The sequence below is a fragment of the Sesamum indicum genome, linkage group LG6 (assembly GCF_026168435.1).
Source record: "Sesamum indicum cultivar Baizhima isolate 11 linkage group LG6, ASM2616843v1, whole genome shotgun sequence".
NCBI classification, from domain to species: Eukaryota; Viridiplantae; Streptophyta; class Magnoliopsida; order Lamiales; family Pedaliaceae; genus Sesamum; species Sesamum indicum.
In genome coordinates, this window is record NC_142662.1 from 23,739,010 (window position 1) to 23,860,905 (window position 121,896).

Consider the following 121,896-nt stretch of genomic DNA (forward strand, 5'->3'; position numbering starts at 1 on the left):
TCCTTTCAGCACTGTCCCTTTCTTTACACCAAAAACATGAAGACTAAAAAACACATTTGTTGGTGCCAGACAAGTATGAAATTCTTTCCCTCAAACTTCAAATTTGTATTGCAACTCAAGTGGGGTTGTTTGTGGTGTATGTCTTGGGTGAGGTATCAGATCCTTTCAGGTTTTCTAGGGTGAAAAAGAAAAAAAAAAAAGACACTACTACTTAAATGGAATTATCAGCAGTCTTTCGATCACACATGATGATGTCAGCATGTTGCGTAGTTACTTAACTTTGCTGTGATAATGTTAAAAATTGGGAATGAGACAACTAGTTAGATCACTTATAATGTTCATGTAATAAAAGGACACTGCCAAATACTTATGACAGTTCAGACAAATGTGATGGTAGCCTTTAGTTTTATGCAAAGAGTGATGCCAAATATTTGCCTGCTTTGTGGGCAGCAGTTAGGTGAAAGAGAATAACTACAGCTCACTTTTACCTTAATCCACTCTTAGCAAGAACTTCCTACTTTTCCAAGCTTAAAGAAATGAAGATAATGTGAATCAGAATATACGTTACTTCGTTTTCAAGTCGCGTTAACTCATCGACCTGGCTTTGCCATCAGCATAGAGATTCTGTGCAGCGAGAGAAATACTTGAAAATCTTGTTGCTGTCAGCACTTGCGTAAATTGCAGATAGTTTTGATGTGCAGTTCTGATTTAGTATATGAAAAGTCCTCAAGGCCTAGATGCTAAAGGACAGTCTTTAAAGAACGGTGGAGTTTGCGTTCAAGAATGATTATTAGTGATTACTTTTGCATTGTACAGAGTTTATCAACAAGAATAAAGAAGGTATCATCATATTATCTTATTTAATTGATTTTTTATCTAGAATTCCTAGTCATACGACAGCTAGTGCATGCAGTCGAGGACTTTCAACTTTAGTGCATGCAGTCGAAGCAAACAAGGACTTTCAGCTTGATACTAAGGCAATCTCTTCATTTGATTATTGTTTCAGACTGCTTGCCACTTGTCTATCTCTTTTCTTGTATTTTTGGTATGTCAAGAGAAAATTGAAAGTTTCTTATAGTACTCCATAATCCAGGAACTATGGGAATGAATTCTTATGAACTGCATTCAGAAGAAAGAGAAATTTGATATATTTCAACTATTCACAACCTTGAAATTTGAATAGCATAGTTACAGGTTATGTTGATCTTTTGGTTTCGGCATGCAGAATGTAAATTCAGTCAGCAAGCTTCAGATCTCAGGAAATAAGAACACCTTGTTAGAGAATTGTTACTGATTTTTATCATGTCTTTTTCATTTTCCATTTGCATTTGAGAAAAATCACGTTCATTCTTGGTACTCCAGGTGATTTTAGTCTAGACGTTGTGAAACTGAAAACAAGGATGAATTGTTTTCCTTTTTGTATCTGAACTCTGAAGAGCTATCATAATATCTGAAGCATCTGACTCAGTTATCGGTCATTACATCACCATCTGCAAATATACTCTGTAAGTTAATTTTTTTGCTCGGGATTTCATCATAGTTTTATGATTGTTGTTCTGTTGCAGGTTCTCATTTTGTTTTAAAGTGATAGGCAAATCAGAAGTTGGAGGGTTACCCTTAACTCACTGATGGCCGGGGCTAGCCGTTCCCGCAAAGACACAAACAATGAGCAAAGTGAAAAACAAGAAACAGGAACTAATTCTCCCAGTAAACAAACATCAGATAGCAGCAGCAACGAGAAGACTAATGTCGGCAAAGTTCCATACCATAAACTCTTTTCTTTTGCAGACCCTGCAGATTATGCACTGATGGTCATTGGTACGATCACAGCTGTTGGAAGTGGATTCTGTTTGCCTCTTATGACTCTCTTATTTGGAGAATTAGCCAACTCTTTCGGACAGAATGCAGAAACTAAAAGAGTTGTTAATGAAGTTTCCAAGGTATTATGTATTTCAACATATATATCCATTTTAATTAAGCAATGATATTCACAACGCTAATGCATCGACGTTTTTAGGTATCTCTAAAGTATGTGTATCTTGCATTGGGGTCAGGTGTTGCAGCATCTTCCCGTAAGTATTAAGGATCAACATATTTTGTAAGTTATGAACATTGAAATTAATGAAACTCAGTCAAGAAGTATACGTTTTCCACAGAGGTGGCGTGCTGGATGATCACAGGGGAAAGGCAGGCTGCTCGGATCAGAAACTTATACCTCAGAGCTTTACTGAGGCAAGATATTGGATACTTTGATAGAGAAACAAACACTGGAGAAATTATTGAGAGGATGTCCACCGATGCTATTATAATTCAAGATGCTATGGGCCAGAAGGTAAACTCTGTGTCTGTTTTCAGTCTTGTGCATGCTCAGACTTCTTTTCTCACTGATGAAAAAATCCACAGGTAGGAAAGTTTTTACAGCTTTCCGCATCATTCCTTGGAGGGTTTGTGATAGCTTTTACCAAGGGATGGCTCCTGACAACGGTCTTGCTTTCTGCTATCCCTCTTCTTGTTATCTCTGCTGCTTCTATGAGTGTCCTTATGGCAAAGCTGACGTCAAAAGGGCAAGCTGCTTATTCAGCCGCAGCCGCTGTGGTCGAACAAACACTTGGCTCAATCAGAACTGTAATAAAAGAATTACAATATGAACATTGGAAATTCTTTGGTTTTTGATGTGGTATCTAGTCAGTTACTGGTGACTTAATTTCCATGCAGGTTGTGTCGTTCACAGGGGAGAGGCAAGCTGTTGTGAAATATGAAAAATCTCTAAGTAGAGCTTATGAAGCTGGTGTACAGGAGGGATTGGCTGCAGGGTTAGGTTCTGGAATATTTATGTTAGTTCTGTTCTCCAGTTATGCTTTGGGACTATGGTTCGGGGCAAAAATGATTATAGACAAAGGATACACGGGCGGACAGGTCTTGAATGTAGTAATGGCTGTTCTTTCTGGATCCTTGTAAGTTCTAATTTCTATTATGGGATAGTTACCTTGATACTCCCTGAGATTGATGTAACAACAGAACTACTGGATTTTGGAAAACTGCAGTTGTACCTTCTGCAATCACATTTTACATTACGAGCTCCTTCTAGACATCCAGTCTTTCAGGAAGGAATTTGTAATGTAAAATATGATTACAAGAGACACAGTGCAATTTTTTGAAACTGAAAATTGTTTGCATTATGAATAAAGCTTAGGGGATGAGGGCAACCATCCATTCTATTTTTACCACATTGTCTGGTTGTCAAGAAAATCAAGGAGAGAGCATCGCTTGTTTCTACGTCTTGAGTTCTCACTTTAGTGATAATAGATATAGATCTTTGAAATGAAATTACATGTTCATGCACATACATTAAGCAAAATCGTCTCCTGTGAACTTTCCCCTTTATAATTATGATTGGCTCTGGGGAATGATAAGCGTTTGCTTATCCGCTTTTGGCTTTTCTACTAGTTCTTTAGGCCAGGTATCTCCATGCTTGAGTGCCTTTGCAGCTGGTCAAGTTGCTGCTTTTAAGATGTTTCAGACAATATACAGAAGATCAGATATAGATCCTTATAATATGGACGGAGTGGTGTTGAACGACATCAATGGGGACGTAGAGCTGAAGGATGTGCACTTTAGTTACCCATCCAGACCAGACGAGAGAATATTCAATGGATTATCTCTCACGGTACCAAGTGGGACGATGTTAGCTTTGGTGGGACAAAGTGGAAGCGGAAAATCGACTGTCATTAATCTTGTCGAAAGGTTTTATGATCCGCAAGCTGGTGAAATTTTGATCGATGGTATTAATATCAAAGAATTTCAACTTAGGTGGATCAGAGGAAAAATCGGTCTTGTAAGCCAGGAACCGGTGTTGTTTGCTTCAAGCATCAAAGACAATATTGCTTATGGAAAGGATGGTGCAAGTCTTGAAGAGATTAAAGCTGCTGCAGAACATGCCAATGCTGCTAAATTCATAGACCAGCTGCCTCAGGTCAGACTCTAGAAGCAATTCTAGTATAATGTTAGCAGATAACTTGTGCATTCTTTTCAAAATTCTTAGAAATGTGTATCATTCAAGACAACTAAAGACTCAATAGATCCTCAATTTCTCCAATAGGTAATTAGTCTTGAGTAGGATTACCATATACATCATCAATTTTCAGTTCTCAGAAGGAAATTCTAGACAATTGTGGTCATTTTACACAGGCTTATCTGCCACAAATACATGAATTTCATGACTTCAGGGGCTAAACACAATGGTTGGAGTGAACGGAACTCAGCTGTCCGGTGGGCAAAAGCAGAGGATAGCTTTAGCTAGAGCAATTCTAAAAGATCCAAGAATTCTACTTCTTGATGAAGCTACTAGTGCTCTTGATGCAGAATCTGAAAGGACTGTACAGGAGGCACTGGACAGAGTCATGATCAGCAGAACAACAATTGTTGTAGCCCATCGATTGAGTACAGTGAAGAATGCTGATTCCGTTGCTGTTATTCATCAAGGGAAGGTCGTAGAAAAAGGTTTCTGCGATGACATAAAATAGTTGTATTCCCATAAGACTTTTGAAATTTGATTCTTATCTTGAATTATCGCGAACCTTTTAGGCATTTCTTCGAAGAACAGAAAGAATTGAAATCTCTGTTGCAACTGACCAGGTTCACATTCTGAACTGACACGAAATCCTGATGGAGCATACAGCCAGCTCGTACAATTGCAAGAGTTCAACAAACAGTCGGTTTCTGCAGTGAATGATAAAGTTGCAACAGAGCGAATCTCGTCCTTAAGGTCCATAAGTCAGGGATCATCTGGAACAGGAAACAGCAGTCGTAATTCATTCCCAACGTCAGCAGGTCTCCTAACTGCAGCCAATGTGGTGGAGAAAGCATACAGAGAATCACACACTCCACCTTCATTGCAACACAAGGTAGAGCATAAAGTATCACTTTACCGCTTGGCTTGCCTTAATAAACCGGAGACTCCAGAGTTAGTACTTGGTTCGTTAGCTGCAATGGTGAATGGTTCAATATTGCCACTCTTGGGGCTCCTACTTTCTAGCATGATTAAAGCTTTTTATGAGCCACCTCACAGGCTTCGCAAGGATTCCAAATATTGGGCATGCATGTTTGTCGTTCTTGGCATGGCCTCTCTTTTGGCCACCCCGCTTAGGACATACTTCTTCGCTGTGGCAGGTTGCAAGCTGATCAAGCGAATACGTTTGATGTGCTTTGAGAAAGTAGTTCACATGGAAATATGCTGGTTCGACAGAATTGAGAACTCTAGCAGTGCAGTAGGTTCCCGACTTTCTGCAGATGCAACGTCCGTGAGAAATCTAGTCGGAGAGTCACTTGCGATACTCGTTCAAAATATTTCAACAGCCATCGCTGGTTTGATCATTGGTTTCGGAGCAAGCTGGGAATTGTCCCTTATAATCCTGGTCATGCTTCCGCTTATTGGACTAAATGGTTATCTTCACATGAAATTTATCACTGGATTTAGTGCTGATACAAAGGTTAGCTTGGTGATGGCCTGAGGCAAATAATTAATTCTGAATGATTATGTATTTTCTATCTTTATGAATTCTTGGAATGTTTCTCCTTCATTTGAACTGACTATGCCTAAAACCTGTGCCGAATATTTTGCTTCTGTCAAAGACGTAAAAGTTTCCATCGTAGATATGCTAACCAGGTCAAATATATCATTCCACAGAAATTATATGAAGATGCAACTCAAGTTGCCAGCGATGCTGTTGGCAGTATCCGAACAGTTGCTTCCTTTTGTGCAGAAGAGAAGGTGATGGAGCTGCACCAAGAAAAATGTGAAGCTCCCCTCAGATTAGGAACCAAACAGGGTCTACTCAGTGGAGCAGGTTTTGGGATGTCGCTGTTCTTTCTATATTCAGTCTATGCAGCTGGTTACTATGCTGGTGCTCGGCTTGTTGATGCTGGAAAGATAAACTTTGGAGATGTTTTTCGTGTAAGCTTCTTAAAATGAAAATTTTGGTAAGAATAACTTTCCAGGTGGATATTTATGTTTCTTGATTGGCAGGTTTTTCTTGGTCTCAGCATGACAGCCATTGCAATATCCCAGTCGGGCGCCCTTGCACCAGACTCCGGTAAAGCCAACGCTGGAGCTGCTTCTGTTTTCGCTCTTCTTGATCAGAAATCAAGAATAGACTCTTCTGACAGCTCAGGAATGACACTAGAAAACGTTAATGGAGGTATAGTTTTCCAGCATGTCAGCTTTAGGTACCCCAGTAGGCCCGATGTTCAAATTTTCGAGGATTTGTGCTTGGCTATTAATTCAGGCAAGGTAAACAGTTTATGATCAAGAACTTGTGATCTCCTGGTTTAAGGTTTCACATAATGTTTTGGAGTTAAAGAGTACTGGTTCACTTTATCAGACTGTTGCAATTGTTGGAGAAAGTGGGAGCGGAAAGTCGACAATCATTTCCTTGTTACGACGATTTTATGATCCAGATTCAGGCCAGATCACACTAGACGGCATTGGAATCCAGAAGCTGAACTTGAAGTGGTTCAGACAGCAAATAGGCCTGGTGAGCCAGGAGCCTGTTTTGTTCAACGACACAATCTGGGCCAACATCGCGTATGGAAAGGAAGGCAATGCCAATGAGGCGGAAGTCGTAGCTGCTGCAGAGTTGGCAAATGCACACAAATTCATCAGTGGTATGCAGAAGGTGTGTGCATTCCTTCTAAAGCTCTTACCATGCAATTTTACAACAACATGGTATTATAGAAATCAACTTGCCCAAAGTATGCCACAAATGTTGTAATTCTAATGCCTACAGGGGTATGAGACAATGGTTGGTGAGAGGGGGATCCAGTTGTCTGGCGGCCAGAAGCAGCGAGTTGCAATCGCAAGAGCTATAGTTAAGGCTCCAAAGATACTACTACTCGACGAGGCCACCAGTGCTCTTGATGCCGAATCAGAGAAAGTCATTCAAGATGCTTTAGACCGAGTCGTGGTGGACAGGACCACAATCGTGGTGGCTCATCGGCTGTCCACAATCAGGAATGCTGATCTGATCGTGGTTCTGAGAAACGGAGTTGTCGCAGAGAAAGGCAGGCATGAGACTTTGATCAACAAGAAAGATGGCGTATACGCCTCTTTAGTTGCGTTGCAAGGGGATGGCGATGGTGTTTCTTCTTAGACAGTTGCTGCTGCTCTTGTTTTTCCTAATAGTACAAATGCAGTTTGTGAGGGCTGGAATAAACACTATGGTCTCAGCAATGTAATAAAGCTTAAGGAAACTTGTCCTTTTACCTCTTATGAAGCTGCTAAACTAGTCCTTACACAGTGTATCTTGATAAGCTATCCTTTCCGGTGTTTAAGATAATCCATATGGTTGGATTACGACAAATGGGCGTAATCTTTTATTACACTGGGCTTAGATTAATTAGTAACCGACATGTATTTTTCTTTTTAAATTAAAAAATATAAAAGTGAAACTACGTACAATACATGTCCGAATGTGATACTAACGTAATACCAATGTGCAATAGAAAACATTTTACCTCGATGAAATATGGGGACGGAGGAAGTTGCTTAGTTGGGCTCAGGACACAAGAAATAGTGTTTTTCACTTTTACCCCATAAGAGTTCATATTTTGTTTTGAATTGATTGGAAAGTAGGGGGACTGCGGAGAAACAATCAGCATAACAACCCTAACCTTGCTCGGATGTTTTAGATTTGAGCCATAGGCCAAGCTCATGACCACCACCCAACAGGATACAAAAATAATTAAGATTACAAATTATAAATCAAGTTATGAATTTGACATTCTCATTAATTGATTTCATAATATCATCATATTCTGATATAAAAATTCGTAAATATTACTACCCATATGAGTAGTATGAATTATGCAATCAAGACTAAGTGTTTGCGCTAATACAGACACAGATATAATATGACACGGACATGGTAACATGAAATATGTAAAAGAATTAAGACACGACAAGATACCTATACGACTATATATAATATATATTTGTATTATATATATTCTCAATTTTTCATAAAATTAAAATATGCAATATGAAAAAATATCAAGATAAAGTATAAAATAAACATGTCTTACATTTCATTTTTAACCAAATATGGTTTCAAAAAATATACATAATCCAATTCACCCAAAAAAAATATATATACATAATCAATTTATTTTAGAAATTATGCAATAAAAAAAATCTAATATTGGGTTTATATAGAGTTAAAAAATTCTAATCTGATTACAAACTCTATTCTATATAAAATTTATCTCGAAAGAGTTTTTAACCCAACGTGTATTTAGAAAACTCAAACTAGATCAACTACCCCGACACAATACCCAACGGTACAAATTAAGGGTTTTCAATCGTGTGGTTTGTTGATTCATCAGTGCCCTAATCTGCCATCCAATTATTTCCACAAACGTACAATTCATCAATAATTCAGTACCCCAAACCACATGTCCTTCATTCATAAATCTCATCACACCAACATATAAATTGTTGCCCAAATAATATGTCCCACACTTTCACCCATAATGCCGGCTACCACCACTTTTATGCATGATTTTAGCTGCTGTCCAGTTCAAATATTCATGATTCACGTTTTCTTTTCTTTTTTTAATTGAATTCATCATTCTTCACATAAAATTTCGTATCTACAAAGAATAACTTACAAGATAAAAAATAATATGAAAAGATAAATTTTATACAAATTTAAATTTAAAAGTGTTATAATCTCTATGAACGTAGACAATCACTTGATTGTTCGCTCCAAATGTCGATCTAAGGGCTTGAAAACGTATTTTTCGATGTGATGTATCAGAATTTGTAGAGCAAATTATGTGTTGCTTTGAGATTTAGTGTCAAGGGTCGACGGATTTGATGGGAAGGAAGACGTAGAACTTTCACGATTGCAGAGATTTATCGTGGCAGAGAGATGTTGGACTTGAGTCCTTTGTTTTGATTTGTGTGATGACTTGGTGTTGTGTTGTATGTCGTGTTATTTTAATGTGGAATGTAATGACTTGTATGGTAGAGGGTCTTTTTTATATGTGTGGGCACACTTTGACTTGCAGCTTATGCTCACTTGTGTTGGGACCGAAAACTGTAGGTTTTGATATGGACCAATCAGCTAACTAATTGTATTTGAACATGTTTTGATCTAATTAACCAATTTAAACTAAAAAAATGCATAAGGCTTACGGATTTATATTCTTAAAAATATAAAAAAAACATAAATTTATTATGACACCTTTAATTCTGAAACTCTATTATTAGTCCATTTATTTTGACTTTAATTGATAATTTATTTTAAAATATTTTAGTATCAGCAATTATAATATTATAAATTTCAAGCAATAACTATACTTATCTACATATCATTATCACCATATATTAATATTTATAACAATCAATAATCACTATGAAAAAAAAAAATACATCCAAGAAAGATCAAACGTCAATTTTAATATTATCATTAATTATATATATTTATGATAAGAACTTTGATTTTATCATAATAATAAATTTCATAATCTTAATAATAACTATTATGTTGCAAAAAATGCTATTAACAAAAATTAGGGACAAAAAGTTGTGCATAAAGTTTTCAATATCACTAAACATAATTAGTGACACATATATAGTAAATACCTAGTGACAAATAATTATTATCGCTGTAAATGCGTCACTAATTATAGTGATGACTTTGTGCATGATTTTGGTAATTGTATAGTGATGGAATTTATAAAACTATTGTCACTTAATATATATTTTTAGTGATAATTTTAAATTATTATTCGATATTTTGTTACTAATATTAATTATATTTTGTTATAGTAAATTACTATTGCAGTAAATTAATATTTAGACATAAATGAAAGTTAAATCCATGATCTCATAATTATGGAGCCTCAACTTTATTAAGTAAGTCAGATGTAATTAAAAATTATTAATAAGAAAATAACTTATCTAATATAGTCGTATAATTACGTAAAGTAAAGCAATATTCAATGAAATTTAAACCCATATCTTTATAATCACGAAGTCTTAATTTTACCAATTAAATTAGATTGTATCCGCTCCTTCGATGCAGCTTTATTATATTTTTCACAATTATGCAGGTGATAAATACCAAAATATAAATCCCATGCACATTTATTAAAACTTTCTCTTGAAAAAATATATTCTAATATTTCTAAATCAATGAACATACCATCACTCTAACATTTTATAGGTAATAGATCAATATCCTAAAATTAATTAACAAATTCAAAATAAATAAATAATATACAATTAGTAAAAATAAATTAAATTTCCGTATTAGTAACACTCAAAATTACAATTTTTCTCGTGTAAACCTCCAAGGTGAGCACGGTCAGTTGTCACATTTATTACCACTCGTACGTCCATATTATTGCAATTAATCAATCGTATTTTTCGCATTAATACTCACATGATGACAAGGCTCTTCATCATCACGGATAATGCAATGCAGACGTACCAAATACAAAAATATCAAACCTTAAATTCAATTTTTTTTCCTGATTAATTAGGTTGATTAACAATAATTAAGATGTCATTTTCCTAGTCATTCATTAATAATGGGAGAAATGACATTTGTCATCCCGTAATTTAGGCCCTTTATACTTTTGGTTCAATTGATTACGTAATTCTAACTTTTTATTTCACAACTTTTAAAATGTAATATTTTTGGTGTCATGTTATCTTTTTTTTAAATATTTAACGGAAATGGCCACGTGATTGTTAAGTAAATAGGATGAAAAGTGAGAATTTTATTACCAATGGATGAAAAGTATAAAAGCTCTAATGACAATGTGTTAAACATATGGCATTTTCCGTTAAAATAAGATTGTCATAGGATTAAAAATGCTTTTTAGAAGTGACGGAACTTAAAGTGAAAATCTCATAACTAATTGGATAAAAAATGAAAAGAGCCTTACGTTGCGGGATCAAAAGTATTATTTCCCCATATATAAGCAAATGAGAAGTAGATTGAGGTCTACTTTGTTTCTTTATCTCATTTGAATGTATTTATTAATTTGAATTATGGATGTATTGAACTAGCCATTATATTTGAATATACTAACCGTTATGGTACGCAATCTCTGCGTGCATATAATAAATAATTATTTATATTTTAAAATATAATACGAATAAAAATAAAATATACAAACCAAAACATCACATTTAGATAAATAAATAAATAAAATAAAACTAATTTGGAGATGTTATCTACATAAAAAAAAAATAGTTTGAGTAAAATTTTCATGTTAGTATAAATAGATAATACAAATTATATAGATGAGGAGAAGAATTTGAGTAGATGTGGTTGAAAATACATAAGAACATTTTTGGTAATTTAAAAGTTTGTTGTCACGGTGTAAGTAATCGCTATTTGTGAGTGAAAATAGAGTTTTCTTTTTATAATAGTCGTCATGGCACACCGTCCCTGCGTGCATATAATAAATAATATTTTACGTTTTAAGATATATTATTAATGAGGAAATATGTATAAACCAATACATGTATTTTTTAAAAGGGAAGAAAGAAAGCAAAGAAAACCAACTTAAGAGTATTATTGGCATAACAATAAAATTGGTGTTGCACTGTCATAATCGTCATTTGTGAGAGGAAAAAAAAAAAGGCTTTTTTTATATAATATAGATATAGATTAAATGATTGAATTGCGTAGTTTAAAAAGGAAAACAAAAGAAGGGAAAAATGCATTTTGCCCTCTGTGTTTTGTGCCCCCTTCTGTTTTGTAAAACTTAGCAAAAAATTCTCATTCTGTTAACAATTGACCAGAAGTTGCATGAACGCACGGGTGGTGCGCTTGGTTGTTTGTTTATGTCATTTTGGTCAATATTTTAAGTCATTTTGGACAGAAATGCCCTCTATATGTCTACATAATAGAATAAGATTTTTTTGACTTGTTTCGTGTATATTTTTTTGCCATTAGACTAAAATATTAAATAAATTATATTTAAATTTATTACATTATAAAAATTATATCTTATTATTTTTTATTTAAAAAAAATTAGAATACCAAAAAGATACATATTTAAATACATTATTTTTTTATTTCAAAATTTCTTTAAAATATAATTGATAAATATAGAATACCAAAAAAATAAAAATGTACTAAATCTTATAAAAAATCATTTTAATATACTAAATTTCATTTTTCAAATTTAGGTTAAATATTTTTAATGGGTGTATTTAAAAGAAAAATGAATATTTTAAATAATGTACTAAATTTTATAAAAAAAAATATTTTATGTACTAATTATAATACTAACTATAATTAATAATTAAGTCAATTAAAATGCATTTTTGCCCCCTTTTCCACCGAAAACTTTTCTCTAAGTTTTCAGCGTCGTCCCGACAAGTCTTCAACTGTCAGTAGTACTATTCGAATTCTCTTTTCAAAAAAAAAATTATATTTTCAATTTGAATTTTCGTCAATTGAAGAGATTGGCTCAAACCACAATGGTCGAATTCATTTATCCTGGATTCAAAATGGATACGATACGTCCACCCTTTCAAAACTATCACATAACTGGGAGAGTGGACCTTAAACTACAACACGTACGCCAAAAAAAAAAAAAGAAGAAGAAGAAGAAATGAATTGATTAGCCCCGACAGGTTCGATAAAGAAGGTAGTGAAGACATGTCGTGAAACAGGAAATACAGAAAATGACTTATTGGGCATTAAATGTCATTTATGTTTTTAATACTGCAACAAATACCTTAAATGCTTTGAAAATATAAAAACCCAATTTTTCTAATTTACGAGGTTAACAACATCAACAAAATTACATCACTCCATTAATCTTTACTATAAAAAAAATACATAATATTAATGATTATTTTAAAATTATCGATAAAGATATATTTAGAATGAAGATAGTTTTAATCTTGTTGCTATATAATTATTAATAACGAAGATTGTGTTTATAATTGTCATTGTAAATAATTAAAAATACATCCAACATAAAATATAATAAGTTGATAATAATAAATAATTACTAATACTAAATTGTCATTATATATTACTTATTATTTCTAACGACAACTTAACATGTAATTTTTTTACAATTAAATTTTTCGTTGCTAATCCTCAAAAAGAAAAAGGAAAAAAATTCAATGCATTGAGTGGTGTGTCCATAATTTAATACATTATTGTTAATACGCTTTAGAAGAAAAATAATAATTTTTTCTAAAAAGTAGTTGAAAAAATAAAATAGGTTGCTAAAAATTACTTTTCTCCCCTTTACTATTTCTTTGTAGAAAACAATTTTTTCTTTATAATTGCAGCTTTATTGCTGTAAATCTATTACCATACATATATTATATTGTGCCCGCGTTTGTATCCTAAAATATTAAGAAGTTGTTGGTTTTCGTATTGTATCGTGTCCGTGTTGAATTTTGTGTATGTAAATTATAGTTAGACATACAATGTGATTAATTATAGAAAAAGAAGGTTATATATATATATATATATATATTATTTTCCCAAGGTAACGGATCAAGGCAAGGCAAGAAACAAAGCACGTAATAGCATTATAAAAATAATTAATTAGATAAATTCACACATGAAAGTCTAAATGTAATACGATGATGATGCACATGACATGACACCAAGAGAGAGAGAGATATAGGAGACAGAAAAACAAGAGGATCGATCCTCAGAGATAAGCCACAAACTTCAAGGCAACAAAAAACAATCAAACAACCTCTTCTAACTTGTGTTTATTAATAAATAATTACGGAAATGCTGTCCAAAATATCCATAATGTTGGTGAAGGGGACAGATTTATGAAAGAAGAGAAGTGAAGACTGTGAAGTGAAGCACATGAGGTGAGGGTGAGAGAGTGATGAATTAGCTGCTGAATATTAAAAAGAGGAAAGAACAGAGGAAAAAGAGCAGCAGAACCAATAAAAAGAAAAGGCCAAACACATGTGGATGAGTAAGTGTCAGCAGCCCCCCATGTGAGTGTGTGGACTGAAAGTGAAAGCACTGTATGTGTGTGTGTAATGGAGGTACCCATTCAACTGCTGTCAGCACCCATGTGCCTCCCCCCTCCCCCCACCCCATCTCAAAAGAAATCGAAGTATGCGACAAAGGGACTCTCCTAAAGTAGACTTTAATCATCATAGCACCATAAAACACCACCCTTTTTCTTTTCTCAAACTTCTCTTTTTCTTGTTTATACAGTGTGTGTGTGTGTAATTGCAACTTTACTTTTTACTGGTTTCGTGATGTGATATGCGATGATCATTCAGCACTCAAGGCTCTTTCACAGCATCATCCATGAAAATCCTGCTTTTTTTTTACCATCCATGCATTTCTCACCCTTTTGGGATTCTGTAACTTTTGCCTTTTGATCTTTTTTGTTGGGGGGTTGGGGGGTTGTGAAAGATAAGAAGAGAAGAGAGGTAAAATTTCTATTCTATAATAGTAAGAGTTAATATAGTAGGTTTTCTTTGTTATATGATGTTTGTGTTCTACTGTGGTCCAGCACAAATAACTACAGAGAGGGTACAAAATGAACAAAGAGAGAGAGACCCCACTCTCATAAATCAGTTCATCTGTCCTTTGCCCATGCATTATGTATTTGTTGTAACTTCTAGTAGTAGTAGTAGTAGTAGTATGGTATTGGTGATGACAATAGTCCTCATGAGATTTTTCCTTACACATCTTTTGCTTCTGTTGTTGTGGGTATGGTTTGGCTATACAGCTACATGACCTTTTTTACTTCCTTGTATATGCTAACTCAAACTTTCTGCATCAACCACAATGTAAAAGGGCAAAGCATCAAAAACCAAGAATCTTGAGCAAGAACTTTGTGATAAAAGCATTATACTCTTCAAGAAGACTAGTGGTCTTACCAAGCTATGTTAATTCCTGCTTGCTAGCCATTATCAGCTCTGACGCCCTACATTTCGATGGCTTCTTGCCCAGAAGAAAACCTGGATGTTGTCAATATATATCTAAGTTCTTTAGGTGTAACTTAGCAAAGGATATCGAGTGAAAGCAGCATTATAATACCTTGGCATTTGAACGTAACATGATTTGAGAGAAGCCATGCTGAGGGGAGAACTGCAGGGCGGCCCAGGGGTGGTGTTGTTAGAGGATTTGATTGTTACAGGTGTGCGATCATCAGCTGATGCTGAAGTTTGGGAGAAAACAGTGTGATGTTCAGCAGCTGATTTTGTAGGAGAAGCAAAGAGATTATCAGGAAGGATATGCTCCAAGCTGCTTTCATGTCCAACAGAACAAATATACAATCAGGAGGCCAGATACGGATCAAACTGGTTAAGTATAATTCAGGAAACCAGTCAAAATTCCTGGAAGAAGAGTTGTATTTTCCCTTTAGCCATTTATAGATTTTTTGGCAAGGAAATGGATAAGCAAAGTCTAGAATTTCCTCCGAAGCGTAATCCCATACCTTTCAGGGAGATCAGAGTCATCACCATGAACATTCTGCTGCTTATTCCCACCAACAACGTTGTCAGTAGAAGACTCAGTTCCTTCCGGCACCAACTTCTGATCTGCAGCAGCAACTTGAGACTTAGCTGCTTCCTGGTTACCATCAAACTCTGCAATAAAATCAGTAAAAGAAAGAATAAGAACCAAAAATGAAAGAAAGCTATTTATTGGAATTCCAATTTAAGGTATAACACTCTAGGTCTCTATGTTCTGGAAAAGTAAAGCAAAGGTGATCTTCTGAGCTAACCTTCTGAATTTTCTTGGTTAATTGCATCAGAAGCAGCAACAAAATTTTGATTCATCAATAACTGAGACTGTCTTGGGGAGGAAATTGAAATGCCCGCCCGCAAGCTTGGAAGAAAATGATGATTATTATGCTGATTTTTCAGGTCCATTAGTTGTAAATTCATCATCCTTCGACCTTGAAGTTCAATAGCATGCTGTAACTCTGCCTCCTGTTCCAATTTTCTTCTGAGCATCATCTCTTGTGTACTGAACAACATTCTAGATCCTGGATAAAAGACAAGGAGATTCAGCTAATAAACTCATAAATTCACTTGATTCTTTGAGTTAATTAAGCTTACCAAAGGGGAGATCGATGTTATGATCTCTAGAATCAATTCCCGAAGGGCTTAAGCAAGCTGAAAACTCCCCTCTCTCCAAGTGTTGTTGCTGCTGCTGTTGTTTCCTACAATAGTTCAACAACAATAGTATTGCAATTAGCAGGAGAAAAATCAGCAAACATCACAACTGACCAATATAAAGAGTGCACATAGTACTTGTCTGGGATTTTTCCTTTCTCCTTGTAAGGTTTGACAAGCACACGAGAATCACACACAAAATGAGGGTTTCCTTTTGCAAGAATCAGCTTAACAGTCTCGGCGTAGACGAATGTCACAAACCCAAACATTCGCTTCTGCTGATAAGGGATCCTAACATCTTGCACTGGTCCGAACATACTTCAAACCAGGTTAACAAAAGCATTGTCAGTGCATATCGGAGTAGCAATTTCAGTGTCGAAGTTTGAATGAACTTCTGATCAATTACCTAAAATAATTGGATACATCCTCTTCCTTGAATGTACTGTCAGCTGGAAACGTCAAGTAAATCTGTCGGGAGCTCGAATTCACACCACCCATCAAACCCATTGACGAAAAGTCACTCCTGCATGTTGATAAATTTTAAATTTGCGAAATTCATCACCCAATACCCATCATTGATACAGCAAACCTCATGATCTAAGAATGCACCAGATCGCAGATAAGATATCACATAGAACCAATCAAGACCCAATGATGCTAAGACAATCACAACCCGAGTACCAACATAATAATCGGAACGGAGAAGAAAAAACCCAATCTAAATGGTTGAAAATAACAATATACACTACCTTCCTCTGCTCATCACACGATGATATGGTGTGGATGTAAAAAAATTACAACGAACACATAAATTAAAGAACACATCGCGAATGAAGAAACATCATCACAGAATTACTGCTTCCCAACCAGCATAAATCACAAACCCATAATTGTAAACCAAGAACGACAAATAAGAGCAGAAACACGCACAAAGGTCATTTCCGTAATACAATTGCAGATAATAGTACACATGCATAATGCCACAGCTCACAAGAAACAAGAAAATTATGCAAAAACAGAAAAAAGAAAAGAAAAAGAAAAAGAAATGCCCAGAATTCCTTTTACCGAAAAGCTCTAAACTTTATATACTTCCAGGAACAGTTAAACTTTACATAAAGTAAAAAGTAAAAGGTAATTCCCCAAAAAGAATTACCTCGGATGCTCATTCAGTAAATCCATGTTCTTGTTGTAAGCAAAAGGATGGTGACCTCCGTAAGCCATAAGTGCAAACCTCTGCTGCTGAAGAGCTTTCACTCTCAACAACTCATCAAATCCAGAAGAATTCTTGCTTGGAGACCCCACCTCAACTGCTTCACCACCTCCAATTTCACTGTGCAAGAACTTGCAAGCACTCCCATTCTTGCAAAAACCCCTTGCGAAATACATGCAAGGCCTCCACCCAAATCCACTCCCATTACTACCTCCTTCCTCAAGATTAGACAGAAATGCAGCATCATTCACTGAACAGCTCCGCCTGTGAAATGGGTGGTGGGGGTGGGGGGAGGAGAGGCTGCTGTTCACATCCTCGCCATAAGGGAAAACCAGAGAATCACTTCTCCCACTTGGACTCATTATTGGATCCACCATGGAGTCATCAAAAAAGGACAGCTGATCTTGAACTTGAGGGTGCCCACCACCACGACCACCACTCAAGAACTCATTTCCAAACTCATTGCCGCCATAAAAGCTCAAGCCTGATGAACCTGAACCGTTGTTACTACTACTATTAGCACCAGCACTAGAACCATTGAGTGCAGCAGCATAAGAGAAAGGTCTCGGACTGCTTCTTTGGAAAGCAGCAGCAGGTGAAGATGGGTTGCTCAAATGGAACCCATTATTTGGTATCAAGATTCTTGGTGAACTTTGAGGAAAAGGGTTGTTTGTTCTCATGGGATTTGAGAGAGGGGTTGAAGGGTTTGAAGAAGGGCTACTCGAAGCAAGCCCCAAACAGGCCTTAGCTTGGTTGATGTAAGACAGCAAAAGGGCTTCAGGGCCAAAGGCTAACCTTATCATCTCCTTCTCCCCTTGGTCTTGTATCAGTATATAACCCATGATTTTTGAAGCGTTCTCCGGATCCAAAGCTTGGATCCTTGACATCACTGCTTTAGTAGCCTCGTATGTATCCATGGGAGACGGTTTTTCTTGGTCTTTCACTTGTAAATTTCGATGATTTTCTCAAGACGGGGTGTTGACAAGTAGAGTAGTAAAATCCAGTATGACTTCCACTGCCACGAGGGGCTCTCTTTTTCCCCTCTCACAAGTGAGAAATGAGAGAGAAACAAGAACACAGGGTGAGGGTTTTTAAGTAGTTTGTAAAAGAGTGACCTTTTGAGAGAGAGAGAGAGAGAGAGGAGATGGTGTGGTGATTCTTGGAGGGGTGTGTTAAATTTGGGGAATTATTATTAGGAAGGGAAGGTGGCTAAGATTTATCCATGTTGTAAAAGGTAATGATGAGTTGGTGCTTATATTTGGGTAATTATTACATTCCTTTGAAAATAAGGGGCGGAGGGGGAAACCAACAAATCTTTTTTATTACTATTTTTTTTTAAAATAAAATGGGTGATCTTAAATACAGTCAACATGAGTCGGGCAGGACGTTATTCGCAAAATATAGAATCCAGTCAACATGAGACACTGCTATCCGCATAATGTAAATCATAAATTACTTACTATATACAAATCACTCATTAGAACGCTCTTTATATCGCCACAAGAAATTAAATTCGTAATTATCTAATTAAAATTAGTCAACATGAATCAGACAGCACATTGTTATCCGCATAATGCACATCATAAATTGCTTGCTAGCTACTTATATAAATTACTAGTTAAAATCGTTTGTATATCAACAGAAGAAATGAACCCATAATTATCTAATGAAAAATAATCCCTTCTTATGGATTGAATCAACAAATATTGATATATATAAGAGAACAATCTGACCATTAAGCAAAGGAGGAAAAAATGGCTTTTGGATTGTGTATTTTTTTCCAGTTGTTCCAATGTCTGGCATTTCTGCTGCCCTTTTCCTTTCCCTACTTTATGAGCAGCAATAAGAGGTGGAGCAGTTCATTTTTGCAGGAGAATGGTCAAAGCCAAGAGTGCCCAACAGGGCTGCATGAGGCTGGGGGGTAGATGGGGTAGGTGGCGCTGGACGAGAACATAGTTAAAATAAAAATTAAGAAAATAATTTTATTTTCACCTCCAACCTGTGATCTATTTCACTCATATTAGGCTCGCTCCTCATATTTTGGTGATGTTAGGACGAGTAAGAAAAAAGAGGCCTCCTAACCAATAGTTGATTTATCATTATAAATTTTTTTATTATAATTTTAATTGATCGATGTCTTAATAAATAATATGTCATATATCAAAAAATAAATAAATAAATAAGCACAAGAAAGTAGCAATATGATAGCGCCTAAATAATATTACTAGTTCAACTTACAGACTTTGATAGCCTTAAGTCAAGTAGAAATAGTACCATCCAAGTAAAAGCTCCAACACCCAATATAATTGTGGTGGAGAAGAAAATCGAACCTCGAAACGCTATATAATGAACGTATGTTACCTGCAAAAAAGACAAGGTAAAAGAAAAGTTATAATTCATTTCTAACAAAAATCTCAAGAAAAGAAAAATGCAGTCAGTATATAATAATTCTTCTTCAATTTTTCCAATTCTTGTTAAAATAGGCAATGACTTTGTTCATTCTCAATTGACTTAATATGTAGCACCCTCAAACTACAATACGATATAAATAAATCATTTCAAAATTTTCATTTTTCTTTTTAATAAATATAATATTTTCAAATACAATTTTGGTGTGCATAAAAATAGGTTGGCCCAAACAGACCCAAAAGATCCAAAAAGAAGAAAGAAACAAGAGGCTCGTAACATTTTAGTCCTTGACGAGTGCCCCCTAAAAAGCAGACAAGCGTGTGGCCTTGGCAGGTGCCCCCTATAAAGCAAACAAGCGAGCGGCCTTGGCGGGTGCCCCCCAAAAAACAGATAGGTTAGTGGCCTTGGCAGGTGTCCTAGAAAACAGATTGGTAAAGGAAGGAAGTTGAAGTCATTCCCGTTTCATTTGGCCATTTATAGATCTAAAGTCCAAGTCAAGCCCACCAATCGATGATGAGAACCGCCCATTAAAAAATTATCAGGTCGGTCCAAGAGGGAAGCCCAATACATTAAAAAAAAATTATTCATACATGTAAATTAAAAATAATAATCATTTTCATAGGAAAAGTTCTGAAAAAGAAACTTAAACATGAATTCAACAATAAATCAATATACCATCTAAAATCTATAACATAAAGTTTAAAAATCGATCCAAATTTCAAATTTACTGAAATATAGAAAATTGTATACAATATACTAAAAACATTATGTATGGATAGTAACATAGTTTATCTAGCATAAATATAGTATTAATATAGATACAAATATGAATACAAAATTGTTGGATTTATACTACATAAATAATTAATATAAATATAAATATAAATACTCGCTTTCAAATTGGTGAAAAACAGATTTGTTGATGAATATGTCTAATTCCTTCATATCTGACTAAATATATGGTTGCATTTGGTGGATTTTCAATTAAAAATAATTTTAACATAAAATTCATTTAGAAACTAACATGAGAGTAATCATTACCACAAATATATATATATATATATATGCTATAATCAATTAAGGAAATTATTAATATTGCACTTACCATTAATATTTACTTATCAATTAAGTATTTCTACAATTAAATAAATTTTAAATTCTAAAAATTCACTATTTGGTCAAAACTGAAGGATTTTGGGTCAAAAAACCCCTTCAAATATATTACAACGGGCTCTTTTAATATTTGTTATAATTATAAATATATATTCATTATTTAAAATATTATAAACGCCTATGGAATTAACGGTCTTCTAACAATTATTCCCTTATAATGAGTTGTTCTATCATGAGAGGGTATTTGTTAGGCATCCATTAATTTTAAGAGATATTTATATTTTTTCAAAGAAAAAAAAGTATTTATAATTATGAAAAATTTTAGAGAAATTTATTGTAATTTACCTTATTTATTTAACTTTCTTTCTCCCCAAAAATATGAAAAGTAGTCATTAATTTCGAGCAACAAAACTCTTAAAACAAAATTGTTCTTAATTTTATACATTCTAGCCAATTAGGTTTAGCTCAATTGGTGAAATTAAGGGCACATGATCTTAGAGATCATGGATTTCAAAAAAAGAATTTATACGTTCTAGAAATAATGCAATACTAAGACCTAAAATTATATAAAATAATATATATATATATATATATTGAGGCAATCCAAATAAGCGTTCAGTAAGTGCATATTTGAATGACCTTTTTTCAGTAAAAAAGAATCTTAAATGTTAAATAAGTTTTTTTAATTGGAAGAACAACTTTAAATAAATTTACAAATGTTTATATTAATCCAAAAAACTAATTAGAATTTATTCCAATATATTATTATTTATGTTATTTAAATTTTGATAAATGTACAATAATTTATCGTGGTCCAAGAGACATATTGATTTTTTTAAAATTATTAGTAACATATTCAAATTTATTTTATATCTATTAATATTTTTTATAGTTGATTGTTATCATACTTATTTTTCAGTATTTTATCATTTTTTATACTTTGAAATTTTAATTATGTATTTTATTATTTTTTAAAATAAATAATTCCCTCGACCTAGGCACAGGTATGTATACTATATATTCTATTTTTGTAGAATTCTCTAAAAATATTTCTACAAAAAATGTATATTCTAAAATATTAAAATATTCTCTTGGCAAAAATTTCAAAATTAAATAATACCCATAATGAATTTTTGCAACTATTTTCATATATCCTTCCTATATAATTCCATCTCCAACGAAAACTATATTTCTTTCCCTCTACCTACCATACATTAAATTACTTTCATTATTGCAATATTAAATAAAATAAATAAATTAAATGTCATCTATCAATAACCATCATAAAATTGTACCTCATCCCATGATTTAATACCACTAATAGCAAATCAACTCCGTGATACATGATTCCAAATTTTATATTATTCTAAAATGCACCGCCAATTACATTGACACTTTTTTTTTTTTTAAATATAAGTTTCATTAATAAAACAAAATCGTACTGTACAACAGTACTCAATTGGTGATTTCTCCCTCGACAAGCCAAGGGATACACCATAATTTACACGAACTAACAGAACGAGATAAATTAACACTAATAATCATCTGTCTAATATCTTCCACAATAATGGTGGCTATGATGCTCGATGGTCACTCCTTATGCTCTAAGCGTCTCAAATTTCGTTCCCTCAAAATGTGGTAAATACAAGCAGCAGGGAGTGCACGATAAGCCAAGTTAATGATATGTTTTCCTCTCCATTTCCTTGCAGCCTACTCAACATCCCGTGGCCACTCTCCACTTACATTGACACTTCTTGAGATTAAGTCATAATATATGTATATTCTTAGTCTTTTATAAAATTATAAATACGCCCTTAAGGTTATAGTTGTAAATTACAAATATATCCACTATTTAGAGACGAAACTTACACAAACACCTCTCAGGGGATATAGCTGTAATTTTGTGAAAGATAGTAGATATTTGTGTATTTTACCCTAACTTTAGAAAATATCAATATAATTTATCCTATAATATGATCAAATATAAATTTTTAGAATAAAAATTCTCTCAATTCACATTCATTCTCAAACGAGAACCACAAAGGTAGGTATATGTCTTTTTTTGTAAAATATATATATATATATTAAACGCATGATTTAGGCACTTTAATCATTCAGCCATAAATGTTTAGCAAGGATCCTCGTACATGGTGAATAACCAAATTTTAATTGAAATAAAATTTTTCGTTGATTTGAAATTATTAATATACTGAATTAATATTGTAAATTTAAATATGTTAAATAATATAATGAGTCGTATTCTATAAAAAGAAAAGGAAAATAATTAGGACGTGCTTCGATGGATTTTTATATGCCTACTTGGCTTTATTTGAAAATTTCTCATCAACATCAAATTTTATCTGCCAGAGTTTAAATGAACTTGAAGAATCAATAAAGTCTTAGGATAATAAATCAATAAAAATGAATATAAAAATAAAAATAAAAATTATTGCAAAAAATCCTTCCAGACGAGCTGAGTAAACCCTGCCCGCTTTGCTTAATGGCCTATAACCCATGACCCATCTTTAGGGGTGGGGAGCCCAAATTGATGTGTCGGCGAAGGATTTTAAGTTTGTCACTTACATAGAAAGTTAACATAACTACATTGTTCTTTAATTAATCTAAAATATCTCAAGTACTAACTTCTAATTTCTAATTTCTACACAATAAATTTCGATTAAAATTTTATATTTAAATCTCGATTTGAGTTTTTATTTTTGTCGATTTTGGAATGTAGTGTAGTGTGTACTCGATCAACGTCTTATTACGCGATGTATTGTTCCCTCTGATTTTGTACAAGGCTCATAATTTTATTTTGAAAATATCCCTTACTAGCTAGAGTAGACCATAGGGTTCATAAACTACTCAAACTCCCATCTGCAAGTAATATGATACATTTGTCTACATCATTAATCCTTCAAATAATGGGATTAGGAGGGGAAAATGTTCTCAGATGTAAGGCCAAATTGTGTAGCTTGATTTGATCGGTTTATCATTGTGCGAGATATTGTCTGCTCTAGTCTCATATGAACTTCATATTTTTGTCGTAATAATGCGCATCTCTAGGAAAACGAGGTATCGGGATTTATAAACTACTCAAGTTTATTGTTTGCAACTTATATGTGATGCTTGCCTATATCATCATAGTATTCCTTAAATTAGACTCGGCCGTTAAATAACTCGAACTTTACAAAAACTTTAGTCGAGTCAAGCACACGTCAAGACTGAGCATTTTGATACTTGTCTGACATACATCAATTTTTATTAATGGAGTCGAATATTTACTGGACTTTAAATCTTAATAAATCAAAAGACAGAAATAAATTGAATTTAAGGTAAATCACAACCAACTCCCTGAAGTTTAGCTATAAAAACTTTCTCGTTATTTGTAAAATTACAAATACCCCTTTTTTCCTCCCATTTTAATAATTATCTAACAACAAGCTCATTTTATTAGTCTTTGTTAAATTTCTATCTAATTTTTATAGTGAACAAATTAAAATACCATTTTTATTTATGAATTATAATTTTATATATTTTTTAGAGATTTCTAAAATAATTTTATGGATTAATATGTTCTGCAAATTATAAATTCACCCGCAGATTTTTTTATATTTTTTCAAAATACTTTTTTGTATATAAAAAATTTAAGATTACATAACTGCATTAATTTTATAAATAATAATAAAATATTTATAAAGATACCAAATTCCAAAAAAAAAACATTAATTTACCAAAGAATTTATTATGCTCATTGAATAGAGATCAAATACTCTTTTAGAAAAAAATAAAAAACCCATAGATTAAATGATCTTTATATGTACATTTATAGGTTTTCATAAATCCATAACACTGTTGTCTTGGTTATCTGACACGTGTCGGTGTCTGTCCCTCACCGTGAACGATTGTACTATGGTCAATGCCAGACCAGACTCATACTTGCTTTCAAATCGTTTCCAGGACTGCCAAAAAAAAATCGATCTCAATCCCGTCCGACCGCCTCCGAATCATGTTAAATCATGTTTCATTTTATATTTTAATTGATATATACATACTATGTTTATAATATTTTGGGATAATTACTTCTCCCCTGATATTTGGTATATACATAAATCTTCTGTGATTTGAAAAATTATACTTATCACATTTGAAGTTTGCTTCCGACTACTAAATAAGTTTATCAATTAGTCAAAATTTACCGAACTTGCTGATATTAACAAGAATATTGAAAAAAGTTTATATTTATCTCTGATTGACTTATTATTGATATATTGTAGGTCAAATAAATATATTTATGACCAATTACCCTCACACGTCTTCACAAGTTAATGCATGTGAGGGGGTATATCTTCACCGTTATAACGGTAGTTTAATTGAAAAAGAATTATTTGATCTGCATTAAGTCAATAATAAGTTAATAGAGGGTATATATCAATTTTTATTTTTATTTTTTTTGTTAATAGCAACAAAATTAGTGAATTTTGTCTAACGAGGAATTTATTTATTAGATGGAAGCAAACCCCAATGGTGCTAGATGTAATTTCCTAAACAACATAGTATCTGCGTGTAATTACACCAAACCTCAAGAGAGGTGAGTGTAATTATCCCTAATATTTTTTGTTAAACAATATTAAAGGATAATTATATTTACCCCTCACCTATTGTCTTTTTACACAATCCACCCTTACCTTTTGTTACTAATTAGGGTAAATAACAAAAAGGCTTTATTTGTTTGAAAAATTACGAATACCTTTAAAACTAACGTCCATATCTAACAAGTACCCTTTATAATGGGTTATCACAATGAGATATTTGTTAGACGATCATTAATTTTAAAAAATTATTTACAATTTTTTAGAATATTTATAATTACAATAAATCATATGAAAACATATTGTAATTTACCTTAAGAAGTATTATCTGTTAGCATCTTAATTAGCAACAAAAGAGATTTTGAACCAAATCGAGTTTGGTTAAATCTAAACAATTATATACTAAATACAATACAATTATCTTATAATTAATATATAATTTAAAATAAATAATAAATATATCATAATTACTTCTAATTCGATCAAATTTAATTTAAATAAAAATTTTAGCCCCTCCCTACAAAAATATCCCTATATGTATACATACAAGGTACAAGGTAGTAGGCAAAAGTTGGATGAAGAGACATTAATGTCCATTTTAGCTGCTTCCCGAGAAGCATCGCATGAGGTCCAAATATTTCATTTCCCAACTCCTAAACTCGACAAATTGGTGTAGATTCGTGCATTGTGAACGGTGAATCTAGTTTTCATGTCTTGCTAAAAAAGTTCCTACTTACCTATGAATCCTAACTTTGCCCGTAAAATTGATATCCCACGATTACAATATTTTGATTTTAAATTCTACCAATATACGAGTGCTGGTGATATTATTTGTTTACTAAAACAAATCCCATCAATACCATGATTAATAGTAGTTGTTGGTAATTATAATTATAATCAACTGTTCTGTTTTTCACAGACGACAACGAGGAGAGAAAAAGAAAAAATGAATCCTTTATTTAGTTGGCTAGCAATGATGAACATGCAATAATAGAGCAAAAATTAATCAGGATTTTAAATTAATGATTGAGGTAGTCCGACAGGGTGGTGGATTTAAAAAAACAAAAAGGCTAGATACGACCATGTCGTGAAACAAGAAATAATAATTGTACAAGAAATGTGTAAAAATAGGTAGGAGAGAGCTAAAACAACAAGTGGGCATGTCATGCATGTGTGAATGGCCCTCTTCCCACCTTCATCTCCACCTTAAAGGGACTACAAAAATTAGACAAAAGAGTCCCTTAAAGTAGCCTTTAATGATGCCATAAAAGGAAAAAGAAAATTACATTTTTATTTTTTGGGTTCAATTTTTCACCCAAAAATAAATATCAGAATAAATTAGATTAGCACCATTTGGACTACGTCTGATTACATAAATATTTTTTGTCCTTTGTAAAAGTATAATTACATACCTTGATATTGTTATTGTATTACAAATATAATCCCTATTCAACGGAGAAATTTTATACAAACGTCTATTAACACCCCTTCAATGGATGTACCTGTAATTTTATGAAAAGTATGAGATGTTTGTGTGATTAAATTTAAGGGTAAATTACAACTACCTCCATTGAGATTTGACATAATTACAAATACTTTCTTATTGTTTGAAAAATTACAAATACCTTACTGACTTTACGTCCGTCTAACGACGAGCACATTCCGTTAGGTTTTCATCTAATTTGGATGGTGAATTGATCAAAATGTCATTTTGGATTATAAATTATAATTTTATATATATATTATAATTTTATTTTTATGAGTTAATACTCCCTCTAGATTATTTATTCTATCTGTTCTCAAATATTTTTATATTTTTTCAAATATTTTTTTTTATTTTTTTAAAAAATTCAACAAGAGTAAAATAGTAATGTTCAGTTCACCATTTAAGTGATGTACATTTATTTTTAATTTGAGGAGAGTATTCGTAATTTTTCAAACAACGAGAAAATATCTGTAATTATGCTAAATCTCAAGAGAGATAATTGTAATTTACCCTAAATATAATTCAAAGAGTGTTGATGCAATTTACCATAAATATTACTGAACTATGAACTTTTATCTGCTTTATTTGTACAGTGATGATTGAAAAGTGGTACAGTATTGAACAGAGGAAATTGAAGTTACAAAAGAGTGACAGTAAAAACTCCTGCATACACTTCTCTTTTACATTTCTTACCCTTTCAGGTTTCTGTATCAGCCTTGTTAGTTATACCACTGTTCTACCTCTTTTACCCCCCCCCCCCTCCCCCACTAGATCTCCTTTCATTTAATTAAGTACTGTACCTTTCCCTTTTCTCTCACTGTAAAAGAAAATATATATATATGTGAAATTTTGTTATGATTAATTACTACAGTTAAAACTAAAAAGAATAAATTATAATAAACTCCTTTAAAATTTGTTATAATTACAATTATACCATCATTGTTAAAAATCACGAGGGCGTATTTATTAGATAATTGTTAATACTAAAGAGTACTTATAATTTTCAAACAGAGAAAGTATTTGTATTTATGATACATTTTAAAAAATTCAACAGTAATTTACCTCATTAAAAAACTACCTTAAATAATTATTAACTACAGCTTCGTAACGTCTACCAATTGTTGTTTCAAACAAACGAGACCAAATATGAGTTATAGTTAACAATCATAATTAAGAGGGTATTTGAACAAACTTACAAGTTTTTAAGATATTGCAAAAGCGTTTGGTAAATAGTTTAAAAAAACAAAGCTCCCACTTATTTTTAAAAAATTAGCTCAATTTTTGGTCAAATTAATTAAAAATTTACCATTACTAACATAATATAAACTCCATGATCTTACTGTGTCCGAATACTTCAATAACTTCCTTTTAAAATAAAATAAAAAATCTTATAAACTCTAAAATCATATGTAACATATATGAACTTATAAAATCTTGTAAATAAGTAATCTCGAAATCATAACAAATATTAATTAACCTTCACATACTTCACCAAAACTATAGGTTTTCACATGAATTTGTTTGACTATGCTAAATAATATAGTAAGAGATAATTATATTTACACCCCTTGATTTATAGTCTGTTTACACATACCAACCCCTCATTTTAAATAATTACACATACACTCACCGAAGTATGATTATCACTTACACAAAATACTCCTTGATTTTTACAAAAATTACACACACCCCTAAAAATATTAACATCATTACACAAACTACCCATATTTTTTTAGTATCAAGGATAGTTCTTATAATTATACAAAAGAAAAGTTAATTTGTGTAAATAGATGATAGATTAAGAAATATAAAATGCAATTACGCCTAATATTAATCCGCCATAGCCTGTTTTCTTTCTAGTGTGTGTCTGAGAAAATATTGGTGTTCTAGGTTGCAAGAAAAGGCAGAAGAGAGGTGAATTTCCATTCTATGATAAGAGTAAAGAGTTAGTGCTAGCTTATGTTATATGGGCTATTGTTGAGTGTGGTCCACCCCACACAACTAACAGAGAGGGTACAAAATCAACAAATACATGTAACCCCACTCCCATCAATAACTTGCTCTGTCCTTTTTTTTGCATGCATTATGTATACTTGTATGGTGATAATGACAATAATCTCCTCCTCCATATCTTTCCTTACAGATCTTTTCTCTGCTGCTGTGGGTCTCTCCATACAGCTATTCAACCTTTTTACTTTGTATATGCTACACAGACTTTTCTGCATCAAAAGGGACACACTGAGAAGACGGCAACGAATATGGTTAGCGACACAAGTTCTTGATTCAAGAACGATGCTTCTTACCAAGCTAAGCTAAATTCCTGCTTTGCTAGCCGGGATCGGCGCTAACTGCTACATCTCGATGGCTTCTTGCCCAGATGAAAACCTGAAAGTTGATAATCGTGGTACAGGTGATTGTTTAAATGGTGAAAGTAGGAGGGAGAGGAGGGAGACGGTGACGATAGAAGGAGGATGATACCTAGGCATTTGAAAGTAACATGATTTGAGAGAGGCGATGGTGAGAGGAGAGCCAGTGGGCAGAACAGGAGTATTGTTAGAGGATGTAATTGTTACATGTGTGGTGTCGTCGGCTGGAGCTGAAGCTTGTGAGAAAACGGAATGCTTTTCAGCAGCTAGTTTCGTAGGAGAAGCGAATAGGTTATCGGGAAGGATGTGCTCCAAGCTGCTTTCATGACAAACACAACAGGCAGGCGATTAGGAGGTGAAGAGTGAGGAAAACTTAGAACTTGGAAAACAATAGAGGGACATGGTAAAAATAATTTCCATGAACTTATATTTTCAAATTAATAGTAGATAGATCGATGCACTATCGGCCAAGAAGGTATGGAGCATATAATCCACATAAACAATCAGTACCTTTCTTCGAGATCAGATTCATCAGCATTTGCTCTGTTGTTAGTGAAAGATTCGGTTCGTTCTGTCACCAACTTCTCATCAACTGCTTCATGGCAGGCATCTAACTCGGCGTCAACAAAGATAAACGGCAACTTTAGATGAAATTTGATGTTCAAGGTATAATATTCTGTCTTTTGCATAAATAAAAGTGCATACTATCTACTACTGAGCTAACCTTCCGACTCTTCTTGATTGATGGAATCCGAGGAAGTAGTGACATGTTGATTCATCAACAACCGAGACTGTCTCGGCGAGGAATACGGGATGCCTGGTTGGATGCTTTGCAGATAATGATGATTATGGTTTTGATTCTTCAAGTCCATTAGTTGTAAATTCATCATTCTTCGACCTTGAAGTTCAATGGCATGCTGCAATTCTGCCTCCTGCTCTAATTTTCTCCTCAGCATCATCTCTTGCGGACTGAACAACATTCGAGATCCTGCACGAGAAACAAAAGGAGAATCAGCTCACAATTCCCATTTTTTAACCAGAGAAAGAATAAGCCTGCAGTGATGTCAGCTCACCAAAGGGAAGATGATCAAAGGGTTCTCTAGAATCAACCCCAGACGGGCTTAAACAAGCTGAATACTCCCCCCTCTCCAAGTGCTGCTGCTGTTGTTTTCTACAAATGGTTCAGTCAAGAACCGGAGATCATTAGCAGTAGAGCACTTAACAAGGTCACGAAAGAGAATAAAATAGGGTCAAAATAGTACTTTTCTCGGACTTTGCCTTTCTCTTTGTAAGGCTTGACAAGCACACGAGAATCACACACAAAATGAGGGTTCCCTTTTGCCAAGATAAGCTTAACAGTCTCCGGGTAGACAAACGTCACAAACCCAAACATCCGCTTCTGCTGATATGGAATCCGAACATCTTGCACGGGTCCAAACATACTAAAACCCAAAGTAACAGAAGCATCATCAGTGCCAACGCCTACCAGCATTTTCGAGAATCCAACTTACAGTTCACTTTTAATCACTTACCTAAAGTAATTTGAAACATCTTCTTCCTTGAATGTACTGTCGGCCGGAAATGTCAAGTAAATTTGCCGGGAGCTAGAACTTGCACCAGCACCGTATCCCATTGGTGACAAGTCACCCCTATCAGGTTAAACAGATCAAATTAGTGGAATTTGTCGAAATTCTCAATGATTCACTGTGGAGTAAATTCAGAAATTACATAAAGATCATAAAAACGGAAGCTTTAACATTTTAGATGGAGTCGTGGACGCTATGCACATTTCCTTGATAGCATGGACAGAATCAACAATTTTCAAATTGTATTTAACTATTCAAGAAATAAAAAATGAAGGGATCGAATTTGTTCATGCTTTTCAAAGAGTCCACATGTCCAGTTTGAAATGGGGAAAGAAGAAGTCAGACGTGACCTTACCACGCCATCACGTCGAGGCCAACACCCTGCCACTGGGTCAGCATGAGGTGTGGATTAAATGCCCGCCACTCGTAATGTTTTAAGAATTCACAATGTTTCTTAAATGGCTGACTTAAATTTTCAAGGCACCATATTTCTTTATTGTTCTTTTAAATTAAAGTTGATAGAGTTAGTTTCTAATAATATTATACTGTACTATCTCAAATCAACAAAAGACCAAAACTAAATATTACATTCAAATCAAAATCAATTCTAAAATATTTTTACTATTATGTTTAAGGGGTAATTTTTTTAAGAAAGGATGAATAAGTACATTGTCAAATTCACATTCTATGGGTCTTTGAACTCAAGAAATTAAATTCAAATTCCTCCTCTGGTAATTGAAGTATTTAATCTCCATCTCTAAAAAAATTACCACAATTTAAGCATAGTATCAACAAACTTCCAGATTAATTTTGCTAATTTAAACCAGAATGGTTTAATCTAATAAGAAAATAACTTCATGAATTCAAATTTAGCCAAAAAGAAAAAAGAAATTGTTGCCTTGAAAATTAGACATAATTAAGGTAGTCTTTTAAAAAGGCAACTTTTTACTGATTTTTTTGTTATGAAAAAACCTAAGATCTGTAGATTTTCTCCACACTTCATCGAGAAAGCCAACCCAGGATCAGCCCTCAAGTGATAATTTTATTCTTATTTTTTATATTTCAAATTTCAATTTCAACCATTCATCAATTTCAATTTTTATTTCTTTAAACAAATAATAAATACAATTCAATAATCGTGGCCGCCATTCTGTGCCTGGCTATGCCTGAAATATAAATCTTTTGTTCCTGCAGGATTTCTGTAACTTTTAACTTTAATTACAATAAATAGTTTAAAAAAAAAAACTCTGAATTCATGACTCATAATCAATGCAGCAGCAGCAGCTAACCAAAGAATGCACAGTATTGCACAAAAGATCTCAATTGACTTAAAATGTTCGACGAACATGCATAAATCCTCCGTCCGTAAAATCAATATAAAAGGTTTCCTAAACTACAATGTGGATTTCTTTCATAAATCATATAGCATACTACTAGAACATAATGCAGCAAATACAAACTGAAAGACACAGTAGAAACCAAACAACATCACTAGCTACATAATTACTATAACAAAAGCTGGATAAACCAAAAAACTCATAATTTGTTAGCCAAGAATAACAAGTAAAGAGCAAAAACAAGCACAAAATAACTGTGCACAAGTACAAATGTAACTAAAACAATCAAACAAACAATGTATGAAAAAAGCAAAGCCCAGAATTTCTTTTACCAAAAAGATCGAAACTTTGTGAAAAACAAAGGTGTAAATTCCTCAAAAAATTACCTCGGATTCTCGTTCAGGATATCCATGCACTTGTTGTAAGCAAAAGGATGGTGACCTCCAGAAGCCATGAACGCGAACCTCTGGTTCTGGAGAGCCTTCATCCTCAGCAACTCATCAAACCCGGAACCAGTCTTGCTGGGGGACCCGACATCAATCGAGTCAACATCACTGTGCAAGAACTTGCAAGTACTCCCGTTCTTGCAAAACCCTCTTGCAAAGTACATGCAAGGCCGCCACAGAAACCCATTCCCTCCTCCATCTTCGAGATTAGACAGAAATGCAGCATCATTCACCGAGCAACTCCGCCTGTGAAACGGGTGGGGATGAGGAGAAGGGACACCGTTCGCATCCTCCCCGTAAGGGAAGACCAAGGAATCGCTCCTCCCACTCGGGCTCATTATCGGATCCACCACTGAGTCATCAAGAAACGGCAACTGTTCCTGAACTTGATGGTGCACCCCACCACTCAAGAACTCATCATTACCGCCGTAAAAATGCAAACTTGGCGAACCCGAACCATTGTTACTGCCATTATTAGTAACGGAACCGTCGAGGACGGCGGCATACGAAATTGGCCTGGGACTGCTTCTCTGGAAAGGGGCGGCGGGTGAAGGCGGGTTGCTTAAATGGAAGCCATTGTTGGGAATCATGATTCTTGGTGAATTTGGGGGGAAAGAACTGTTTGGCCTAATGGGGTAGGAAAGAGGAGTTGAAGGGTTGGAAGAAGGGCTACTCGAAGGAAGAAGACCCAAACCCGCCTTTGCTTGGTTGATGTAAGAGAGGAGATGGGCTTCCGGGCTAAAAGCTAATCTTATCATCTCCTTCTCCCCCTGGTCTTGTATCAGTATATAACCCATGATTCTTGAAGCGTTTTCCGGATCCAAGTTTTGGATCCTTGACATCACTATTTTGGTAGCCTCGTACGTATCCATGGGGCAAGAGCGTGCGTTTGCTTGCTACAAGAATCAAAATTCCAGCAAGATTTCTACTGCTGGAAGGGATTTTCTTTTTCCCTCTCAGAAGAGAGAAATGAGTGCTGGAGAGAGAGGGGTAGGGTTTTAAAGAGTTGCTAGAAGAAGACTGAAAAACTTTCTAGAGAGAGAAAAGTTCAGAGAGAGAGATAATTGGAGGGGATATGAATATGATACGTTGTTATGTATATATGTATGAATGATTTGAGGAACTATTAGCAAGGAGGTGGTTAAGATTCAAACCATGCTGTAAAATGACTCTGAGTTGGAACATATCTTTGGATAATTATTACAATCTTCTCATAAATCTCTCTCTCTCTATATATATATATATTTCTTGATATTTGATTAATGTATATTATTACTTAATGATTACAGTTTCTTATTGATGATATAAATAAATCTAAAGATTTCATTTTTCTCACTAAAAAATATAGAAATAAAAATGAAAAATAGCCATTGGTATGCTTTCTTTCAATATTGTTTGCATCTTTATTCAAGATTGATGGGACTTGAGAACTGAGTCATTTTTGCAGGAAGGTGGTCAAAGTTTGATGGTAGAGGAAGGTGAAGGGTAAGAACAAACTTTGCTTTGGTGGGGTCGGAGGGGGGGCTTAAAACTTGAAACCACATCTTTTGGTGGCACTGCAAACCTGCAGCCTTGGGGACAGTAAAAACTCTCTCTCTCTCTCTCTCTCTCTCTCTCTCTCTCTCTCTCTCTCTCCTTTCAAACTTTCTTTACTTTCTCTTTATATGTATCTGTTTCTCAGCGTATATATTATGGGGGGTTTGTCTTTATACAATCGGACAAAACAATGCTGAGTGGGACTTTGGATTCAGATCTGCTTCAGGAAATGTTCGTGTGTCCACTGTTTATGCTATTTCTTCCTTCACTTTTATTTTTTTACAATATATATGTGGTCCGACTCCAACTCATTCCGGGTTCTCGGGTCGGGCCGGGCACCCCCTTTTCTTAAACTTTTTGTGTTAAATATATTTTTAAATTTCAAGAAAAAAAAGAATTTACTTTGTGAGGGGAATGGATTTTAGGTTATGCTATTTAGTTATTGGATGGGTTTAAGTTGGATTATTATGTAAAAATCTTAATTTAACTTTTTCTCCTTTCCAGGGTTTCCCTTTTTTTTTTTCTTTTTACCATCTTTTTAATTCAAGATTATCAATTAGACTGACGTCATTTGACATTATATCCAGTCACATAGAGCCATTTAAAAAGTTAAATATTATAATTATAATTATAAGTATATTATTTATTCAATGACAAAAGTTTACACAAATACCCTTTAAAGTACATTATACTAACATCTCTTAAGGAGCGTATCTGTAATTTCATAAAGGACGTGAACAAAAAATACATACCCTCTCGAAAATATAGTATTTGCATAATTAAATGTAACTCTACTAAACGTGAATATAATTAGCATTTGGATATCCACTGGACATTGTTATATTGCAACACATGTCAAGCAAGCAATTTAGTGTTGATGTTTTGGGTTGGCAGGTTGATTGGCATCAAATGAAAAGAAATGAACTTTTTTCTACACGCTGTAAAATATAATTCAATAATTTCATGAATTTTATCCATATCAATTAGTTATAATTCACCATCTCTGACAAAAAGAATTTAATATGTAACTATAACCCAATTACTTTATTGTAATCTAAAATCAAATAAGCAAACTAACATTTCAAATATTTAAATAACTTTTATTTTGTATGGTATAGAAAACATACATCGGAATAAAATAATAGGAGTTACTCCGGATAAAGAATCGTAAAGCCAACAAATCTTCCTCTATTTCTATATATATATAGGGTAAATTACAATGAAAAACATCTCATGCGGTGTATATATGAAAATATGACATCACATAACCCTTGAATTTCGCATGTGATTTTTTGTCGATAAAAATTTTGATAAAAAAAGCAGTTATAAATGACAAGTGTAAAACTTTGTAAAGTTGAGATGATAAGTTGACAAAAAAAAACAACTAGAGTCAAATGAAAAATGACTAGATGCCAAAATATAAAAACGATTAGAGTCGAATGAAAAAATATAATTAATCTTATTTTATATAGAGAGAGGGGGATTGGGGGGAGGGTAGCGTAATCGGGTCAAATAGAAGCGTATGGGTTGCCCGAGTCTGAGTACAAGTTAGGCGTGGAAGCAGAGATTTTCAGTAACAGCCGCAAAATACCCATTTTCGGTGCCCTCGTGTGCCAAAATTGGTCTTTAAACAAGGGGTTCTTGTACCCCACGCGCTGAATCGAGAGTGTGATTCGTGCACGACTGGCTTTGAATGTCAAGACATTAATTATGAAATGATGCAACTGGTTTTAATTTCTGCTATTTATTTTCAAAATTTAAATATTTTCAGTTTGAATTTTCTCTGACTTGATTTTTTGTGTATAAATAAAGGTACGTACAGGTGCATTGGAAATCATGAACTAATTAGCCAAATAAATTACATTAACATCCCTAATATTAAGTTAAAATACACAGGAAATTTACTATTTTAAAAATTATAATTACACCATAAGGTTATAATCGTAATTACAACTACACATTCAATTCAAATACAAACTTCACACAAACACTTTTCAAAAAATATTACACTACCACCCTTCAAAAGGTAAATTTGTAACTTTACAAAAGATATGAGGTGTTTGTGTAATTTGCCTTAACTTTGAGGGTGTAAATATAATTTACCCTAATTAGATTAAGATTATGTTTGAGGTGTAATAGTACTTTCAATAATTATTAGCCTCATCACCTAATTTATATCAAATCTTTTTGCAACGAGCTCTCATGAGATTTGTCATAATTATAAATATTTTCTCATTGTTCGATAAATTACAAATATTTTCTTAAAATTAACAGCACCCTAATATAGTAAAAATAAAATAAAATAAAGAAGGCGAATATGAACATTTTACCATTACAATTTAATTTATCAGTCAAAGTCAACACTAGATTAAACTTAATCCCAGACGCAATCCTATATAGTAAACAGACTGCGATTAATTGTGGCTGGATGGACATACATTTTGGGGCTTTCGTATTATACTCGGATCCGTTTACTTTTCATTATTAAGTTGTATAAATAGTCCAATGCTCTCAAATGAGGTGTTCACTTTGCATTATAGAAACTCGTTTCTAATTCAAGAGCCCAATGCTAATTACTATTTAAATTGAACAACTCAGCTCACCGATCAAATAATCTAAATAAATATAATATAATTAAAATATATTTTTTATTTTATTATTCAAATAACTCATAACACAAAATAAAGTGTACATAAGGATCATGAGCTGCAATACTGCATGAATAGACCATGACCTACCCCCCCCCCCCCCCCAGCATATCTATGTCCCAAAGCAATTACTACTTGCCAATAATTGCAGCATATAAACACACATTACATGCATATATATATATATATATATATATACACACACGATCACAATTATTTTTTTGGTCAGATCCAAATTAGTCAAAAAGGGTCCCATATATACTGATATGTTAGTAATTGACGTAAATTAATTTAAAATAAAAATTCATTATTACTGTGGTTGGGATGGACGTACATTCCGACGAGGGATGAGGGAAATATTAAAAATCATTAAAAATAAAAAAAATTCTTGAATTACAACATAAGAATTTGTATTTTAAAAAAAGTCCCGTAAAAAAGGACGTGACATACACATGTAATAATTATGCAACGGAAAAAATCGTATTTTTTATTCTATACGTTATGATTTTTTTTTTTTCCAGGATAAAGTGTGCATTGTGATATTACAGATCAGTAAATTATCCCTCAATGAAAAAAATAGCAAATTATCTTTCTGTATTTTGTAAAATGTAACAATTTATCACTTTGTATTTTTTAAAATGAAGCAATTTACCTCCTTAGATAGAGAGGTAAATTGCTTTATTTTAAAAAATATAGGGAGTAAATTGTTGTTTCTTTATTATAGGTAGGTAATTTGCTCATTTCAATATCACAAGGGGGTAAATTACATTAAACCCCCTTTTTTTTATTTGTTACGATTTTTTCATATTACATTCCATAATTTTTTTTTTTTAATGTTAGTCCTAACATGCATTTTTCATCCCATAATTAACGAACAACGTAGAAAAATGCTAACGCTTCATCAATTACTAGATGAAAAATACACATAAAGACTAACTTTGAGAAAAATTTCAAATTATGAAATGTAACATGAGAAAATCGTAATAAATGAGACTAAATTAAAAAAAAAAAAAAAACACCAAACATATAAAAACTAGAAATACAATTTTTCCTTACACAACGCAACGCCATTTTTGTTTATTATTTTGATGTTTACAGTTCATATTTAATTTAGGTGAAAAAAATGAAACATATGACCCACATGCATTAAACATGGGGAACGTATTCTATTTAGGGATTAAGTTTAAAAATGTTAAAACTTATCAATTATTTATATAGTTGGATAAGATACTTTGCCCTCAAATTACGTTGTTTCTGTATTCTGCCACGTTTTTTTTTGTTGCATTTTTTCGTACACAACTACATAATTTTTGTATTTTACTATATTTATACTGAAAAGTGATCACATACACAGCATGGTATTTGACCATTTAATTAATAATAATAATTAATAGCCAAAAAATACCATTTAATTCATTTTTTTGGTCATAATAGTAACTTTAATATTTTTTAGTAATATCATAATTATAATATTATTTTTATGTCGATCTGCTACTCCATTTTTATCTTTCGCCTTACTTCTCCATGTTTCTTTTTTCTCAGATACTTTCAATAGTCTTAATAAATCTATAATTATAATTTATTTTTTCTCTTTTATCTCGTTACACGTTTTTTTCACTCAGATTTTTTTATTTCAGATCGCATCACACCACAATTATTTATTTTAATCTGATGTTATAATTATTTTATATATGCTCGCAAAAAATACGTACGACAGGACGAGTAATGAATTATTTAAATTGAAAGGGACATATTATTGAGCATGCATTGTTAGTCGATGTGGACATGAATTGGTGGGGGAGCCACCTTGATTGACTCCCAATATTTGATCCATCATGATTTATAATTGGAATTTTAGAAGCCAATAATACTTGTAGTATTTGCTCTTTTCTAACAAAATGATTGCCTTTTTGTTGAATTTTTGACAGCCAATTGATTGCATTTTCTTTTCTTTTCTTTTTGGCACGTTCAAGAGCTACTTATTCCTACTTCCAACTTTGGATCCTACGTCTTTATATTAAATTATTATTATTTAAATAAATATAATCAGTTGCATCATACAACATATTTTGAAATATTTAATTTTATTAGATACATCGATATTTTATAATAATAAATTATAAATCGCAGTATAAATAAACTAACACTCACGTACACGGGTAGAGACTAATGTAGGACTGAAATTTCATAGGGGTGGGCACACCATAAGAAATATCCCATTTAATCATGAATGCACCAAAACGCAAGTTCATAACCAAAATGAATTTTAAGGACAAACTTATACTGTGTTCGACACATTTAACACATATATATATATATATATATATATATTGGTAATGATTTAACTACACTTTAAATATATTTTATGTAACGTACAATTTAGTTTTTTTTCTAAATTTTGGTATAGATATAATTTTTTTGTATAATTTATCAACAAATTTGCACTAAATACATACATATATACGTGTGTAAATATTAATATATGATTACATTAAATATCTTGTCATATTTTAAAATTTTAAAGTATATATTCATACTCCATATTTAGATTATTCATATACATACATTTTATTCTAAAATACGACATCAAATTCTCACACCCGGCTTTAAAAGCTAGAAAAACAGTGGTGATGTGGGTTCATAGTCGCTTGCACCTGAGACATACTGAACAATGCGTCAATTCAATCCACGTATCAATATTATTAACAATAACATTATAATAATTCGTATAAAATAAAATAAATATAAACATATCTAAATGAAATTCGAACCCGTAATTTTAAATTTATCCATAAAATCTAAATTGTCGACATAACCACCGGGAGGGTCGTAGTCAGACATCATGGGACAAACCTACATTTAATTAGAAATGTCTCACTCTCATAGACAGACAACACCTCCCCAAACAAACACAACTATTCACCTGATTCTCAAAATCACGTTGATTACGAAAGCTCTCTCCCTTTAATATCTTTAGTGCCTATCAACTATTAACACGATCATCACTCCTAAACACTTCTTTGTTTAATTAGGTATGTATTTTTGTTTTTAATAGGATAATTACTAATCGATGGCTCGTCTGATCATTCTACTATTAATTGACTGAGTGCGATCAATATATTTAATTTATTCAAAAATAATAATAATAACAAATATACTCGAATGTACTGGTGGGTCCCACTATTTCTATTGGTTTTTATAATTTATTTATCAATTTAACGTGAATTTCACTAAATAAATAATTATGAGTAGTTTTATGGTTTTCTAGTTCTTGCATGGGATATGTCATGGGCCATTATAACTTGAATTTAGATAAAGTATAATATTAGTGATAAAATATCAAATAATAATTATAAAATTATTATTAAAAATATGTATCATGTGACAACAATTGTGATATTGTCAATAGATAATTAGTAACGATAAAAATTGTGTACAAAATTATTACAACATATGATTATTTGTCGTGTTTTATGCACAATTTTTCTCACTACTTATTGATAATAGCAAGTTCTACAAAAATAACAGTCGCTACTAAAATTATGAAATCATTATTGCGATAGACGAAAAATCTTGTCATTAAATATATATAGTTAATTAGTGACAAATATTAAACCTATCACTGTTTTTTTTTTTTCGTGGATGATCTATTTTGTTTAATTTTTCTTAGTGGCGTTTATTATCTTGTTTTGTTTTCTTAAATTATTAAACTAATTCTTAATTATGTCTAGGAATCTTGCTTAGCATTTATTTGTTCTATATAACAATACACTAATTATGTCTAAGAATCTAATTTGGCGTCTATTTGGTCCATTTTATTTGAAATAATTAAAGAATGATGTGTAAGAATATGAAGTCTTTCCAAGAATCAAGAAGTGTACATTGATTTTCTCTTTTTGGGGCTTCATTAATTTTGTCAAAAAGGACTACATATTATTAATAGAAAAAGTAGATGAAAAAATGCCACTTCCAAGATTTTCAAATGAACTCATAGATTCTTGTTTTTCAACATATTATTTAAATTCACGGATAAGATGGGCATAATACGTTTATATTTTTCCATCCTTATATGGGTATTTTGGTTAAAAAAGATTTATTAAATAAACAATTGGGGTAAATATGAATCTTCATTCAATATTTCTTTTGTTAGTATCAGCAAATTCGATAAATTTTGATTAATTGAGGGATCTCTATTTATTAGATAAAAATAAACATCAGAAATACTAAATGTAATTTACCAATAACTTTATGTATAATTACATCAAATCTCATGAAATGAAACCACAGTACAGTGACTTGTGAAGAAGGGGATGGGGGAAGTCCCATGTTAAAAAATAAATACACATTAATTACTACAAAACAAACAAACAATGGATTCCAATACTGTATCATGATACATGAGTAGTTGCAAGAAAGCAAAAAACCCTAGTCAAAGGAAGTAGTAAAAATGGAGTAAGAGTTTCGATCTTCCCAAGAATGTCTTCAATTGCCCCTCCTCCTCGACACTAGAATTTAAGTTCTCACCATTTCCAAACCACTACTGCAACTTTGATCCACTCACACACACACACTCTTTTACAAAGAGAAATAACAAAAATAAAGTGTTAGTGGTGGTGGGGTTCTCTTTACAGTCAGTTTTAGAGGTCACTCTTTTCAAGAGACAAAGAGAGGACCCCATCACCAATAACATCCCAATTTCATTTCTTCATCATTAATTCTTGTTCTGTTTTTATTTCATGAACACCTCTGAAATTATAAATTTAAATTTCGATCCACCTATTGATATTTATTTCACTTTACGTAAATTTTTTTAAAGATTTAATATAATTTATCTTCCTGTAAAATTATAAATGAGCAGATTACACTTATAAAAAAGAATAGTAATATATCTCTGTATTTTTTGAAATGAAGTAATTTATACCCTGTCTAGGGGGTGAAAATTGCTTCAGTTTAATTAACACAGGGTAAATTGTTAGTTTTTTTTTTTTTTTTTATAGGGGAGTAATTTCTTATTTACAATATCACAGAGAGGTTGCTTGTATTTTTTTACGTTTTTTAGTTTGTTTATAGTCAAATTGATGTATCGATTGAATCGAGATTTATTATAATATGCTGTTTAATGTTCTTCATCATTAAATCTTGTTCTGTATTTGTTTACAAGCATATTGTGTATTGATTGAATGAAAAATTCTTGCAATTTGTTGTTTACTGTTCTTGCTATATTAATGTATTGGTCAAATCGATATAATGCTTAGAAAAAAAAAAAATAAACACTTCTTCTGTAGATATCCATGATATATTAATTTATTGATTAAATATGAATTTCACGAACAAATTTGAGTCATATGAAAATGGTGGGTATTTGTCTCACTTTAACTTATTATGCCTAATTATATAAATATATTATTTAATTTATTAAAATATTGATCCAATCATAATATAATTACTACTTCATATATAATATACATATTGGATTCCTTATTCTTTCTATTTTTTTAGGAAAAAAAAGAAATATTTTGAAATAATTAGGTATGTATTGGATTCTGGTAATTCCCCACCACTCACGCTTTCAATTGTAGTTATTTTGTGGGCCTCCTCTGCTGTCCTGTGGATGAATCCAATACACACTTTTATTACCTTTTTCTTTTATTACATTGAAAGTGAGGCACGCTTTTGAACTATGTCTCTATCTTTTTTCCCGGACCCCGTTTTTTCAATCGTTTAAAATAAGTGTTTATTAATTTATTTTTAAATTATAATTTTTACTATTAATTTACTTTATTTAAGTTAATTTAAATAAAAAAGAGATAATTATACTCCCTTTTTTTTAAGTTTGTTAATTACACTTAGATTCTCCATAGTTTGGAAATTACATTTAGCACCCCTAAGGTTTGCTTTCATCTAATAAATAAGTCTCTTCGTTAGTCAAAATTTATTAAATTTCCTGATATTAACAAAAACACTAAATAAAAATTGATATTTACCATCGATTGATTTATTGTAGGTCAAATAATTTTTTTTGGACTAAACTACCCTTATAATGGTGGAAATATACTTCTGCAGATGCATTAACACGTGAAAATGTATATGGGTAATTTGATTATAAAAAGATTTATTTAACTTGCAATAAGTTAGTAGTAAGTCAATCAGGGGTTGATGTAGATTATTTTTGTTAATATCAATAAATTCGGTGAATTTTGACTATTTGAGGGATTTATTTGTTCGACGGAAACAAACCTTAATAGTGCTAGATGCAATTTTTCAAATCATAGGAGGTTTACGTATAATTACACCAAACTTAAAAAAAGAGGAGCGCAATTATCCTATAATTACACCAAACTTAAAAAAAGAGGAGCGCAATTATCCTAATAAAAAATTATAAGCAACTTCGTAGGAATAATGGAGTGGAATAGGAACACACGATACGATCATCTAGACTTGTTATTTGTTGTATGGCCCTTTTGTATTTTGAAAAATTATATATAATATTCTTAATGTCTATTTTTACTCAATAAATAAATTAGTAAAATTTACAGAATCTGCTGACTAAAAAAAAATTGAATAAAAATTCATATTTACTCAAATTGACTTATTACAGACTTATTGTATGTCAATTTATTCAATATGCTATACTATTTAACCTTGTAATTTAATTTAATCACATGTATCCTCATGTGCATTAGCTTATGAAGTTGTTCGAGAGTAATTTAATTGAAAAGAGATTTATTTAGCCTGCAACAAGTCATGTAATAAGTCAACTTGGGGGGTGAATATGAGTTTCCGTTGGACTTTTATATTGATATCAGCAAATTCTGCCAATTTTACTTATGGATGTTTGTTGGACGAAAAAAAATGTGAGAATACTAAATTTAATTTTCAAAACTAGAAAAAATATACGTATAATTACATCGAATCTCGTGAGAGTACGGTGTAGTTATCCCATGTATTTCACTTAGTATGTGTACCAACTCGATGCCTATGGTCTGATCTAATTTGAGACCAAATAGAATGTGGACTTTCACCATTTCGCTCCATCACAAAATCAATCACATGGGTTACGCTGTACCCTATTTATTTGAGGGGCTTGAATTTCGAAGCCCAATACTTAGCCCAGAACTATTATGGGCTGAAGCCCATATCCAACAACATAAAAAAAAGGAAAAAGAAAATTTTGGATTTGAGTGAAGATTTATAAACCTAATTTTAAAATATTTTTTATATTAAAAGAATTGGAATATTTTGTAATAGTTTGTTTGGGTAAATTTATTTAAAAGATTTTATAAACTCGTAAATTTTATTAGTTATTTTTAGAATTTATAAGATGTTAGATCTTATTTTATAAATAAATTTATGAAGTGTTTGGATAAAATAAAATTGAGGGGTTTTGAAAATGTTAAAAATGATAAATTTTTAATCAATTCAAGAAAATTTATTAATATCTTGAAAATAAGTCAGCAATTATTTACTTTTTATTTTTATTTTAAAGAGTTTATAAATTTATAACGTCTTACTTTTAGAGTTGATAAATTCGATTCCTACAAAATTTATCAATTACATTATAGTATCTTATAAGCATTTTATAAGATGTACCAAAAAAATTATAAGCTCGACTACCGCCTAGATATAATTCAAAATAGTATTTAATTATCTATATTTTAGTAAAGCTAAATATTTATTACTAAGAGCATAATTTCTATACTTACAAATGACAGTACGTGACAGTGCGACATCAAATTTTTTACTGTATTGATAATGCATTAAAGTCTGTTTTTTTTTTCTATGATGTATTGATTTGTATTTTATTTTTATCTATAATATATATTTTAAAATATAAAAATGTTATTAATTATGTGAACACAGAAGTTCGCCGCACCATTGTTAGAGCAAAATGACATTTTTAGAGTGATAGAATAAAAGATTTAACATTTTTAGTTTTCTACTTCACGAGATTTTCAAAGTGATCCCAAAATTGGAAAAAACTCTACACATTTAGTTTTATGCTTTATGAAATTTTCAGAAATTCGACACATTCAGTCCCATAAATCTCATAAAATAGATGGCTAAATGTATCGAATTTTTTTTAATTTTAAAATTTAGAATTATTTTAAATTTTTTCATAAAACGGAGGATTAAATTGATATATTATAAAACTAAAAGTGTAATTTTGGGGGATTGCTAGAGTTTAAAAAAGTATAGAAACGTGAAATGTGGCAAAGAAAACGAGGTCAAAGTGAAACTTGGTCAGCCTAAAAAAAATTGGGGAAAGATAAATTAGAAGCGTGGGTTCATTAACACCTCGCGCCACTGCTCACTTATAGCTGAAGTAAATCCCTAAACACTCTCTCGGCTGCGCATCAATGGCGAACGCGGAGGTAGAGGCGGTTGATTTCGAGCCTGAGGACGATGATCTCATGGATGACGACGTTGGAGATGGCTCCCCCAACAGAACCTCCGCCTCCATTCCTCGCCTCAAATCAGCCATTGCCGGTGGCGGTTCCTACTCGGAGCCAAGGAAGACCAAAGGTCGTGGATTCCGCGACGAGGCGGCTGCTAAGGCTGACCGTAATGCTCGCATGTCTGCCCGCTTTGACTCCCTCGTTACGGAGGGTGGTCCTGGCCCCGTACGATGTCAGTTTCGGAACCCTAGCCAGTTTTATCGTTGTTTGTTTTTCTTTTACTGCACTGTGTTGAGCTCTTACCTGAATTAGGCATGGCCTGTACGTTTTGCTTCGAGAAGTTTTTGCTTTGTGCTTAAGTTTTGGTTAAATTAATTAAGATTGTAGCTTGAGAAATGAACGATGTGTAAGTTGTCCGGCAGATTAGTAGAATTGTTGCACTTTTTAGGCGTTATTATGCGTGTTAGAGGTCAGGTTCAGGTTCTCTAAGGTATGCAGGAAGTGGAAGGGTTATGAGTTCTTCTCTGACTGTTATAGAAAGGATGGACATGGTAGAGGGCGAGAGGACAGTTTAAGAAATTGAGTGGTGATTTTCTCTAGTTTTAAAGGTGTGACTTCCCATGACATGGGCTTGTACGTACCAATTTCTAAGCTTACTCCAGTTTATTAGACTCTGGTTGATAAGATTTTTCTAATAAACCAGAGTAAGTAATAAACTGGAGTAAGCTTAGCAGCGAGGTAGCTTTTTTGATCACTTTAAGTGAGATTCCTCCTTGGCATCCAAAGTTCTTTTAGTAGGGTCAAGTAAAACTCAAGAAAACTGAGTTGTGGATTTGTCTTTGAGATTTTATCCTAGGGATTTGGAACTTTCACTCCTATGAGCTAATCTATTATGAGCCAATCTATCTAAGCTTTTACTACTTAGATGCTGATTTTTGCTGAAGAAAATTTTGTCATTGGCTGAATGATTAGGCATGCGAATGACAGGAAGTAAGAGAAAATTACTTCATCCCAAGATCATTTTATTGATTTCGCAAAGAATATGTTGTTATTTATAGGATTCAGTTTTGGGGTTTCTATCATCTTTGCACCTTGTTTAATGGTTTGCCTCGATGATTGAAATAGCTAGATAGAGCTATCAGGAGCATTCCTGCGTATTCATTTATAATAAAAAGCTGCATTCTTGGGAGTTAGACATTATAGAGATCCGAAACGTCCCTGTCCATTTTAAGTATACGAGTCTCCCTTTGCTATTTAGTAGGACTTACTGTGCCGAAGGTGAACATGGATGTTAGTTTGTTCTCTCTGTTCTATTTCAAGTTCTGATTATTATTGATCTTTTCTGCAGCTATTGAAGGATGGATTATTCTGGTTGCTGGAGTTCATGAAGAGGCACAAGAGGATGATTTACATAATGCATTTGGTGAGTTTGGGGAGATAAAGAATTTGCACTTGAATCTTGACCGACGCACAGGATTTGTTAAGGTATGAAAAGTTATAATTTAGGCTGTCTGACTAAAAAGTGGCCTCAAAATGGCACTAATTAGATTGAATAACTGAATAATGCAGAAATACTATTTAGATCAAACAGGAAATATATATGCTCCTTTATGTGTAGATTGCACATGGAAAGGAAACAGTTGTTGCATGTTGGGTTCACGGGTAACTCAAGCACAAGCTTGCTCTCCATGTTTTTTGCATGTGGATTATGGAGAAACAGCAGTTTGGGCCAGTCATGTTACTGGGCAATTTCTTTTTGCAGATTTGCTGTAATTTGCTTTGTGCATGTGGAATGCTTTACTTTTTATACACATGTACAGCTTGGGTCCACTATCATCTTACTTGTGGAAGGTGATATCCACTCTTAGTTCAGTTAACATTGTTACTTCCAAGTATCATTGAGAAGGAAGATAGGAAGCAGCTTCTAACTCAATCTGTCTTGCATTTTATCCAAAAAAGAACTTAACCTGTCTGTGATAACTGTATACTCAACTTTACAATTTTCATACGCTTGTTGCAGTCATTTTAGTGTAATTGTAGAGTTATGTTTCTGTGGACCATGCTGTGTCGTTCTTACAGGTGCTTTTCTACTCTTTGCTAAGAGTGTGATGCTTCCGTTTAGGGCTATGCGCTAATTGAGTTTGAGAAGTTTGATGAGGCCCAGAGAGCTATAAATGAAATGGATGGAACTGAACTGCTCACTCAGACCCTAAATGTTGATTGGGCATTCAGCAAAGGCCCATTCAGGAGGAGAAGTATGAGGAAAAGGTTTGTATTCACACCTCCTCGCCATTTTGTTAACGAATATGTTAATTGGTTAAATGTTCAAACTGGCTACAAGATCTTTTTTATGCAGTGTTCTAGAATGTAAGAGTCGGAAATATAAGTATTCATTGATTTCCTTATAGAACCTTGAGGAAAAGGTTTGATTAAATCACCATGTCTTAGTAGGATGATCTGAAACAGAAATCTGAATTTTGTTAAGATGGAAAACAATCTGAAATGTCAGGTGCACATTCTGAATATTATAAGACTATCTTAGAGATGTCTCATTCAATAGAAGAATGTATATGATATAAATAGATTTGGGGAAATAGAAGTAACACAAGGGGAGCAGATAACAAAGTTTTCATTTGTATGATGAATCTCGACCAAAGTACCTGAAGTTTTTCATCTTTGTGTTTTCCCTTTCTCTATTCTCCTATGTTGGAGTGACCTATTATTTTAGAGTTTTTTGTTGCAGTCTAATATTTTACTCCCTCTTATCATCAATTTATTAGTTCTAATCCACCAAAAAAATATTTATTTTTCTATTTCTTGTTTTAGCTGTCTTTAACTGAGTTGTTATTTCTAAAACGTAATTTGGGTAATCACTCTCTGGATTGAACTAGTGATGTGATGCCATTGATTGACAACATTTAAGGTAAATAGTGTAAGTGCGCGAAAATTTTACCTCAAGTCAATTCCATTCATCAAGTTTGACCGTACAATTAGAAGATTAACCTCTAATTAAAACCTGTGGGACAAAATGAGGACAAGAATATGAGCTTGATGTTATACTCTATTGCAGACATGGCCTCTGTCGTCACATTTGTTATATGTATTTGATTTTGTCCTTTGATTATTTCTCAGATCACCTCGTGGTCATCGTTCTAGGAGTCCAAGGAGGAGATTTTGATTTGTGCAGCAATTGGAAGACTCTTTGTGGCTTTCATTTAGGGTTAAGAGACCAATGTCAGGGATTGACGCTAACTGTAAACTCTATCTGGTTTTTATCTTTGGGAGAGATTTTCGTTTTTTTCTTCATTTACTTCCGTCCCCATTTTTGGGTACAGAGCAATCTTCTTGGGGTGCTTGTCATTTGTACACTCTGCTTATCTATTTTGTGGTGTTTTAGTGAACTCTCGGCATCGCCTTTTGCATGTTGTGCATCTTTTTTTGTGGGAAGATCAAAAGAGGGATACCCTTAAATGAAGGTCAAGAGAGGATGGTGTTGCATTATCTATCCTCCCCAGCAACTCCATTTTATATGATTTCTCTCCATTCTAGAATCCTGTAACAAGAAATGCTGATATGCTTTTAATGTTGTGTACCCTACCCATCTTATGCGGCAGCCGATCATCCAAAATGGAGCTGTATCCTGTTAATAATCTTCTCTTTTATACTACAACATTCAAATTCATATCTTACATCTCAGATCTTGAATGAGGTTGATGCAGGCTGTAGCTATGCTTTTGATGTGGTACATTTTCAGTTCCCATAAACTAACAGAGAAAAGATCAAATCTGAGTAATTTCTTGTTCGATAAAGTTTAGTGCTGAATTCAAGTTTGCTCATTACTTTGAAAATTGTCAAGTATTTTCACTTGTTACTTCAGTTCGAATTGTGTCTGTTTGGATTGAAGCTCATTCACTTCTCAAGTATTAACAGCCATATGGTACTGTACATAATTTGAAAAATCATAGATAAAAGAACTTTATACAACCTCAAAACTATTGGGAAAAATCCAGGAAGAACCTTAGAAAAAAGGTATAATGATTTAACATATATAGATCAATGTTGTGACTTTTGAATTTAGAGATGGATGAGGCAACAGTCATAAATATTTCACTTGTAAGATCTATAACAAAGGTAAGTTTGAGAAAATTAAAGTCAGTAATGAAATCAGCTTGCTTTTTATTACAATAAAAAGAATAACCAATATTAAGGACTTGAATATTCTCTTATATTGCCAATTTGAAGTTAAAGAATACATTTTGTAAGACTCATATTTACATTGTTCAAAGGAGTAACTCCTTTCAATTTGAACTTCCATAAGAACATTCATAAGACTCAAATTCACAATTTCGATATTTATTCTTATCACTTGACTAAGGCCTTTTACCGGCATTTCTCTATTGACTAATGTCCTATTTTTTTCGTTTCTATACAGGGAATGAGTTGGTATCCATATTTGTCGCAACCAAAATGAAAACGCAACCCTGCAGCCAAACAACCCAAAGGACAGAAGATACCATCAGGGCCTACCAATGCTTCGTCTTCAACAATCCTAACTGTGAGTGGTTTCTCCTCCTCATCAGAAAATCTTTTTCTGCAATCACTTTCTTTAGAATCTTGAGGTAATTGTTTTTTGCTAATAATCTTGATGTTGGATGGATGATCTTCAGGCAAATTCAACGTTTGATCATGAGCTTTTGTCTCTCTCACTTCTTTCATGGTGGAAAAACTATCACCTATAGACACTACTGTCAAATTCTCTTCCCGAGTTGCCATTATCAATTCTTGCAGTAGCAGCAGCAGCAGCACTTCACCTGCCGATCGAAACCAAACGTTTATGATGAAGAATAGATGCTGTGTGGTTGGTTGATTGATACATAGGGATATATATATATATATATATATATATATATATAAAGCCAGTTCCGAGGAAAGCATGATGATGAAATAATTCTAATTGAAGTAGAGGATGAGAATCAGTTGGTTTATGAAAGAACATTACTGAGATTTGATGGACTAGGACATGATACTAGGTTATGAAGATCCAAAGATGTAATGTAGCTTGTCCCAGACCCAACTCTCCATGTTAATCAACCTGTTAACATCACAGACGTGTATTTGTTTTATTTGAAATTACGTTCATAATTTGAAATCGATCAACATAGTATTATTATATGCAATATATTATTATTTTCAAATCAATTAATAAATTCAAAGTAAATAAAGAAATAACATACTAAACCAACTAATATATTATTATTACAATATCAATATGTACTACGCCAATATTTCTAAATCAATCAACAAATTCAAAGTAAAATACACTAACTATATTCTGAAAATTGTAATTTTTGTACTTTAGTTATAACCGAGCCAAGTAGTCTAGTCCCTTTCTGCTCATAGTAGCCTTTATTATTTATAATTGCAAATACCCCTGAAACTAGAGTTGCGAATTCGACTCTTGAAGTGAGTGACTCAAGATCTGCAAGGACTGAACCGAGCTTCCTCCTCCACCACTGGATCGAGTTCACTTATGCTTTCCCTTCTTCACTCACGTGCATCGATCGGCAGGCACGTGTGTCGCCCAGGGTATAAGGGGCACGATGACTTGACATCATCCTCATCTTCCTCTGACTTATCACCGGCAGTTTGTTCAGAATTCCAAATTCAACGATGGCAACTAAAGGAGTTGTACTTTTTGTTCTCTTAATTAATTTGGAATGAAATTGATAATTGAAAAATAATATTTTTTAAAAAGAAATTCGTATATATATCGAGGATAAATTTTGTCGGAAACTGCACAATTCGTTGGAAATTTGCATCTGGATTTCACATGACTGTTTAATTTGAAAATTTTGAGAATTTTTATTCTTTTAAGCCAACCAAAATCAAAGTAATTACTCTTTCTAAGCTAGGAATTAATAATCTCTTTTTTTTTTACAATGCATTATTATCTATATTATAAATAATCATAGGATAAAAGCTTGGCAAGTTAAATAGTACTATCATGGTCGTAAAAAACTAATGCAACATTTTTCTTGTAATTTTAATAAAAAAAATTACATGAAATTCATAGATTTGGTTGAGAAAAAGAGAAGAAATGTTTGTCCCATCATTCTCCTATGTGGGACAACTTTAGATAATGGGAGAATGATGGGAATTGATAAGTATATATAGTATTGTCGGAGTAATTATTTTACACTCATATATCTTTGTCCCACATAATAAATTTATTGATACAATAAACTCCTTATATTCAATTCACGTCGAAATTTGAGTTTAAAGTATTATGGAGATTAGAATAAACATGGGTTGTCCTATATACGCACAACCCGCTCTGAGCAATATGTGTTTGGACGAATGTTTCAATCTCGGGACACATCTTTTTGTAGCAAAAACTTTTGAATAATTTTAGATTTTTTTCAATTTTATAAAATTCGTAACAATATTCTTTTTAAAGAAAACAATTTTCAGCATCATCATTATAGTCCAGAAACCGATTTGCTGTTACACATTATTGGCTGTTAATGGCTGCAATTGCATTAAGATGTGAAGTTTGGCCATGGCTATATAATGCCATGCCATTCCTCATTTTTCAGACAACACTAACAACTCCAAACTCCAACACTAGTATTTCTCTAATACTAATGTCCTATTTTTTCCGTTTCTACATTGGGAATAAGTCGATATCCATATTTGTCGCAACCAAAATGAAAACGCAACCCTGCTGCCAAACAACCCAAAGGACAGAAAATACCATCAGGGCCTACCAGTGCTTCGTCTTCAACAATCCTAACCATGAGTGGTTTCTCCTCCTCATCAGAAAATCTTTTTCTGCAATCGCTTTCTTTAAAATCTTGAAGTAATTGCTTTGTGCTAATAATCCCGCTGTCGGATGGATGATCTTCAGGCAAATTCGACGCTGCTTTTATCTCTCTTGATTCGTTCACGGTGGAAAAACTCTTACCTGCAGACACTACTGTCAGATTCTCTTCTCGAGTTGCCATTATCAATTCTTGCTGCAACAACAACAACACTTCACTACCCCGATTCGATCGAAACCAATTACGTTAATGATGAAGAACAGATGCTGTGTGGTTGGTTGGTTGATTGATACATAGGTATATATATATAAAACCAGTTCTGAGGAAAGCATGATGATGAAATAATCCTAGTAGAAGTAGAGGATGATGATCAGTTGGTTTATGACAGAATATTACCGACTTTTGATGGGACTAGGATAGGACACTAGAACATGAAGATCCAACATGTAATGTAGTTTGTCTCGGATACAACTCTCCATGTTAATCAACCTCTTAACTTCACACACATTTATTTGTTTTATTTGAAATTCTGTTCATAATTTAAAATCAATTCACATACTATTATTATATGTAATATATTATTATTTTTAAATCAATCAACAAATTCTAAGTAAATAAAAATAATAACATACTAATGGGTGCATTATTGATTGTTAATGAGTGCATTATTGGTTAATGGCCTGGAAATTGAAAACCATTATTGGTTGTTAATGGGTGCATTACGAGGTGATCCTCTCTCTCTCTCTTTGCCTCTTTCTCAATATTTTTAAGATTTGAGCTTTGTTTTGGTAACGAGCTTTTAAATGTTTGATTGAGGTATTTTCTGATATAGTGTTAAAATCGAAAGAATTGCAACCGTTTCATCTTGATAAAAATTACATTGTACCTAATGCACTACTGATACGAGATGTATATTTTTTTCAAGGCATGCAGTGAGTTCTGTGATTCGGTTAAATTTACGATTTTTCATTTAACTGAGAATTGTTACAATACAATTCTCGTTGTAAGTTTTCGATTTAATTTTTTTTATCGTAAATATCATTTCTAATTGTTATACGTTATTTTTTCCAACATGGCTCTCGTTGCTTTGATTTTCAAATCCAGTTATTATATTTCAAAAGGTTGTTTCACAATTACACGAAACTGAAATCTTTACAATAATTTTGACCACGTGTAATCAACATGCACTATGGTTTAATTTTGGCCAAACATTTACCATAATTTTTAGATGTTACTTATGTTTCGGTCTCAACAAAAATAATAAGTACATAGTAGCCGTTGCACACATGATTAATTAATATACGCCGTGATTCCTAATTACTTGTAATTAACTAAGATAAAAATTTATATTTCTTCTTATACCTCTAGTTTTATCCACAAATAACTAAAAATTCAAATAAGAAATGTAGTAATTAATAGTTAATATGTATTATATCTTAATATACATAATATGTATTTTAAATAAACACAATATACATAAATATATAAATATTGTATATATTGATAAAAAAAAAATTATATAACCTATGTAACTAAAAACATAAAAAAAATAAACTTTTATAACAAGTTGATTAGATGCATGCTGCATTTGGTGCTATCTCCTCGTATCTAGTGTTTTCTCCACTCCAAATCAACAATAAATCTCACCAAACAATCATATTTTTAATCAAAAATTGTCCCATCTTCCTATGAAGTGTACATATACCTTTCTTTTTATCCCTTTCTGCTCACATACAATCATTAATAAATGCACCTCTCACCATATTTATTTGTATATATTGGAATTTCGATTTTGAATCTTGTTGTATATTTTATTTCATTTAAATACGTAGACGTCATTCTTATCTACAAAATATATTTATTTTTTTTAAGTATAACAGATGAAGTAACTTTTCTATACACTTAGATTCATATATTAAATGAGTAGAAGGTGAAGTTATCATAATTTGAAATAGAAAATTCAATTTAATTTGTTCGTATGTGTATGAATATAGTGTTCATTGGATTTTATAAAATTTAATATATTTTTTATTCCGTTTAATATAATATGTATTATTATATGTATAAAAATCTTACCTTAAATTTAAAAAGGAAAAATTACCCTTTTCTATTGTTTTATATAATTGCACATAAACTTTTTATGAGTTGAAAAATTACATTTAGTGTCCTTGAGGTTTGCTTCTATCTAATAAATAAGTTCCTACATTAGTCAAAATTTATCGAATTTGCTGATATTAACAAAAAAAAAGGGGAGGGATAAAAATCTATAATTACCTTCGATTGACTTATTACTGATTTAGTATAGGACAAATATTTTTTTTTATAATCAAATTACTTATGTATATCTTTATACGTTAATGGATGTGAGGAGGTACATTTTTACCGTGGTAAAAACAGTTTAGTCGAAAAAATCTATTTGACATATAATAAATCAGTAATAAGTCATAAAAAATAAATATAAATTTAAACCACATGAGGTTTAGTGTAATTAGAGCAAATATTAGGAGAAGAGGAGTATAATTATTTTTTATAAAAAAATAACATTAAATTTGTACAGGTGATATATATATTATATACATATGTGAATTAGAATAAAAAAATATAAGGGGATATGACTTTACATCTTTTGTATTTTTGGGGATATTATATAAAAATGTTGCAAAAGGTTGAATGCAACTGTAAACCATTCAGTTTGGACCCCACAGCATTAAAAATTTAAGCGTCTCCTTCGCTCTTACTGCCCACCTATCCATTAATTCTCTCGCAGAGAAACCACTAATCATGCATGCGGCCTGCCGCCCTTGCCATCTTCCTTCATGCACCGACTACTCAACCAACCCATTATCTCCAACCCTCCATACCCGTATAAATATGAAAATGGCAATTGTTATACTATGAAGAGAGAAGAGTTCAAACCAGTGTGAAGATTTATATATATATATATATATATACAGTTATTCACAGGTAGAGCAAGAAGTGCTAGGTACCCTTTGGGATTCCTGTTCAGATGGAGATAGAGGTGGCAGGTGGTGGTGGTGGTGGTCCGGCGGCTGCTAGTTATAGTGGCGGTGGCAGTAGCGTTGGTGATGTAGAGAGGGGGCTGCAGCCGCGGGAGGGTGGCGAAGCATACTTGTCTTGGGAGGATTTGACGGTGGTGCTGCCAAATTTTGGGCAGGGGCCAACGAAGAAGTTGCTTCATGGGCTTAATGGGTATGCTGAACCGGGTCGGATCATGGCTATTATGGGTCCTTCTGGCTCTGGCAAATCCACCCTTCTTGATTCCCTGGCAGGTACTTATTTTCTCTTTCTGTCAAAAATGAAACTTTCATGCATGTCTGTGTATATATTGACTGTATGTTAAGACATGTCTCTTTATTTGTATGTTTAGGCATCATAAGTGTATCATTTTGGGCTGGATAGCTGCTTTGAGATGGTGCAAATCTAATTATCGAAGTATACAATCGAACAGGGATAAAGAACTGAATCCTGTTGGACTTCTTGATTATAATTTTTGGTATAAATTGCTAGCTGGGCTTTCGGCTTCACAAATCACAAGCCTAATAGACACTATCAATCAATCAAGTTGAGAGGGGGGTTAGAGTAGAGATATGCGATTCTCACCGGTCACATTAGTGTATCATTCCAACTTGTAGCTTGATAAGATCTTTATATAGAACATGAACAACTACTGCACAAGTGATGGAGTGATGGATACGTTTCTACATTATAATACACAGATGAATTCTTCAGTAAGGTGTTCGTTTCATGTTGAAAAAGCTGTTCATCTCTTCTTTATTTCGATGTTCAATGATACTTTTTACTTTGGCCACAGGTAGATTAGCAAGAAATGTTGTCATGAATGGAAATATTCTTCTCAACGGGAAGAAGAGGAGACTGGACTATGGTTTGGTTGTAAGTACCTTAGCCAACATACTATGGATCAATCAAATTATGAGTCGCTAGATTTTCTCAAAACTTTGCCAAGTTTCAGATGATGGTATTAGTTAGGTGACTTCTGATTGGCAATAAAAGCAAGCATACTGCTTTCTCCATTTTTTACATTGTATGATCAAAATTTTTTGCATCAATCCAAGCCTGCACTCTCCTGTCTGAAATGGGCCATTGTTATGTCAAAAACGTTTGAGCTTTCTTAAGTTATAAGTGGAACTTCTCGTGGTGTTAACTTTACCTTCATGTAAAGAAATTTGATGGCCTCTGCACCAAAACGATATTTCTAGTGTAGAGACTTTTTCACAAACTGCACTAGCGATGATTAGCAAAATTTCTCATTTTTAGCCATCCAAGAATTCACAGAGTGTCTAGCACAAGGTGACATATAGAATTTCCATGTTTCAATTCTGAACTTGACCGTGTTATCATGATGAGATGTCCGAAATCTTGTGCACAGTGATGAAACACGCAATTCTGGTTTCTCATCTCCGGTCTTTGTAATTCTTTTTCTTTTTTTGACTGTTGCAGGCTTATGTCACACAAGAGGATGTATTGTTGGGGACTCTTACAGTCAGAGAAACTATAACTTACTCTGCTCATTTGAGGCTTCCATCCTCCATGACAAAGCAAGAGATAAGAGGCATCATAGATGGAACTATAATGGAATTGGGCCTTCAAGATTGTGCCGATCGCCAGATAGGAAATTGGCAATTAAGAGGCTTAAGTGGTGGAGAAAAGAAGAGATTGAGCATTGCCCTTGAAATTCTAACGCGGCCTCGACTACTCTTTCTGGATGAGCCTACTAGCGGCCTTGACAGCGCAGCAGCCTTTTTCGTCATCCAATCTATTAAGAATCTTGCACGAGATGGAAGAACTGTTATCTCCTCAATCCATCAGCCTAGTAGTGAAGTTTTTGCACTGTTTGATGACCTCTATTTACTGTCTAGCGGTGAAACAGTTTACTTTGGAGAAGCTAAGATGGCAGTAAAGGTATTAATTACAAGAAATACTTCTCTGAATTTCTGCTTTTGCTCAAACAGTTTTGTTTTCTGTTTTCTTGATTTATACATGTCATACTATCTGATTCTCAGTCTAAACTTGTCAGTTTTGATTTTCAGTTTTTTGCCGAAGCAGGGTTTCCCTGTCCAAGTAGGAGGAATCCCTCGGATCATTTCCTGCGCTGCATTAACTCAGACTTTGACATCGTGACAGCCACATTGAAAGGTTCACAACGACTACGTGTATGAATCCATACCACATTACTGCCTCCATTTTATTGCAATTTTCTCGCTTTCTGTTGGCTACTTGAAACTTCTATGAATCATTCTTAGCTAGATTTGAATGTGTGCAAAAATATGAAAAGAAGGTGACTGTAAAACAAAACATTAACATGGTTCACACAATTTTTCCTATGTTCACAATTATTCAAAAAGCTGTTTTGTGTGAATTACAATATGAGGTGCTATCAACTATTTATACTAGAGCGTCTGTGAAACGTTTCTTAGGGGATCATTTTAGCAGATTTGTGTGTGTATGGCATGAAATTCATATTTCATTTGATAAAATAGAATATAAAAAGTTATTGTTCTACCTTCTAATGACAGGAAGAAGACAAAACATCAGATCCTCTGATGAATTTGGCAACAGCGGATATCAAATCAGTACTTGTTGAAAAATATAAGTTCTCACAGTATGCAAGAAAGGCAAGATCAAGGATGCGAGAAATCTCCACTATCGTAAGTAGTCCTAATTCCCTTTCTATGATTTTTGTTCATGTTACTTTCTTCTGTTCTTATTCTAAATGAAGAAAGAACTATTATTTGGGACCAATTATACATAACAATTTGTGAAGCAAGATTAATAAGCTCATGAATTGCAGCAAGGCCTGGAGATTGGAACAATCAGAGGAAGCCAAGCAAGGTGGTGGAAGCAGCTTACAACATTGACACAGAGATCTTTCTTGAATATGTCTAGAGACACTGGATATTACTGGGCTCGAATAGTCACATACATTGTTGTTGCTATATGCGTTGGGACTCTGTTCTATGATGTTGGTACTGGTTACACAGCGATATTGGCTCGTGGAGCTTGTGGTGGCTTTGTGACAGGCTTTATGACTTTTATGTCCATTGGAGGATTCCCGTCCTTCATCGAAGAAATGAAGGTAAATGAGCTCATATAGATGGTTGATCTGGAAAAATTAACTCATTGAAAAATGAAATCAAGGGACAATAGTAGTCATGGATTTTTCTTGAAAAACAGGTGTTTTATCGAGAAAGGCTTAATGGTTACTACGGCAATGCTGTGTTCATACTATCGAACTTCCTCTCTTCCCTCCCGTTCTTGGTTGCAGTCTCGACTATTGCAGGGACGATAACGTTTTACATGGTGAAATTCCGGTCTGGATTTTCACATTACGTCTTCTTTTGCCTTAACCTTTTTGGATGCATTGCTATGGTAGAGAGCGTCATGATGATCGTAGCTTCGTTAGTTCCAAACTTCTTGATGGGTCTCATAACTGGGGCCGGAATTCTTGTAAGTAATCCTGCTCTAGAGCTTAAAAAATTCTTTACATTGCTTGTCAGCTCCTGCGTTTCCTCACCATTGTTCTGCACGTAGGGGATCATGATGATCACGTCTGGCTTCTTCCGGCCGGTGGTAGACCTTCCCAAACCAGTTTGGCGCTACCCAATTTCGCTCATCGGATATGGTGCATGGTCTTTGCAGGTACTAAGACAAATTCTTGAATCTTGCACTGCTGTAAGAATTTATTCCAGGATCACAAGTCATCACTTATGTTAACATGTTATCTCACCTGAGTATTGGTGCAGGGAGCATACAAGAACGATATGCTCGGAATGGTATTTGATCCTCTAGTACCTGGTGATCCAAAGATAAAGGGAGAGGATGTGCTAAGACATATGTTCCGAGTATCATTAGATCATTCCAAGTGGTGGGATTTGTTTGCGGTCTACGCCCTCATCGTATGTTACAGACTTCTCTTCTTCATCATTCTCAAGGTAAAAGAGAGATCAGCACCAATTTTCCAGTCACTCTATGCAAAGAGAGCAATGCACCAGTTCAAGAAGCGCCCTTCATTTAGGAGGAAGCCGTCGTATTCGTCCAAGCGACATCATAATCTCCATTCGTTGTCGTCTCAAGAAGGTCTAAGCTCTCCAATCCCTTAGAATTCAGCCATCAGCAGGTGCTTCTACTCTTGAATTTTAGCTGCTGTTATAGAAGAGAACTGCTCTTTTGCTACCAAATACTTTCTTTTTCCTCTACATCACAAATTTACAATTAAAGTTGTGAAACATTGTAATGTAATAAGTGTGGCTTTTTAAATGCAATAGTTCTTGTAAAAAGACTAAATGGCAAAAACTTCTCTTGAAAACGAAAGGATAGCTTCATGTCCAAATCTCAGCTAGCTTCTTTTCTAAAAATTCAGGGATCGTATTGCTATTTTATTTTGTTTGGGGGTTTTTGTGCTTATTAGAAGTTTCGCAGGGGTAAAATGCAATTCACCCAATAATTATGCTGTCTTAAAAGAAAAAAGAAATTAGAGAAAAAACATTATAAAGGTAACTATATATAATAGTTTGCTTTAGATTTTATTGTCGCGGACTTGAAAAAATACGGATAATTACATTTATACTTCCCAATTTATGATTTATTTATACAAATTATCTATGTCTTTTTCATAATTACAAAAATCGTCCATGACAGTAATATATATGTAATTTTTTAAAAAGTAGGAGTGGTTTGCATAAATATGCTGATGTTTTTTGTAGGTGTATGTGTATGTATAATTATTCAAAAAGTAGAGGTGGTTTGTATAAATAGATTATATGTCAAGGAATGTAAATGTAATTATCCAAAAAAAATTACATCCAACTACCATATTGTTGGATTTAGAACGGTGTACAATTGTATTATCTATTTATACTGAAGAGGGGTCTATTGATTTCGTGGTCTCGTGTAATTATCTTTTGTACTGTTCTACCCTTACATTCTCATGACATAATTTGATGCTTTGTTGGAATGGGGAGTTTGATTTTATATTATACTTCATCCTAAATGTGGGATTTTTAGGATTGGGAAATACAGTTTACTGCCAATGGATACTTTGGCATCACAACACAAAATACCATGAAGTAAAAAGACTGGACAACATGTACATTACAATTTCCGAATTTTAGTAATTTCTAATGTTACTACCAAAGATTGATTATTCTTTATATAATAAATTATTAAAGTTTAATTTTTTTTTATAAATTAATATTTTCTATTACGGTCAAACAATATCAATGCAAAAATTTGTTAATAAATGATCAACGTTTTGGTGTCACTTACAAAAATAATTAATAGCCATTGCACAATTATAATTTTAATTAGTATTTTGTTATGATTTTTTTATTTTTAATTATGATAATTATCGATGTGGGAGTATATCTTAAAAGGTTGTATTCAAACCTTACTGGACGGGATAATAATAATTTTTAGACAAGTTTTGGACTCGTTTTGTTAATTCAATATCTGTACGACCCAATCTTTGTGCATTCAAAATCTTAACATATATAGACTTACAGCAACCATCCGATTATTTTGGTTACTGTGGATCACGATGAAATCATATAATTGGTAAAGTTTATAAATAGACACCCTTCATGTTGCAAGAACAATTTTTTGCAACCCTCATTCATGACCTTCACTTATCTTTCTGGTATGATCTATCTTACTTAAACATCAAAGAAATATAACCAGAGCATTTGCAATAAGGTCCTAACTAGATTGACAATGGGATGGTTTGAGACAAATTGGGGTCCAATATAACCAGAGCATTTGCAATAAAGTCCTGACTAGATTGACAATGGGATGGTTTGAGATAAGTTGGGGTGGACCCGAGACTCGCCCAGTTTCATTTCAAGAACCCAACAAATTTTAGATAAAAACTCGGTCCGTTCGATTGTTGCACCTCCTCGGACCCGACCCAACTCGACGCGGTCAAATTTGTTAAACTTGTCTTTTTAAGAAGATGGGTATTTTCTTCAATCAAAATATATGATATTATTCATAAGAAATTAGGAGTGTTAATACTTGCTAATACATTAATTAAATGTGGTATTCTGTTTGTCTACCTTAATTTCTGAAAAGTTGCCTATTAGCCATGAAGATGCCATAAAGTTCATGGTACTATTTTATCAACTATTTTTAATGAATATATGTTAAGAGCTCAAAGCTCAACCAATTCAATAAAATTAATAGGGTAAATTATGTACATTTTACCATTCAAACTATGCTTGATTTTACACTCTGTCATATTTTTATCTAACTTTGCGAGATTTGTACTTTGGCATATATGACGTTTTTTTTGCCGGAAAAAGCATCACATGCAATTCACATATAAAAAAGTCACATCACATTGCCTCTAGGTAGCACATATGAAAAATCAACAGAAAAAACAATCATCTATGATAAAGTGTAAATTTTGCAAAATTAAAATTATAAGTTGCTAAAAAAGAATTTAGACGATAAAATATAAAATGGAGTAATTCGAATGACAAAATATAATTTATTCAAATAAATGTTAGTAATTAAATTACCAACATTTAATTCAAACGTCATGAGTATGAACGTTTATTTGAGAACGTAGAATTCGTAAGCAGTAATTTGTTTATAATGAATGATGCATGCACGTTTAAATGATGAAGGAAGAGAAAGCATTCAAATCTGTATTTAATTTACTCGATGCTTCAGGACTAGTACAATAAAATATAATATATATATATATATATATATATCAAATCTGTATCTAATTTACTCGATGTTTGAGGACTAGTACAATAAATATATATATAAATATATTATGGTGGTGATTTGAGCAAAGGAATGAGATTCGGTGGATATTGGCAGGAATTGATTGAAACTTTAGCATGGGCTCATGAACGCACACCTTTGGCCAATTTGATTCGATGGAGAGATAAACCTGTGGCGCTTTCCATTGTGCAAGCAAGATTGGTTGGATTAGCCCATTTTTTTGTAGGTTATATATTCACTTATGCGGCTTTCTTGATTGCCTCTACATCAGGAAAATTTGGCTAATTTTTGAATGTGTTATATCCGCGATAATCTCATTTCTTTCGATGGAGAGAAGGCCCATCTTCTTATATTTCTACATCTAGGATTCGACTTGTATCATGGATACTAATAGGACCTGAACCATTATGGCAAGGAAAAGTTTGATTCAGAGGGAGAAGAAGAGGCAAAAATTGGAACAGAAATATCATTTGATTCGTCGATCCTCAAAAAAAGAAATAATCATAAGGGTTTTTTCACTACGCGGAGTACGTATTTTCTTGCTATTGATTTGCACATTAGGGATCATCATTTTGAAGGGGCAGACAGGGGTTCTAATCGATTAAATTGGCAATTTATTTGGCATTCCAGGGTCCCCACAAAAGTTTTAAGTATTTGCATGGTGTGTTTTGTCGTAATGCATAGTGAGCTGATAGTACCTACACGGAGGGAGCTCATTACGATCTTAAAACAGCGTCAAGTGACGTGATTTCTATATACCAGTTGTTTTAATATTTATATATGTATCACGAGTATTATTTATCTTGATTTACCAAAAAGCTATGTATACTTAAACTAGAATTTTCACAATATTTATTAACTGTGAAAATCTTAAAGTAACTAATTTTGATTGCAAAAGCGTCTCGACTAAACTGTGCTCTCTCTATATATATATATTCAAAAAATGCCCTTCTCTTTAATTTCTTTTTTTTTAAAATAAATTTCTATTCGTACATATTTAAAATCAAAAGTATTTTTATTAGTTTTAATAAATTATTTATTTAAAATATTAGTTGATCAAATTTACAAAAAGAATACAATAATAACAATTATGGCACACATTAAATGTACATCAACTGTTAAATATACCTCAAATTGTCAATAAGAACACTTTCGGCACCGAACTCTGCCCATGCTGTTGAACCATCAAAATGGTGAAAAACACAGGATCAGTGGGCCCCACTCCTTAATTCCATGCATGTTAGTGAATACGACATAAAATTGGATCATTTCATACCTAAACTTTGGTTCTTAAATTATTTATAGGGTTAATTACACTAAAATTCCCTGTAAAATTGTAAGATTACACTTTTATCCCAAAAAAAAATAAAATTACACTTACACTCCCTTCAAAGTTTCTTCCTTTACACCTGACACCCTTCAAATAGAATTTAGACGAAAAATATTAACACTAAAAAAACAAGTACATAAATTTTCAATTTTGTGCATCATTTGACGTTTTTATGTATATTTTTTGTACTTATAAAGAGATAATTAATGATATATATATAGTTAATAAATAAATTATCATTCTATAAAAAAAAAATAGCAATTTACCTTCTGTGTTTTTTAACATATAACGATTTATTTCTCTATATTTTTTAAAATGAAACAATTTACCTCCTTAAATTAAATTACTATTTTTTTCATAAAAAAATTAATTTACTCATTTGTAATATCACATAACATAAAATTGATATAATGTAATTAATCATGTAAAATTGAATGAGTTATTTAAGTAGTGATAAGCGTTGAAACGTCAAAATCATGTGATAGTTGGAAATGGTGGAAGACAAATGAAATTTCCTGGTTTCTTGAAATATATATATATATATATATATACATATATATATATTATCCTGAAATGGGCAGCACGTCAAGAACACCATACCTTATTAATTATGGTGATAAGATGAAAGCTGACGAACTCATTCATTATTAATCAATCGTGGAAATAAAGATAATTAAGTAGGGACTCATTATTAATTATAATTAAAGGCAAATTAATTATATTTATACTGTTAATTAAGTGGGAAATCAAGCTCGTGTCAATTAAGTTTGGTAGCTAAAATATGGGGCAAAATGTTTTTTAGTCCTATAAAATAAGAGCAGATTTGTTTTGATATCATAATTATGGTAGGTGACGCTTTTAATCACATAAAACTCAAAATCACGTTATTTTAGTCCTAAAATTACAGTGTCTTTTTAGTTCCAAACAACGATTTTTTACTCCCAAAACCACAACGCACATAACTTTTAGTAATGATCAATTTTTAATTTGATAATTATATTTAGACTATATTTAAAAATGTGAAATTATACTTTTTCAAAAAAGTTTTAAAATTATACTTACACCTCTCAGAAAAATTCGCCATTTACAACAGATCCACTCCACTAGCGTTTGAACGAAAAATGCTGACGCCAACAAAAATAATTACACAAACTTTCAATTTTAGTCTTCATTAAACATTCCTTTAATGATAGTTTTTTTATACTTGTAAGAAAGTAAATGTAATATATAAAGTCAAAAGGGTGTAACTGTAATAAAATACTATTCTTGAACATAGCTATTGGATAGAATTAAAGTAGCCGTTGATGAAAGGAAAACTAGTAATCTTTTGGTCCGGCAATGGCCTTTGGAAAATCACCTTAAACGTTTTTCACTTGATTTTAAGTGCATCAAAAACACGATAAATGAATACAAAGTCTGTCATATATATGACTTTGGTTATATTTAATATAGTCCTTCAAGTTATGTTTTTTATGAAAATTGGGATAAAAATTGTCAGCATGTAGTACAAGTTTCTAAACAAATTACTGGTGAAGGGGATTTTTTTAAAAAAAATTTACCAACTCCAAATATCATATATAATTAAAGAATTTAATTTAAACATAACATTTTAATAGTATAATATTATTGTAAATCTGAAGTTATCAAAATTAACACTGTAGTTTGGCAATTTATTTAAATAAATTTTAAAAATAGATATAAATACAAAAAATCTCAAAATTTTATTACAACCGTAAGCATGCACGTGGAAAAAATTACATAGAAAAATTAAAATAAAGATTATCTTAAATTAGTATTTTGGCAAACTAATAATTTAGAGGGCTTAACTGTATTTTTATCCTATAACTTAGGTCATTTGATGTTTTTGATCTTTAACATTTTAGGGTAACATTTTGGTCTTATATCTTTTTAATTTTCATAGTTCTTTATCCACCGGAGTTCATCCTTCTCGCCGTAACAATGCATGTCCATCTCACATGACCTTTTAAAATTGAGATTACTGTTTCTATAATTGACTTATTTTTGTCCTTTAATTATTTAATGTAATATTTTGGTTCTGTATTTTTTTAATTTTTTCAATTTCAATCCTTTTTCTTATTGGAGTTGATCCTTCTTGCAGTTGGAGGTGAACTCCTACGAAAAAGAACCGAAATCAAGAAAATTATAAAAATACAAGATTAAAATGTTATTATAAAAAGTTAAAGAACGAAAACACCAAATGATATATTTAAATTACGACACCAAAAATATATTTATTCCAATTTAGAGGATAAAGCTTTTGTAAACCTAAAAAATTGTTTAATATGAGCTTCTCAGTGAAATTTATTGATCATCGCTAAATATTCAGAATGTAATTTACTGTAAAATAAACTGACAGCTGAAAAGTGCTAATATAATCATGACATATATATATACTTTATTATTTACAACATTTTCTTCACTACTATATCTGCAATAGATGGTTTTTTAAGTTTTAAATTAGATCGAAGACTACTGAAGTTAAACCTAATCTAAAAAATTAGAAACCATGAAGCCACAAATTATGTATCAAAACCTTAAAAAATATGATTAATTACATTTAGATCTCCTAAAATTATGAAATTACACTTTATTCCGAAAGAAGTTTTGAAACTACACTTATATTTTTTTAAATATAAAAATAAAATTATTATATGAGAATGTTAAATGGGGGGTGAAATTAAAAATTTATGTAACTTTTTTTTTTGTTAACATAGCATTTTCTATTCAAATCTTAATGAGAGAGAGTCGATAAGTGTAAACAATAAATTTTCGAAGGGGTTGTATAATTTTGTATTTTCAAAAAAAATATAAGTGTAATCAGTCCTAAAAAATAACACAAAGCTTAAACCTTCACCAAAGTTGACATACATTTAGATAAAAGATATTAAAAGTCTATCAAAGCTGGTTTCTCAACTTTGTATCTACTTCGTACCAAAAGGAAAAAAGAACCAAATATCTACTCTTAGTAAAGGCACCCCATCAATATCTAAACAAACCCTACATTTACAGTGTCCTAAAAACTTTAGGGGGGGGGGGGGGGTGTTGTCTTGTCTGCAAAACTGGTATAATATGAAATGGCTCCTGTGTTCTCAACTTCCTCCTGCAACGCCATTCATGGCAGCATTCAAGTGTATCTGATAACATCACTATTTAATTATTATTATATATATGTATATATATATATATAGAGAGAGAGAGAGAGAGTGGGGGGAGAGATAGAACAAGTCCCAACTTGAGATCTTCAACATTTACCCTACATGTTTACTTATTAATAGCAGGGTTTTTGTGCTCTCTTCTTGTTGCTGATCATCAGTAGACCATGGAGATAGAAATCATGGCGGGTTCTGATCATCAGCCCCACAGTATCAGCGGCGGCGCTCATGATACTGACGGTGGGGAAGCATGTTTGGCGTGGGAGGAGTTGACGGCGGTGCTCCCTAACTTCGGGAATGGGCCTACGAGAAGGTTGATAAATGGGGTGTCGGGTTATGCTCTTCCGGGTAGGATCATGGCTGTTATGGGTCCTTCTGGCTCCGGCAAGTCCACTTTTCTAGATTCTTTAGCAGGTTCCTTCTCTCTCTCTCTCTCTGTATTACACCAACATAACATTTTCGAGTTAATGGTAAACATTAATAATTATTATTATAATCAATTTCTCTATTTAGTTAAACCTATATCTAATCGATTTATTTATTAATAATCAAGCCTCTATAATTTAAATTTAGTTGAAAAAACGTGTATTTAATTACATAAATACGCATTTTTATCCTAAAAAATAAATAAAACTTATAATTAGAAGGGAGTTAAGTGGAGAGTTTGTTCCCCTAACTATACATCTTATATTTATTTATATTTTTATTCATTAATTCTAAAATATAATTAATTAATTTCAATTACATATTTTTGAAAATTTAATTTTCATCATCAGATTGCGATAAATGGCATAAACTCTTTCTTTTTTCTTTTTCATTATCATGCACATGCATTGAGTTTGCATCAATGACCAGTTTTTATTAACTAATATTTATTAATATTGTAAGAAATCTAATTCGAGAAGAAGTAAAGCTTTTCTTTTCTTTTCCTTTTGTTAATTGTAATAAATAAGAAATGGTCGTAGATTAATGAAGAGCAACTGTCCGTGGGACAGTACACTATCCAAAAATTAATTAAGTACATTTACAAGTAATTTTAGTCGTTAATTCCCTTATTTATTTCGTTCCCAATTTGTTGGGAAGGGTGTGAATGTCTTTTCACTTCTTTTTACCCCTATTACAATATTAAACTTGAAACCATCTTTTTTTGTTTTTTTTTTAAATATGATCTTTTATTATAGTTAATTATCTTGGTAAAAAAGAAAAAATATAGCAAATACTAATTGATCAAAGCTGCACTAACTGTTGTTTTTGCAAGTAAAGTCAAAACATAATTACAATCGAAACTCATCATAAATATTTTGATTATAGTAATGCTGAAAAATATTGAATAAATGATCAAAATTAGTATCATTGTGAGGATTATCTATCCATATATATATAAACTAGAGCATTTTTCTATATATACATATCATTTAATTATACTAAAAAATATTTTATACATATGATGTGTATATATATTAAATACAATATGAATATACAACAAAAAAATTTATAATTTTTAAAATTATAAGAGATTTCATATAATAATTATATCAATATCAAGGAAGATGGTGCAATTATCCCTGAGTTTTATCTCGTGTCTTGTGTACTTATTGAGGGGTAAGTAGTAGGCAGCTGCAAAACACTAATTATGACATCTACCAACGTTATTTATGAAGCATTTAATTTGGTAGTTTAAGAGATGGGATATAAATTAATTATACTTAGAGTGTGTTTGATAGGGCTAAAAAATGGAGGAATCCTAGAAGTGGAAGTGAAAATGAATGTATAAGAAATGATCTTGTGTTTGATTAGAAAAAAGATATAGAGGTGAAGTAAAACTCGATGTATATGAGACTTCAATTTTGTTTTTGTTCAAAATTGGGCAGAAAAGTGGAAGTATAATGCTGAAAAGATAAAAAAGTACAGTTTTTATTTTTATTTACTCTATTACCCGTATATTTCTATATATATATATATTACTCAAATTCTTTTCTCCTACTCGCTGATAATACCGTACATAATTGTCAAAAAAAAAAAAATCTCTTAAAAAACTACTGCATTGAAGTCAATTATCAAGTAAGCAATCTTGTTAGTATTTTTTATTTATTTAAATAAATAATTTAAAATAAATGAACAATACTCATTTTGATGAATATTTTTATTAATAAAAAATATTCTTAGTCTTATTTGATAAATATTTTTATTAATAAGATTTTTAAATTTCTAAAATTATATTAGTATAGTATTAGTCTATTTATTTTCTGATACAAAGTGAAGAGAAGGGTAATTTAATAAAATTATAAAAGTTAGTGTTTTCTTCTCAATCTGTTTTCCTTGTACCAAACAAGAGGAAGCATTTGTGATTTACTCTGTTTCTAATTATACCAAACAACTTAAAGGAAAACTATTATTCTTTTCTTCCTCCTCCCCCTTTCACTTTTCCTCCTTCTTCCACTTCCATTTTCTTCTCACTTGAATCAAATGAACCCTTAATTTCTATCACTTCTTAATTTAGAAAATAAAAATAAAAACAATAAGTATATAAAGTGGGAAAAAAAAGTGGGAGACTTTAAAATATATCCTTGTCCATTGGATCTTTAGGGATTAATTACTCTATAGTATAATCAAACTGTATATATATAGTCGGGTCAATAGTAAAAATCTCATCTCATATTTTTACGTCTCAGTACTGAGTAATTGACACGTATTCTTTCGACAAATTAATTGAATAATAATTCAAATATGAAAATATATACTATATAAAGAAAATGAGATCGAAGATCCTTCACCCGAGTTTAAACAATATAAAAGGCATGAATTATTTAAGAAATGAAGACGTGTCTTGACAAAATAATTGAACATACAAGGTACATACATAAATGTAATTTTTCTTGGCGACCAAAAGAGCAAGAAGTAATAAATTAGGATAATAATTCACATGAGCAGTCCTTACAGTACTATAGTATATATATATATTCACTGATCAGCATCAGCAAAAGCAAAAGCGCATTTTGCCAAACGATGGCGCGTCCTTTAATACTTGAATGTTCACTTTTTGCCACGTGGGTTTTGGTGGTTGTGGAGTTAATACATAGAAGTTATTACTGACTGGCGGCTGGGCGCATTCGCAGGTAGGCTGTCGGGAAACGTAGTCCTCTCCGGTAATGTTCTCATTAATGGGACGAAAAGGAGGCTCCGCTCCGGTCTCGTTGTAAGTATATATATTTTTGTACCATTGCTGCAAAGTTGCCACTCTCGTTTTAGAAATTTTTATAATTCACTCACATTTGATAAATAACGAGCAGTCGAGCACACTTGATGCATGTACTATGAATCGTTGCCCGCCCCAAAATTGCCCGGAAATTTCTTTAGGGAAAGAAGCAAAGGTAGAAGAAAAATGTTAGAAAGAATTCAGTGCAAATGAAGGTGAACATGTTGCAATAAATGAGATGGCCAATTAATGTTATCTGTGGGTGGTTGAACTATCACAGATCGTTTTAACATCTTTGACGGATACCTTTCATGTTTATGTAATTGTGTTTCTATTTCCTTTGAGGTGGATGCATGTGTTCATGTTTCCTAGTGTACGAGGTTGATTACTTAAATATCCACTCTAGACATTTAGATTTTGGACAAAACATTGTGTCATTTTTTATGAAATAATTTTGGCTAGTATTTTGTGGAAATGGTTAGAAAAAATTTGTTGTAGCATGTAAATTGTCCTACAAGAGAGAACAGTGAAAACAACGCTGAGAAGATCTTGATTATAATTTTTTTATGCTTAAGTCAGTGAGGTTGCAGGAGAAAGCATATAAATGTCCTAAGAAAGAATGGAGTGCCAAAAGTTATACTTGAGCTATCGATGACTAATACCTATCAATGTTTCGAGTTGTATAATTTCACATGAACCATTAATCCAGAGACGATTGGACAATCATAACGAGTCTGTACATATTCGAATTCAAGTCTGGTGGGGCCGAATGGGTACATCTGAATGAAAGCAACAATTATCTTGAGAGAGCTGGGATAGTTGAGTAAATTAAGTTTTAAATTTCAGTATGCAAATTTAGTGTTTTATTTAGTATAAAGCGTACAAAAATTACATCATCTGAAAGTATTTTATACATACAACATGAATATATTACATAAATATGCAATAGTATTTGGAATTGAAAATCCAATCCGTAGGCGAACTGCATGTATATCGTTGATATTTCTTTGGTATATATCATAGTCATCAAGAAAGATAACTTTTCCCTTACCATGAAATCTAGTTCTTGGCAACATGAAATAAAACAATCAATTTGAAGTTTTGGACAGAGTATTATGATGTTTGTGATCATGCCATGTTTGCTCCTTTCCCTGTCCAAATCCTGATACAGTTGCACTCATATGTGATGGGACTATGTATCAGGCTTATGTAACTCAAGAAGACGTGTTCTTGGGGACTCTCACAGTCAGAGAAACCATCGCGTACTCAGCACTCCTCAGGCTGCCAAGCAACACAACGAAAGACGTGATCAATGACACTATAGAGAACACAATAGCAGAAATGGGACTTGAAGAATGTGCTGACACCCTGATTGGAAACTGGCATTTGAGGGGCATAAGTGGCGGTGAGAAGAAGAGGCTGAGTATTGCGTTAGAGATCATAACACAGCCGCGCCTTCTGTTTCTTGATGAGCCAACGAGCGGTCTAGACAGTGCGTCGGCCTTTTTTGTCGTTCAGGCTCTCAGGAACGTTGCACGTAGCGGGAGGACGATTATTTCCTCTATTCACCAGCCGAGCAGTGAAGTTTTCGCCCTCTTTGATGATCTTTTACTGCTTTCGTCTGGTGAAACGATTTACTTTGGTGAAGCTGCAATGGCTATTGAGGTAGAAAAGATCGGTTATGATAGAACTATATGTATAAGGCTGTAGTAAAAGAGTATTAGGATTTTAAGCACATTGATTGATAACCTGTCTATTGTTTACAGTTCTTTGCAGACGCGGGATTCCCCTGTCCGAGTAGAAGGAATCCGTCTGATCATTTCCTTCGATGTATTAATTCAGACTTTGATGATGTGAACAACACTTTGCTGGGCTCAAAAAGAATCAAAGTTAGTAACTTACAGTGCCTTTAATTACTTATTTTGAGAATGATCCAAGAACGAGGATCACTAATCCATAGTTCCGACATTGCCTTTTTTCTTACTTGCAGGATATAAAAGATACGTCTGGTCCAATAATGAATTTATCAACATCAGAAATCAGAGCAAGGCTCATTCATAAGTATCAAAGCTCAAAACTTGCAGCAAGAGTGAAAGCTAGAATCAGAGAATTCTCAACTACTGTGAGTATTTTGTACACTTCTTGCAGTATAACCGTTGCATGTATATAAGACACGTACTAGGTAGTTGAGTCACATGAAGTATGGGATCGACAAGAACACTTGCATGATGCAATGATAATTCAATTTGACTAGCGAACGTATTGCAGGAAGGACTTGTATTTGAGGAAACTAGCGGGAGCCAGGCAACATGGTTGAAGCAACTTACGACTCTGACAAAGCGGTCTTTCGTAAACATGTCTAGGGATTTTGGGTACTACTGGCTAAGAATCATAGTCTTTATTGCAGTATCCATTTGTGTCGGCTCCATCTTTCACGATGTTGGATCCAATAATCATGCAATTCTGGCTAGGGGAGCCTCTGGAGGATTTATTTCCGGCTTTATGACGTTCATGACAATTGGAGGCTTCCCATCATTCATTGAAGAAATGAAGGTACATGGTCTCTCTTACCATAACGAAAAATGATTAGAAAAAGAACGATTCCATACAACAGCTTACCTCATGTGGATTGTGGAAAGTTATTACATATTGTCATATAGCATTAAGGTCTTTGATGCTTGATTTTTCAGGTATTTTCCAAAGAAAGGCTCAGCAGACATTATGGTGTTGGAGTGTTCATTTTCTCTAACTTCATCTCTTCGATTCCGTACTTGGTCCTAATGTCGTTTACTTCAGCATCCATCACTTACTTCATGGTGAAGTTTCATCCCGGCCTCTTCCACTTCATGTTTGCTGCTCTCGACCTTTTGCTATCCATAGCCGTGGTTGAGAGCTGCATGATGGTTATTGCTGCAATCGTTCCCAATTTCATGATGGGCGTTATAATCGGGGCTGGTTTTATCGTATGCTTCCTAACTTCACATCTTTAAAGTTTAACATCAATCCAGTGCTCCACTAAGTTCCCTCAAATAATCCCATATTATCAGCACCAACAGCAAGGACCAAATTAGGCCATCGAAATTTCTCCCCTAACGTTGCATGCTAAATGCAGGGTATCATGATGGCTTCAGCTGGCTTTTTCCGCCTCTTCCCCGACCTTCCTAAGGTATTCTGGAGATACCCCGTCTCGTACATCAATTACATGGCATGGGCCTTACAGGTACATTTTGATCACTCATGATGATCCTAATTAAACTTCAGCTACCGTCCCATTCTTGATAGTACCGTATCACACCGTTTCCCTACAGGGTGCCTACAAAAACGACATGATCGGTATTGAGTTCGAGAACCCCCAGGCAGGCCAACCACCACTGCAGGGAGAAGTAGTCCTGACTTCTTTGCTAGGCATTTCTCTAAGTCACTCAAAATGGTGGGATTTGGCCGCGGTGGCAGCCAACCTCGTCGTATACAGGCTGCTATTCTTTTCCATGCTTAAACTCAAGGAGACGGCTCTGCCAATGTATCGAACGTACTACACTAAGAGAACCCTTCACCATCTCAAGCAAAGGGCTTCGTTCCGAAAGACGCCACCGTTTCCTTCAAAGAGACATCATGTTGTTCACTCCTTGTCTTCTCAAGAGGGTCTCAACTCTCCATTACATTGAAACTGTCGTATGATTTTCCAGGTTTTCTGTCATTTTCTTGTGACATGGTTTCCCCCCACGTCTTATATGGTATGATCAATTTAGTATCTGGGCTATCCATGAAGATTCCGTCTTATATGGTATGATCACTATGACCAATAATAGATCCTAATTTATACTTGGGCTACGTTGGATCGGCGGATTCGAACTCATGGATTTCAAATCCCAGTAACAGATCTTTTGGATTCGTTTGGGTGATTATAAATTGGGAAAATTGCTCATTTAATCCAATAATTTAGAGAGTTGATATTTTTTGTCCTGCATGAATAATTTTTTGGCGATTTAGTCTCTTTTTAGACAATTTTGGCTGAAACACTGCATGTGACTTGCACAAGACTTAATTAAATTGTAATTTTAGTCTTGTAAATCAATTCGTGCTGAATAAAAATATCAATTCCTCCAATATTGTATTTAAATGGGGTCATGTGCAAATCACATGCAATTTTCGTCCAAATTGGCTAAGAATGACTAAAATTATTAATATTTTAAAGTTGACTACATTGCGAAAATCAATTCGTGCAGGATTAAAAATTCATCCTCTAAACTACAGGACTAAAGTTGTATTTTTTCCTAATAAATTTAAAGGATTTCAGATACTACAATCTGAATTTGAACTATATATTATTAGACATTAATGGATTTCAATTCTTTTTAATATGAATTAATGGATTTCAAAATCTTCCATCTAATATTATATACTACTGGAGTAAAAATTATTTTGGTACCTGAGTTTTGGTGTTATTCTTAAATTGAAACATGAGTTTTTGTAAACAATCTAATTGATACTCGAGTTTCTTCATAAATATTAAATTGATACATGAGTTTATATAAATGTCTAGATTGATACTTGAGTTTCTCTATAATTGTCGAGTAGATACCAATGTCTATCTTAAAATATTTTGTAAAAACTCTCTCTCACTCTCTCTCTCTCTCTCTCTCTCTCTCTCTCTATATATATATATATCATTTGAATCAAAATTAGTCCTAAGTATTTATTTGTTTATCATGATATATTCCATGACTAAATAAATAATATGATTTAATTATAATAATAAAAGTATTAGTATATAGTAATATATAAATATTTTGTCCTTTACTGACACAAAAAATTAAAAATACACTTGATGGGAGCCATTAATTTTATAAATAAAAGGCTATAATTGTAAAATTAGAAAAAATAAATGTTAATTTTAATTACTTTAAAATTACAATATTTAGTAAAAATAGTATAATAATATATTTTTATTGTTATAAAAAATACACAAGAATAAATAATTAGATTGACAAGTGTAAAAATTCATAACTTAAAACAATAAATAAAAATAAAGTCAACTTGATAAGGTAGATAGTTATTAAACAAAATAAAAAAATAGATATATGAGATGAGATTTTATATTTAATTTATAAAAATTAGAACTTAAGCAAAAAATTGGTGAAATTATTTTTTTGTCTTAATATTTTTATTTTCTTAAATTATAATATTTTAGAATTTAAATCCGAAAAATTACTTTTTGCTTAATATGTCTTTAACTTTTATTTTTAAAAAATCAATCCCTATGCAATCTATTAAATATTAATTTTAATTATTGAATGAATATTCTTAAAAGAGTAATTTTGTCATTATAAAATATTTTAAATAGAGATATACTTCAATTTGACTTTTATGTAAAAACTCAAGTACCAATTGGGACATTTATAAAAACTCATATGTCAATTTAATATTTATGAAAAAAGTCGGATATCAATTATATCATTTATAAAAATTCACATATCAATTTAAAAATAATACTGAAACTCGAATGCTAAAATAATTTTTATTCTATATTATTGAATATTAATGAATTTTAAATTCTTCCCTCCAATAGCCACTCTCATTATCTCAAAAAAAAAAAAGAATCATAACCACATGCATGCATAATTGGGCAAAATGACATAATTAATAATAATAACATACATTTCTCCAATCTTATATTTATAAAAAAATACAGTTAGTTATAAATAACTCTAATTTAGATTTTATTTAAAATTAATTTCCATCATCAATTTCTTCAAAAAATTAATAATATAATTATTCTATATATAATTTTTTTTATTTTTTACTATTATAATTATATCATATATATATATAAACATTAAATGTGTATCAACCAATATATATAAAATTAACTCCAAATTTGACCAAATGGACTCGAATTTGCACCCCATTATTGCATTACGCGTACCATTAGAGAGAGAGAGAGAGGGAAAGTTGACCCAAATCAGCATGTGATGATGTAAGTGCTGACAACCTCAATTTTTTTTTGAGTTAAGAAAAAAGGTAAATTACCCAAATTTTGTATCAAAAGAAAAGAAAAAAAAAAGGTAAATTACACAATAATATTTATTGTGATACTTAACATAATTACCGAATACTTTTAATTATAAAATTTGTTTAATAATTAATTCAATTTATTAATTTTTTTATATTAAATTGATTATAATGCTATTATAAACTATAAATTTAACTATAATTATTTTTTAAATTGTTTTAGAACTTTTTATATTAATTGATTGGATCATTTTTTTTATGAATTTTAATTTTACCTATGATCTTGTCTGAATAGTTTTAAGGTTATTAAATTCTTTAAAGAAAATACAGTAGGAACGAAATGAATAATACTAAATTGTGATTTAAAAATTACACATTTTTTAAATAAAATATTTATAATTATACCAAAATTCGTGGAAACAAGAAACGGATTATGTGCAATAGAAAAGGAGCAGCGGTAACAAATTGGTAGGTCAAAATCACTATATCCAGACCACTCTCCACTACTCTCTAGTCTCAAGTCTCCGCCTTCTGCAGTCGTCCATGACTTCCCACGCGTCCGGGGCTGCGGGTCCCACCATTCCGCCCCCTCCCTCCTCCTCCCTTTCTCTCTCTACAAGAAAACAACTCCACCGAACCACTTCCTACCATGCGTTTTCCATGTCTTTAACTCCTCATCCCAATCAATCTTTTGTCTGAATATTCTATTGTTTTCTATGTGTATGTGATAAATGGGGTGGAGTTCAATTTCTTTGTCCAACTCCCATTTCCTCCCTCTTCTCGTTGCCAATTCTTGACCAGACCTTCATCTTTTTCTTTCTTTCTCCCTCTCTCTCTCTCTCTCTCACACACACGCACATTGACAGAAGGCGGGTGTGATTTTGTGTGTGTTGTTTATATACGTGGATATATATATGTATAAGAGAGAGAGCCCCATGTCTCCGAGCAACCCCACCTCCGCCAATGTACGTTACGTGCTCGGTTTTATATCTGATGCAAATTCTTGATTTTTTGGGCGCTTAATGTTTTCTGTTTTAGTTGATTGGTTTTGCTGCTGAATTCTTGATTTTAAACTTGTGCTTCTTGGAAGATTGTTTTCGATTTTTGAAGTCTTGAATCTTCTTGCTTTTTGGTTTTAAGGTTCGTTGTTAATTTCCAACCTTTAATAGTTCAAGATTCTTTTTCTTTTGGGTTTAATGAATTTATGGTTTTTAGTTAAGCTGTTATTGACTAAGTATGGTAGAGCAAAATGAACCTTTCTGATTTTGAATTCCAGGAAAAACAAAAAAAGTAGACACTTCAATGTTTTTTCTTTGAAGAAAGTGCACTTTCAAGTAGCAAAGGGGCATGGGATTTTGGAAGAATTTGATCAAATTTAATAATTTAAGATAGACATACAAGTTGCACATGTTGCTCAAATGTGCATGCTCATTCTCCTACTTATCTTTTACATGTAAAGGCTACTAGAAACATCAATTTTTCATGAAGCTTCAAAAAATGCAATTTACTAATGTCGAGAAAAAGTACAAAAATATGGGCATTACCGTGGGAAAATGGTCTAGGCGATGTGTTTGTCCATTGCCTGTTATCTTTCTTTAGCACATCTTATTCCTATGTAACTATCACCGATGTATGCTTTACATTGAGAACACTGACCCCCAATTTTTACACTTTTCCTGACTTTACCATAATTTTAGGAATGCTAATGAAACTGGCATTTTCACTGTATGCTTGCCTGTGGGCTTGAAACTTTGGTGTGATTGAGGAGTTCATAGTCATCAGTCTTTGTATATGGAAAGAATAGCATCAATCAGACTACACAGAAAACTAGTTATTGCTGTGCCTAATTTCTTTTTGGAGAAAAATCACATGAATAGGAGAAAGTTCCTGCCTCACATATTCTGCACTTTCTGCCTCTTGATTGGCACCATAATATGAAACGCTAAAAGCTCTATATGTAACTTGGGGGTGGGGGTGGGTGGGGGACCAATTAATGCACAACCTTAGCCAACCTTGAACATGAGATTTAGAATATTATGAGTCATGATAAATGACGTTGATTATTCATAGCTGTATCTGTCTTAGCATGAGTGTATAGTTTAAATGAAGTCTCTACTGTTGGCAAAAGGCTTATTAAGGGTAAAATCCCTTCTTCCCTTGCAGCTAATGTGTAAGAATGATCTAGTTGAAGTTAGCCTTTTTATTTTGGACAGCATGAACTTTTCTATCTTAAAAATTTTCTGTATCATAGTAGAAAAGTATAATATATATGACATGCACTTTGATAAATATAATGTATTAATGTGTAAGCAAAGGTGGACATTTGATTTCTTTGTGAAAGCGAATCACCTGTATTATCATGGACTATATGCTAATTGACCTTTGTCCTACTTATTGGAATTTCTTTTTTAGTTGATTAACATATCACATTCGCCAGGTTATAGTTAGCGAAGGCCCTTTTTGAGTTAATTATATATTCATTCCATGAATTATCAAATTCAACTTAATTTACTACCATAATTTTCTTCTCATGGTGTCTAGTTGCGTTACTTCTGATATTCTATGCAAGTTCAAATGTAAAACTGATGAAGAAATACTCTTTTTCAAGAGCACAAATATGCATCTTGTAACTGGTTCTTGGAAGATTAATAATCCAGATTGTGGCAAGTGATGCTATATGTAATACTCTATGATTGTAATCACTGTTTATGAATGAAGCTGTATATGATTTAATTATTATGCACAATGTATTTCATTTATTACGGTTTTCTACCCCTTTAATTAAATCAAAAGTTGTGTATTTGGTATGTTTGTTGTAAAGGCCCCTCCAATTTATATTTCTGAATTAACTCCTGAAGATGATGAACAAATAACTTTGTCTACCTCGTGCAATCCCAAAAAGAAGGAAAATGTGAGCTTCTGGAAACTGATATGCTATTTTTGATTAGGTTAATGCTAGCATGTCACCAGCAGAGAATGGGTGTGTTGATTCTTTCTCTGTGTTGAACTCTGAACAAGCAGTCCAGGAACTTATTCAAGACTCTCTTCTCCACGGAATCGATGATCATCTGATCGAGTTCTCTGAGGCTTTGAGAAGTGAGTCTTTAGGTTCTTCATCTTGAGAACTTGTTATACCTGGTATCTGCACTATGTTTTACTAAGTGTTTGATTAAACATGATTTTAGCTGTAGCAAAGGCCCTAAGAAGAGTCACTGAAGGTAAAGCTTCTGCTCAAGCTGAGGCCGCTGAATGGAAACGTAAATATGAACTGGAGAGGGCACGTAATTTGCAGTTCGAGCAAAAAGGTTAAATGTCCCTTTATTATATTCAAAATATTACATATGCACTCGTCTAATCATAAATTCTTTAAACTATGCATTGCCAGCTTATTTTATATTATGATTTCTCTGTTAAGTGCCTGAATGCGATTGTAACTGAAGATTGCATCGCGACAAGGTTGGTTGAGGGTTCTTTGGGGTTGAGAGAACCTAAGATGAAATCTTAAAGCAATAGGGACCTATTAATTTAGGTTTGAGAATGCTTCATTTTTCATGTAGAAGGTTCAAAGGACAAGACAAAATAGAAATGATTATATGAGATCTCCCTGATAATTTCGGACAACTGTGGGTGGTCTGCATTAGGTTCGGGGTATGTCAAGTTAGAAACTGGTCTCCAAAAGCTGAGAAATGAACTAACTTGTTAGATATTCTTGAAATTAAGGCATTGGATTTATTGAATTTACACTAAAATTTGCTTAATTATTATGTAGCATAGTATATAACAATCTCATTTGTTTTATACCGATGCTTTGAAATTTCATTTTGAAGAGAAACCCACACCGTGCGTATAATGACATATGGTTGAGATTCTGTGACATCCGTTTATGCTTATGATCGCCGAAACTCTTTCATTTTCGGTAGAGTTCGTCATTATATGTTTTTTTGATAACCTGCAGAAAGTATGACAGTTAAATTAGCACCATTGTCATGTATGAAAATATCTATATGATATATCTGAACATCATTCAGGAGCATCTTAGTATGTGTTGCATCCAAAAAACTGAAAGATCTAGAGGATTCTTTTTCTCTTTTCTTGTTTGGTTTTCTAGGATGATACTGCACTTTCCTGTCGTTCTTCTTTTATGTTCCGGTACACAAGAAAGTTCTTTTTTCCTCTTCGGTGGATACTAAAGTTTGCCCCATATCCCTTTCTGATGTTTTATGTGAATTGTTTTGCAGTGCTATCTTTAGGAGGGCACTTCAGTGAAATAACTGATGAGAGAGCTGGAAACTTGGAAGACCAAACTGTGCTGTCAGATGCAAATAGTGATCAATGTGAGTTGTGCAGTGGGAAAGATGATATCTGCGCTCATGAGGTTCTCCGGGATGGTGAATCTGATTCTGATTCCTCTGCCATTCCTAATAAGATGATGAGGAAGGTGTGTCATTGCATCTTCGTGTTTGCAAACCTTTCTAAAACTAAATGTGCATTAGTTCCATTGAAATTTGTATAGGCTGATAATACCTAGTAAGCATTTAGAACAAACTTTTGGAAGAAATCCTGATTGAAATTTATACCGCTGTCTCCTTTGGAATGATCTTAACTGATCAATAATGAGATAAAAGTACAATAAAATACTCGTTATAACAAATGATCTTCATGGACATTCATCAAACATTGATTTTGTTGGCTCTGACATCATGGTTTTTCTTGCTAAAAGTGCTGACTTATCTTAAATTTATGTAGCTTTTCCTTTTTTCTTTCAGATCACAAAGAGAAATGTTAAGACTTTTCTGGCTACATGTCTTCTTTTTGGGTCGTTTTCCTGCATACATAACATAGATTAAAAATATTTCCAATTTACTATATAGCTGGCAACTTGATCAGCAAGAATTGATTTGTTGCTTTGTTGAGATAGGCATCATTTAAGCTATCATGGTGCTGCAAGGGTGACAAAAGTGATCGCCACAAACATGATATTGTGTCTTTTGAGAAGGGGAATATAACAACTGCAGAGCGCAGCAGTAAACAGGTACAGCTCTTGTCTTATTTCGATTTGATTTGATGTCTGATATAGTTATGCATTCCATTCCTCAAAATTCACGGTATTAAAAGTTTATTTTGTTCTTGAAAATCGAATTTAAGAATTTGTGAAACTATTTTTCTTTAATTTCAGATTTCTTTGAAGTGGGAATCACCTCCGCAGACTGTGCTTATATTGACCAAGCCGAATTCTACTTCAGTCAGAATTCTGTGTCTCGAAATGGTCAGGTAGGAAGGATGCTTGAAGATTTGTGGATTAAGCTTTTGTCTATGTTTCCGTATCTGATTGGCCGGTTCTTAGATTTGTAATTCTGACTCTACAGACTAGGAGCTAATGAGTTAATAACGAGCCGACCATTCCGACCAGAGGAAAAGACTCCATTCCTTCCTCTGTTCGGATGGTCGATGAGCGATCCTCTAACTCCAATTAAGAATTTCCTGGGGCCTTTAGGAACAACGGTTATAATTGCGAATGTTTATTTATTTTACCATTTAATAATTCATAATTAGATCTTGGTAAATAACTATTTGCAACTTGACAACTTAAAGCAGACTTTAATTTGCTCATGCTGAGAACTAAGAAAATGTAACTGAAGTTGCTTTTTTCGCATTCCTTAACCTCTTAAATCATAGCGAATAGCGAGAGAAAGCTCAAATGTCCAAACTTTTACATAATAGCTACCTTAAGCAAGATCTGCTGACTGATGATCATGTGACACGTGCTGATGAAGGTACTTGCCAAGAAAATATCATGATCTTGCAAGAAAATTGCTTCTTTTGATTGCTTCAACATTTAAAATTTGTTTGGAAGGGAAGAGAGGAAATGAAACTTTTCGCTTCTCAGTAAAAGATTCCATCATGTCTCCTTTGACAGCTTTGATGATGTTAATAACTGCCAACTACATATGCTTTATTTTTCTGTCTGTGTAAAAGAATGCTTATTAGCCAATTGAGATAACCTATGTTCACAATCTTTTACTTACTAATTTCACCAGAATTATCTGGTAAAGGGTATTGCTGATTGCTTTCATTCTGGAACTGATGCTTTCTGCTAATGCTTAACTTTCTTCTGCTGTCAATTCTTTGTTGCCTGCATTAACTTTTCTTCTGGTAACTAGTAAACCTTGGGGCCATTATTTTGTCATAGCATTTCATGGTGTGAATTGTTTTGGATCATTCATTCCCTAAATGTCAAAGTTATAGAATTCTCCAACTTGGTTGGCCTTTTGATCTAATTCAGTGACCATGAACAGATGTTGCTTGCCAAAATTTTTTCTTCTGGCCTTTCGAAGATGTGAATTTCGCCCTTTTTGAAGTCATCTGCTATATTCAGCTTTAAAACGTGCTGCTGTTCCATCCCCCCCCTTGTCGAGTTATTACTTGATAAGTCATAAAATGTAATAATGGTGATTCTTTGATCTACTTACAGATGGTTGAAAGAGCAGAAAAAATTAAATATATTTGTGGAGCAACGAGTGAAGACTGAGCTTTTGACAGAATCCTCATACTATAGCTTTGTACAAACCTGGCTAGATGGTAAGCTATATTTTCCTTTATAGGATATAGAAGTTACATGCTGTTTGGTTCCATTTTTACCACTCTCGAGTTCCTATCAGAAGTGTTATTGCTCCATATAGTTCCTATAGTCTTTTCTTGGTGCCCAGTTGCTTTTACAGGTGTTTCTAGATTTTTGACATTTGTTGTCTGCTTAATATCTACTATGTTTTCGACCAATGAGAAGTAGGGAGTACTGTTATCATTCCTGTTTAAACTTATGGGCATTAAAACAAAATTTTGACTGATGATCTAAGTGTATCTTTATGTCATGGAAAGGAACTTTCTTCAAATGAAAAGACAAGGCCATCCTTTTATTATCACTAGTAACGTATACGACGCAGATAGAGCATATTTCAAATGGAAAAAATTTAACATTTATGTACCATTAAGGGAGAATGTAAGATTCTTTTCCTCCCCCCAATTTAATATTGATAATTTATTAAGGTTTCAAAGAGTTATTCATAAGTACTTCTCATTATTATGAAAGAAATGAGATTATACTAATGTATGTCTATATGTATTTTAGAATAATATCTCAACTTTTTATTTACATGCTTAATGAAGATTATTTCTTTTTCACTCAAAAAGAGAAAGGAAAACTCTACAAAATAGCTTTTTTACTAAATAATCATTCTATATGTTTTGAATTGAATTTTTACTACTTATGAAATTAGTTTATTTATAATTTTTAAAACTATAATTATTAAGCTTAAATTATTTTACATCATTAATGGGTGTATTTGGTTTAGATTTCTTCGAGAATAATGCCTGAGAAAAAAATATAACGGTTTAAATATTTCATAATATATGTAGAAGTTCATCTTTTTCGTATATAATCAATTAAATATAGAAGAGATTAGACTTTACAAGACCCAGTGAATTTTTCTTCAAGTGTACTGCCATGAACATTTTAAGCTATTCATGTCTATATAAATGTGTATGCATATACATGTAATATATATAAGTACTTGTATGTTAGTCATAGATTTTTACATGATTGTTGTTAAATTACTTATTTAGAACACATAAAATATAGTCAAACTAATTAATAATTGTGCATCAAAAACTTAGTTATAAGAAAATATATGCATCTAAATATGATGAAATAAAATCTGCTTGCTTCTTAGAACCAATTTTAATCAACATGTACAAACAATTGAATTTTATCATTGCAACTTAATATTGCGACTTGTTGATATCATCATCCATTTTTTGCCAACTTTTAAATGAAAATTTTTCCTGTTTAGTTTAATTATTTGTATTTCTTGTATTGGTAGATTTTTTTGCATATACTATTTCATAAAAATACAAATATTCCAGTTATTTTAGGAGGATAAAAAAATGGTTTGTTGTGTTTTATAGTTATATTTATTTCTCTACTATATTAAATTATTGTCACATAAATTTAGTTACAGGTAGTTTATTATTTTCAGAACATTGCGAAACATGAAACATTCGTAATTATAGGTACTTTATAATGATATTAATATAGCAATAGATATGGATAGATAAATAAATAATAATATATAAAACTCAATATAATATAATGTAATATAATTTTATATGGACATATACATATACGTGTATGATGCATTAATGTTCGGTAAAAAAATAATTAATGCTCGAAGTGCAATTGATCAACTTGTAGTCATAAGAATATTAAAGGATTTTTAGACAGATATAAATAAAATTTGTGGAAATTAATTAAATAAAATTTCAATTTATTTAATTGCACTAAGAATAATTATTATCATATGAAAAGTCGATGATGATATTCTTGTCTACATAAGAATTCAAAGAAACATGAACACTTTTAAACTCTTCAAGTAACTCGAGAACAGATTGCTGATGGTATCTGATGTTAGTTGCCAAAATAATTGCAAAAATAGTGTTGTGGTGTTGACTGGCTATGTAGCCGTCATCTTTGTAGCAAAAGAAGGGGCACATGGGGACAATTCTGTTTGTCCTCTGTTTCTCAACTTTCTGCTTAGAAATGATAGTTGGCACTTATTTTCATTGATGCATGAATTTAACTCATGTAAACGAGCTATATCTCTGCTGTAGCACATTAACAATCTAAAATGATGGCTGTAAATGTTCTTTGCTAGTCATGAGCTTGTTAAACTTACTGGTCCTAACGCGCCTGTTTTCACAGACAAGGAGTTGCTGCTCCTGCATACGAAGGTTGACCTCATTGTAACTCTAGGTGGAGATGGAACTGTCCTTTGGGTATGTGGCCTTTTTGTTGTATATACTTCCTTGACTTGTATATTGTGTCTATAGCAACTTGTTATTGCTGGTCGTAAAGGGAGTCAAGTTTTCGTTGTTTCTATAAAAGCTGGAAAAATGTGAAGTTATTTGTTCTTTGAGATTCATTACAGTTAGCCACTTTGTTAATTAGAAGAAAAAACTTGTTTGCTTTTGCAGGCTGCATCTATGTTCAAAGGTCCGGTTCCTCCGATCGTGCCGTTCTCTTTAGGTTCTCTTGGTTTCATGACCCCATTTTGTATCCTCATTCTTCCTGAGAAGGTTTCTTATTTTGGAAATTACTTTCTTAAGTCTATTTTTGTTGCATGAATGTCCGTACAAAAGCTTTTCTGCCTTTACCATTAGTTTACCTTTAACAAAACCAGACAGCGAACACTATCGTGAGTGTCTTAATTCAATCCTTCGTGGTCCTATAAGTATCACGTTAAGGCATCGCCTGCAGTGTCATATCATCCGAGATGAAGCTAAAAGTGAATATGAGAATGAAGGTCCCATGCTTGTGCTGAATGAGGTAACAATCGACCGTGGAATTTCATCATTCCTCACAAATCTGGAATGCTATTGTGACAACTCGTTTGTCACTTGCGTTCAAGGGGATGGTCTGATATTGTCTACGACTTCTGGGAGCACAGCATATTCCCTTGCTGCCGGAGGATCAATGGTCCATCCTCAGGTATGTTTGTACGATTTGATCAATCCTTTTAGTGTCCGTATTAGAAGATCATTTAGGAGGGAACAAAACATTATTGGTAGTCATTGATGTGTTGCATTATAGGTCTTGAAATACCTAGATGATAGTTATCTAGATAGGAAAGAATTTTAGGAATATTTACATTGAATGCTGGTAAATATAAAATACAACCAATTTCATAAATGATTTTGAATATTGTGAAAAAATAATAATAAAATAACTACTTGCTTTTTAGAATGATTTCTGAAAGTACCAGAATATTTAGCATCCTTATGCTATGCATAGAATCCAATGAAGATTTATTATCAATTATATCATGTTCATAAGTATGCTTGACATATCTACTTGCTTTTCAGAATGATTTCTCAATCTTGAATGTCAATTTTTCATTAATAAGTTCTATTTAATTTTTTATTATAGTTTTGTATCTTTACAAATATCTTATGTTGACAATTTTAGGAGGATTATACGCATGTGCACATGTTATGAGTTTTTCGAGAATAACATTTATTTTTAAGATCACTTACCTAAGCTAGTTATCTAGATGTCCATTGCCATAATCATTTCACGGTTACTCTTAAATTTGTGAATAATTAAAATTTTGTATGTTAGTACTTTAGCTGTTATTAATAGTCCAACTTATTGATATTAAAAGAAAGACATTATAAAACTCGATATGATATATTATTTGCTAATGTTTAAATTTTTTATGATAGTATTAATGCAACTTAATTGTACTTAATAATTTCATGAATCAATTTAATCAAAATAAAAGTATAAAAAAATAATTTAAATCATGAGTTATATCAAGTTCATAAAAATACATGAAATTTTCATTGATTTACTCAAAATGAGACACATTAATAAGTATCAAGTTAAAGCACATATCCTAATAGAAGTTCCTCATGATTGGGCAAATTCTTTATGCAAATATTCATTAATTTTTAAGATGCATATAAAATCAAATATGACTAACTATCATTTGTATGAGTTCAAATCTTATCAAAATTTGCGGAGCTTGTTTTCGTGTTAATTTTTATCTTTAATTTTTTAAACTCTTTTTGTTGTTAACAAATTGCATGTTATTTGGTATTTTTTTCTTCTAAAAAATTTAATATGTTATGTTTTCCAATCCACGACTGATTTAAGAAAGAAAAACATGAAAATAAAAAATTATTATTCCATCGAGTAGTCATACTTCTAAATTTTAATTTTTAATTAAAATTTATAAGTAAGATTTCAAAAACTATTTTAAGGAATTATAGTGTATGTTATTCTTTAAACATGACTAGTGTATGGTGAAAAAGACAATTTTCAAAATTAAAGAAGTGTTCTTATATTGAAATAATATGACCATTTGTTTCAACAAGTATTATTTAAAATTTCAACATGATATCTTTCTAAAACAACATTTTTTTATTCAAAACCAAGTAAAATTAATTTTAAGTTAAATTCAAGTTAATTAAAACCTTCTTTTTTTCTTTTTCATATTTTACTCTTTTACAAGAAGTTAAAGATATTAAAACATTTCCACTTGTAATTTTTTGGTAAGTGAAAAGTGTTGGTGAAGATAGTTGTTAAAGGCGCACGGTGCATCGTGGTGCAAAGGTCTTTTGGAGCCATGGTTTAAAGCATGACACATATTTTAGAAATAAATTATATGTTCATACATTAATTACTTTTAACACCAGTAATGCAAAAATGATTAAATATTCTTACAAGATTGATTAAGATTTATGTGTACTTGTAGTTACTATCTTTGGTAGATAGATCAATCATATTCATAAATGTTGATATTTACCTTGTTTATATTTGATATTTTTGATATATATATTATCAATCATATTCATAGCATATTTGTAATTTTTATAAAAAAATGCCTTGAGAAACCCTATTTACACGAACTTCCGCGAGCCATCTCCTTGTTAGTTTTTCTTTTAGCCCAGCCCTAAAAAAGGCAGGGCTTGTAGAAGGCGCACTGCGCCACGGCAAAGCCCAATGCCATGGCGCGCGCCTTTTGGTGCCTTTTACAACTATGTTAGCGAAGGAAAAAGATCATACCGGAGCAAAATCGAGGGAAGTCTAATAGAAAACAGGATCACTATGCTTTTTTATAAAGAGACAAAAATTGGTGTATATGTTCAATTTTCTTGATTTCTTTTAGTTATTTTTAGTGTACCATAAAAATGGTTTCGAGCAAGCATATTACATTGAATATAATGTAAAAAGTAACTAATAGGAATTGATAAACAGAAAAAAAAATTAACAGAAAGCAATAAACATGAAAAGTTAAATAGGAAATAATAAATGCAAAAAATTAATTAATAGGAGATTATAATTATAAAAAGTCATTATAGGAGCTAAGAGGTATATTATTTTACATTCTTACCCTTTAAACTAATAATGATTCAAGGTGAACTTGGTTGAACAAAAAAGTTAAGAAAACTTTGAAGGCACAATAATATATAGTGATATATAAGAACGTGATTCTACATATTGTTGTCCGCCCTGGAACATTTTGAGTTAGCCAAAAAGAATCAGAGATAATTTAGTTACTTTATGAGATAACTAATTCCTTTATTTTCGGAAAGCACATTTAAGTGCACAATAAAATTGTAGATCTAAAAAAAATATGATTTAAAGGGCCGACCAAAAAGATTCCTAAGTTAATATTAGTTAAGTTTATGGGATAACTATTCCTTTATTTCGGGAAAGCACATTTAAGTATACTCTAAAATTATAGACCTAAAAGAATATGATATAGACCTAAAAGAATATGATTTTAAAAGGGCCCAACCGGGTTCGAACCGATGACCTCTTGATCTGCAGTCAAATGCTCTACCACTGAGCTATGGACCCTTTTATTACTATATATTTTCTAGACTTATCTTGAGAAAGTTACGACAGTTCGAATGGTCATTCCCCACTCAACCCGAAAATTTGGGAGGTAGTTACTAGTTGCTTGATTTGGCAACCCCGTTGATATAGGACAGTTTGTTGGAGCTCTTTTAGGGTGACGTAGCTTGTGATGTGTCGTCCCGTTGTTCAAGTAATAAGAGAAAAGGATTCTTTTTTGTTTTATGGGAATCCGGGGGTAAGACTTCACAATCTTCCTGTGTCAGACCTGCTTTTGGCCCTGCCACATCAGTTTACATTTATGAGACATGTTCCACATACCTTTGGGTTGGGTTGATAGGTGCGGGCCTACTCCTTTGTTTGGGCTTTCGGGGAAATAATTGGGGGAGGCATCAAATTATACTAAGTTGCCATAAAAAAAAATTATAATCTATAGAGATATGTAAGAACATGATTCTACGTATTGTTGTCGTGCCTGGATCTTATTGAGTTAGCCTGGCTAAAAAGAATGGAGATAATTTTAGTTACTTTATGAGATAACCATTCCCATATTTTTGGAAAGCACATTTAAGTGCACACTAAAATTATCCATAGTATTCAGTGGCGCATGGTGCACAATGGCGCCAAGGGCTCCTGGAGCCATGGTGCATGGCGCGGCGCGTTCCTTTTCGGAGGATGCCACAAATATAAGAAATAATCTATATATTTATATAATTAGTGTTATTTTGACTAGATTAATGTATAAGGAGTTAAATAAAACATATAAAACAACAAATTCAACATAACAAAACTTCATATAATTAAAACGAACAATGGTGAACCATTGAAGGATAGCAAAAGTTCTAAAGATTCAAATAAATCCTAATTTATATCATTAAAACATACGAAAAATTGGTAATGTTAATTTATATTTATACTTAATTAAAGAAGTAAATAACATAATCATAGACTACAAATCTACAAACAATTACATAATTAAATCAAAACAGTAATAGTCTAAAGTTCTGGGGAAAACATAATTAAGTGTACGATAAAATTATGGACCTAAAGGTCCAGTCACGCAGCAGCGGCTCAACTCAACAATGAACAGCAGCGACAGACTATTATGGAAGAGAAGAAGAAGAGAAGAACTGAAGAAGAAAGATGCAGCCGCAGAGGAAGAAGAGAACTGAAGAAAGAAGAGGCAGGAATGAACAAAGTTACTCATGCATGCAGAATAATTATTTCTGCTGAAATTCCCTTAATTATTAGGGTTTTCTTTTTTTTTTTTTATTTGATGCCCAGGCTTCCCAGCTAGCAGCCAGGTTGCCCAGGCCCTTTTTCGTAAAGGCGGGCCTGGCCAACACCTGAATGGTGCAGGCGCGCATCATGGCCTTGCCATTGTGAAGGTACATTTTATTTGATGGGCCCAGGTTGCCCAGGCCCTTTTTCGTAAAGGCGGGCCTGGGCAACACCTGAATGGCGCAGGCGCGCGTCAAGGCCTTGCCATTGTGAAGGCACACGCCATAGGCCGCGAACGGCGCGCCATTGACTACTATGAAATTATGGATCTAAAAAAATATGATTTCAAGGGCCCAACCAAAAAGATTCATGAGATAATATTTGTTAACTTTATGAGATAACTATTCCTTTATCTGGGGAAAACATAATTAAGTGTACGATAAAATTATGGACCTAAAAGAATATGATTGAAAGGGCCCAACCGGGTTCGAACCGGTGACCTCTTGATCTGCAGTCAAATGCTCTACCACTGAGCTATGGACCCTTTATTACTATATATTTTCTAGACTTATTTTGAGAAAGTTATGACAGTTGGATGTCATTCCCCACTCAACCCGAAAATTTGGGAGGTAGTTACTAGTTGCTTGATTTGGCTAATCCTGCTAATATAGGACAGTTAATTGGAGCTCTTTTAGGGTGACGTAGCTTGTGATGTGAAGAAGCTATATGACGTAATCGTCCCGTTGTTCAAGTAATCTTCCTGAGTCAGACCTGCTTTGGCCACGGCCCTGCCACATCAGTGTACATTTAGGACACATGTTCCACATCAATTTACATTTAGAAGACATATTCGTGATACCTTTGGCTCGGTCCAGTAGGGTTGGGTTGACAGGCGGGGGCCCGCTCCTTTGTTTTGGGCTTTCAGGGAAATAATTGGGGGAGGCATCAAATTATACTAAGTTGCCATAAAAAAATTATAGAGATATGTAAGAACATGATTCTACATATTGTTGCTGTGCCTGGGTCTTATTGAGTTAGCCCGGCTAAAAAGAATAGAGACAATTTTAGTTACTTTATGAGATAACCATACCCATATTTTTGCAAAGCACATTTAAGTGCACGCTAAACTTATGGATCTAAAAAAATATGATTTCAAGGGCCCGGCCAAAAAGATTAATGAGATAATATTAGTTAACTTTATGAGATAACTATTCCTTTATCTAGGGAAAGCACAAATTAAGTGTACGGTCAAATGCTCTTCCACTGAGCTATGGACCCTTTAATAGCATATAATTTCTGAAAACTTTATTCAATGTCAAGCATTGATGCTCATCTTACATGTGGTCTATAAGGTCAAAACCGAGTCAAACAATAAATTCCAATTGTTGTTTGCTGCCCATGACTGCGTCTCATGGTGCAGGAAATGGGAGGCTGATATACTGAATGGCCATTTTGGAATGAGTGTCATGACTTTGATTAGGTCCGACATGGACAAGAAATTAGGTTTTATCAAATTCTTTATGTTAGCTTTGTTTTATGTTGAACCTTCAAATAATAGAAAAAAACAGAGGATTTGAAGTAGTTGTGGAATCTCTTGAATATCCTCGGGTACTCTCCGATGATTAGACTAGCTGTACAAGCCCACTGTTGCTGGCTGGACCTTAGTTTAATACATTGCTCATAGTTATTGAAAAGAGTTGCCATTATATCCGTAGCATTGGGCTGATTTCTGACTGGACTGAACAGTTTTCCATGTGTTTTCTGTTCAAAATGCCATTTGAAGTTTTCTGGAAATGTAGAATGTTTCTTGCTTCAGCAGAACTGAGAAAAATCTAATAGAAAAAGCTTTTAAGGTCGCTCTGGTATAGAGCATCAATCACTCTGGTTGATGTGGTGCCAGAACTCCTTAATGTCTCACTACAAACGAAATCTCTAATGGAGTTGAACTTGTGAAGATTGCAATATTACGTGTCGTGCATAGTATGTCTAATCATCTGTGCAGTAAATTCTCCTGATTATTTATGTCGGCACTGGATTTGAAATCAAAACCATTTCAGATGGCCACCTGATATGTTTTCGACAATGCCTGTAATTTGCAGGTCCCTGGAATCCTCTTTACACCAATCTGTCCCCACTCTCTGTCCTTCCGGCCTCTGATATTGCCCGAGCACGTGACACTTAGAGTGGTGGTACCATTCAATAGCCGAAGCCAAGCATGGGTTTCGTTTGACGGCAAGGGCAGAAAACAGTTGGCCCCTGGAGATGCACTGGTTTGCAGCATGGCCCCTTGGCCTGTTCCCACTGCGTGTCAACTTGATTCAACCAGTGATTTTCTAAGAAGCATCCACGACGGTCTTCACTGGAATTTGAGGAAGACTCAGTCCTTTGACGGCCCTCGTGATTCTTAACTACATTCATGATTTAAAGCCTGAGATTAGATGAAGAAATCCACTTAATATTGCAGTTTTAGAAAATGCCAACTCATACAGGCGTCTTATACTAGGAGTTGGTGAAGTGTACGTAGCTGGTTGTATTTTTATACCCCTTGTAAGGATAATATACATGCTGTGCACAGCTGAATAGGACAATGTCTATGCCTGTAATTGACTTGGTAATCAGGCATTGCATGCAATAGGAGGATTACATATTGTAACGGACGAAAATTGGAACGAAGCAATGCTACGCCTCCAAAAAATAATAAAGCTAAATATTTGATAGATTTTGATGCGATAGTGCTCAAATGAAATGTGTTGGATGAGAATCAACTAGAAAAATGTTTTGATGTACTGTTAACTGATTACCTTTGGAATGTATAGAATAAAACTATACGCCTGCACTGTGTTGTCAAATCGCCTTTCCGGTATGATATTTAATTTAATTATAGAATTTATAGTTATAATACTCTTCATTGTTTGAAAAATCACCATTATTTTAACAGTCATCCAACTAGTAGAATCTGTCAAATCTTTCCTGGGTTTTTTTATCCAATATTTATAGTAAATTGATTAAAATAAACTTGTATATTATGAATTACAACTTTACTTTAAAATTTCTGGTTTTTCTTATGGTCTATGTGATTTTTTTTTAAAATTTTTTTTCAATTTCATTTTTTTGATATTCTTTAGAAAAAAGAATACCACAAAGATAAAGTGGATAATTATAAACCTCCATAAAAAATACTTGTTACTTTACCCAAAATTATATCTGATCATGAATAAATTCTCAATCTTTCCACCAGCGTCAACAAGCCTCTTACTTGCATGTTCCATCGTGTCTCAATCAAGAATCGGGTCTCGAGGAACCAATGTAAAGGAGAACAACAACAAATGAGGGAAACGAAAAGGTAAAAGAACAAGAAATTAAGGTAAAATTTTGATTTTAGGTTGGAGAAGTCTTCTCGTTAAGATTACGGTCGTGCGGGCGAATTTAATGAAGAAGTTAGAGAAACAATTTGAAAAATGTTCTGCGTCTATGAGCAATTAATACAACAAAAGGACTCGCTAATATGAAATAAGTTACTCGGAAGATGGAAAATTAGCATTGATATACACTTATTGCCAATGGATGTTGAAACATGTTTCAGATCAAAACTTGGTGTCGAGATAAACTAATTTGGTCGGTGGGGTTGATCACTGCAAGTTACCAGAGTGCCACTCAGTAGTAGATAGCCCCCAGATAAGCTCATATGCATATGTGGATGAGTCCTCCATGGAAGAACCTGCCAATTTTAATAAATATCAACAACAGCTCAGGTAACTACAACTTGATGAAGTATCATGTCGAAACCAATACTCGTGATGGTATTGATGACTGAATGACTTCTTGCGACATTTGAATGTAAACTTTTTCCTCTTTTCATATTCCGACCACAAGTTCTTACCATCAAATTCCAGATGACGATCGTGACCCCAGTAAGGCATCATAAAATGTGTCTGAAGGATGGAACGTTTAAGCAAACCTGATATTCACGTAACCAAGCTTCTGAAAGTTGCAAGCCATGGCCATTTACCTTTTGCCCATAAATTTGTTTTTCCTTATCTGGGGTAAAGAATTAGAAAAGCTCCAGAGGGATATTTCACCATATATGGCTTATTTCAGTAGTGGGTTTTCTAATCCTTCTCAACCCTTGCTAGTAAGCTGGTTCGGAGTTATGACATTTGTGTTAGTTTTTCAAACAAAACTCCTTTACGTGTTTTCAGGGATGTCGACTTGGAGAGAATGCGTTTCTTGTTACTGTGGATAGTTTTATGAATTGTGGCGTTTGTGCAGAGCGTCTGGGCTCCTCCTCCGCCAATGATGGGAGGTACTTTTATTTCTATCTCGCTTGGGGTTTAGCTTCAAAGTGGAGTAGTTTGCTTGTTTTGATTCTCAGCCGCAGGGAGAGTTGGGTAGCCTTAGCGAGAGTTTTATGTTGGCGGGATTATTTAGTAGTTTGATTGATACTGCGCAATATTTCCCATATGATTAACTTGTTATTGTTTTCGATAATACTTAAATGTGTTTTAAATATTGCTTTCGCTTCCCTTATTTTCCGTGTCTTAATGACATCAATATTGTTTCAAGGGGTGATTTGACAATTATCACCTGGTGCAATGTGAAGTAAGACAACAGTATCTTGGCCGTAACCACTAAGGATAGTGCTAGTGTTTCAATTTGGCGGTATTTGGTTCCGCCCTCTGCAACACTTTGCCAACATAATACACCGTGTGGTGCTTCTTATCTTTTGCTAAGAAAAGAGTATGCAGTTTCTTGGCATATTCTAGCTTATTGCCTTGGGGGCTTTCAGAGACTATTTCGGCTCCACTACCCACCAATGTAGATGATCCGTTAAAGATATAAATTGTAAAGTGGGCATGGAAATGCACGCCTACTCGGAGGCTTTCTCGATCTCAAAATCCACTAGCACTTGTAGTTTAATAGTTGGTCTCATGCGGTAATTAATGCCGAATTCATGTAACTCCACCTCTCATTTCAACATCATTCCTGAGAGTTCTAGACTAGATAAAAATTGTTCTAAGCGGTGATTTGACAATACCACCACCCGGTGCGATTAGAAGTAAGGCCTCAGTTCCCTCACCGCCACCAAGGATTTATAGCTGTAGTATTTCAATTTGGGGTGTCTCGGTTTCGCTACCCAACACTTTGCTAACTTAGTACATCGGGCGATGCTCCTTATCTTCTTGTCGCACCAAAACTGAACCAAGGACATTCTCTGATACTGTCAAGTAGAGATAGAGGACTTGATATACTTTTCCAGTTCATCAAACGCCATCTGACTACCGTTAGACCATTTAAGACCTTGAACAAAGGGGATGCGATAAAAATCAACAACAATCCTATACATGCATGAGAATGGTTGTTCTGCAGAAGATGCTCCATCATCACAATGTCAAATACTTAAAAGTTACTACAAGTAAGAAAAGAAACTTAACATGGGGGGTTGGGTTAGACTAACTGATAATTCATGCATCGGAAGTCAATAAAGGTATACTATCATGTGTATCATCCAATTAATCTAAAAGTCTTCAACGAGTAAGGAATTACGGATGATTGACTAATTTTTTTATGTGCTTATTCTGCAGCTATTTGGCTTGAGAGGTCGCAAAAGTGAGCATCCATGGATCATCTTCCATGTTGTGTTATTTGACAATTAATCCAGGAAAAAAGCTACTCTCATATCATACGTATTGGCGAAGGCAAAAGCAAAATCTCATTTTTCCATCACTGAAGCATCGGGGTTTCTTTTTTCTTTTTTTTTTTTAATTTTTGAAGTGGCAGCAAAGCAATGTTGTTAATTTTTAGGTATTATTTTCTATTTTATTAGTTGAAAGTAAACGATGGTTTCTACAGTTATAAGTACGTATATTTGTATCAAGTTGGATATTCTTTAATTTCTTTTCTACTTTTTGTCCTTAACATTAAAGGCAAAAATCCTATAACAAAATTTATTCTCTAATCTTCACTATGAATTTGTGATTTTTCATTTCTCTCCCAAGACATATGGAGAAGAAAAAGAAATTTGTAATTTTATACAAAAAGTAATGATATATATAATCGATCTTTAATTTTGTTCGCCTTCCTCAAATTATGGTAAGCAACTATTGTCGCGTCTGGATGCAAGAATTAATTGTCTCCAAATCTACCAAATACATTCTGAAATTCGAGTATAAGCAATTTTTCATAGAGATATCATAACTATTATCAGTTCATAATCCATATGACACAGGCTATTGCGACTATCAATTTTATTTACTTGAAAATATTTAAATTAATCGATTATTTTCAAATTAATCAAGAAATTTTAGGATAATTATTTTAGTGGCTGATATATAGCACGTGTTTTCCTGCGACAAATAGAAATTTTTAAAGTCATTAAATTGATTTAGCATATCTCCCCTAAAATAACTTAAACTTCAAAATAAAAGAGGACAAGTCAACAAACACCCTTCATGGGAAAATACATGATTCTAATTCCCTGAGCGTGCGTCAAGATATAGCTCACATGGATTATAGATCGATCATACTCTTCGAATTATGATATATACACACATATTTATTTATATATATAGTTGATCAGTAGTTCCCAATGATCATGCATGTCTAGAACTTATCTTGTCTCAGAAAAATCTCAAAAAATTATTTTTATTTGGAGTTGCAGCCATGCTCTTTCAAATGAAACCAAGATTTCTCCCCACATTTACCTTCACTGTGTGTGCCCTGGCCTTTTATTTGATCAGCATTTCCTGCACAAATTTCTTCTACCCTCTACTGAAAACTACACCGTTTTTAGACACATTTTCGACGAATAATAAGATCAGGGATCCTCCACAAGCAACAGCTACGGCAGATTCTCGTACTAATCTCAGCCACCTTGTGTTCGGGCTCGTCGGTTCAGAACAAGCATGGCATCACAGAAAAGCATACATAGAATCATGGTGGCGACCCAACGGTACCCGAGGATACCTATTTCTGGACAAAGGCCCGTCTCCAGGGCTCCTCCCCTGGCCTGAAACTTCTCCACCGTATAGAGTATCTGATGACCTGAAAGAACTTCTCAACAAATCTGAAATCCGGGCACAAAGAATGGTGCATGGTATAATGGAGGTTTTGAGGGAGGTGGACTATGAGAACTTCCGATGGCTGGTAATGGGGGACGATGATTCAATCTTTTTTGTGGATAACATGGTCGACGTTCTTGCGACATACGATCATACAAAGTACTACTACCTTGGTGGGAATTCTGAGTTTATTTTGTCGAATTACCTTTTCTCATTCAACCAGGCTTTCGGTGGAGGTGGAATCATCCTGAGCTATCCTCTGGCGAAAGCGCTGGCTAGAGACATGGAAAATTGTCTCAGGAGATACGTGTTCTTGAATTCTGCTGATAATACCACCAGGGCCTGTATTGCTGATATTGGAGCAAACCTGTCGCCCCAAAAGGGAAATCACCAGATTGATTTCCGTGGTGACATTTCGGGTTTGTTATTATCTCATCCACTGTCCCCGTTATTGTCCCTTCACCATTTCGACATGGTGGAGCCAATATTTCCCGGCACGGACCGTTTTGAATCGACGCGACTCCTCATGAAGGCGGCGGCCGCTGATCAGTCCCGGATGTTGCAGCAAACCATCTGCCATCACAGGCAAAGCAACTGGTCTTTTTCCATTTCTTGGGGCTATTCTGCGCAAATATTCGAGAGAATTATGCCACGGAGTTATCTGCAGATGCCTGTGGAAACTTTTAAGCCATGGGTAAGAACTCCGAGGCCTCCCAATTATTTGTTTAACACGCGAAAGCCCTCCAGGGATCCCTGTGAAGCTCCTCATGCTTTCTTCTTTGAATCCGTGGAGAAAAAAACAGAGAGCGATGAAATTCTTACCAGTTATTCTCGAGCATGGCCTCGTGATCTTCCAGCATGTTCATCAAGTGGCAATCATTCTGCAGATTATATCCAAAGAATTCAAGTCTTTTCACCAGCCAACAAGCGAACTCAGGTTAGTTCACTCAAGTATTGTTACTGTTAACACATAATGGAAAACTTAATGGAAAACTCTTGTCCAAATCCGATTTGGTCGAATCAAATCAATCACAATCAAATATTTAGTTATTTTTTTTAAACTATACACCAATCACACTATAAATACATTGCACTTGCCAATTAATTGGTATTTTCGCAATATCTCCTGACAGTTAGTCTAATTATTGATTATATAACACTCTGATTTTGAAATTTGAGAAAAGTATATATATCTCATTTTTTAATTTTCATATTAAATAAATGACATAATTGCATTTTTATCCTATAATCTAATCTTTTGGCATTTTAGTCCTGTAATTTGTTGAGATTATGAAATGATCCTTCATCTTTTTTAATTTTGCAATTTTCAAACGATATTGACAAATTTTCAAAATTATTTGAAAAATAGCATGTGTAAGTTAAAAAAATTTATAAGTAGATATATACACGTAGTATGTTCATATGGTTTAGAATACAAAATATTTGAGCTAGAATATTAGAGGAGTGATTAATTCTACTAAAAAAATATTAACTAATATCATTTTAAATATTTCCATCTAGTCAAATAGAATAAGGTGATACATAAATGTTGATTATAAATTTAGAAATGATATTTTGGTAATAAAAAAGGATACAATAAGTTAATTATATTAAATGCATAAAGTAATTAATTATACTAATTTTAAGAAAATTCATTATAAATAACCCCTGTTTAATCAAATGTTTTAGGTATATGCGCAAAAACTACAGTCAACAATCGTTGTATGATTGTGGTTAATGATTATTTATTTTTATCCATTAGCCATGATTAAATGATATATTTTTTTAATGTACAGTATTTATTTTTTAACTTCTTTTATTTAATATTTTTGTTTCAGGTGGATAGATGCGAATGCTGCGAAATTGTTGGGGTAGACAGTATTAAGGCAGAAATCAAATTTAGAGAGTGCATGACAGATGAAATTATCGCTTAAGTAAAATTGAATAAAGAATACTTAAGTGTATTTAGGGTTGGTACATTTTGGGGGATTATCATTTTGATCCTCCACGTTAGTTTTGTCTATGCCTTTTGTATATGAGATGGCAACCACACAAATGTTTCACATTTTTTTTCTTTTTTAAAGAAAATTAAAATCAATTAATTTAATTGGTGAATGAATGTTATTCTATTGGTCCCGTTTACTTCAATATTGATTAACTTGAATAAGATTAATTATACAAGTTAGCAGGTTTTCACTTTGACAAATGAGAGGCCGAACTTGGAGACTAAACCAAGTATCGATTACTTTTCAACTTGAATAACTCAACCCACCTCTTGAACCCCTTGCCCCCTATCTTCTTCCTTCACTTTCGCCATTCCTTCTTCCTCTCCCACCCTGTTTTCTTCCTCGTTCCTTGAATTCTCACACTGCCTCTCGTCTCCCTTACTTTGTCCTCTGCCGCCTCTCCCCCACCGTCCCATGCCTTCTTCCATTGGCCCACCGCCTTCTTTCTCCTCGCCTCCTTCTTCCGCACTCAGTCGTGCACACGCAATTATCTGTTATTCATACATTAATATGTTTTAATTTATTTTATTTAGTTATAATAAAGGGTAAAAAATTCAAATGTACCTCATCATGCATTTGGTATACATACATAGATTTTGTATTCTTGATTTCTTTTTTAATAGAAGCAATAGCTATGCTAGTAAATCACATTACATATCAATATATGCTTCAATAATAATTAATAAACAATAAAATTATAAAATAAGATAAATGACCACATATCTAATAGAATTTGAATCCATAATCTTATACTCGTTCACAGGAGTGGAGGTAGGCCATGTCGAGCCCTAGCGGCCGATAGGGTTTGGCCTCGGCATAGGCTATTAGTCTATCAAACCCTATGTCTAGATTTCTTTTGCCCATTAAAAAAAATAAAAATAAAAATTCACATTAATTATTGAAAAAATAATTTCTTTGAGGATACTCATTTTTAGTCTTTTCACTAGTTAGAACTATCTGGTTCTCACTTAGCCAAGAAGAAAATTTGCTCGATCTTGTTAATTACTAAACACCAAATTATAATTTTTCTTTTCAAAATTTCTCTTGCTTTTATGCTTTTTGTTATTGATTTTCAATTTATGTATTTTAATTTTGGATCAATTTATCTTATGATAGTTTTGTAATTCAATTTTGTTTATTAGATAAGATTAATTTTAGTTTTTTTAGATGATTTTTTTTTTATTTTTGTAGAGAGAACCCGGAGAATGTTTGAACTGATCGAACTATTTTTAATTTTTAAAATTTTCATTTATTATTTTACTTTGTAACTTTTTATCTAAATATCTCATGACAAATAAATAAGCTTAGATATAAAAATTGATCATGATAAATTTTTTAAATTTATGATTATATAAATGAAAGTTTTAATTTTTAAAGAATGAATAAATTTATTATTAAGAGACAAATAAGTTTATTATTCATAAATTTCAACCCATTCCTCGTCGGAGTAATAGTTATAAGAAGTAACTGTACTTATATCATTGTATGTATTTAACTTGCAAAGATTATTATAGTAATTCAAAATTTTATGAATTTAATATTTTTTATTTACCAAATTAATTAATTAAACTTTAATAGTGGTAAGTTAAATTACTGGCTTCGCCATTGATCGTTCATAAAGAGTTCATGGGTCTTAACTATTAGGCTAAGATCTCATTAGATACCACCATACTTGGTTCAAGTGACTGAGCTAAATAATATTGGCTTGATTCATTCCTTCGTTTTTATTACAAAAAGTTTGAGCGGCTTCGACTTCGATCACCAGTACTGTGAGCCATGTGTGCTCCCAACATTAGGTATTATTTTTTAAAATGACACCAGTAAACCATTATATATTACAATTATCAATATTAATTATTCATATCTAACAACAATTGACAACTGTAATTAACAATCATATACTAATAATTAATATCAGAAAATTATATCAATAAACACCTACTACTGAAGTTAGACAACACATACTATTAAAATAAAATAACATCTCACATGTTAATAGAATTCGAATCATGAAGTTTTAACTTTGCCAATTGAGCTAGACAAAAATATATTATTCAAAATTAGGTATAAGCTAAAATGAAAACTCATTAATATCTCCGAGCTATACAATTTATAGGATACAATATCAACTAAATCCAAAGAAGCAAAGGGCTCTCTAGGTCCGACTCTTACTACATATAATATACAGACAATAGACTGTATAGCTGATAAGGGACATTCAGCCTTCATTACAGGGGTACAACAGTCAATTTCTGAAAATTATAATAACTACAGATTTGGACCATAAAAATATGAAAGTTACATTTACACCCCCAATCTATAGTCTATTTACATAAATTATTCATGGTATTTTGATTAATTATAGAAATTATTCCTGACAGTTAAAAGATAAGGGTATTTTGCGTGATTTTGTTGACATTTCAGCGTGTACGCTTAATTTTTTAAAACATAAGGGTGATTTGCGTAAACAATATTGACATTTATGATCAGTGTATGTATAATTTTTTAAAAGATAATAATAATTTATATAAATACACGTATAATATTTTAAAAAATATTTAATGTTGTAAGTCGGCTATTAGGTGCATAATATATATAGGTGGATGAAAAGGCCCTTCCGGCCTCCCTCGCCCTGTCCCTGATTACTAAAAGGGCGGCGAAGAATGTAGAAAGCGGGTTTTATTGACGGAAATGCTGTAGATTTCTGACTACGCAAAGCTGTTAATATTTGATAATCAACGGAAGCTTATCCCTTTGTGTTGTACGCAAAGCTGCTTCTTTTCCACTACATACAATACGGACTTTCAACTTTTTCTCTTAATTAAAAATTTGTGCATTTAGTGTAAAAATCCTTGTAAAATTGTTTCGCCACGAAAATTTGTAATGGAAAATTATTCGTTGCTATAGATAATAATGCTATAGTTGCATCGATTTTTCTGTTCGTGGTAAATTTTGCGACGGATAATGTTCATTATAAATTAGGGTAAATTGCAATCACCTACCCTGAGGTTTAACATAATTACGAATACCCCCTTATTGTTTGAAAAATTACACATAAACCTTGATTTTAACGTCCGTCTAACAACTAACTTATTCCTTTAGGTTTTCATTCAATTTTATGGTGAGTTGACCAAAATGCCCTTTTGAATTATAAATTATAATTTGATAACTAATATCTCTCTAGATTATTTTTTTTTTATATTTTTTTAAAATATTTTTTTATTTTTAAAAAAAAATCAGTAAGGGTAAAATAATAATGTTCAATTCACTATCTATGGACTACATAACTATTTTTTCCTTTTGAGTGGGGTATTAAATAATAAAGGGATATTCGTAACTATGCTAAACCTTAAGGAAGGTAGTTGTAATTTATCTTATAAGTTACGTCGCCAAAATTTTGACTTTTAATGAACTTGGCAGTGAAATTTTTTGTAATGACTTTTGTGATAATATTTTCTTAACAAAATATATAAATAATTCCGTTGCAAAATTTATCTGATTTGTAATAATATTTGCAGCCCAAGTCCGTGGCAAAGTATGTGCCTTGGACAGATCGATTTAAGCTTATTTCTTACCTACACTCACAGTTCAGTGTTAGGAATCGTTTGGATGAATTCCGACAACAATTTTTGAATGCACGACTCAGATTGTTAGGAACAAGTACTGGTATTAATCACACATCTCTGACTTTTATTGTTAGATTATATATAGGTCCTCGTAATTGAACCAATCACATCAAGTATAATTATTAAGATTTCTTTAACTAGGGTCAGATCTAAATGCATGCTGATAATTTGGGTATAGTTGACCTTTAATAAATAAAAATAAAAATAAAAAGTACGTATATTGATGATCAATTTGAATATTTCCACCTCTCTTATCATCATACTATAAATATAAAGCGATTAGCTCCATACACTATTTTTATATATATATCATAGTTTTAGATCATTCGACTTTTATTTCTCTTTTGAACTAAAAATCGAACGAATTTTATTAGTGTGAAAAAGATAAAAAGAGTTGGTTCACATAGTTGACTAAATTCTTAGGCATAGCTAATCAAGTTCAAACTTGAACCAATCAAATGGCAAGTGCAATATACTTGCTATGTAATTAGTGTACAGTTAGAAAAAATGACCAATCACAAAGTAAGTGTGGTTCGAACGAACCAGGTCTGGACGAGAATTTTCCATAATGTAACTGGTCAAATACATGGTCTATATATGATTGTAAAGTCATAACTTTGACTCCCATTAATTAATAATTTAATAATAGTTATTAATGATTATAAATTATTATTTAGTGTATATACATTATATATAATAATTGAGATTCGTATAATATAATTAATAATATATGTATCGATTGATTTAAATTGAGAACTCTTTATAATATATAATTATTATGTAGTTTATCCAAAAATAATGGCTGTAATAATCCACCGACTTAGAACGTCTCGCTATTGGAGTACTTGTTTATATATGTAGATTCTTTACATGTTGCTTTGCGGATGCTTGTAATTGTTCCTTACTATATAGTATAGAACTAAGACAGTCGTCATTAGAGTATATATATTAGTTGTTATTAATGATTGATGATATCCTAACTGTCATCATATGAATTATATTATTTATTGAATACTTGATTACAATCATTAATATTAGATAATTATATCTAATCAACAACTATAATTAAAATAAAACAAAACCTACTATTAAAATAGAATAACACTCCAGACGTTGGTGGGGTTCAAACTTATGATCTTAAAGTCATGAAACTTGAAATTTTATCAATTGAGTTATGCCTGATCCGCGTTTTAATTTAGCTAATAATCATCTTGACCATTAATTAGTTGCAACTCAAGTCAAAATTGGGCTAAAATCAACATCCAGTCCATAATGTACCAAAATTTGAAAAGTCAAGAATGAATAGGAGATAAAAAGAAAAATTAGTGAACCAATAATTTCAGTATGAAGTAAAACTACTAGCTAATCTTGTAATTTGATGGTGAAGCTCACTAGTGTGTGTTGTGTGTGTTTCTTGATAATCCCACTAAAAGAAAATATTCGCTATTATAAATCACCACATCTTAAAAATCGTAGTAAATCAGTACCATTTACCACAGACAGATAAAATCAATGTGAAAGTCTTTTACTATGATGAATCAAAATTCGCTACGGTGTAATTGTGGAAAATATTTTCATCTCACTTGCGAAAATAATGACATTGTTGCGCATTGTAGTTAATTAGAATTTGGTACTATTTTTCACTTTTAACTATATTGAAAAGTAGTCATATTTCTTTTAGTATCTCGTCATACATCAAATTCCAATATTCATTTAATCTTCAGGCTGTTGCCTTCCTGTCGGTGTGAATCTGCAGGCACCATGTACGAAATCCCCGTCATCCTCCCTCCGCAAATAAGCAAATCGTGACAGGTCCATAGATTTCATTTTTTGATTTGTTTCTCGAAAAAGGTCTTTAAAAATACAGTAAGCTAGCGCTTACTACATGAACGTAGTTCCCATGGGATGAAACAACATGTGTTGTTCACATGTACAAGCAATCCCCTTTTAGTTGACAACAATCTGTGGTAATAAATTTTAAAAATATTACCCCTATCATTAGTGTTTTTGACCCGTAACTCTCCATAATTTGAATAATCCTTCTCAATATAATAGTCTCTGTGTCAAGCCTGAATTTTTCATCACCTCTTTTAATGGCTTCTGTATTTTCCAAAGATTTCTTCGCTGGAATCAGCTTCTGGAAAACCCTGCTCGCTGTCGGCCTGGTTCTCTACCTGATCCTCATTCCCTTTTCCAACATCGGGAATCCTCAACTCTTTTTGATCAAATGGGTTTCATCTTCGTCACCGTCGCAACCCGACAGCGATTTTTCTCGAACCAATCTCAGCCACATAGCTTTCGGGCTCCTGGGGTCAGTAAAAACATGGCCTCACAGGAGGGGATACCTGGAAGCCTGGTGGCGGCCGAACAGGACCCGGGGCTACGTCTACCTCGACAGGCCCCCGACTCCGGATCTCCTGCCGTGGCCGCAAACTGCTCCTCCTTACAGAATAGTCGATAACCTTTCTGAAATCTTCCGCAACGTCAAGCCCCGGTTCGAGCTCATGCCCCGGATGGTGCATGGGATCCTGGAGCTGTTCAGGGAGGAACACGACGATATGAGGTGGATCGTCATGGGAGACGATGATTCAATTTTTTTCGTGGATAACATAGTTGATGTTCTCGCAGAGTATGATCATACCAAGTACTATTATCTCGGTTGGCATTCGGAGAGCGTTATATCGAATTACTGGTTCTCGTTCGACCAGGCGTTTGGCGGGGGCGGGATCGTGTTGAGCTACCCGCTGGCGAAGGCCCTGGTAAAAGACATGGACGGTTGTCTGGTGAGGTACGCGCAGAGTAGTTCTGCTGATCTGATTACGATGACTTGCATTGCTGATATTGGAGTCAACCTCACTCCCCAGAAAGGAATTCATCAAGTACGTCCCTCGCAACACTAATTTTTATCCATATAATTCTAGTACTTCGTTTTTCTTTCATCATTAGGATACACCAATCATACGATAAATATACTATATTTATTTTGTGATTGAATTAGTTCGACCATATCAATTTGGGTAAAAAAATTTCGTTAATTTGCCAAGCAAATAGGGAAAATTCTAACACATTTGCTTTGTGATTGGTGTACAGTCCAAAAAAAGTGTTCAATCAAACCTAGTTCAGGCAAAAAATTTTCAGAAAACAGTATCTTTTGAGATGTTCAGATCTTAAACTCATGGAGTGCAAACAATGATATGATTCATATATAATATATTGGAAATATATAATCAGATTCGTAATAAGATTTTATGGTGGAATTCATGGCATTGACGAAATATGTTGAAATTAGACTGAAGGTGGGATTTCGAATTTTGATTTGGATTTAGAACATTTCATTAAGATTTGGATCATTTTGTTGACATTTTTTAAGACAATATATTTAGAAGAACATTGTCAATCAAATTTCCTAAAACTTTAACATTTTGTTTACCACCTCTTTATTCCAGATTACTAAATTAAAGGTGACTTGAATATCCAAATTCCGTGAAATCCAATGAAATATATCCTTCTTTGCAGAACACAATGCTCAAGTTATATTATCTAAAAATATTTCATTTAATTTCTAAACATTGAGAAATAAAAGAGTGACGTCAATTAGGCGTAATTTGTCTAACACGTCCAAAAATCCAGCTTTTTTCATGAGAAAAAATGTCTTTTCTCGCTCAATTTGTGATGCTCCTATTATTATTTCATAGCTATACATATCTAATTCATATATATTTACATCTGCAATGAGTTTAATTGGGATTTTTTTTTTTTTTTGTTAATGAGTAATTCAATTGGCAAAGTTGAGGTCCCATAATCATAAAGGTTATGAGTTCGAATCATGTTATATGTGTGAGATGTTATTCTACTGTATAATAGGTGTTAATTATTTAAATTTTAATTAATAGTAATTGATTACTTCAAATTAAAAATAAAAAAAAAAAATTGGACTTCTTTGCACGTCCTTACATTTTTTTATTGTGTAAGATTAATAATTAATTCATTGGTCAACTTAGCCTCTAAAATATTGGTATGAAGATAAGATGAAGTTATAAAGAAATCCCTGGGGCAAACAGCATCAGGTTGCGTGCTAACCCGCGTACGTTCAGCCGTAATATTCAACATTCTGTGATCTAATTTTCTGTACCCAAACAGCACTTTATTCAACTATTTAATTATTTTATCAAACAGTTGGCGATTCATCAGTAGCCTGAATATTTTTTTATGCATACCCCAATTGAAATTGAAATTTATTTCTTTCTGTCTAATTTTTCTGTTAAGAACATAATATTCTCTTTTTAATTTTTTTACGATTTCAGAAACTTTAGATCCGCCTTTGTGAAATTATGATGAATTTAATATTCTTTTGATATAAAATTATTTGAGATTTTTATTTAGAAAATTTCACTCGAATATAAATCCTTTCAATATGTAACCTTACTATATTTGAATAATTTTATACTATAATTAATGAAAATTTCAAATTTTAAAACAATTATCTGATTCTTTTAATATAATTATAAAAAATTCTAAATATATTTAACATTAATAATTTAAAAAATTCTTTTTTTAAATCTTTGATTAAGAATCAAAATGCTTTCATCTCGGTGAGGAAACTAATTAAAAGATCGTGATTTCGAATTATATAAATATAGGTATTTAATGTTTATTTGTTTGCTTTCAAATTATTGGTATGTTGTTTTTTTTTTTTTAATTGTTAGTTAATTTAAAAATATTAATTTATATTGAATGTTATAAGATTGTTTTAATTGATTCAAAAATATTGATGTATTTTTTATTAAAAATATATATATATATTCACCTTCTGAAACTATTGCAGGTGGACTTGCATGGCGACTTCTCAGGCTACCTGTCAGCCCACCCAAAAGTTCCCCTCATGACCTTCCACCACTTCGACGCAATGGACCCCATATTCCCCAACAAGGACCGTTTCCAATCCACGCGCCACCTCATGAAGGCTGCGGACGCCGACCAGTCCCGCCTGTTGCAGCAAACCATCTGTTATCAGAGGCAAATCAACTGGTCCTTCTCCATTTCCTGGGGCTATTCTGCGCAAATATACGAGAGGATTATGCCCAGAAGCTACCTGCAAATGCCCATTGAAACATTCAGGCCGTGGGCCAAGGGCCCCAAGCCGCCGTTTTACATGTTCAATACTCGGCCGCCGTCTAACAACCCGTGCGAAGCCCCTCATGTTTTCTTCCTTGAATCCGTTTACAAGAGTGTTTCAGGCGATGAAATCGTTACCAGCTATTTACGGGCCCGGCCGCGGGGCCTGCCGGCGTGTTCTTTCAGCGGCAACCATTCCGCCGACTCTATCTCCACAATCCAGGTCTTTTCACCGGCCAAGAAGCGTCTCCAGGTACAATAATGATTACATCACGTTCTTAGTTAGATTTTTGTCGGAAATTATAGTAAATAATAATTATTAATTATAATTAAACAAAAATCAATTCAAAAAACTTAGATCATGAGTCATAACAAATATTTTTGTTATGAGTTTTAACCATGTTAAATATTTTAGCCATTCTTTTAAAAATTAAGACCAACAACTATTGATGGTTAATAATTATTTACTACGACTATTTATTTTCAATAATTATTCATAATTGAGTGTTAAATTTATTGTAGTTTTCACTTACACTACAGCTATGTAAATGATTATCGCATATTGATTTTTTAAGAAATCGAAGCATGCATCAATCATTCATACACTAAATAATTATATGAAACATCGAGTTTAGCATGAATTTCACCGATATGATTTTAACTTTTTCTCGGTAATTTGTTTGATTTAATTCCTTCATATTTTCTTGTTACAGACTGATAGATGTGAATGCTGTGACATTGTTCGGACAGATGATGTGAAGGCGCAGATCAAATTTAGGGAGTGCAAGATAGATGAGATAATTGCTTGATCTGCACATTTTTCGGGGGATTTAAAGTTAGGTAGACACTGGTTAACTAAGACAGTGTTGTTTCGATCACCAGGGCATACATGATGCCTCATAATTTTGTGTCAAAATTGGGAAGAATTAATTTAGCTTGAAATCCAATCCTATTTAGTATTTAATTACTTTTACGAAGCTTTATTTCAAATTTTATTGCATGTTCTATGCTTTATTTAATATAGAAATGTTTAATGTATGAAATAAATACCTAATAAAATAAATAATATATAGAAAAAAATGCAATTTTAGTCCTATAATTTATGAGGGCACGAATTGATTTTCGTAATTTAGTCCTATAATTTTAAAATTTTAGCAATTTTCTTTCTTTTTCATCCAATTTGGCAGGAATATTAGATGTGATTTGCACATGTCTGAATTAAATTGCATTTTAGTTTTGTAATTTGGGGGGCATTGGCATTTTTATCAATTTTTGGTCCAACATGAATTTATTTAATTTGCAGGATTAAAATTGCAAGCAATTGTAATTTTTGGCCAAATTGGTCCAAAAAAAATCAAAATTGCCAAAATTATAAAGTTACGGACTAAATAACGAAAATCAATTCGTACAGGACTAAAAATGCATGCCACATCCCTTTAATTATAGGACTAAAGTTGCAATTTTTCCTAATATATAATTTATATATACGTGATATATATATATCAAATAAATTTAAATAATTTGAAATAAAAAGTCCATTCCATTAATTAGCTTGAATTATGTTGTACTTACCCGAATCTAAGTATACCGCTACCACCGCTTCCTCTATAGTTTTCATATAGTAAGGCCTGTTTATTTTGATGTATAAATTTATATAAAATAATTAGTATAACTTAATATGAGGTTTATTTTGATGTATGGGGCTCGGTATAAAATTAAGGCATTGTACTAATTATATTACATTTAAATAATTAATACCGCTTGAAAAAGTGGTGTAAAATAGTCCAAAGGTTGCAACAAGAAGTGAATGATCATTGTAACCCTTGAAATTAATTTGATTGAATTATAATAATAATAATAATATCAATGTCTGTTAAAATTTATAGCAAGGGCTCAAAGATAATTTTTCTACTAAAAGCATGTGGATACATCAAAATAAGCACTTGATAGAATTTATCCAGTTTCAGTAATACATATAAGTAAACACCTAACTAATTATACAGGACTTTTTTTATCATTCATTTAGTAAAAAATAATTTTATTATTTATTTATTATGATATTTTGAAATAAACGGAGCCTAAGAGTATTAATTACTTAATTAGAGTATTATTTACAATATTATCTATTCTACCATATAATAATATAGTAAGGTGGTTTATTGATTAGGTCATTTAATATTGGTCAAGTCCTAAACTTTTAGAATTTTGAGATTTTTGAATTGAACTTTTTCAATTGGTTGCTTTAGATTGTTGAAGTTATTGCCTATTAACTATGAATATAATGGTTGAAATTCGCTCAATCAAGTTGACATACTTTTCCATGCCATCATATACTAACAAAGCAGCTGATGTTTGTGCGTATCCTATAACAAATATAATATTTAATCATGATATTTATCATAGTTAATAGCAAATAATCGTAACAAATAAATATTGATTATAATCATGCAACAGTTGTTGGTCGTGATTTTGCCGACTGTTGGGCAACTTGTCAAGGAGGAAGCAGGGCATTGACACTATTTGTGTATAATATGTGGTTCTGAAGTGGAAACGTTGCCCTATAGAATGCTCTGTGGCCAGACTTTTGTGGGGTGTTTCGCAAGTTCCATGGAAAATTGTGCAGCAGTGGCAAGGGAGTGCAGAGGAATGGGTACTGACGATCGTGCAAGAAGAGCAGCTCTTGATGTGAGCGGGTGATGGAAGGCAGACACCAAGATTTGCTCTCTATTCGGTTGAGGGCTTTTGAGATGTTGGAACACTACAAACGGGGAGATGTAACATTATCCAATGCCGAGGAAACTGGTCAGAAATGTAATCCTGCTAACCGTGACAACTGTTTTTAGCAATTTCCGGCCCCATAGAAACTAAACAATTGCAAACGAAAGCACAAGTTGAAGAAGAGAGGGTGGGTTTAATTAGGCAATAGAATTTCACATTCTGAAATCACATTTTGTCATTGTTGCGATAGAAAATAATTTTTAAATGAAATTAAGATATACAAACCAACAAAATAATATTTACTTTTCCTTTATTCCCAACAACACACACACAAGCATTTCAAGAATGTGAAAATCTTACCAAATATAGTTCCCGAGGGGAAAATATTAACTCGAGGTTTCATGCGAAGATATAGCTTTTTACTCTTCATCAATGTATATTCAATTTTGATAGAAAATCTTGAGTAATTTTGGGCTCAAAGTGTTTGGACGGAAATATTAATTTTTAAGCTCCTCAATTTAGGAACTATCATCTTAAAACGAGTTTTAATTAGACGATTTTTTTTGCTTAAAAAAAAGATCATAAATTAACCTAAGACTTCTCCTGCACGTGCTATCCAAATTTTCTTGTCAAATCAATAAGATTTCTAACTGCTTTGACGGAATTCAAGTCAATTTTTGCTGGAACGATTGAAATTACCAAAAATAAATAATAATAATTTTAAGACTAATAAGGGTTGGTTATAGGATCACAATCGTCATCCCCAAAACGTACACAACTAAAATTGCAATATTTTTTTTTTTTTCGTATCAGCATCCTAGGTGGCAGGGGAAATGTTTAATTTTGCTGAGTCAGTTGAATCCCAAATTCAAAAATCCTAAAATTGACAACGCCAGCTAACTTCGGCCAAATTTCATCACTCTATGGCCCGAGTCCTTCAAATATTAAATAAATATTATCATTAATCACCACTCCCATAAATAGGTGTCATTAAAATGCGATCCTCCCTCACATACAAAACTAAAAATATACGCTATTATTGTACAAAATATTATTTTAAATATATACATAAGTAATAATAATTTTTACCCGCACACACACACATAACATGTATAAAGAAAATAGAATACTTTGCAAGAAGAAGGTGGATCCTCATTTCACCAGGTACTAATGAAATTGCAAAGTTAAGCAACGATTCTGAAAGAGTTGATGTTCTACAATGTCCTAAATCTAGAGTTGACTTTGTTTTATAGAAATGGCGTACAAACGTTGTCTCTGATCGTGACTTTGGGAACTGTACTAACTGGTTTACGTACTTAATTAGGAAGAGTATCATGAAGATATATATATATATATAAAAGAACCATGTGATGTGAATAGGGGCTAGCTACCCTTACTTTGCTAACATTATTTAATTTTTATGAACTATATTATGAAAAGACAAATTCTCCGATGATTTTGAAAGATTTATTTATTTCATTCTTTAATTAAACCCTTTAATGTTATAAAATATCAGAATTTTTTCTAGTATTTAATATATAAGAACTTCTTGGAAAATTATTAAATTAATGCTTACTACTGCATTGTAAAAGAATTGACTTATGAACGAACACGAACGAGGTATTAATGATAATTCTAGCTAGATACAAGTATAAATCATTATTTGTATATATAATTCTACTGGTAATAAAACCAGCTTCATATGTATGCCTTTTAATCACGTTTGTGTATTTGTAGGCATATACATATTAGAAAAAATTATAATTTTATTTCTGTAAGTATGAGGATAACAATTTCAGTCCTATCCATTTTGGCAATTTAATTTATCCTATAATTTTAAAAGTTTTGCATACTGAGGACAAAAATGATCAAATTTGCTAAAATAGTTGGAAAAGTTCACCCGATTAAATTGATTATGTGCATGACACATGCACTTTTCTTGTTATTTTAACAAATCTTTTTTCCTCAATTTGTAAAAAGTTTAAAGTTACAAGATAAAAATCATCAATATCATGAATTCGTACAGAATATAAATCACCCCTTCCTCCAAGGCTCCAACGCCCATACTTACATGAATAAAATTACAATTTTTTTCTCGATATTCTTGAAATTCCAATGTTGGTTGCACGTCCATATTTATATATATACATGGTAGGCACATACTCCGTACTCAATCTTTTCATAATTATTCATCAAAAAGAAAAGAAGGTATGGATTCATTATTTACAAGCTTCCTAATAACTCAAAGGAGCTGACTCTCATTCATGTGCGTTACTGCAATAATCATGGTATTAGCTCACATGATGACAGTAATCTCTGTTAAGCAAACTCCATTCTACGAAATATGCCCTAAAATCTCTTTATATTTAACCTAATTTCTACATCCCATCTTCTAATTTTGTTTAATTCTTCCCAAGAAAATGGTTTCATCTCCAAAAATGGACACCGTTTTCGGCAGCCTATGCAGAACCCTTCTGATAATCTGTCTTGTCTTTTATTTTGCCTTCATTTACCTTTCCAACCAGTACCCTAATTGTCCAGCTTCAGACTTCTTCTCTCCTTTCCTGAAACGGGCACCTCTGTTAGCATCAGACACAACTGATGAAACAGAAACAGTTGGTTCTCCGACCAATCTAAGTCACCTGGTATTCGGCCTCGTCGGCTCAGAAAAGGCCTGGCACCATAGAAAAGCCTATATCGAATCATGGTGGCGGCCGAACGTCACACGGGGGCTACTGTTTCTGGACAACCCCCCAACTCCAGGGCTTCTCCCTTGGTCTCCGGCTTCTCCTTCTTACAGAATATCCGATGACCTGACCAAGTTCCTTAACAAGACCGACGTTACGCCTCAACGGATAATACATGCAATAATGGAGGTGTACAGGGAGGATCATGAAAACATGAGATGGCTGGTGATGGGGGACGACGATTCGATACTGTTCCTGGATAATATAGTTGATGTTCTTGCGCAATACGATCATACTAAGTACTATTATTTTGGGGGGCATTCGGAGTTTATTTTGTCGAATTATTGGTTCTCGTTCAGCCAGGGATTCGGCGGGGCTGGATTCATTTTGAGTTACCCTTTGGCGAAAACCCTGGCTGCAGACATGGAGAATTGTTTGAGAAGATATAGGCACCTGAATGCTGCTGATCTTACCACTATGGCGTGTATTGCTGATATTGGAGTCAGCTTAACTGCCCTCAAAGGAATTCACCAGGTAAGTGACACTTATTTAGATAGTCAACGCTAAATTTTTATACGAACCAAATTTTGTCCGGTCTGAACCAATTATAAAATAAATATGATATATTTATATTGTGATTGATGTATAGTGAAAAAAAAAAAAAAAAATAACCAATCACATGATACACTTGTTTTGTGATTGATTTAGTTCGCTGAACTTAATTTAAATAAGAACTTTTTGTAAGATTATTTCGAACCAACTGGAAGTATTTTAACGTTTATCTTCTAAGTAAATACTAATTATCAAAAAATTGCAATTTCAGACTTATAATTTATAGGGGGTGTTATTTTTTATCCTGTACAAATTTTAATCTTAGTTCTTTTTTACTCCAGTAAGTTAATTGTGCTTGTGACTTGCACATGACTCAATTAAATTGTAATTTTAGTCCAATAAAACAATTTGTGCAAGATAAAAAATGTCAACTCTCCTAAATTACATGACTAAATTGGCCGAAATCCATTGAATTATAGAACTAAAATTATAATTTAATTGGATAATATCGATTCATATGCAATTTTCTGGTCAAACAAAAAGATAAAATTATCAAAATTTTAAAATTACACAACTAAATTAAAAATACCGTTCCATAAGTTACAGAACTAAAATTGCATTTTTTAATTACTACCTACTCTTATGTGATTGGTATTTGACAATATTGCAGATTGATTTGCGTGGCGATATCTCGGGATTCTTATCATCACACCCAAAATTCCCCTTATTGTCCCTTCACCATTTCGACATGGTGGCGCCAATATTTCCATCCAAGGACCGTGCTGAGTCCACGCGCCACCTCATGAAGGCGGCGGCCGTCGATCAGTCCCGCATGTTGCAGCAAACCATCTGCTACCACAGGCAAAGCAACTGGTCCTTCTCCATTTCTTGGGGCTATTCTGCACACGTATACGAGAGAATTATGCCCCGTAGCTATCTACAGTACCCGATCGAGACGTTCAAAACGTGGGGAAGGAGCCCGCGGCCGCCGCATTACATGTTCAACACGCGGAGCCCCTCCAGCGATCCTTGCGAGGCGCCGCATATTTTCTTCTATGAGACTATAAATAAGACGGCGGAGAATGAGATTTTAACCAGCTTTGCTCGGGCCTGGCCGCGGGGATTGCCTGCTTGTTCCTCAACTGGGAACCATTCTGCTGATTCCGTTTCCAGGATTCAGGTCTATTCGCCTGCCAGAAAGCGTTTTCAGGTATGCTTTTCAAGAATATATATATATATATATATATATATATATATAAAATTTATTGATTAATTCAAAGTCGTGTTCTTCAACTTGAGAATAAAGATTTCAACAAATCCTGGTATTACATTTTTAGACAAATTTCTCATTCATACTCACTTTAATTAATATCCAAGCAAAGAAAATAATTTTTCTGTAATAATTACTTTGTAATGATTTGGTAAAAACAGGTTTGAGCTGATATGTTTTTTGTTTTCAGATGGATAGAAGTGAATGTTGCGATGTAGTTGGAGTGAATGAAAGCCAAGCGGATGTCAGATTAAGGGAGTGCGCTGCGGATGAGATTATTGCTTAACGGATAATTTTATGTTTCCCAAGAGACCCAAAACAAAAAAATTCTTCTAGAAGAAATTAAGCTTCTGGGTAATTTATGAGGTGTTCTCTTAGAGATGTTACCTTCTCATCTCACTGCATTAATTTCATGTTAGCTTTCCACTATTTATCAATTAGTGGGTCATTTATGAATTAGTTAGTCTAAATAAATTAATATTTCCCTGAAATATATAATTAGAGAATTCATATGTTCTTCTGCTCCATCCAACTTATGAAGTTGATATATAATTCATTGATTTTCGCATTAGCTCATTATGATCATGGTTTTGATCAATACATTTCTTCTTCCTCTTATTACTATTATTATATATATTTGAATTCATAATATTGAAAAACAATAATTACATCCTCCTCCTCTATATTAAATTTGGTGTGATTATACATAAATTTCGTAGATTTGAAAATTTACATATAATACACTTGAAATTTGTTTAAGTCAAACAAATAGATTTATCTATCATTCAAAATTCATGAAATTTGCTGATATCAGCTGAAAAAATAAATGAATGAAAATTAATATTTACCTCCTATTGACTTATTTTCGACTTTTTGCAAGTCAAAATAAAATACACTTATACATCTTCACGCACTAATGCATGTGAGGAGATATACTTTCACCCTTCTAGGACTAGTTTGGTCGTAAAAATTTGTTTGACTTATAGTACGTCCGCAAGTCAATTGGGGTGAATACAAATTTTTATTCAATTTTTTAGCTAATGTCAATAAATTTGATAAATTTTACTAACAGATGAATTTATTTGTTGGATAAAAATAAATGTCATGATACTTACAAACTACAGAAAAGTCTACACATAATTACACTAAATTTTACGGGATAAAAAAAATGTTATGGGAATAAATTTGTTAAAAGATGACTAAATGTGAGATGTCCAAAAACCTGTGAAAGAATATGGCCCATTACCAATTATTTGGAAGGCCCCAAACCCAATCTCCATTGAAAGGCCCTTTTATCACTAAGGCCCAAGTATTTCACTCAGGCCCATAAACCGACCCAGCCCACTCTTGTACCCGACCCAATTAGTTAATAATCCCTTTAATCCCATCCCCTAAAATCATTTTCACTCCTCTTCTTTTTCTCTCAACCGCAGCCATTCCCCCCCCCCCCCCAGCCGACTCCTAGTGTTCTTCATCCTCTTAATCTTCAACAATGGCTTCCCAATGAATTGGGAACACTCAAAACCGCCATCTTCTTCCTCACTTGACTCTATAAATATTATCTCCTCCTCTCATCTCAAAAATCCGAAAATACTCTCTAAAATTCTTTGTGATCTTGTGAAACCTTAGTGGTTATTGAATCCTCTTTGTGTACCGGTTCTGAGTGAACTAAAAGGTGTATCTCTTGGTGAGAAAAGGAGCAACCATGGTGGTTTTGTGGTTGCCGGCCTTTCTCGTGGTCGTGTGTGACTACCTCAGATCTGTGGCTCTCTGAGCCAATATATTACTGCGCTCCTTTACTGTTGTTTATATGTTTCTGTATATTTATCATTATTGTTGTAAATCTTGGCTTGTATAATTTAAGGGTTCAAAACCCCCTAAATCTGTAATAGTTGAGTTGGGTATTCTCAAACTTCCGATGAAAGGTTTATACCCAACAAAACCAAATTCGTCAAAAACACAATTAGATGTGTAAAAAATGAAATAAATTTTAGGATTAAAAATTTTAACGATATGTAATTACAAAAAGTTATATAATTTTGCGTATAGTTTGTTTTATTAATATTGTTGGTAATATTAGGAGGTTTGGTGGACCCGTGTGATGCGCCATATTGACAAGAAAACCCGTAAAATTCACGTGTTGCTTATTATCATCATAATCATATTATTATAAGTTCATATTTTTGAAGAAAAAAATGCAAGCAATCCCTCTGTGACATCGCAAATGAACAAATTACCCCCTTATGAAAAAATAAATAGTTATTTATCTTCCTTTATTTCTTAAAATACAATAATTTACCCCCTATGATTTTTAAAATGAAGAAATTTACCTCCCTATATAAGGAGATAAATTGCTTCATTTTAAAAAATATAGGGAATAAATTATAATTTTTTTTTCATAAAAGGGTAATGTGCTCATTTTCAATATCACGAGGGGATAAATTGCTCATTGTTTAATTGCTTGAACAGCCTCGTTATTTGATCATGCTGCCTAGTACTACTGCCTTAAATGTATTTAACTATTAGAGTGAGTTAACAACACATGTGTCCTAATACAATATATATATATATATATAAAAGATCGTGACAAAAAATAAGTGATGATAATAAAATTATTGCTAATTAAGCAATTAAAAATAAAATAATTAAGCAATTATTGATCAATATTCTTTATTAACATAAGTGCAATTAAAAATTCCTAGCAATTTGGACAACTAACAGGCACATGTATACATGTGTGTGTTCCTATGTTATCTTAGTACCAAGTCAAATGAATTGCTTGTGTAATTAATGTTAATAATACTGTGAGGGTCTTGTGGATCCGTGTATTGCGCCATATTGACAAAAAAAGGCTGTGAAATTTTATTCAGATTGAGTTTGTTTAAATCAAAATTAATTATATGATAAATATAATACAAATATCGTGTAATTGGTACAATTTAGAGAAAGTAATCAATCACATAACAAATGTATTACACTTACTCTGTAATTGATTTGATCAGATTAAATTTAATTTCAATAAGAATTATTTGTAAAATTCAATATGTTGCTCATGATCACCATATTACAAGAGCCCAATATTTTAAAAATTAATAATTGCTTAATTAACCAGCTTTTTAATTTACACAAATAATCGTGCCAGCACGTAAGTAGTATTTTAAGGTCTATCTATTTAGTTGAGTTAATTATTACACGTGCCTTCGAAATCAGTGACCTTTGAAGTTGTGAATTCTCATCTTCCACTAAAAAAAAAGAATAATATAGCCAATAAAAAAATTAAGTGACAATGTAATGCCAGTAAATATAGTTGTTACTATATTATATTTGTTATATATTTATCACTAATTATTTTTAAAATTAAATTAATATATATCGTGACCGGATAAAAATATTACCATTTAAATTATATCTCAGTAACAAATTTTTATAACCATCACTTAATATATATTTCATTACTTATATATATTAATTTTTTGTTGCACTGTTAAAGTTTCATTATTTTTACTCGGCTCACTGACCAGAAGACATAGTTTTAGCCCATGCATACATCTTATGCAAACATTACAACCCTCGTGAATTAAATAATCATTGATGCAATAGTAAAAGCATTCCTCTGTGTTAGAATCCATCTGACAACGTTGGACATGATGCCCATGAAATGTCTTGAAATTGATCACATTCTTAGTATATATATAACCTTCTGATCTTGACTTCTACAACCTTAGTCAGAACAATCACGAAATGGCTTCACCTGTGTTCAAACACCTCCTGTTTTCAGGCCTGGTGGTATTAGTGATCTTCATTTCCATTCCCAGTCAGATTTTTCCTCTGAAAAAAGGGCTTACATCGGAAACAAGCTCTTCGTTTTCACCCAGGATTAATGATTACTCTTCACAACCAAACTACCCTCCGACCAATCTCAGCCACCTTGTGTTCGGGCTTCTGGGCTCTGAAAAGGCGTGGCATCATAGAAAAGCATACATAGAATCCTGGTGGAGACCGAATGCCACTCGTGGGTTTCTATATTTAGACAAAGCCCCGACAGGCGACCTCCTGCCCTGGTCCAATGCCTCCCCGCCTTACAGAGTTTCTCATGACCTGACGGAGTTCTTGCGAGAGACCGACGCCCTAGCGCCTGTAATGATCCGTATGGTCCATGGAATAATGGAGGTGTTCAGAGAGGCAGACAACGAGAACCTTAGATGGGTTGTAATGGGAGACGACGACTCTGTGTTTTTCGTGGATAACATAGTAGATGTTCTTGGACAGTATGATCACACAAAGTACTACTATCTTGGCGGGCAGTCGGAGTTTATAATGTCGAATTACTGGTTTTCATTCAACCAGGGATTTGGAGGAGCTGGATTCATGCTGAGTTACCCTCTGGCCAAAGCCCTGTCTAAAGACATGGAAAGCTGTCTCCGGAGATATGCTAAGTGGAGATCTGCTGATCAGATAACAATGGTTTGCATTGCTGATATTGGAGTCAATCTATCTCCTCAGAAGGGCATTCACCAGGTACTTCTTCATAACAAATTTAACGTTTAACCTTACTTTATTCGTCATATTTAAAAATAAATAGTTATAGAGAATATTATCGACTATGACTATAATATAAAACGGTTATTGATCGTAGTTTTTGTTAATATAACTAAAATATTTATCATGATTAAAAATTTCGAGAACACATTGTATGAGGAAATGGATTAAATAAGCAATTGTATAAAATAATGCGACGTGCAAGAAAAATGCATCTACGTCTCTGCAGCAGAAAATGGGGTTGGAGTGATGGTTTCCCGGCGCCGGATCTGGAAAATCATGCCATGTTCTCTACCAAATAATTAATTCCTCGACAAAACATATTAAGAAATTCTTTCACTACTTTCAACCTCTGCCCATGATAGTAATGAAAACTTTTCGAATAACTCCAATATGATATAATATGCTTAATTATTTAATTTTCACTGGGATCTTTCAATCCCCTTTTTATTTTTTATAAATATTAATTCTTGTGGTTTTTATTAATAAAGATATTTTTTAATTTTGGTTTTTTTTCTATAATATATTAATTTGAGATAAATACGTTATAAGGATTTTTTTTCTCAATTTGAGGATATATATAATACTTTAAATAGATTATATAATTTATGGTTAATTAATAATATTTAGATTGTCTTTAAAAATATAAATTATACTTTTTTTTATGAAACTTTTCAAAATTACATTTCTCCCTTTTTTGAGAATTCCCTGTTTATAATTGTGTCAGCTCTTCTATGATTTGAAGAAAACCTCGCAATCTTTTAGCATTGTATATAAACTATTAACAACATAAATGATATTTGTTCTTAAATCTCCAGAGTTATTGTTGTTTGCGAACACTAAAAGAATTACAAAATTAAGTATGGTTCATTGCTATGATTAATAAGAAATAATCGAAAGAAATAGTTATTAATTACGGTTATATAACGGCTGTTGGGTGTGGTTTTTGCAAGAGTGGCTAAAACATTTGTCATGGCTGAAAGTCATGACAAATATTTTGACCATAACTCTTAGCCGTGACAAATAATTTTTTCATGGTGAAAAAGTTAGTTTTTTACATTGATTTTATCTAATCGTAGTCATTTATCATGATTTTAGCCATAATCAATATATATATATATATATATATATATAAATTCATTTTGCAGATTGATTTACGCGGCGATATCTCAGGATTCTTATCATCCCACCCGAAATTCCCACTAATATCCCTCCACCATTTCGACGGGGTGGAACCGATATTTCCCAGCATGGACCGTTATGAGTCTACTCGCCACCTCATGAGGGCGGCCGCCGCCGACCAGTCCCGCATGTTGCAGCAAACCATCTGCCATCACAGGCAAAGCAGCTGGTCCTTCTCCGTTTCTTGGGGCTACTCCGTACACATATACGAGAAGATCATGCCCAGGAGTTATCTGCAGATGCCCATCGAAACCTTCAAAACCTGGTCGAGCACCCCAATGCCGCGCCCGCATTACATGTTCAATACGAGGTTGCCTTCCGATGATTCTTGCGAAGCTCCCCATGTTTTCTTCTTCCAGAGAGTGGAGAAGTCCTCGACGGGGATTCTCACCACCTATTCTCGGGCAGCGCCGCGCGGGCTGCCGCCGTGTGGTAACCATACGGCGGATTTGCTCTCCGAGATTCACGTGTTTTCACCGTCGACCAAGCGGAAGGAGGTAAGCATAATGCTTGCTATTTTAATTGAAGCAAATAAAAATTTAGGGAGTGATATTTTTAGTCATATGTGAATTAATTTTTGCAATTTAACTATGTAATTTTAGAATTTTAGCAATTTTAATCCTTGTTTGGCCAATTTAGCTGGAAATGCAATTTTAGTTGGGTTTAATTCAATTTACTTCCCTGTAATATTGTAAATGAACAAATTATTCTTTAAAAAAAAAATAGCAATTTACCTTCTGTATCTTTAAAATAAAACAATTTACCCCATGTTTAGGGAGGCAAAATGCTTAATTTAAAAAATACAAGGAATAAATATTGTTGCATTTTAAAAAACACAGGATAGTAAATTGTTAATTTTTTTCATAAGGGGATAAATTTCACATTTACAACATCACAAACAACTAAATTGCATTTTTGTCAATTTTTTTTGATAGGGGAATACATGCATGTCTAAATGGTCTCAATTATGTATTCTGTTGTATCAGATGGATCGATGCGAATGCTGCGACATTGTTGGTGTTGGTGGCGGCAAGGCAGAGCTCAAATTTAGGGAATGCACCATCAATGAGATTATTGCTTAACCATTTTTCTAGTATAAAAATTAAAATTCTATTATACCCAAATTTTTGTATATTAATTTTATATCTTGGGAGGATTCATTGATTTTGTTGTTTTTGTAAACCTTCTTCTCAATAATATAATTTTGAATTATTAGTTCTTAAAATAAATAGTACTGGATTTTATAGGAGTAGCCACTTGAAGTAGCAATACTTCAGAAATTTCTATCACTAATATAATTATAATATTTAACCATGGTTAATTGATATAATTAAAAATAAATAATCATAGTAAATACTTATTGGCCACGATCATGTAACGTTTGTTGTCCGTGATTTTTGCTAGTTTGGCTAAACAGTTATCATGGTTAAAATAGCCAAAATAAATTTCACGGTGGATAAGTTAAATTTTTGTCCGATGCTATCTACCCATAATTAATAATAATTTTTACCACAATTTTAACCATTAAAAGTGTAGGTATGGTAATTTTTTCTAGTGATGCTGGAAAGCAATTGCATCGATGGGTTAAATACAATTTACCCCTTAATAAAAAGGTACAAAAAAACTCCTGTGAAAAAATAAAGTGCAATTTACCTCCCTATGACACTAAAAATGATGTAATTTACCCCCCCTCCATCATTTTTCAAATCACAAGGAGGTAATTTTATTTTTTTTTATAGGGACTTTTTTCATTTTTCTATTAACACAGGGGATACATTTCATTTACTCCTTGCATCAATACCCAAATTTAACAAAAAATAAAATGAAAAATATATAAAAGAAGATAACAATTAAGTAAATGATGAAGACCAAACTTGAGGATTAATGTTCTTTTGTGATGCGAGTAAAATTAAAAATTCCAAGCAATTCGTACAA

At 32.8% G+C, this 121,896-nt stretch overlaps 11 protein-coding genes and 2 non-coding genes across 17 annotated transcripts; 9 read left to right on the forward strand and 4 right to left on the reverse strand.

Moving 5' to 3' along the window:
• The first annotated feature begins 884 nt into the window (after positions 1-884).
• On the forward strand, positions 885-7,377 carry LOC105163643 (ABC transporter B family member 11). Its single transcript, XM_088881778.1, has 13 exons — positions 885-1,505; positions 1,592-1,940; positions 2,018-2,072; positions 2,157-2,332; positions 2,404-2,625; positions 2,716-2,954; positions 3,448-3,973; positions 4,227-4,500; positions 4,636-5,489; positions 5,687-5,953; positions 6,026-6,289; positions 6,381-6,674; positions 6,786-7,377. The coding sequence occupies exons 2-13, from the start codon at positions 1,629-1,631 to the stop codon at positions 7,146-7,148; spliced, it is 3,846 nt and encodes a 1,281-aa protein (XP_088737904.1). The 5' UTR covers positions 885-1,505; positions 1,592-1,628; the 3' UTR covers positions 7,149-7,377.
• A 7,071-nt stretch (positions 7,378-14,448) lies between these two features.
• LOC105163642 (zinc finger CCCH domain-containing protein 53) lies at positions 14,449-18,549 on the reverse strand. Of its 2 annotated transcripts, XM_011082067.3 has the most exons (9): positions 17,301-18,547; positions 16,554-16,670; positions 16,286-16,465; positions 16,091-16,194; positions 15,754-16,017; positions 15,466-15,616; positions 15,066-15,272; positions 14,906-14,986; positions 14,449-14,799 (listed from the first exon to the last, which is right to left on the reverse strand). In XM_011082067.3, exons 1-8 carry the CDS (start codon positions 18,272-18,274, stop codon positions 14,953-14,955), a joined length of 2,031 nt encoding a protein of 676 aa, XP_011080369.2. In that variant the 5' UTR covers positions 18,275-18,547; the 3' UTR covers positions 14,449-14,799; positions 14,906-14,952. The 2 variants fall into 2 exon arrangements, 1 of the variants encoding a protein (XP_011080369.2); XR_002287325.2 differs by lacking the exon at positions 14,449-14,799 and having other exon boundaries at positions 15,066-15,364; positions 17,301-18,549.
• Positions 18,550-28,859: 10,310 nt separating this feature from the next.
• LOC105163641 (zinc finger CCCH domain-containing protein 22) lies at positions 28,860-33,812 on the reverse strand. 4 transcript variants are annotated; one of them, XM_020695082.2, is made up of 9 exons: positions 32,633-33,800; positions 30,856-30,972; positions 30,586-30,765; positions 30,397-30,494; positions 30,048-30,311; positions 29,834-29,933; positions 29,436-29,639; positions 29,261-29,342; positions 28,860-29,171 (listed from the first exon to the last, which is right to left on the reverse strand). In XM_020695082.2, exons 1-8 carry the CDS (start codon positions 33,562-33,564, stop codon positions 29,309-29,311), a joined length of 1,929 nt encoding a protein of 642 aa, XP_020550741.2. In that variant the 5' UTR covers positions 33,565-33,800; the 3' UTR covers positions 28,860-29,171; positions 29,261-29,308. The 4 variants fall into 4 exon arrangements, with proteins under 4 accessions (XP_020550741.2, XP_011080366.2, XP_088738207.1 ...); XM_011082064.3 differs by having other exon boundaries at positions 28,860-29,176; positions 32,633-33,799; XM_088882081.1 differs by lacking the exon at positions 29,436-29,639 and having other exon boundaries at positions 32,633-33,812.
• Positions 33,813-45,154: 11,342 nt separating this feature from the next.
• Positions 45,155-48,694, forward strand: LOC105163640 (RNA-binding protein Y14A). The gene is made up of 4 exons (XM_011082063.3): positions 45,155-45,504; positions 46,621-46,757; positions 47,395-47,540; positions 48,405-48,694. Exons 1-4 carry the CDS (start codon positions 45,234-45,236, stop codon positions 48,448-48,450), a joined length of 600 nt encoding a protein of 199 aa, XP_011080365.1. The 5' UTR covers positions 45,155-45,233; the 3' UTR covers positions 48,451-48,694.
• Positions 48,695-54,834: 6,140 nt separating this feature from the next.
• LOC105163693 (ABC transporter G family member 15) lies at positions 54,835-60,013 on the forward strand. Its single transcript, XM_020694341.2, has 9 exons — positions 54,835-55,383; positions 55,926-56,005; positions 56,573-57,034; positions 57,163-57,285; positions 57,649-57,780; positions 57,924-58,208; positions 58,307-58,579; positions 58,664-58,771; positions 58,876-60,013. Exons 1-9 carry the CDS (start codon positions 55,101-55,103, stop codon positions 59,230-59,232), a joined length of 2,103 nt encoding a protein of 700 aa, XP_020550000.2. The 5' UTR covers positions 54,835-55,100; the 3' UTR covers positions 59,233-60,013.
• Positions 60,014-66,224: 6,211 nt separating this feature from the next.
• LOC105163639 (ABC transporter G family member 12) lies at positions 66,225-73,498 on the forward strand. The gene is made up of 9 exons (XM_011082062.3): positions 66,225-66,778; positions 69,481-69,560; positions 70,764-71,225; positions 71,327-71,449; positions 71,551-71,682; positions 71,829-72,113; positions 72,251-72,523; positions 72,673-72,780; positions 72,869-73,498. Exons 1-9 carry the CDS (start codon positions 66,532-66,534, stop codon positions 73,223-73,225), a joined length of 2,067 nt encoding a protein of 688 aa, XP_011080364.2. The 5' UTR covers positions 66,225-66,531; the 3' UTR covers positions 73,226-73,498.
• A 2,574-nt stretch (positions 73,499-76,072) lies between these two features.
• NADK1 (NAD kinase 1) lies at positions 76,073-91,925 on the forward strand. Its single transcript, XM_011082061.3, has 11 exons — positions 76,073-76,537; positions 78,521-78,668; positions 78,758-78,877; positions 79,811-80,010; positions 80,491-80,604; positions 80,749-80,843; positions 82,045-82,151; positions 84,328-84,401; positions 84,600-84,678; positions 84,806-85,113; positions 91,308-91,925. The coding sequence occupies exons 1-11, from the start codon at positions 76,487-76,489 to the stop codon at positions 91,614-91,616; spliced, it is 1,605 nt and encodes a 534-aa protein (XP_011080363.1). The 5' UTR covers positions 76,073-76,486; the 3' UTR covers positions 91,617-91,925.
• TRNAC-GCA (transfer RNA cysteine (anticodon GCA)) lies at positions 87,919-87,990 on the reverse strand. Its single transcript has one exon. It is a non-coding gene; the product is annotated as a tRNA-Cys (tRNA).
• On the reverse strand, positions 89,681-89,752 carry TRNAC-GCA (transfer RNA cysteine (anticodon GCA)). The gene has a single exon. It is a non-coding gene; the product is annotated as a tRNA-Cys (tRNA).
• Positions 91,926-95,699: 3,774 nt separating the features above from the next.
• Positions 95,700-98,311, forward strand: LOC105163691 (uncharacterized). Its single transcript, XM_011082133.2, has 2 exons — positions 95,700-97,203; positions 98,105-98,311. Exons 1-2 carry the CDS (start codon positions 95,869-95,871, stop codon positions 98,198-98,200), a joined length of 1,431 nt encoding a protein of 476 aa, XP_011080435.2. The 5' UTR covers positions 95,700-95,868; the 3' UTR covers positions 98,201-98,311.
• Positions 98,312-103,864: 5,553 nt separating this feature from the next.
• Positions 103,865-108,003, forward strand: LOC105163636 (uncharacterized). The gene is made up of 3 exons (XM_011082060.3): positions 103,865-104,777; positions 106,724-107,266; positions 107,727-108,003. The coding sequence occupies exons 1-3, from the start codon at positions 103,992-103,994 to the stop codon at positions 107,820-107,822; spliced, it is 1,425 nt and encodes a 474-aa protein (XP_011080362.2). The 5' UTR covers positions 103,865-103,991; the 3' UTR covers positions 107,823-108,003.
• Positions 108,004-112,151: 4,148 nt separating this feature from the next.
• Positions 112,152-114,756, forward strand: LOC105163690 (uncharacterized). Its single transcript, XM_011082132.3, has 3 exons — positions 112,152-112,952; positions 113,641-114,180; positions 114,431-114,756. The coding sequence occupies exons 1-3, from the start codon at positions 112,152-112,154 to the stop codon at positions 114,524-114,526; spliced, it is 1,437 nt and encodes a 478-aa protein (XP_011080434.2). The 3' UTR covers positions 114,527-114,756.
• Positions 114,757-117,886: 3,130 nt separating this feature from the next.
• On the forward strand, positions 117,887-121,108 carry LOC105163689 (uncharacterized). Its single transcript, XM_011082131.3, has 3 exons — positions 117,887-118,758; positions 119,928-120,458; positions 120,948-121,108. Exons 1-3 carry the CDS (start codon positions 117,982-117,984, stop codon positions 121,041-121,043), a joined length of 1,404 nt encoding a protein of 467 aa, XP_011080433.2. The 5' UTR covers positions 117,887-117,981; the 3' UTR covers positions 121,044-121,108.
• The last annotated feature ends 788 nt before the right edge of the window (positions 121,109-121,896 follow it).

What these genes read in the sequence shown, in the direction of transcription:
- LOC105163689 (XM_011082131.3), top strand. Translation starts at nt 117,982, where the DNA reads ATGGCTTCACCTGTGTTCAAACACCTCCTGTTTTCAGGCCTGGTGGTA. An exon ending in CTCAGAAGGGCATTCACCAG is followed by an intron (nt 118,759 to 119,927) that starts GTACTTCTTCAT and finishes TTCATTTTGCAG; the next exon opens with ATTGATTTACGCGGCGATAT. An exon ending in CGTCGACCAAGCGGAAGGAG is followed by an intron (nt 120,459 to 120,947) that starts GTAAGCATAATG and finishes CTGTTGTATCAG; the next exon opens with ATGGATCGATGCGAATGCTG.
- LOC105163642 (XM_011082067.3), bottom strand. Translation starts at nt 18,274, where the DNA reads ATGGATACATACGAGGCTACTAAAGCAGTGATGTCAAGGATCCAAGCT. An exon ending in AAAGGAAAAATCCCAGACAA is followed by an intron (nt 16,195 to 16,285) that starts GTACTATGTGCA and finishes GAACTATTGTAG; the next exon opens with GAAACAACAGCAGCAGCAAC. An exon ending in TGTTACGTTCAAATGCCAAG is followed by an intron (nt 14,987 to 15,065) that starts GTATTATAATGC and finishes GACAACATCCAG; the next exon opens with GTTTTCTTCTGGGCAAGAAG.
- LOC105163691 (XM_011082133.2), top strand. Translation starts at nt 95,869, where the DNA reads ATGCTCTTTCAAATGAAACCAAGATTTCTCCCCACATTTACCTTCACT. An exon ending in CAGCCAACAAGCGAACTCAG is followed by an intron (nt 97,204 to 98,104) that starts GTTAGTTCACTC and finishes TTTTTGTTTCAG; the next exon opens with GTGGATAGATGCGAATGCTG.
- LOC105163640 (XM_011082063.3), top strand. Translation starts at nt 45,234, where the DNA reads ATGGCGAACGCGGAGGTAGAGGCGGTTGATTTCGAGCCTGAGGACGAT. An exon ending in TGGTCCTGGCCCCGTACGAT is followed by an intron (nt 45,505 to 46,620) that starts GTCAGTTTCGGA and finishes TCTTTTCTGCAG; the next exon opens with CTATTGAAGGATGGATTATT. An exon ending in GACGCACAGGATTTGTTAAG is followed by an intron (nt 46,758 to 47,394) that starts GTATGAAAAGTT and finishes GCTTCCGTTTAG; the next exon opens with GGCTATGCGCTAATTGAGTT.
- LOC105163641 (XM_020695082.2), bottom strand. Translation starts at nt 33,564, where the DNA reads ATGGATACGTACGAGGCTACCAAAATAGTGATGTCAAGGATCCAAAAC. An exon ending in ATCCTGAACGAGAATCCGAG is followed by an intron (nt 30,973 to 32,632) that starts GTAATTTTTTGA and finishes TTAACCTGATAG; the next exon opens with GGGTGACTTGTCACCAATGG. An exon ending in CTTTGATCATCTTCCCTTTG is followed by an intron (nt 30,312 to 30,396) that starts GTGAGCTGACAT and finishes TTTCTCGTGCAG; the next exon opens with GATCTCGAATGTTGTTCAGT.
- LOC105163643 (XM_088881778.1), top strand. Translation starts at nt 1,629, where the DNA reads ATGGCCGGGGCTAGCCGTTCCCGCAAAGACACAAACAATGAGCAAAGT. An exon ending in AGGGAAGGTCGTAGAAAAAG is followed by an intron (nt 4,501 to 4,635) that starts GTTTCTGCGATG and finishes GCAACTGACCAG; the next exon opens with GTTCACATTCTGAACTGACA. An exon ending in GATTTAGTGCTGATACAAAG is followed by an intron (nt 5,490 to 5,686) that starts GTTAGCTTGGTG and finishes ATCATTCCACAG; the next exon opens with AAATTATATGAAGATGCAAC.
- LOC105163639 (XM_011082062.3), top strand. Translation starts at nt 66,532, where the DNA reads ATGGAGATAGAAATCATGGCGGGTTCTGATCATCAGCCCCACAGTATC. An exon ending in GGCTCCGCTCCGGTCTCGTT is followed by an intron (nt 69,561 to 70,763) that starts GTAAGTATATAT and finishes ACTATGTATCAG; the next exon opens with GCTTATGTAACTCAAGAAGA. An exon ending in TAATCGGGGCTGGTTTTATC is followed by an intron (nt 72,524 to 72,672) that starts GTATGCTTCCTA and finishes TGCTAAATGCAG; the next exon opens with GGTATCATGATGGCTTCAGC.
- LOC105163636 (XM_011082060.3), top strand. Translation starts at nt 103,992, where the DNA reads ATGGCTTCTGTATTTTCCAAAGATTTCTTCGCTGGAATCAGCTTCTGG. An exon ending in CCCAGAAAGGAATTCATCAA is followed by an intron (nt 104,778 to 106,723) that starts GTACGTCCCTCG and finishes AAACTATTGCAG; the next exon opens with GTGGACTTGCATGGCGACTT. An exon ending in CGGCCAAGAAGCGTCTCCAG is followed by an intron (nt 107,267 to 107,726) that starts GTACAATAATGA and finishes TTCTTGTTACAG; the next exon opens with ACTGATAGATGTGAATGCTG.
- NADK1 (XM_011082061.3), top strand. Translation starts at nt 76,487, where the DNA reads ATGTATAAGAGAGAGAGCCCCATGTCTCCGAGCAACCCCACCTCCGCC. An exon ending in GAGATGGAACTGTCCTTTGG is followed by an intron (nt 84,402 to 84,599) that starts GTATGTGGCCTT and finishes TTGCTTTTGCAG; the next exon opens with GCTGCATCTATGTTCAAAGG. An exon ending in GATCAATGGTCCATCCTCAG is followed by an intron (nt 85,114 to 91,307) that starts GTATGTTTGTAC and finishes TGTAATTTGCAG; the next exon opens with GTCCCTGGAATCCTCTTTAC.
- LOC105163690 (XM_011082132.3), top strand. Translation starts at nt 112,152, where the DNA reads ATGGTTTCATCTCCAAAAATGGACACCGTTTTCGGCAGCCTATGCAGA. An exon ending in CCCTCAAAGGAATTCACCAG is followed by an intron (nt 112,953 to 113,640) that starts GTAAGTGACACT and finishes ACAATATTGCAG; the next exon opens with ATTGATTTGCGTGGCGATAT. An exon ending in CTGCCAGAAAGCGTTTTCAG is followed by an intron (nt 114,181 to 114,430) that starts GTATGCTTTTCA and finishes TTTTGTTTTCAG; the next exon opens with ATGGATAGAAGTGAATGTTG.
- LOC105163693 (XM_020694341.2), top strand. Translation starts at nt 55,101, where the DNA reads ATGGAGATAGAGGTGGCAGGTGGTGGTGGTGGTGGTCCGGCGGCTGCT. An exon ending in CCTTCATCGAAGAAATGAAG is followed by an intron (nt 58,209 to 58,306) that starts GTAAATGAGCTC and finishes CTTGAAAAACAG; the next exon opens with GTGTTTTATCGAGAAAGGCT. An exon ending in ATGGTGCATGGTCTTTGCAG is followed by an intron (nt 58,772 to 58,875) that starts GTACTAAGACAA and finishes GTATTGGTGCAG; the next exon opens with GGAGCATACAAGAACGATAT.